The 129,442-nt window shown below is 45.5% G+C and overlaps 18 protein-coding genes across 29 annotated transcripts; 11 read left to right on the forward strand and 7 right to left on the reverse strand.

Moving 5' to 3' along the window:
* The first annotated feature begins 2,743 nt into the window (after positions 1-2,743).
* Positions 2,744-13,445, forward strand: LOC128308183 (liprin-alpha-1). Of its 5 annotated transcripts, none has more exons than XM_053045467.1 (18): positions 2,744-3,703; positions 3,888-3,989; positions 4,171-4,335; positions 5,074-5,148; positions 5,217-5,288; positions 5,362-5,733; positions 5,800-5,925; positions 6,162-6,512; positions 6,586-6,956; positions 7,034-7,217; positions 7,476-7,565; positions 8,078-8,268; positions 10,645-10,855; positions 10,929-11,098; positions 11,176-11,486; positions 11,560-11,879; positions 11,960-12,076; positions 12,332-13,445. In XM_053045467.1, exons 1-18 carry the CDS (start codon positions 3,455-3,457, stop codon positions 12,416-12,418), a joined length of 3,564 nt encoding a protein of 1,187 aa, XP_052901427.1. In that variant the 5' UTR covers positions 2,744-3,454; the 3' UTR covers positions 12,419-13,445. The 5 variants fall into 5 exon arrangements, with proteins under 5 accessions (XP_052901427.1, XP_052901428.1, XP_052901429.1 ...); XM_053045468.1 differs by having other exon boundaries at positions 5,374-5,733; positions 5,800-5,937; XM_053045469.1 differs by lacking the exon at positions 7,476-7,565 and having other exon boundaries at positions 5,800-5,937.
* LOC128308226 (insulin-like growth factor-binding protein complex acid labile subunit) lies at positions 13,431-16,374 on the reverse strand. The gene is made up of 4 exons (XM_053045472.1): positions 16,232-16,374; positions 15,660-15,761; positions 15,412-15,589; positions 13,431-15,321 (listed from the first exon to the last, which is right to left on the reverse strand). The coding sequence occupies exons 1-4, from the start codon at positions 16,292-16,294 to the stop codon at positions 13,586-13,588; spliced, it is 2,079 nt and encodes a 692-aa protein (XP_052901432.1). The 5' UTR covers positions 16,295-16,374; the 3' UTR covers positions 13,431-13,585.
* A 584-nt stretch (positions 16,375-16,958) lies between these two features.
* On the reverse strand, positions 16,959-19,918 carry LOC128308892 (3-phosphoinositide-dependent protein kinase 1). The gene is made up of 4 exons (XM_053045531.1): positions 19,573-19,918; positions 19,017-19,163; positions 17,417-18,933; positions 16,959-17,313 (listed from the first exon to the last, which is right to left on the reverse strand). The coding sequence occupies exons 2-4, from the start codon at positions 19,159-19,161 to the stop codon at positions 17,182-17,184; spliced, it is 1,794 nt and encodes a 597-aa protein (XP_052901491.1). The 5' UTR covers positions 19,162-19,163; positions 19,573-19,918; the 3' UTR covers positions 16,959-17,181.
* A 608-nt stretch (positions 19,919-20,526) lies between these two features.
* On the forward strand, positions 20,527-25,409 carry LOC128298502 (uncharacterized). Of its 2 annotated transcripts, none has more exons than XM_053034251.1 (4): positions 20,527-20,654; positions 21,372-21,536; positions 21,631-21,696; positions 21,773-25,409. In XM_053034251.1, the coding sequence occupies exons 1-4, from the start codon at positions 20,627-20,629 to the stop codon at positions 25,132-25,134; spliced, it is 3,621 nt and encodes a 1,206-aa protein (XP_052890211.1). In that variant the 5' UTR covers positions 20,527-20,626; the 3' UTR covers positions 25,135-25,409. The 2 variants fall into 2 exon arrangements, with proteins under 2 accessions (XP_052890211.1, XP_052890212.1); XM_053034252.1 differs by lacking the exon at positions 20,527-20,654 and adding an exon at positions 21,087-21,218.
* Positions 25,410-25,542: 133 nt separating this feature from the next.
* Positions 25,543-29,965, reverse strand: LOC128298504 (acyl-CoA synthetase short-chain family member 3, mitochondrial). Its single transcript, XM_053034256.1, has 8 exons — positions 29,751-29,965; positions 28,782-28,926; positions 28,447-28,591; positions 28,069-28,371; positions 27,610-27,998; positions 26,214-26,510; positions 25,787-26,132; positions 25,543-25,709 (listed from the first exon to the last, which is right to left on the reverse strand). The coding sequence occupies exons 1-8, from the start codon at positions 29,963-29,965 to the stop codon at positions 25,543-25,545; spliced, it is 2,007 nt and encodes a 668-aa protein (XP_052890216.1).
* A 1,649-nt stretch (positions 29,966-31,614) lies between these two features.
* LOC128298506 (dromyosuppressin) lies at positions 31,615-32,860 on the forward strand. 2 transcript variants are annotated; one of them, XM_053034258.1, is made up of 3 exons: positions 31,615-31,691; positions 31,957-32,174; positions 32,255-32,860. In XM_053034258.1, exons 1-3 carry the CDS (start codon positions 31,684-31,686, stop codon positions 32,350-32,352), a joined length of 324 nt encoding a protein of 107 aa, XP_052890218.1. In that variant the 5' UTR covers positions 31,615-31,683; the 3' UTR covers positions 32,353-32,860. The 2 variants fall into 2 exon arrangements, with proteins under 2 accessions (XP_052890218.1, XP_052890219.1); XM_053034259.1 differs by having other exon boundaries at positions 31,957-32,168.
* A 474-nt stretch (positions 32,861-33,334) lies between these two features.
* LOC128298503 (C2 domain-containing protein 5) lies at positions 33,335-37,799 on the forward strand. 2 transcript variants are annotated; one of them, XM_053034253.1, is made up of 14 exons: positions 33,335-33,511; positions 33,613-33,728; positions 33,820-33,989; positions 34,065-34,225; positions 34,293-34,477; positions 34,551-34,753; positions 34,820-34,984; positions 35,054-35,222; positions 35,296-35,628; positions 35,700-36,314; positions 36,382-36,794; positions 36,865-37,031; positions 37,095-37,367; positions 37,541-37,799. In XM_053034253.1, exons 1-14 carry the CDS (start codon positions 33,335-33,337, stop codon positions 37,604-37,606), a joined length of 3,213 nt encoding a protein of 1,070 aa, XP_052890213.1. In that variant the 3' UTR covers positions 37,607-37,799. The 2 variants fall into 2 exon arrangements, with proteins under 2 accessions (XP_052890213.1, XP_052890214.1); XM_053034254.1 differs by having other exon boundaries at positions 37,107-37,367.
* Positions 37,800-37,938: 139 nt separating this feature from the next.
* LOC128298505 (innexin inx1) lies at positions 37,939-43,938 on the reverse strand. The gene is made up of 5 exons (XM_053034257.1): positions 43,398-43,938; positions 39,617-40,003; positions 39,418-39,525; positions 38,837-39,345; positions 37,939-38,759 (listed from the first exon to the last, which is right to left on the reverse strand). Exons 2-5 carry the CDS (start codon positions 39,863-39,865, stop codon positions 38,513-38,515), a joined length of 1,113 nt encoding a protein of 370 aa, XP_052890217.1. The 5' UTR covers positions 39,866-40,003; positions 43,398-43,938; the 3' UTR covers positions 37,939-38,512.
* Positions 43,939-46,791: 2,853 nt separating this feature from the next.
* LOC128297383 (innexin inx7) lies at positions 46,792-48,589 on the reverse strand. The gene is made up of 4 exons (XM_053033014.1): positions 48,348-48,589; positions 47,990-48,264; positions 47,314-47,851; positions 46,792-47,245 (listed from the first exon to the last, which is right to left on the reverse strand). The coding sequence occupies exons 1-4, from the start codon at positions 48,485-48,487 to the stop codon at positions 46,939-46,941; spliced, it is 1,260 nt and encodes a 419-aa protein (XP_052888974.1). The 5' UTR covers positions 48,488-48,589; the 3' UTR covers positions 46,792-46,938.
* Positions 48,590-50,386: 1,797 nt separating this feature from the next.
* LOC128299228 (glutamate [NMDA] receptor subunit 1) lies at positions 50,387-55,672 on the forward strand. The gene is made up of 12 exons (XM_053035122.1): positions 50,387-50,554; positions 50,878-51,000; positions 51,140-51,361; positions 51,452-51,654; positions 51,752-51,917; positions 51,991-52,096; positions 52,177-52,337; positions 52,597-52,813; positions 52,886-53,455; positions 53,536-53,809; positions 53,888-54,314; positions 54,418-55,672. The coding sequence occupies exons 1-12, from the start codon at positions 50,387-50,389 to the stop codon at positions 54,679-54,681; spliced, it is 2,901 nt and encodes a 966-aa protein (XP_052891082.1). The 3' UTR covers positions 54,682-55,672.
* Positions 55,673-56,596: 924 nt separating this feature from the next.
* LOC128309648 (uncharacterized) lies at positions 56,597-65,156 on the forward strand. Of its 3 annotated transcripts, none has more exons than XM_053046082.1 (9): positions 56,597-56,873; positions 59,392-59,807; positions 59,887-59,995; positions 60,070-61,152; positions 62,214-62,846; positions 63,200-63,908; positions 63,979-64,216; positions 64,288-64,541; positions 64,725-65,156. In XM_053046082.1, the coding sequence occupies exons 1-9, from the start codon at positions 56,847-56,849 to the stop codon at positions 64,910-64,912; spliced, it is 3,657 nt and encodes a 1,218-aa protein (XP_052902042.1). In that variant the 5' UTR covers positions 56,597-56,846; the 3' UTR covers positions 64,913-65,156. The 3 variants fall into 3 exon arrangements, with proteins under 3 accessions (XP_052902042.1, XP_052902043.1, XP_052902045.1); XM_053046083.1 differs by having other exon boundaries at positions 56,597-56,825; XM_053046085.1 differs by lacking the exon at positions 56,597-56,873 and adding an exon at positions 57,782-58,359.
* A 742-nt stretch (positions 65,157-65,898) lies between these two features.
* Positions 65,899-76,061, forward strand: LOC128309757 (biotin--protein ligase). Its single transcript, XM_053046261.1, has 11 exons — positions 65,899-66,025; positions 66,111-66,548; positions 66,625-66,830; positions 66,896-67,747; positions 67,811-67,956; positions 68,027-68,165; positions 68,234-68,434; positions 68,501-68,686; positions 68,754-68,903; positions 68,977-69,120; positions 74,450-76,061. The coding sequence occupies exons 1-11, from the start codon at positions 65,899-65,901 to the stop codon at positions 74,957-74,959; spliced, it is 3,099 nt and encodes a 1,032-aa protein (XP_052902221.1). The 3' UTR covers positions 74,960-76,061.
* On the reverse strand, positions 69,432-74,208 carry LOC128309597 (kinase suppressor of Ras 1). Of its 2 annotated transcripts, XM_053046143.1 has the most exons (3): positions 74,066-74,208; positions 73,219-73,919; positions 69,432-73,120 (listed from the first exon to the last, which is right to left on the reverse strand). In XM_053046143.1, exons 2-3 carry the CDS (start codon positions 73,583-73,585, stop codon positions 69,897-69,899), a joined length of 3,591 nt encoding a protein of 1,196 aa, XP_052902103.1. In that variant the 5' UTR covers positions 73,586-73,919; positions 74,066-74,208; the 3' UTR covers positions 69,432-69,896. The 2 variants fall into 2 exon arrangements, with proteins under 2 accessions (XP_052902103.1, XP_052902028.1); XM_053046068.1 differs by having other exon boundaries at positions 73,219-74,208.
* A 926-nt stretch (positions 76,062-76,987) lies between the features above and the next one.
* Positions 76,988-83,335, forward strand: LOC128309855 (retinal homeobox protein Rx-like). Its single transcript, XM_053046376.1, has 3 exons — positions 76,988-77,609; positions 82,527-82,729; positions 82,795-83,335. The coding sequence occupies exons 1-3, from the start codon at positions 76,988-76,990 to the stop codon at positions 83,164-83,166; spliced, it is 1,197 nt and encodes a 398-aa protein (XP_052902336.1). The 3' UTR covers positions 83,167-83,335.
* A 63-nt stretch (positions 83,336-83,398) lies between these two features.
* LOC128299934 (AP-3 complex subunit mu-1) lies at positions 83,399-85,438 on the reverse strand. Its single transcript, XM_053036095.1, has 8 exons — positions 85,185-85,438; positions 85,032-85,119; positions 84,646-84,971; positions 84,417-84,576; positions 84,047-84,347; positions 83,819-83,970; positions 83,696-83,742; positions 83,399-83,625 (listed from the first exon to the last, which is right to left on the reverse strand). The coding sequence occupies exons 1-8, from the start codon at positions 85,217-85,219 to the stop codon at positions 83,490-83,492; spliced, it is 1,245 nt and encodes a 414-aa protein (XP_052892055.1). The 5' UTR covers positions 85,220-85,438; the 3' UTR covers positions 83,399-83,489.
* A 362-nt stretch (positions 85,439-85,800) lies between these two features.
* LOC128297454 (26S proteasome non-ATPase regulatory subunit 5) lies at positions 85,801-87,525 on the forward strand. Of its 2 annotated transcripts, XM_053033092.1 has the most exons (5): positions 85,801-86,025; positions 86,091-86,244; positions 86,314-86,833; positions 86,909-87,092; positions 87,161-87,525. In XM_053033092.1, the coding sequence occupies exons 1-5, from the start codon at positions 85,859-85,861 to the stop codon at positions 87,522-87,524; spliced, it is 1,389 nt and encodes a 462-aa protein (XP_052889052.1). In that variant the 5' UTR covers positions 85,801-85,858; the 3' UTR covers position 87,525. The 2 variants fall into 2 exon arrangements, with proteins under 2 accessions (XP_052889052.1, XP_052889051.1); XM_053033091.1 differs by having other exon boundaries at positions 86,091-86,833.
* Positions 87,526-94,741: 7,216 nt separating this feature from the next.
* LOC128297308 (nose resistant to fluoxetine protein 6) lies at positions 94,742-106,720 on the forward strand. Its single transcript, XM_053032932.1, has 10 exons — positions 94,742-95,054; positions 103,403-103,665; positions 103,738-103,913; positions 104,006-104,292; positions 104,588-104,722; positions 104,783-105,041; positions 105,112-105,277; positions 105,342-105,647; positions 105,719-106,036; positions 106,117-106,720. The coding sequence occupies exons 1-10, from the start codon at positions 94,742-94,744 to the stop codon at positions 106,240-106,242; spliced, it is 2,349 nt and encodes a 782-aa protein (XP_052888892.1). The 3' UTR covers positions 106,243-106,720.
* Positions 106,721-108,571: 1,851 nt separating this feature from the next.
* LOC128309811 (uncharacterized) lies at positions 108,572-118,358 on the forward strand. The gene is made up of 9 exons (XM_053046288.1): positions 108,572-108,711; positions 113,590-113,742; positions 113,815-114,036; positions 114,115-114,254; positions 114,319-114,524; positions 114,861-115,465; positions 115,711-116,459; positions 116,560-117,211; positions 117,283-118,358. The coding sequence occupies exons 2-9, from the start codon at positions 113,590-113,592 to the stop codon at positions 117,388-117,390; spliced, it is 2,835 nt and encodes a 944-aa protein (XP_052902248.1). The 5' UTR covers positions 108,572-108,711; the 3' UTR covers positions 117,391-118,358.
* Positions 118,359-129,442: the final 11,084 nt, after the last annotated feature.

Consider the following 129,442-nt stretch of genomic DNA (forward strand, 5'->3'; position numbering starts at 1 on the left):
GCAAAGGCGATCTAAACTGAAAGACAATGAAGACAGATAACAAGTTAGTGTAATAGAAAATTAGCAAAGACAAAGTAAGTAAACCGAAAAGGAAAAATAAACAACCTTCTTAAAAATATGTTCACAATTTTGTACAAATTGTATACGTACATTAACTTTTGCTTATCTTTTAGGAATAAAGTTTACAAAAACTCTAAACAATATTTATTTATGACACAACTCCATTTGTTTCTAATTTGTATAATATTTCAAGCATCAAAAATTAATTTAAAAAATCTAATTATAAAAGTATTAAAAGTATCTTCATCCAGTGGATCTTTCATCTTCATTATCCTTATCGAAACGCCTTTTCAAATTCGGTAATGGAATAGTTGTTTACCTCATAACATTAAAGGCAGTTTACCGTTCAATTAAAATGGTTAATGAATAGGAACGAAGAGTATCAATAGAGTGTGACGATTGAAAAGGGGTCATCAGCCTTTTAGATTGATGAAAATTGTGTGATTTCGATTCGTAATGGTTTGTTACAATACCAACAGAGCCTTGATTTATGTTATGATTTAATTACCTCAAAAGTACAACATTACTTAATAAACAGTATAGCTAGCAATATGAAAACGTGTATTCCGATTGCAGAATATCTTTTTAGGAATGAATTCCGCCGTAACGTATAGGCTCTAACAATACAATCACTAAAGTAGTGAGTTGTCAACTGCACATTCCAGTTGCGACACTGTAACACGATTGAAATTCAGGATTCATTCACCTGTTTTCCATTGCAACAAATCAATATTCCCTATATGATTTCGACCTGTTATCAACAGTTACGTTAAGACAAACACCATTAACACGTTACATACAATAAAAGACAACTAACCGTACCATGTTCCAAAGTAATCATTGCGCAACTACTACAGGTGACAGAGAACCGATTCCTGCGATACGTAATTAACCGATACCGTGTGATTGAAAGCGACTATTAAAATGTTAAATGATGGTACACGCAAAATAAGAAGGTTTGATTTGCTAACCAACGTTTATGATAAATAACTCACCGTTTTCTGGTGCTGATAATCCAATAAGCTTCTCCTATTCAGAACTTTACACGGCACACGCATAATGCGACTGGAAGTTGTAGGCAAATTTAACATCACACATTACGATAAACAGAACAATTTCGTTTAATTCATAATAAATCAGCCCATTGTTCACTCACAATAGCACTCAAAACAGGACAAGAGTAGATTTGAGCTTATATTTTTATCTTTTTGTATCGCACGTGGATATTGACCGGTTTGTATCCTTTCTTGTAATGTATTTGGTGGATGAAATTTAGTGCAAATCCGTGTTTTTCCACAATAGAAGACCGCTTTCTACCAATACATGTGGCGGTAGTTGAAGCATGCGCAATAGCCGCTTTTATCTGCTTGCACAAAACCATACAAACTTTACTCAAACCCACTTACAGTTACGCTTTTACATTCTAGTAAAAATTTCCATCTCCTTGTAAAAGCAACATGCTCACACAAACTATGTTACCGGTATACATGCGAATGTCTATCATCTGCATATGTGTTCATACCTGTTGAAGGACTACCAACTAAACTTTCGTTTAGTTTTTTATTCCGAAGAGTTCCTCTTTTTTGAGCATAATGAACCTTTTTACCATTTTACTATTTCAAACATCTAAGTGTTGGATTACAATAGCAATACGAACAAGATACAAGATTGTTTATAGAACTGAACACCACCGTGACGTTTTCACGATCTCTCTCGATCGTGATGCACTTTTCAAAAACGTGTTCATTATTCACGTTCGAGAGGTGTTCGAAAGCCGATAAAGATAACACAATCTTTCTGAAAACGGCAATTGGACAATGCTGGAACCCAGCAACTTGAGTTTTCCCGATGTGATTACCCGAACCTTTTGAACCAGGAACTTCAACCACCATGACTACTCAACGGAATGCCTGTGTGCCTGAATCAATCAAATTGAATTTTAAGTTTATTATACTCAGATCATCAGGAGTTAAACATTCTAAATCACCTTACGGAAAGATGAGTTCAATAATTTCAAAAAATAACAGTTACTAAACTCCTATATATATGGAATCTTTTTACAAACTCTTAACCGTGATTGTAAGTACAGTTTTTACAGCACCCCATTTAAAGTTGACATGACAGGGGTTTCAAAACAGGGGTGACAAAAATAATGAATTAAAGAGCATATGTAAAAATGCAAACAGTGTATTGGCTTTTCAATTCTCAGTGTTGGTTTCAGATTCTGCGACTTATTTTACATTAGAACTTTGACATGCTTTATAATCGGAAATGAGCGAAAGAAACAAATTGAAAAGCGACTCCATTGAAGTACATCAAAGCGTATCTCGGAGGGTACGTACACCACGTGTATGCTTGTACACCACGTGCATGCTTGTACACCACGTGTGTGCTGATTAAGGGTTCTGATCGAACTCCTCGTACTCTCCCATTTTTTAAACAGATTCTCTCCAAAAACGGTTTCCATTCAACAATTTAACATATTTTACTAATTCTTACTGTAGTTGTATAGCAAAAAATAACTGTAATCTTTGGCAATCTTTTCAAAAGGCCTTATTTTCCCAACTTTTCATTCCTCGAACAGCAGTTCATTAACTCTTGAAACCGTGCGTATAGTCTGACTACCTAGGAAATGACAGCTGACAAATGTGGAAAAAAGATTGAGAAAAAAGAAAAGAATTTACAAAACACAAAAAGCAAGAAAGGTGTGTCTCTTCGGTGAACGGTGAAATTTGGTGATTACAGAAATCTTGTTCAATCGTGTGCACGCATTCCAAATCCGAATTACATAATGGCAGTACCGTGCAGTGTGCATTCGTTACGGGCTAAAGTTTAAAGCGCGTGGGTCGTGTGCTGCAAGAGGTGGCTGCTGGGACGTCGGACGGGGGCTGAACCTTTTGCACGACGGGACGGGATACCACCTTTCGGTGTGACGGAAACGAGGAGGGGGAATTGATCCGCCGTCGACGTTGCTCCTGGTCTGCCGCCTCTTTACGGTACGCGGACCATCGGGCCCCCGTCTCCCCGTCTCCCCGTCACGCGCTATCGTTTCCCGTCGTGCCGATATCGTTCTACCTCTGCTGCACACAGCGTCTTCCCACCCCAACCACTCTGTGTGGCGCTAACAAACGTGTGGCTGTCCACCGCCCCCCGGTGGTATTCACCGCTTCCACCCGCTACGCACACGCACGCAAGCACGCAGTCCCGTGTTTTGCTGCCCGGTTCTGAAAAGAGAGCGAAAGTGTTGGGAGTGCGCGTCGCAAGAGAGTGAGTGTGCGAAAGTGAGAGAGAGAGAGAGAGCGTGCAGCAGCAGCAGGCTCCAAAGATCCGGAAGAAGAAATTTTTGTTTTGGGAGCTGGGTTGAGGGGCAAACCTAACAGAAAAAAAGTGCACAATGTGGAACATGATGTGCGATGTGATGCCGACCATCTCGGAGGACACCATCTCCCAGCGGTCCTCCCAGTTCAGCGGCGAGGATGCCAACTTCGAGCAGCTGATGGTTTCGATGCTGGACGAGCGGGACAAGCTGATGGACAGCTTGCGCGAAACCCAGCAGCGGATGGCCGACATGGAGATGAAAATCCAGGAGGTGGAAAAGGAACGGGACAGTCTGCATCGACAGATTGCGGCCAATTTGCCACAGGTGTGCATTTACTGACCGTGGCAGGGAGTGGGCATTATGGCGACACCAGTTCATACTGCCTACGCAGATCTTCCGTCCCACGTAGACCGGCAGCATATCGTGCGTTTTGCACGGTAGGGACACTATACCTTTTCATGGATTATGATACGATTCTCTTTCCCCCCTTACGTTCCCCCCGGCACAGGAATTCTCGACACTAACCAAAGAGCTAACGCAGGCCCGCGAGACGCTGCTCGAACGAGATGAAGAAATCGGAGAGCTGAAGGCGGAACGAAACAATACCAGGGTAAGGGGTCGAGGTCAAACAGCACAGAATCATGCACTGGTTGCCAAGATGTGTGGACGTCCGAATGGCGCCGACCATATCGATGCAAACGCCGTTGACCTGCAACAGAAACATCATCGTCATCATCAATGCACTTATTGAGGGCTTTTTTCTCTCTGTTCCATGTCACATCGACGTGCAGCTCCTGTTGGAACATCTCGAGTGTCTGGTTTCCCGGCACGAGCGTTCGCTACGCATGACGGTGGTGAAAAGGCAGGCGGCGTCCCAGAGCGGTGTATCAAGCGAGGTGGAGGTGTTGAAGGCCCTTAAGAGTTTGTTCGAGCACCACAAGGCATTGGATGAGAAGGTAACGCGCATACATCGGTGGTTCACCGGTGTGGCAAGCCCACGCTCCAGCCCATCCGCCTACCGTTACCCGTCCTACCCGATGCCCGTCCTATTCCTATAAAATCTCCTCGGGTTTATGTGTTTGTGAAGGTGGCGGTCAAAAGTGGAACGAAGAGACGCGCAGAAAGAATGATTAATCGTGAGTGCGTACCCGAGTGCGTGTGGTTGAGTTTTTTTTTTCGTTTCGTGGTGTATTTGATTCGCGGATTGTTATCATCGCGGAGAGTGGAGATAGTTATTAGGCAAGATCGTCCTCCTACACGTTTCCGCACGATGCTTATGATTTGCATTTAGATCGATCGGTCCAGGGAATCGGTCAGCAACTCCCCATTGGCTGAAGGTTCTCTTTTACGATAAAACTTCGTTTACATTACTCAATTTTTTTTCGAAGAATGGCGTGGACGCTTGTGCTAATTGTGACTAACCGGCGAGAAACTAAACCCGAAACATATTTACCATCTTCGATTCATCACAATTTGTGCTTCATCGGTGTGAAAATCAAAATTTACTCAATGATACTGTCAATATTATATGTGTACCAGGGAAAAGAATGTCCCAAAATTGATTGTTTGCTTTTAAGTGTTCTTTAAGAAGAAGAATTTATTTCTAACTCACATCAACAATGTGAACCTAACCTTTGATAGACACGAGGCTATGTTTAAGGCGTTCATTAACGGTTGCACTCTTCGTCCTTTAGGTTCGCGAGCGGCTCCGAATATCGTTAGAAAAAAATAATGAGCTGGAAGAGGAACTCAACCAAACCAAAGAGGAGGTAAGAAAAGTTATTGATACACTAGGAGCGGTTGTTAATAGATAGTTCTAAATATACCTATATTTCAGCTTCAACAATACAAATCCGGTGTATTGTCTAACCAATCTGACCCCTCGTTGGACAGTAGCAGCGAAAAGAAGGTAGACAGAATGAAAATTACAAACAGTCTCTCCTCATACCGACATAACCACTAACTAATCCGCGCATTTGCAGGACGCATTGAAGAATGGTGAGGCAGGAGAAATGATCGATTACAGTGCGAAAACGCACGAGCTGCAAACGATCATCGAGAAGCAAACGGCAGAACTGTCCCAGTGGCAACGGCGCGTCTCCGATCTGAACACCAAGATCAACGAGATGGAGGACAACATGTGCAAGCTGCAGAAAGAGTACACCAAATCGCAGGAAGCATGCGTGAAGCTGCAACGTGATCTGCGCGAAAACGTTGCCCAGAAAGAGGACCAAGAGGAACGAATCGCAACGCTCGAGAAGCGCTATCTTAATGCACAACGCGAATCAACCTCATTGCATGATCTAAACGAAAAGCTTGAACAGGAATTGCGCCACAAGGAGGCTCAACTAAAGGTAACTAACTGGTACACACTTTGATGCATGAAGAAACATATTAACACCCTTTATTGTATCTTCTAGCTGCAAGAGGGCAAAATAGCAGCAATACAAGAAAAGCTTGAACTGTCCGAGCAAAAGTTGGCACAGTTCTCGAAATTGCCTGAAATGGAGGAACAACTTAAGGCTCGTATGGAAGCCCTAACACAGGTAGGCAAGCAGGTAGGCTAACACGAGGGAAAGATCGCGTCAAAATCTTGTTAACTCCTTCAATTTCTGATACAACCGTTTACATACCATCCCTGTAGAGAGAACGTTCTACGTGTTTGGAACAGATTCTCGCTTGTAGTCTGCATGTTACCTCTTAACCAATGTGTGACGTCTTCCGCCCTGCATACATATGCTGACCATATTTGTTCTCTTTCTCTACGTTTAACAAACACAAGGCTCAAGAGCGGCATGGTTCCGCGGAGGATAGAATTACGCGCCTCGAAAACAATGTGGACGAAAAGAATGCGGAAGTCATGCGTTTGAATCAAAGACTGAAGATGAACGAAGAGCACAATCAGCGGCTGTCGTCGACGGTGGACAAACTGCTGGCTGAGTCGAACGATCGATTGCAAGTCCATTTGAAGGAACGCATGACAGCGCTCGAGGAGAAGAATACGCTCACGCAGGAGCTCGACAAGGCACGTAAATACGCCGAGGAGCTGTGCCAGGAGAAATCCGATATGCTCAAGGAAATCGCAAAGAACCGGCTTGAGATGGAAACATTCAAGCGTCAAATTTTGCAACAGGTTTGTAGTGTGCCTAGGTTGATTTATCCTGCCGTACCAGCTCAAACTAATAAATCTTGTATGTTTGGTTTAGGAAATTGCGTACAATATTCAGCAAACCGAAGCACTTACCAGAAGCTTATCACCAAACGCGGTCGGCAATGCGTCAGCCAACAGTGGATTCTCACGCAGCGGTTCGGCCACATTCAGCACACACAGCTTGCGGCGGAACAAGCCGACACTCGAGGAGGAACACTTCAACCGTTCGATGGCGGAACAGGACTGGAACAAGCTGCAGCACATGGCCAATGCACAAGTATTTGACGGAGGCGTTCTCGAGGGCGCAGACGAGGCGGACAATCTGTTCGGCACAGGCGATATTATATCCCCGACCGGACACACCGATGCACAAACTCTGGCCATCATGCTGCAGGAACAACTTGATGCCATCAATAATGAGATCAGGTAAATGTGATGGCCTTTTGAAATGGAGGATCAACAGGATCATTTAAAGAACGTGTTTCTTTTTTGTTCAACTTTAGGTTAATACAAGAGGAAAAACAATCGACAGAAGCACGAGCCGAGGAGCTAGAATCTCGTGTCGGAAGTTTAGAGCATATGAATCTACTGGCCCGCGGTCGCTCGATGGACCGTCAGAGTCCACCGCTCAGTGGCAGCAGCACACCAAACAGTCCAAACCGTGACTATCTTCAAAAGTATCATACGGTAAGTGAAAGTGGTTCGCTTGCGTGTTTTTAATGGTCGTGTTAAAACCTGTTTTAGTTCTCACCAAATTGATCAGTTTTCAACCTTGAGTTCAATTAGTAAACAGAATGTACTCAAATTTACATATCTTTCGGCCGTTGTTAACTATGTGCCACGTAAAAAAACGTATTGAATTGTTCTATTAGCGTGAATATGAATAATAGCGTTTTTGTTATTGCGATCAATATGTTCTTTCTACTCGTATGCTTATCGTTACAGGCGCCAGCGTCGATGTCGCCAGCGCATTTGCATCAATACGTTACCACTTTGAATCAAGTTCCGTTGTCGGAATCGTTACCCTCTAGCCAAGTGAGTGGTTCCGGAGTTGAAAAGACCTATTCTTGCAGGACTTGCCTAATCGCTTATCTGGAAAGGGAATCCAAATTGTTAATTTTTTGTTCGATTCAAGATTGGCAATCTTTTCTGTGCGCAAATTCAATGCTTCGTTTTTGTGATATACTTTTCGATATTTTGTTTGTTTTTATTTGTTTCTACCCGCTTCAATGTTGTGGTTACAATGCTTTAATTGTTTCCCGGATGGGAGGGAATTTTGTAGAAGCTTGTTGATGTCTACCGAAATTTAGTAGATTACCGTTCTGTGTTTTGTTCATTAACATTCGTCCAAAAAGAAAATTAATTGAATGCAAACGACCTTTTTCATTAGTTTTTATGCGTACGACAGTAGCAAGCAAGTGGTGCTTATTTTTTATGATAATGAAATTGACCAATCTATTACTCTGTATGTGCAAAACAGAGAAGAGAGCTTTTATACCGGTTTTCGCATGTTTTAAAACTTGCTAATGAATTTTATTTCTGCATAGGTACAGTTGGCGCATCTTCAGTCAGAAATGCAGCATGACGATATGGGAAATCCAGATCATGATATGTCGGCTGGCGGTATTGGCGGAGGTGATACCAGTTCTGGCGGAACTATATCTCCGGCCACTGCACGCACAATGCGGCTGGAACGGTTTGCCCTAGCATTAGCCCACAGCCAAGAAGAGCTGAAACGGTAAGCGAAATAGCTTAAAGCGAATAGATATTTAAATTTATCTCTACTAAATCAATTAACCAATGCTTATTCCATACATTTTATATGCGATGTTTGCTGTATTCTAAATGATGCACTCTTCTACTTTAAATGCTGCTTGCGCGGGGATAGGAGATCCCAAGGTGTCATGCATGGATCGGAATTTCCAAGCGAGTCCAGGTCATTATCATTTAAGTTATATGGTACCAAACCGTCCGTTCATACAAAACAGAATCGCTACAACAGTACGCTGACCAGTGCCATGCTACATACTCGTATGCAGCGCTTTCAGAACGTGTCTAGGTTGTTAACCAATCCTCCCGTTCATCATCAGCGCTTCCTTCCGACATCTGTTCATCAACACCATCATCGGCCTCATTTTCAATCTTTCGTCCGTCGTGCGCCGTACCGGGGAAGACTAAAATATCGGTTTCCACCGACGACAACAGCATTTGTTGCTGGTCGGGAGCGCCCGTTTGCCTCCCTCCACCACCAGCATTACTATCACAACCATCCATATCTTTCCAATCGATACTATTCACAGCCTGTTGTAGCTCCAGCGGCCACCATATCATGCTCCTATTCACAGCGCAGACAGCCGCAACAACAGCAGCAGCACCGCCACCAGCACCACTACTACCAACAACAACATCAACAACGTTTTCATTTACCACATCCATCTATCTCATTGCTGCGCCGACAGGCGGGAGATAATGTTACATCGCGCCACCAAACGCGTCAATCGTTGCAAGATCAATTGCGGCATGCAAATATCTTTGACATTCATCGGCCACCTGTGCGACACATTTCATTGCCGCGCAGTAGTTACTGTAGGGACGCTGGTGGATTTCGTTCCATACCCTCCTCGTTTGCCACCCGGAGGGTGTTCGAAGTCCCACCACAAACACGTTCGTTTTTGCAGTTAAATCTTAAACGTGAACTAGGTTACACGTTCCCACGTCTGATTTCCAACATGCCACTAATCGGGACGGCCAATGAATCGATGATCATCATCAACAACTCTCCGTTTGCTTTGACCGATCGGAGGTTTGGCATATTGCACCACTGCACCATGTCCGATTCGTATGTGTAGCAGTGGAGTTTTTCGGGAGGCTCGTCCTTAGGAGTAGTCATGTTTACATTGTGGCTGGCTGATGGTGTTTCGTTGAGACTGATTGAAGCATTCTGCTTGTAACGTGTTAAAGGCGTGTTAGCTCTAACTCTATAGCATTACAACTATGATTGAAGGGACTGTCGTACGATCGTCGGGATCGTATTTATAGACTACATTGCTATGCAAGCGATATAATCCTTTCGTTGTATATGCCAAGATGTTGTTTGGATTGAAATACAGGTTGATCTCAAGTTTTAGTATCAAGCTGATGACTTTGAGGGTCTGAATTCCTTTTGTGTGGAGGGTGTTTTTTGCATATTCATAGGAAAGCAGCAATGGATCCTTCCTTTCTCTTATCTGTTGTTGCTTATAACACCTTTGGATTGGAGAATTGTAAGGAATTTTTGTGTTGAAGGCTTGAAGAAAGGATGTAAGTCATCTACATACATACTTTTTCTACGTAACAACGTTTGTTTTCCTGCTGTGTTAGTAAAGCGTCGGACCTAGCACATTGATAACTCGAACGTTACTACTACTGTCACGACTACGTACATCTCACCTATTGCTCATGAATTTTATCCTACTTAAGTGTTACCCAATTTCGTAGGATGAGAATAGGTGCTGCGCCAACAGTCGTAGTATTGGGTCTTTGGCTAAATTCGTGGCGTTGTAGTTACTTCTTTACATTTTTGGTAGTTGTGTCAGAATATTGCCACGAATAAGATTTAAGATCCAAAAGTTAGTGCTAGTCCAACACCAGTTTATGGAGATAGTCCCCTCAAGTGAAGCAATATGTTGTAGTTCAAACGCTAGTGACGGCTTCATGTATGAAGGCTTTTGATCTCCGATTTTCATTGGAGTGTGCACAACGAAGCACGAAGGGAACAAATTAAGTAGTTGACATCAAAATTCTTAAGAAAAACATTGGAACTTGAACGACATGGTCGATTTGCATCCGACTTCGTGTACAGATGAGTGTATGCAAATCTTATCATTACGTTAGTATGTGATTTAATTGAAAATTACTAGAGTCGCTACTTATAACCCTTCTTAAATATTATGCTAAACAGCCATGCTAACCTTCAGAATTTGGTATTCAACTTGATTTTACGCATTAATATTATACTGCGATCGGTCACGTAGTGTTGGTTTTATGCGATTGTTTAGCTAAAATTTGTGACAGTTTTTATAATGTTTTGCCAGCTTTAATCTAATGTGTTCTTATGAATCCGCACTCATTGCAGGAATCATTTTGTCGCCAGCAACACGTACGGAATGTCCCCGCTTAACTCACGCCATGGAAGTCAGGAATCGTTGAAGCACTTAAGTATGGTTAGCTCGTTAAGTTCCCTACAAACGCCAACCGCCAGTCGGGGAGGAGATGCCGTATCGGCGGCTCAAAAGAAGAAGGGTATTAAATCCAGCTTAGGGCGGTTCTTCAGTAAAAAGGACAAGGTAAAACCAATCTTTTGACTCGTGTTATAAAGCAGAAAATAACCAAATTTGTTGTAATTACTGTATCGTTTAGGTAAAGGGCGTAAAGGATTCCTCCATGCCAGACGGCTCTACTAGTATGATGTCGATGAGTGGGTTATCGCTTATTAGCGACATTGATTCCACGTATGATAATATCAGCGTATCTGGTTACAAACCACCGGGCAAGTCGAATCCGATCGATTATACTCGACAAAAGAAAAAGTATGTAGCTGCCATTTGGTTATGGCCATTTCCTATTAGATCGTCATCTATATTGTTGCGTTTCTCTTTTTCTGCAGGGAACACGACTATCGGCATGATCTGTTGGGTGAAGCGATGAAAGCAGGCACACCGTTTGCACTGTGGAACGGGCCAACAATTGTGGCTTGGCTCGAGCTGTGGGTCGGCATGCCGGCCTGGTATGTGGCGGCATGCCGTGCCAACGTAAAATCCGGTGCCATTATGAGCGCTCTGAGCGATACAGAAATACAACGTGAAATCGGTATCAGCAATCCACTGCACCGGCTAAAATTACGTCTTGCCATACAAGAGATGGTGTCCCTGACATCGCCATCCGCACCGCAAACCACGCGGACAACGCTGGCATTTGGTAGGTGTACCTCTACGCAACCTCTACGACTAGATCATAACGAAAACTGTTCTTTGTATATTCCCTCTTACAGGTGACATGAATCACGAGTGGATAGGAAACTATTGGTTGCCTAGTTTGGGTCTACCTCAGTACCGTACTACGTTCATGGAGTGTCTAGTAGACGCTCGCATGTTAGATCACCTCAACAAGAAGGACCTGCGCGGTCAGTTGAAGATGGTAGACAGCTTCCATCGGACTAGCCTGCAGTACGGCATATCCTGCCTGAAACGACTAAATTACGACCGTGCGGCACTGGAGGAGCGACGAAAGGCGTCCGAAAACAGTCTCAGCGATGTGCTGGTGTGGACAAACGATCGCACAATGCGATGGGTGCAGAGCGTTGGCTTGAAGGTGAGTGTTGCTTGTTGCTGAACTGAACTGCAAATTTCAAATCGACACTGATTGTTGCATTCGTCATCTTCCAATTTTAGGAGTATGCCAACAATCTGCTAGAGTCCGGTATACACGGCGCACTGATAGCGTTAGATGAAAGCTTTGATGCTAATTCCATGGCCCTAGCATTGCAAATTCCAACACAAAACACACAGGTAAGTTATTAGCACCGAAACAGTGTCGGATAATTAGTTTCGGACAAAACAAGTACAATTCGTTAGATCTGCGTAAATAATCGAGAATATTGCTCGATATTGTTCATCTTATATTGAACTTGAGAAGGTTACATTTCGCTCTGGCTAATGGTTACTCATATTCAACGACTCATATTCGTTTTGTCCGATACTGTTCGAAGATAATCGAAAGTATATACGATAATAACCACTGTATCTGTTTCATCTCGTTTTTAGGCTAGACAAATTTTAGGCACGGAATTTAACAAACTACTCGAACTGTCGACCGAACGGCGCACGGATCGAGATTCAATCAAATCTTGACATAATCCTAGTCATCCTAGTCTAAATGGATAATAAGTATGCTAATATTAATAATGATAATAATATAAAGTAATAATAATAATAATAATGATAATAACAATAGCATTATTATTATGAGTAATGAAAATATTAATACTAATATTAATAATATAACGATAATACCTACCTACTAACAGGCGGATCACTGCGCAAGGAATGAAGGGCATGCAGGGCAGGGGAAGAGGTATAGTATTTTATCGGGAAATAATAAATGCAAGTAAAGCTAAAAATGGACGTAACAGAGCAAGAAGGCGTGTAAGGTGGTGACAGTCGAATATTCAAAACAAAGATACATACCAGCAGCATTAGCAACAAATGATTTAGTAGGCAAAAGGGGAGGGGAACACACCGTGCAGACAACGCAGGACCGGTGTTACTGGGGCTAGAGATATAATAGAGGGGAAACAATATATATATTATATATACATACATGTCAGGGCGGCTATAATGCACGTAGGCAAGCGTACAAAACCCTCGTATGCTCGGATGATTGGGATGGAATTATTGGATTTATCTAAATGCAACATTGTCTGTACAATTAGGGCAATCGCACGCATCACTGGGAAGCAAACAGGCGATGAAACCATAGGACAAAGGGGTATGCAGTGACGCCAGAAAGGAGGGGTGGGGGAACTATTGCGAAGCTATGTATAATGGTAGGTTTGAAAACAGACTCCCAAGTGAAAAGTATCGTTAAATAGGTAGAGACGGGGGCAGGCCGGGAAGGGTTGGAACAGGCGCGAAACATGCAGATACAGATGCAGCTGTAGATGCTGCCAAACTTTAAAGGAACAAAACGTAAAAACACAACTACGCTATTGTAAAGATATACTTATAATCCCGGCATGAAAACAGAAACAGAGCTATGGAAGTGAACAACAACAGCAGCAAAAGAAACAAAGAAACAAACAAATACAAAATGCAATGCATCTGTGTTCGATAACTTAAAGCAAAGCAAGCGCCGACAAGAGCAAGCATTATTTTTCGTTTTTTATTTTGTGGTTGTATTCTCATTTCAGTTCAGCAAACAGTTGAAACATTAATTCTACAATATTGTGCACTGGTCGTGCATTTGTTCGGTAGTTACTTAAGGGTCTCTACAGTTGTCCACCCTACGTATTCGGTGGCTTAGTATTCAATCTCATTGCTCACAACGCGTTGTGTAGCATTCGTTGCGGCAGCCGTCGCGTAACGTAGACTGTTGTGGAGTTTTTGTTGGAGTCGTTGGCGCTTTTGCTGGTACAGCAGGGACTGACGAGGGCGCTGGTAAGGTAGCATGTTGTTAGTGTTCGGTAGTGGGTTAATAATGTTTGCTGGTTGTCGCACTAAATGCGGAGCGGGAATTCCTCGATCCTGGTGGTATCGTTTTTGTAATAGTGTCTGCTGCTTCCTACGATTCATCTCACTGATGCGAAAAGCTATTTTATGTGCTCGGTTGCTATCCACGTTGCATTGGAGATTTTTACGGATCACATAGTAGACGCTGCGGTTCTGAATACCCTTACTAGGGTCATTGCAACGTGGCGTCAGTTTGTTGCTGTACACGTAGGCAGCCAACGCATTGTTGGACGTCGAGGATACCTTTAGACGATTTGTGGCCGCTTGGCGCCATTGTACCATGGAACAGCTACACTGCCACGGATTCTCTATCAGACGCACGATTTGTACGGCAGGAGCCAGACGGCGGAAGAAATCGGTTGGCAACTGTATCAGCCTGTTGCCATGTAGATACAACTCAAGCAATTGGAGCTGTTCGTCGAACAAACCGACCGGTAACTCGGTAAGCAGATTGTAGGATAAATCAATCACTTGCAGTCGTTTCACTCCAAAGAATGCGTCCATCGAAATGGCCCCAATTAAACAGTGGGACGCGTACAATTCAGTTAGGTTCTTCATCTCGGCAAAACTGTCGTACTCGACGAACGAAATATTACCCTGTAGAAGCCGCAGTGTCCGAAGCGATCGAAGTCCTCGGAAAAGATACTGATTGAGTGCAGGCAATTGCAAATTGCGAATCTCTAGCAGTTCCATCTGGGCTAATCCTTGGAAGGGTTTGGGCGTTCCAACCTGAAGTCCAACCGTGTCACTGCCGATGAACAATGAACGCGTCATGTTCGCGATAGCAAACGAGCTATCGAACACGTACTCAATGGGATTGTGGCGCAAATCGAGCTTAGCCAGCTTCGGGAACGGTGGAAAGGTGAGTTCCGAAATTTTGGAGATGTTGTTCGAAGACAGGTCCAACACGTGTAGTTCGAGCAATCCGGCCAGAGAGTAGTAACTAACCTCCAGCAAACGATTCCGGGCAAGAGATAGCAAACGCATGTTGGGAGCACCGTAAAAAGCGAATGGAGGCAGTATTTTCAGGTTGTTGTGCTGCAGTGAAAGGCGTTGCAGACGGTCAAGACCGTACAGGAAGTCGGGATGCAACGATTCCAGCTGACAGTCATGTATGGAAAGCGCCGTCAGGTTTGTCCATCCATAGAACGACACATTGCTAGTGCTGGCCAGCTCGCGCTTGTATACCTCGTACGGTACGATCTCGAGTTCGAATGTCTCCGTGAGTGCTTCGGGCCCATTGTTTACCACTACTACTTCTTCCTCTACATCATCGTCGACAATCTGATAAGCATTAGCGTCGTTTCCATTAGCACCTGCCAAGTGTTGCAAACCAAGTCCCGCCAGAGAGGGCATTGTACGATCGAGAACAGTAGGAGGGGCGCTTCGGATCAGCTCGAGAGATTCAAGATGAAGTCTCGCAACGGGTAGTTCAGCATCGAGCGAAAAACGCAGCAATTGCGCTTGTAATGACTGCACATGTAGCTCTCGCAGATGTTGAAAGCGGACCAAATTTGATGCATTCACTGGAAATATGAGGTTAAAAAGGTTAAATATGGTATAGAACTCACGAATTGTTTTGCCTGTATCATTAAGTCTAAAGCACAGGGACTTACGCTGATATGGTTCGGTTTGGGAGGTGTATATTATTTTCAGCACCGCCGTATCTAGTGACAAAAGATCTTCGATTTTTTCGAACCCAGCAACTTGTCCGACCATGCACAGGGCATGGAACGATGAGCCGGAACCATCAAGCTCGGAAATAGTGTCGGATGTCACTGGATCTTCAGCGAACTTGAAAGAAATGTAAAATATTTCAAACTCTTAAAACACTCTTGTGCTAAGGGACTTTGTTTTCACTCACATCCAGGGTTTCCGGTGATTTGGAAGTTCTATCGCACATACATTCTGGTGGACAATCCAGCAGGGCAAATGATGTATCGCGGGCTTTTGCAGCGCGGAGCAACTACATGGAACATTTGTATAAAACAAAAGGCTACGTTTTAAAACAACGGATGTGAGATAAAACAGATGACAAGAGGCTAAAAATACTGTGAACTAGTTCCCAGATGCGAGATAAGCCACTGTTCTCCCAACAGGATAGTTTTATGCAGTGGATTTTCCTTTGTCGTATTCTTCCGGAACGGTTCGGTTATAAGAATCAATTGTTTCTGAGCTTAAACCACATATTTACACCAAGCTGCAGAAGGAAACTATATCCGATAACAGACATTTGCACTCAAAAAAAGACTGGCTGCAATCGTTGCACATCTGTTACAGAATTGATCGCCTTCTTGAGCCGATCCGCTTCACGGTCCGTGCGTTGATATTCTGGAACTTCACTTCGTCATAATTAATCCTTTTAAAAACACGCGTTTTAAGCATCCTACGCATTTTGGGAGTATATATGAATGGCCGCACTTTAGATGCACTCACAGAAAGAAGCGCCACTGCAACAAGGATGTACAGCGATGGTCGAAATATGCTTGCCATTGGCATGCTTCGTTTTAACCTATTGGCCGCTCTATTTCAGAATTTTAGAAGCAACGTGTCCTGTCAGCGTACCCAGCACACTGAACTGAACGCGGTACTACAGTAACTGAGCATGAACCACATGTGGTTCAGCGCACTAGATTTTGCTCGGCTCGCTCGGCGGAAATCGCTTATCAAACCACCGCATTCAAACACGAACTGTGACGAACGGGAACATGTGTAGTAGCGTTGTACGATAAATGCGTATGAACCTATCCTTAGAATAGGAAACACTTCGTACATCAACAGTATCCGCACAATATCGGAGCTGGGAAAGGCATGTTGTTTGCTTTTACTACTGTATCCATTCCCTTTCGCCGTATCGTCACAGACCGTAAACAGGGAAGAGGAGAGACTCGTTTTATGCGTCCAGACTCATATCAGCTGATGGTTGCATTTCCATTGTGGCTAGACGCGCGCAGCATTCGGGATGCTAGATTTTAGCGCGCAGATAACCGCTCCTTTCCTTTCATTTTCTTTCTTTTATTCTCTTTTGTCCACGACACCAGCAGAGAACTTTTTGTGTATTTTGATCGCCGTTTTTTTCTCGAAGCTTTCGGAATGATGACGTAGAATAAAGAACAAGACAGAAATCGACAAACCTCGTTTCGAAAAAAGCGTTTTCTTGAATTGATTCTAAACTCTAACTTCCTATTTATTGTTTGCATTTTAACTCGCCCTAACTGTGCAGCTTACCTAACAGTCATCGTCATCGTTCGTTTCATTTCTCTCCTATCCTAACGTATGATTTATATGGTCGCGCAGCGCCTGACGCCTGATACCACAAGATGTTCCTATTTTATACACACGAACATCACACACACGCACACACACGCTCAGCCCCTACATACATCTCATTCGGTTTGAATTACGGCGCTATCATTGCTTTCACTGTTTCCGAAAGTCTTGCGATGAACATCAGTAATGGTATCACACCACTTTAGTGCAAATCCTTCCGGATCCTCTAGGTAGTAGATTCGGTTTGGCTGTAAGCAGGAGAGAAATACGGTAGGAGTTAATAAACAATGGTGACAATACTGTAAAATACGATGGTCTTCAAACTATTTCCGAAAAGATTATGGGCCTTACCGTGTGCACGTAGAAGGTTTTGAAGTTTTTCGCCTCTACCGACAGTGCGGATGTCCAGGGAATCTCGCCCTTTTTCACCATATTCACCGCATCGATGTAGATTAAACGGGGCCGTTTGGTGAGCAGTAGCATGCGCCGCCGGGCAAACAGCCCTTTGCGTTTATAAATGAAGCCGTATTTGAGGATATCTTCGCCGTCAGCGAACGGTTGCCATTGGCTAATCGGTCCGGGATCATTTTTTAACGCATCTTCGACCGATTTAAAAAACTTGAATCCAGATCGTGTGAAACTTAGCACGAGACCCGATCCGGTGCGATTAGTTTCTGTCTCCTCTTTCTCCGCACTACCGCTGCTACCGTCTACTCTCCTTATCGGACCCACAAAGGGACGACCAGCTGGAGCGTCGGACGCTCGTTCTTCAACCGCTTCGCCACCACCATCTGCTCGGACATCGTCAGTTTCGTTCAGCTCGGCAAGTTTAAAATCGAACAGACGCGATATCTGCCGGTCATCTAGGCCGGGCTGCATGCCCTCGGGAAAGAAGACACTGCTCAACGAGTTGGTTTCATTGTTTAATACTGATTCCGTGCACGATGGCAACGGAGCGGGCTGTTGGCGCAGATGCTCAAAATCGATTCCTTCGAAGAAAGCGTGCTGTCGTATCGTGCTGTAGCGTGGATTGTCACACGCTCCCAACCGTTTTCGTTGTTCGATTTGTAACAGCCGTGTCACGAGATCTTTCGCTACCGCGTCAAAACTGTCTGCGTATGACACCTGGCAGCGGAGAATCATTTTAAAGATAAGATACTCGGAGGCAGCCCGAAACGGTGACACACCGCAAACCATCTGGTAGATCGTGCAACCGTACGACCAAAGATCCGAAGCGGGCGAGGAAAGAGTTCCGGTGAGGATTTCGGGCGAAACGTATTGGGCCGTACCGACGAAACTTCGACGTTTGTTGGGCCGTGTGGTAGCAGGTTGAATGTCCTCCGTATCGTCCGTATCGTCGTCCTCGTCCTGGTACTCCGTGCTTAGCACACGCTGAGCAATCTTGCGGGCATTGGACATGGTCGGTGAGGAAGGAGGTCCCTCCTTCAATCCGGCCACACCTTCATCCGGTTGCTCATCATCCCCCTTCTCGTCCTCCTCTTTGTAGTCAAGTTTTGAAGACCCAAAGTCAGCCATCAAGACGTGCATTTTTTCGTCTAGCAGGATGTTTTCCGGCTTTATGTCTCGGTGCAATATGCCCATGTTGTGCATCGTTTCCAGCGCAAGCAAAATCTCCGCCGAGTAAAACCGCGCGCAGTCTACCGTGAACGAGGGCCGTGAAAGCAGTGAAAGCAGCGTGCCGTTGCAGGCGTAGGTCATGACAAAGTATAGCTTGGAGCTGTCCTGAAATGTACAGTACAGACCAAGGAATCCGGGTCTCCCGGTAAGCCGATTAAGCACTTCTCGTTCCCGTTTCACGTACTCCTGTTTTCGTTCGCGTATTATTAACCGCTTTTCGCATACTTTTACTGCAAATAAAAGAAGCGTAGGAAGAAGATGCAATCAACATAAAGCTATTTCGCCATGGTACGGGGATCGATCTTGCACTTACTTGCATATTTCTTGGATGTTCTCACTTCTTTGGCCAAATAAACACAGCTGAAGCTTCCTTCTCCCAACATTTTTCCAAACAAAAAATCATTTGGATTCATCCGATGGCTGCTGCCACCTGTCCTGGTTCCCTTACTATTTTCCATTACTACCTGTGTTCCGTCGTGCGGAGGAAGGAAGAAAAAGTGAGAGTATTAGTAATGGGCGTTATTTTTAAACCTCCTATTTCGATTATGGCAACATTTTTTTTCTTTGCTGCATCTCCGTTTTGAGCAAAACACCAGGCCTATGCGAAATTTCTGTACCGCGAATGACACACATTTGCATTAGATCATTTTGCACCGCGCTGAGTAAGCAGCGAGTACCGTACCTCTGGCTACAACTGCTAGTAGGGGATGCAGGTTTTGTTTACTTTGCTGCAGTGCAAAAACACTAATCGTTAATGTTCCTGGAATATGGTACATGCGTTGGCTCGCGTGTTTCATCACAACTGTGTTGCATGAGTTTAACACCGCAATTGCAGATTGGGTATAAAGCATCTACAAGTAGACGGATACCTACCGATGCAAGTTTGTACAGATTTCTTGCAACTACTGTATCTTAAACTGATGGGCTTGTGATTCACATTCGAACGACCCACTATTATTGACGCGATGGAAAACTATGGTATGACAAATTCCGACGCGAGGATTTCAGAACAATTTCACAGTAAATACACACAATCTTTTTTCATTGGAAAACAATACCCCAAGTTCGGGGAGCGATTAAAGTTCGATTTTTTCACAAACCCAAGCCGTTTCGTTCGTTCGCTATTTTTCGCTACGGTATTTTATTCAAATAGATGAAACTGCATAAAACGATACAGAAACTGAAAACTTCACAGCGCTTCAGTACATCTCGATAACTTCCTGCAAACTAGATTGCTTTTCTATGAAAGTGTTTTGAGAGTGTAAAATGTCAAAAGCGGCACACGACTGTCACTAGCTGCGTAAAGGTAATTTAAAAAATAAACATGATAAGGTAATTTTATGTGTATGTACAGAAAAGTGATACAATTAACAAATTCGCATTTTCGCTATCAAAAAACGTCTTCCACAAGCAAAACTATCATTTCAATTCCTTTTACCGATTCAATTGCTGTTTCCGAAACAAATAGGACATTCTGGGTATTCGTGTAGACGCGACTTATTTCCGAACATCTGTTGACATTTGACAATTAGGAGAAAATGTAGCATGTTTACAAGCCGTTGTTACGTACTGCATTCTCGATCGAATCGGTAGTCTACAGCTAGCGTATGAGTTTTAACGGTACGTTTCTAATGCCAAAATGCAACAAATTGCGATGAAAAAATGTGTGTAACAAGTTCGGTATCAAAGTTTCCATTTTCCATTCAATGGGTACAAACCCATCGTCGAAAAAGGCGCGGAAAACGTAAAATAAAGGACCTTGTCCGTCAGTGACTTATCCACTCAGGCTCGTCAACTTGACAGTTTAACCGTATTCGACATGAAAAAATTTGGTGTTTACTTGTTATCCATTGAATTACGGTATTATTAAAATATAATTTATTTGTTTCCCGTTAAGAAAAACAGCTCGCCAACAGCATCAGAATGGACAAGGATCGCTTATTTCTTCCGGGTAAGTGGTGGTTTTCGTGCAATTGGGCCGAATCGATCCATCTGCGCCAAGGGCGATGGCTCACGGAGATGCAGCCCGTGCTAAGGCAGCTCCCACCGCGCAAAGAAGGGAAGGAAAGAATGAAGGAAAAAAAATCTTAATAGCAAATTATGCGTACACGGTGTAAATACCGTGCAGCGAGTTGTGGAATTCTTTTTGTGAGCGAAAACTTATACCAGTTGTATTAAAGTGTGTTAAATGAAGCATTTAGAAGAAGTATTATCGGTTGCCAGTATAGTTGGCAAGCTCTATCAACGGGACGTACGGGAAAATGGCTTATAAAAAAACATATGACTAATCTCCGTGGCTTGCGCTACCCATCCACGCGAAATACGCGAACGACGGCAGGTTGTAGTGTGGTGTCTGAGGTTCGCCTTAAGGCACACTGGATGCGATAAAGCGGTGCTCGTGTGTTAATATACATTATCGCGTGAAGAAACATAAACAATTGTGCATGAAAGATGATTCTTCCATCGATGGACAGAAATATACCGAAGCTGTGATAAGTACCTACCAGCCAAATGGGTATGCATCTTCTTCTTTGCAAGCCGGGCGAAGGCAAATGCGTAAAAGTGATCACCACATGCCAATCTTGTTGGGTCGAAAAGAATAATGCTATTGAGGAAAACGAGTCACACATTTCTGAGTGAACATTTTCTTTTACTTTTCTGTCTTTAGACGAGGTGGTGGACATGGACCCAAACATGACAAATCGGTTACACCAACATACCGTAGTATTAGACGACGGTGCGCAAGCAAACACATCCTACTCCCGAGTTTCTCCCCCGAAAGCGATCATCGATAGCAGTCCACTGCAGAGCGCCATGGACAAGAATAAAGAATGTAAGTAATACGATCAGATGTACAAATCCGAGCTCCCGTAGCCGTCATTTTGGTCATTTACTCCTATTTATTTCTACTCCTACTTCTCAAACAGCACTAAAAGTGAAGCTGTTGGTACGAAGATCCTTTGATCAGCTCGTTCAGCAAGGAATAATGCCACGTGAGTGTCAACCATCGCCTTCATCCGTTCTAGTTGGTTGTGTAAGATGTTTCCGTTAACTATTGTCCACTTGCAGCATTGAAAACGTCCCCGGCTATTTATGAACAGCGAAGGCAGCTGGAACGGGCCAAAACCGGAGACTTGTTGAAAGCAAAGATCAAAAAGCGGCCCGATCGTGTCGAACTCGAGCAGCGACACATTCTCGAGCAATGCGATAGCAACGTTGACCCGAGCCTGGCGGAAAAGCGACGAATGCTCGAGAAGGCTCTGCTGGTGGATCACCTAAACTCGAAGATATCACACCGACCGGGTCCGCTCGATCTGATCGGGAAGAACATACTTCACGTGGAGGAACCGATCGAACGCATGGTAAAGGAAGGGCTGGTGGATTATGCGTCGACACTAGACGAGTCGAACATTTCCGTGGCGACTCCCTCCATGGAAGGCGAAGATTCGCTTAGCTCCGAGGGTGAATCGTTACACAGCGTGGCCGTAGCATTGGTAAGCCAACCGGGAGCGACACTACTTCAGCATCAGATACAGCTGCAAACACTGCAAGGTCCAACACATGCACCAACCCAACAACCTCAAACAGTTCTAGCAACTGGAAAGCCTGAATTTTATACCATCAAACCAACGATTCCTATCGTTGTGAATGATGGGACGGTGTTGGCGGCGATCGCTACACCGGTGGTGACGACCGCAACGGCAGTTGCCACTATTACCGCTGTAACCGGTGGTAACATTGCAACCGTGACGGAAGTCGCTATGGACCAGGGTAACAGTAGCAGTACCAGCACGCCAACCTCCACGCTTCGACCAATACTGCCAACGCCAAGTGCCAACATTAGCGGCGATCTGTCTTCAGTTCGACCGACACTCACCATGACAACGATGCCCACAGACATCAAGATGCTCAGTAGTAGCAGCAGCGGTAACACTGGCAGCAGTTTCAATTCCGGCAGTGGCAAAGAGAAACTAGTGAAGAAAAAAAGCAAGTCGAAAAGCATCACAAAGGCAAAGCCTATCAAGTTTCACGAATATAAAGGGCCGCCAAATGCCCACAAGGGATCGTCATCTGCGTCATCCGTGGCAGGACACGGTGGCACTAGTGGACCCGGTGGTTCCGACAACAACTATCAATTGATCATGCAGCAGCAGTATTTGCTGGAATATCTCGAAGAGATGTGCAAAAAACCGACCGGTGTATCGTCACCCTCGAGCCGGGAGCAATCACAAATCACAACGGATGGGGAAGAAATAGCAGGCAGTGATCATACGCCTATTGATTCACCCCTCAGTGTGGGCGGTGGAAGTGGTGGTGTAGGGACAGGAGCATCGAGGAACAAAAATTCTACCGCTGTAAGTAATAGCTCCACATTGCCCACTACACCGGCCACTACAGTCGAACTTGCCGTCGAAACATTAAATAAGCTTAAAGTGTCACAACTGAAGAAGTACTGCAAACAGTACAATCTGGCCGTTTCCGGGACGAAATCTAACCTGATCGAACGGTTGAAACCATTAATTAAGTCGATCGATGCAAATGCCGCGGTGGCTGGATCTCCTGTTGGAGTAACAGATCCGGAGCAGGAAGATAGCTTGCTAGCGGAACAGCAGAAGCGTATAGCCGAGCTGCAGCAGCAGCTGAAGAAGAGTCAGGAGGAGCTGGAACAGTTCCGCTCACTGTGCAATAACCCATTCGTTGGCTCAGGAGCAAATACAATCGCAACCGAGGAGCCGATGGTATTAAACGCCCCGGTTTCCATTCCTCCGCCGCCGCCACCACCACCTTCCTTTGGTACGGTGCTGGTAGGGTCGCCATTCTCCATTTCTACTGGTGACTCTTGCGATGCGCCCAGCGTAGGCAGTGATGCTGTCAGCGCTGGTAGCGATCAAACAATTGAGCAAATAAAAACAGAATCAACAGTTCCGGCACTTGAGGGCAGTTTTTTGCTGGAAGGACTAACAGCGGTTAATGCCGATGCTGTTGATTATGGGCACGATATGCGAGAGATTTTACCACCGGAGCTTAGAAGCACGTTGCCTATAGATCGCAGTCCAACACACCGACCAACCCTGGATAAAGTGTTGGGCCAGGTGCAGCCAACCATATCCGGACTAACAATGAATTCGGAAGCAAACGAAGATCGTGTCGGAATGTCATCCGTGTCGATGGAGCTGGGAATGCGATCGTTGTCACGCTCCAACATGGCCACGATGGTTGGTGGTAGCAGTAATGTAAGGGCTACTGGTGGAGACATGCAAGATTTATCACTGAGCATGAAGTCAGTTAATTTCGACACGGTCAATGATGGTGGAGATACGTCGATGCAGCAAGACACAATAATGCTAAATGACTTTGAAGATATCGATCTGGTAGACTTTCATATGCACTCGTTAGATAGTGAGGGACCGTTCCCAATGATAACAAACCACGACCCCGATCCTACCAGCGCGAGTGAACATCGGCAGCACACGGCACCGCACGACACGATCGGTTTGTTTTGCAATCGTGCTGACTCGGACAATGGGGGCAAAATGTTATCAAACGGGTTTGTGGATCAATCGCAGACTCAGCACATGCATGATGATATGTTGCAGGATCATCAGCACACGTACTTGAATAACAATGATCTAGTGAGCAGTACCGATGGAGCCAATGTAATGCTGCATTTGGATTTGATGGATCATAATGATCATCAGGCGAGTTTGGCGGCGCCAACCGAACCAAAATCGCTTACTTTTGGTAGCCTTCACCTTGCCCAGCATCCACTACAGCACAACGAGGATCAGCATCATCATCATCATCATCATCAGCATAACGCGAGCCACCTCCAGCAGCAGCAACAACAACAGCATCATAGTGACAGCAACAATAACACAAGCTACGATGCTAACCGATCCGCAATAGGATTGCTTCGCTTTACCGTGCAAGATCAACCTATAGCAAGCACCAGCACTAGCAGCAGTAGCAGTAGTACCAGCAGCAGTCCCAGCAATTGTTTCCGAGCTTTGGGAACTTCACTCTCGTCGAAACATACCAATAAACAGAACCATCATCTAAACTTGCACCAACAGCAGCAGCAGCAACAGCAACAACATCACCATCAGCAACAGCAACAGCAGCAGCAACAAGAACATCATCAACATCACAATCTGTTGGATCAACTTTCGACACCGCCATCCACCAATAGCGAGAACAGCACGGTAATAGGCGATACGATCGATTCTTTTCAGGACAATGCAATGGATTTCGAGAGTTTGCTCACAAACGATACGGACAGTGTGCTAACCGCCAACAACTGCCACCGCATGATGCTGGACTGTGCTCAGGATAAACCCATGCTAAGCTTTCTGCCGGATCCGAGCATTCTAGATTACTTCTCCGAAGAATGTAACGGTCTCGATTACGAAATAAAGCACCTCGAGTACTAGACAGCACATGTACACCCAGCATATACGACAGCGCGGACAGTTGGTTTCACACGGACAGTATTAAACCCTTTCTCGCTAAGGGTAAGGTGGTTAGGAGCAACACAGAAGGCGCAATTCCGTGTCGAGAAGGCGAGTGGTTCAGAAGTTTTCGGTTGTCTTCGAGTTAGGTCGTCAGAGACATAGTACGGCGCAGGTTTCAGGTTTTCTTCCTTAAGCCTTTTACCATTGTTTGCTAGTTTTATTAGGTGCAAGTAATAACGTTAACAACTACGAAAGTACAGCGAAACGGCGAAACAAGAGGAATGGGAGGGGGTAAAACAGAAAATCGAATCGAACTAGATGGCAATACCCAAAATACGTTGCTGTTTAGTACTGCTGCTGCTACTGCTGCAAAGTTCACCCACAGTTTCATCTTACGGTTGGTCGCAGTTCCGGATCAGGCGCGGCCATAGCGTAGCCCAGTTCCCGTAGCGCACGCTTGACGTCGACAAACACCGTCGGATCCTCGACCGTGGCCGGTATGGCGATGTGTTTGTTCGCTGCCAGATCTGCCATCGATTTGCGCAGCGTTTTACCTATCAAACCGGTGAGTATGGATAAGGAGAACAATTAAACCCTCACTGGAACCAACCGGAAACTCATTACAACCTACCCGATCTGGTGCGTGGTAGGCTTTGTACTTGGGCGGCTAGTTTGAAGGCTGCGATCGGTCCGATCACCTCCCGTATGATGTTGATCAGCTCGACCGACATCTTGGCCGACGGTTTGGACACGTTCGCCTTCGTCACGTACAAGCAGAGCGGTATCTGACCTTTGGTCGGTTCCGGCACACCGAAAACGGCCGCATCGGCCACATCCGGATGACGCAATATGGCATCCTCCAGACTAGAGGTTGAGATACGATGTCCCGCCACATTTATCACATCATCATCGCGTGCCGTCACGTAAATGTATCCATTCTCATCCTTGTAACCCGCATCCATCGTGTCGTAATAGCCCTAAAACATACGGAAAACACCATAAGCCAGTTTGCTGAAGTTTTACGGAAAAGGCACAGATAGAGAAGCAGACGATCGTACCGGAAATCGCTGGAAGTATGTCTTGCGGAACAGCTCATCGCTGCGATAGAGCGTGGCCATGTTGCCTGGTGGTAGCGGCAGCTTGACTACGATACGACCCAGCTCGTTGGGTTTTGCCTCGTGGCCATTCTTGTCCAGAACGTAGATATCGTACCCACAAAAGGGTAGTCCCGTCGTGAATGGTGGCGTTTGGAGGTTCTGTGCAAACCCGACGCAGGTGGCGGTAATGGCCGAACCTGTCTCCGTTTGCCACCACTGATTCAGCACAGGCACTTTGAAGATATTGCGCATCCATTTCTACAATGCAGAAGAAGAACTATATCAGGACCAGTGCGATGATCGGCACTGGCGTAGAACCGATCGTTTCCGAGACGCTCGCTGGTAAAACGAGGAAGATTTGCTTGTGGAGACGAAAACACAACTAGAATGGACCGTAAAAGGTTTGTTTTGCAAGCTACATCTAATGTATCTTAACTTTGATATAAGCCTAACTAATATTGGGGGGAAAACCCGGAAGGTACGTCCGAACACTGTACATCGGAAGCTAGCTTTTAGTTAGTAAGGTGTGTGTGTAGACCAAGCTTACACAAATTTATCCCAGCAAAATGCTCATCACCATCCATACGGTTGCTTCCGGTAAGATGCATGAGGCAGGAAAGTAATAATATTTTCTTTAGATCTCAATTTATAAACCGTTTTGTTAAAGAAACTAATAAACAATTGCTTGTGATAATAAAGTCGCTAATCATACGGACATGTGTTCATTGCGAGCAGCTTTCGGGTGCGATCAGGTTTCTTGTACGGAGAGCAAGTTTCTTAATCTGGAGTCTGGCGTTGATCGAGCGCAGTGATCGCGTCAAGATGTTCGTATCATTGTGCTTCGCAACACGCCGTGCTCTATTTCCGTAGAATTCCACTAACATCCACCATGCTAATCCGTTGTACGTAGGAGTTGTTTATTTAACTCTCATGTTCAGCGTGTCGAACCAGCTGTGTTTTGTTTGTTAAGCTTCCTAGGGACTAGTTTTGATGTTGCGGCTATAAATAACGTTAGTTACGCATACGCCTGCATCACACTACAGTCTAGTGGCGCGTGGGATGCCGATCGGATGCAAATGTTACACAGCTAGCGAGAAAAAACTACAAACCACTAAGCTGCACTAATACTGTCGAGTTCCGTGTGAGTGTGGTGTGGAATGTTTGTCCTAACGGTTCAAAGAGTCGTATAGCCGATACGAGATAATTTGTTTGATATATCATATAACCCTGATAAGGTGCAAGAACCTGATGACTAATGATCTTGACATGGTGCAAGGTTCTAACTTTGTGATTGTTCCAGTGTCATTTCATCTAATGTCAATCTAAACAAGAGAAAAGAGTACGATCGTTAACTTACCATCGTTTCCAGATCGCAATGCTCCCCGGCAATGAAGATGGCGCGTAACGATTTGAGGCTGTACTTCCGCCCAAACGTGACCTCTGGATCGACACGCCGAATCACGCGGAATGCAGTAGGTACGGAAAAGATGGCCGACACCTTGTGCTGATCAATGATGCGAAAGTACTGACCCGGATCCGGCGTTCGATCGGGTTTGCCCTCGTACATAATGCTGGTCGCACCGTACAGCAGCGGCCCGTAACAGATGTACGAATGCCCCACGACCCAACCCAGATCCGAAGCGTTCCACCAGACGTCGTCCTGCTGGATGCCGTAGATCGTGTTCATGGTGTACATCAGCGTAACAAGATGTCCACCAATCGGTCGCTGTATGCCTTTGGGTTTGTCTGATCGGGAAAAATACACGCGGACGTACTGAGGACACTTTCAACGAGCTATTCCATTCCATCTACGCACCTGTTGTACCGGAGGTGTAAAGAATGTAGAGCGGATCGTTTGCATCCACCGGCACACAATCGACCGGCGTGTCCAATGCATTCTCCCAGGCCACATCCCACGTATCGTCGAGATCCGACATCAGTATGTTCGAGCGTCTGTAAATGATATTCTTCAAGGGCTTCCAGCGTGACATCGCAACGGCCTCGTGCAGAATGTCCAGATAGTAGATGATCTTGTGCGGCTCCACACCACAGTTCGCTGCAATGATCACCTTCGGCTCGGCATGCTCTATCCGTGTGCACAACTCACTGGCCGCGAAACCTAGAATCGCGGAAAATGAGGAGAAATCCTCGTCGAATTAGTTGAAATCCTTGCCCAATCCTTTGCTCGTCTAACCTCCGAACACGACGGAATGAACTGCACCAAGCCGTGCCGTTGCCAGCATGGCGATAATAGCTTCCGGGATCAATGGCATGTAGATGACGACACGATCTCCCTTCTGTACACCCAACCTTCGCAGTCCGCCAGCTAATCGGGACACCTTGGAACCGATAGTGTAAGCGTGGGTAGAGTTGTAAATAGAGTTACCATAAATAATAAAGCAATACAAGTAAGCAAATTATCAAACAGTAGTGATAAAGAAAAAGAGTCAAATTGAACCGCAAATAGCTTAAAGCCCCGTGCGTTGAGTTCTCTGCTGGGGACATAGAGGGCGTTCTCTTGTAGCTTACCTTATCGTACAGCTCGTTGTACGTTACGTGGCGTACGGTGTTAGTAGTGGGACTATCGTGGATAAGCGCAACTTTACTGCCCTTGTCGGCCAACACATGCCGGTCAATCGCGTTGTAGCAAGCGTTCAGCTTCCCTCCAACATACCTACATAATGGCGAAAATTACAATAGACAGCGGTTACAGGCTATCCTAATTGCCATACCCTGTTCGCCCCCCACACACACACACACGCGATAAAAGGAGCTGCGCGTGGGATAGGTTCGCAAACCAAGATAAGACGAAACATAAATATTCTCCCTGTATGCGCGCAACTGGACCATTGTCCTCATTTTCATATAGAGTGATAAACCCCCGGTCCTCACCGGCTCCGTGTCGCACTGTCTCGAGGAGTATTGGGCGGGTTTAGACAATGTGCGTACATAAAAACGTCTCCGCACATATGCAAAATGCGAAAGAAAAAATGCAATTCTGAACCATATTGTGTGGCTCCTGTCAACACACGTGGGGCGGTGGGGCATTATGAGTATACGCGCTCTGTACGCCACCTCCGAAACGCTGATGGATATTGATTGCGTCTTGCGGAAAGTTTATTATCGATGCTTCCCAAAGGAGAGAGTTCCCCGTCCTGGGGCGAGACGCTGGACGGCTTGGTGACTAATGCAGTATGATTTATGATTTCTATTAAATCTACATATGAGCGTAGGACGGTTGAGCTTATGAATGGAGTCAATGGATAGGCATAATGGTAAGACGAACCAAATCCGTTACCAAAAATTTTTAAGCTTGTGGACTGTCACGAAAATACGCTAACGTATTCTTGGATGCCTTTTTGATTTGACCAGTTCTAGACGACGAGAGGGTTGCTCCAACAAATTCCACCAATTTCTCCAGCAATGTCTCTTAGTGCAGTCTATCGATTTCAGTAACTCCGAACTTATTGCTCGGTTCACACCACGTATCATATTTACCACTTCGTGAAAGGACTATTGCTATCGTCCAACACTTTCTCCCATGGTTGATCCCAATCGATAAGCTGTTCCGCCAGATCGCCCCAGAACGATTCCGGCTGCTCGAGCGACTGACAGTACGCCTCCATATAGAGTGGACTGAGCATCTCCGACTGGCTGGAACACACGGGCACTTGCTGTTGTACACTACTGTTCGACGGTACGGGTTGATCCATGATCTCCTGTATCTCCGGTATCGAGATGTACACGTGAGCACGTGTCTAATATTCACAAGACCTCTTAACTTCAACGTCTAAAGCGCACTTGATCTACTTTCTCACGTCACTAACCGGGTATATAAGTTTTCGGGGAAGAACAAAACTTTTGGAACCACTTCCTTGAACAACCCGAACCGCAACGCTTCTGTTCGATCGACGGCACACGTAGGACTGATGTGGTACAGTCGATCACAACGTCCGTACTATTCCATGGAGGCCTGCCATGGACGCTGCTTGCCCGATCGTGCACGGCTTTGGTGGTGCTTTCCCAAGGTTCGGCCAGGCCGCGGCGTCCGTTGTCGGTGTGCTGCGGTGTACTGTTCTCGGGGATAATGTATACTATAACCTTTGCCTTCGATACGTTGCCTACCGAAGCCCTGGTAGGCAGAGACGTACTGTGTCCCGCTAGTGTCCCTCCTTCCACTCGAGTTCCACATTTCGCCACTGAGCAAGCGGAACTCTGATCGGTGTTAAAACAGCTAAACAGTTTTAACCTGCATGCAATTGACTGGTGGCGATCCGGGGTGGCGAAAGGTCATTCCGCTGTTCGATATCGCGCTGCCCCGAAACGCTCCCAAGAACGCTTTTTAATCAATCGGTCAGGGCGATCCACAACACTCGAAAAGTTTCGCCCTGTCCCGTCTCAGAGTATGGAACGAGGGATTTGGACATGCTTTCCTATTGTTGGCATTATTTCGTCCAGCTTTGGTCTTTGATCGGTTCGATCGGGTACGCGTCGTTGTGGAAGTGTGCTGGTAAATGTATGAGCGTATTTAAATGTTCAAAACCGAGGGTTCGCTTTCGTCCATTTTTTGTGCGGTTTGTGTCCAATATGCACCCATACCACGTGACTAAATTGTGTGGCAGCTACCATTGAACCTCTTGTTGCACGAAAATGACTAAAGCTCAACAGGGACTCTGATGATTTGATGTTCACATGTTTGCATTACATTAAATGTTTACTTTCAAACTGCTCGGTTTTGCTCTACTAATGAGACCTTTTTGCTTCTATAAACTTGAAGTTTTTAATCGTAACTTGTACCGTAACTTTTACCCGCATTATCTCAAGAAATTAAATTTTCTTTAACGCTTACTCAAAAAGGTCAAGACGTAGTGGCCAGTAAAGTATTATGAGTTAGTTAGTTTGTGTGCGAAATTCCCCCTATCAAATCATCCGTACTTGATGAATTTTGAAAAATTAATCACAATCACCCGTAAACGATTCGCATTCCACTTCAAAATGAAATCAACCGAGCCCTGCAGACCGTGGCGGTGTGTTTTATTTGTTGGTCCTTTTTTTATTTTGCTTTCCTCCGCTATTCGAACACGTTGCTTGCGTCTGGGACCTAGGAAGCTGCACCTTGGGGACAGCCCCAAGTATTGCCAATAGTACAGATCGGACCGAGAAACAGCTGGAGGAAAATGATGACGAACATTTTCTGCGCCGCCGCAACGGACAATAGCTGGCTGTTACGAATCATATAAATTCCTGAACCTTGGACCATTACGGGAAGAGTTCGCAATTTGTCACCACACCGGATCGCTCGCTCGAAGTTCAGTGGATCAGTGACAGCAGTGACCGCTTACAAACTCACATTTGTGGAAAGTAGTGAACGATTCAGTGATAGTTTGTGGTGAAGTGTGTCTGCTGTTGGAAACATTTTGTGGATTTAAACATGGCCAGGTATAGAAAAGCTGGATAAACTTCATTTAATTTAACGGTGATACAACCCACAAACCTTTCCACGCAACAGGCTAAATGCTTTTTCATGTTTCACTAGGCAAATGTCTCTTATCAGTACAACTGTCACCCATTGCCTTTAATTGAATTGTAATTTACTTACTTGTTCGTTCGGTTGCCCATCTGCTGGGCGGTTTTTTTGGTGGTCATTTAATCTATCGTTGTGGTGTTTGCCCAAACACAACGGCACGTCTGTTTACACTTCCAGCCAACAGATTTCCTCACTAAAAGCGGTCACGTGCATCGTGCTGTTGCTTGCGATAGTATGCGGCCTGGTCGCAGGCTCCGCCATGCCGCCATTGTGCGAGAATAGACTGATCGATGAGCTTCCGCCCAAGTTCCGGAAAGTGTGTGCCGCGCTAGAGAACTCGAACCAATTCGCGGAAGCGCTGAACGCATACATACGGAAGGAGGCAGCTGGTAATGGTAGAGAGTGTATTTCTTCATACGTGACCTACGCCGCTGCTGTGCCACGCACGTGATAATGAAATGTACAAATCTTTTAGCCTTTCTTTATCTAGATGACGATATGCTGGTACCGGGACAGAATGGCAAACGGACGGATGTGGATCACGTGTTTCTGAGGTTCGGCAGAAGACGCTAAATCGGAACCGCCCACCGGTGTGTCCTTTCGGCGCCTGCATCCGATTGCATTCAACAACATCCAGTGGACTATGACACACGCGCGCGCACAAGTGAACAGTTTCGGTTGATCGGTAGCATCGTGTAAAGTGTAGCGATCTTAAATACTTGAATAAGGCTATTGAGAATTCATGGAAATCTTATTCTATGCAGCTATGGGCAAGGTGTCAGTCAAACAATTATTTTACGTTTCGTATCCGTAGTTTGCACAATTCGAACTGAACTCTCCATTCCCAGACAGTGGTGCGGTCATTATGTAATATAAACCAGTATTAAACATCTAGTCCTAGATCAGTCTAAAGAGAGTGTGTGTGGTGAAGCTGCACAGAGCAACAGACGTAGTCTTATGCATTCTTACAGTGGCTGTACAACAGGTAGGAAACCACTAAGAATTCCATAACTAAAAACTAAAAAACCCTTATTGTATTGTGTACCATCAACGAAAAATAAAATTGAAATATTTTATGAAACGATGTAAAGAAGAATTTTTGAACTATGTCGCTTATGAAGAATATATATCTGAATGCATTGAAGAACATCTCTTCTAAAGATAAAAATGGCGTACTGCGTAGAAACGCAGTTTTGGGAGCTGGCGAATAAATTGAATGAACATAAACTTGAAGTGCTGTAACATGCCTTCAAATCGTGCTGTAAAACGAGCTCGCTGCATTACTATATCAGTACATGTTCTTTGGTCCAGTTGCACGTGGCGCAACGATTTAAAATTGTTCGCCTTCGCTTATGTCGACAAACCATCCCCCAATTCGCCAGCACGCGCGTATGTCGAATAAACTGTCAAACTGACAAGCTCGTGCAAAAAAAGAACAACAAAAGACAACTGTCACAATAAAGGATCGGAAAAAATAGAAAATAAAGTAGATTGGCCAACTTTACATTGCACAGATGTAGTTAGAGAATTGAGTTGCTGTTAAACGTGGTGCAGAATGCCAGGAAAAGTGAAGGTGAAAGTGCTTGCGGGCAGGAATCTGCCCGTAATGGACCGAAGCAGCGATACGACGGACGCGTTCGTGGAAATCAAGCTCGGTAACGTGACGTACAAAACTGATGTTTGTAGGAAAACGTTGAACCCGCACTGGAACTCGGAATGGTACACGTTTGAGGTAAAGGGAATCGATATCGAATCGAACATGGATTGATTGGAAAATGTTACAAAGAGTTTACGCTTTTCATCTATCCACGGTCGTTCATTTGCTTGGTAAAGGTGGAAGATGCAGAGTTGCAGGATGAACCGCTTCAGGTCCGGCTGATGGATTACGATACCTATACGGCAAATGATGCGATTGGCAAAGTGTACATTAATCTCAGCCCGCTTTCACAGTAAGTTTGCGTAGCGTCGTGTATCGTGCGTTTAGATGTTCAAAGTATGACAAACGATGTCCTTATTTTTCTTTCCTGGCATATACGATAGCTCTACTAGTAAATCCAGGACAGGGAAAGGTTCCCTTATGTCCGGTTGGTTACCGGTGTACGACACAATCCATGGAGTACGCGGGGAAATCCACGTTATTGTAAAGGTAGATCTGTTCACCGACTTTAATAAGTTTCGCCAAAGTTCTTGTGGCGTATTGTTCTTCCATTGTAAGTATGCAGAAACACCATTGGACCATCGATGTCCGTTGAATGTTAATTACCTAAAAATATGTTTTCTTCTAGCATCCAATATACCGTATGGCTACAGCATTGCTATGTACCATGGATTCGTAGAGGAGCTAGTCGTTAATGATGATCCTGAGTATCAGTGGATTGATAAGATTCGTACACCACGTGCATCGAACGAAGCCCGTCAGCTAGCATTTATGAAGCTATCGGCACAAGTAAGTATGCGCAATGTGTTAGCCACGTAGAGATAGCTGTTCGAATGATTGTGGTGTTGCATTAAAGGTACAACGCAAAATTGGAATAAAAGCAATGGAAATGGGTGCCAACGCTGTGATAGGTTACATGCAGTGTTACGATCTGGAAGGCGATGTAGGCGTAGTGGCACGTGGCATTGGCACTGCCGTTTCGTTGACAAAGATAAACGAATCATTTTCACAGCACATTGGCGAAGAAATCCTGGTGGAAGAGTAAGAGTGTACCGAAACAAGGATGACTATTCATCAAAATGATAAATGTTGTATTGTTTGAAACTGCTTGCAGACACAAACTATCAGGAAGTTCCGATTTTGGTGATGCTCCCCGAAGAACGATAGGAATTAGCGCGGAAGGGAACAACCACGCATCTGGCAACAGTCCAACGAAATTAGGTACACCGATCGTAAATGCCCTGCTAACGAAAGATTCTGCCTGCGTACCAATATGTAGACGATCGTCAGATTCAGATCTTAGTATCACGCCCAAAGGTAAGCTTTTGGTTTACAAAAGAGTCCACAGTTCTTTGGCACAACAATGTGATCTTTTCGCTTCAGGCAGTTCATGTCCGCTTGATAAGAGCATAGGCATTATACGGAATTATGGAGCAAACAATGGCAACGCAAAGTCTATCATGATAATGAACTATGACATGTTAGAAATGTTAGAATATCCCTTTTTCACCATGACTAAATATCCAGCCGGAATCATCCGATACATAGGTATGTAGGAGAAACACTAGAAGAGGTTTTCGTTAAGAAATTATATTTGCCATTTGTGTATTAAAACAGGCGCTACAGTGACCGCACGATCCGTAAAACTATTGGAGCGTGTACCGAATCCTAACGAACCCGAAACCCGTGACAGTTGGTGGAATGAGATACGGACGGAAGTGCGATCGCATGCTCGTTCATTAGGATGCAATGTTATTCTCGGTTACGTAGAACAAACGACAATTGAGTGAGTGTCATCTTGAGTGGTAGTATAGTAGAGTGATTGATTGCAACTGCTTACATTTTATCTATACTTATAGTGACGACATCTGTGTACTTTCGGCTACTGGTACTGCGGCAGTTATAAACCTACAGTTTGGCAGTGATATGTGGATGGCTGATGCATCGCTGAATGCTTCGGGAGAAGCGGGTACTGAAACCATTGGCAAGGAGCATATGACATCTTCACTCGATCGGCAGGACTTTGACCGGGAATGCAGCGGATCGAGAGAACAAACCCCGAATACGGTAGAAGGAGACGGCATTTACGATGGAATCACCGGATTAGGCAATAAATGTACAATATGCCACGTGCCGTACTCTCTCGGATCAGTGAACTTTCGCATCAATGCAGTGAAATGTTCCATGTGCAAGTAAGTATTCCTTCAAGCGGTTAATCCTTCTGCTCTTGCGCTGTTCCTGATTGGTAATTTTAAATTTGTAGAAATGGCATTGTCCCGGATGTGTTAATCACTACCATCGAAATCCCAGACGGTGTACCAGTGTCTGGGCGCGGAAGTCTTATACAAGCTCAAACTATTCGCTCTAAACGGGACCTGAAGGGAGAAGCAAACGGAAAGGAAATATCGGACGCGCTTCCGTTTCTGGAGTACGAATTGCACAAGCTGCTTGTAAACAAACTAAAAATTAAGGGAATGAACGCTATTTTTGGATTGCGATCAAACATAACGATTGGAGAGAAAACGATCGCGCTGATCGCGACCGGTACGGGCGTTTTTATAACGGCCCTGCCGAAACCCTTGCTTCCACAAATTGTTGATAGTAGCACGATTCCTGATGAACGCAAAATACAGGTACTGCAAAAGCTGGTACAGGACATCGTGGAGCAGAACATACAGGCGTACCAGCTGCAGTGTGTTTACGATTCCGATTCTGAGCAGTTGCAGACCAACACGATGGGTTCGAGTGTGCGGGAAGAACGGGATGGTAAGGAGCTGGATTTGGTATGCATGCAGAAATCGGCCTGTATATTCGAGATTGATGATATGGTCGATTTGGATTTACTCTCGTTCGAAAAAGAATCGGAGATTGCACCAGAGTGAGTAAGAACATGTTTTTGAAGAGGATAAACTACCTAAAATAACAATTCTTCTTATCGTTTGTAGTGGTTTCTATGTGGCCAACTTACAAACGATGCCAGGCATTGCAACAGACGTGCTAGATAACGTACGACAGTTTCAGCTGTTCACTCAAGTCTGGCGAGCCAAGTTGCCCTACACGATGCAGCTTGTAACGACGAGAAATCTCAACCAGCGCTTCCAAGGATTGCTGAAACTAATCTATTACAAGCTTCGATCCATGCGACCCTGCGTTTTGTGCGATTTGCGTTACAAGCTGGACTTTCCCGAAGCGGACGAAATACAGATCGTCATGTCGGGCATGACGCTCGGGCTCGGTGACGGCACAACCCGGCTGAAGCGAAAATGCAGCACACAAAACCATCACACACCTGGACCTTCACCATCCGTGCACGCCGGCACAGTTAGAGAGCACTCAGTACCAATAAGAAGTAACAATGGTAGGTCTTTTATCATATGTTAAGTGGAGTTTACGGATCAACTCGATCAACCTGTTTTAACTATTTTCAGATGACGAAATGATGTTTTCTTTGGATGAAGATTCGATGGACACATCAGGGCCACCGTCAGTACCGGCCACCACACCGGTACCGTCAATTGTAAAAAGTTTAAAACCTCGGGGCACAAAATCGGTGACATCTTCGTACCATAGCAAAATCAACCGGTCTGCTAAAATGGTACGTAAATATTGTGGATTGTGTTAGTTGTGGTCCAAAAACTAATCACATTTTCATGCTCAGATACCTTTAAAGGACGGTTACGGGGTGGACATTACAACGTTAAGCTACATTCCCGGCGGTAAGATCGAAAAGTATCTCGGGAATCTCAACTTTTTCTTCATCCGTGAGTGTACCTCCATCCGCGAGACTGGTGGAATATGTGGATTTGTGCATAGTTTCATTTCGGAAGTGCTGTCCATCGTACGATCGCATGTTACATCTCTTGGCGGTAATGCAATGATCGCGTTCTATCTGAACGATTTAACGCTACTGGACAACGTGCACAAGAATCAGGTAGGTGATACATTTGCTTGTTCTTTGTAAAGCATGATATATGTATGTTACGGTACGATTTTTTTTGTTACTGTTTTGTTTCCCCGTTTCGTTAATTGGTTCGTTCGATTTGTGCGTGTGACGTTCGTGAATATCATGTCGAGATTTTATTCTCGCCCATTTTTCTCTTCCAGGGGCAATGTCTCATCAGCGTTGGTGGCGACGTGGTTTTCGTATCGTTCCACAAGGATGATAAATGAAATGTTTTGTTAAATAAGACAATGCATCCTCTAACCACACATACTTTCACCATGCGCTCCATGGAGCGCTTAACACGCATCAGTCCTCCACCGTTCTCGAAAGACAGTGATGCAGTAAAATTAAGCAAAACGAGGAACTAACACATACAAAATTAAGTGGATTTTAACGGATTGGAAAGCTAATCGTAAGCTAATTAGGAAAAGGTGTGTCTGCGCCATTTGCGCGTTTATTGTTTCCGGTCCAACGGTTTTTCTTCGCATGCACGAAAATGTCTCCAAAATGTCTTCACATACAATAGTAGCCACGTTTTTGGTGGCACGTAGCATTCGAGTTTGTGCTTATAGCTTGTGCATTTTATTGATTGTCTTTTTTGCCTTACAACACATAATCTAAAATCTTCGCTATGGTCCGAGTGAGAAAATAGGAAGTGAGGGGAAATCACGTTGTTTGGATAGTTGCATGCCTCCGGGTGTGTGCGCGCGGTACTAATTCTATCATCTTCTACCACACTATCCCTCTTAAAAACGCGTTGCGATACGCGAGCAAGTGTTGATACTTATTATTTAGTTTATATCGCTAACTCAAGTATAAATATATAGATTCGATTTGATTAAAAACAATAATAACTGTTACAATCTGTTCTCCTAAAACAAAAGTCGAGCAGTGTCGATCATTTGACGTGCATTAAACAAACTTCTTCGCACGTGTGGCACACAAGGAAACCTGGATTCATTGTCTTGGAACAAATATTCGAAACTACAGCGAGATAGATTCTTTGAAATAGAAGGCCTAATGTTTAATGTCTTTCGTTAGTTCTCTCACGGTGTGGCAGCTTTTCATAGTTTATACTTTTTGTGCAAGTTGATTATTGGAAATGTGTGAATTGTGGTTGTGGAAACAATTCTCTAGTGCATTCGCTTCTTTTCGTTCTGATCATTTTCGTCCGCATCGTTCAACTCGATACGTTTCGCGAGCTCCGTTGCAACGTCCTTAAATATGATTGGATCGAGATTTCGAGCGAGCATATACACGATCCACCAGTCCCCAAGATCCAGGTGCGCAGAAATGGTTTTCGCGACAGCACGAGGCACCATGCGGTTTCGTGCGTTCAGCAGCTTCGATCGCACCGAAGGCACACAAATGATGACAGTTCTGTGTAAGAGCATGGAAAGAAAGACGAAATCATGAGTGTTTGTTTGCGTGGAGGTGTGGTTTCCTGAGCGATTTACCTGTATATGATCAGTCCCGCCAAAAAGGTGGCTAAGATGATAAACCAAAACCAGATAAAGATGTACGTCTTTTCGTTAACGATGTTCAGCGGTAAAATGCACATGGCGTCGTGCTTTTGAATCGATCCGGACGCACCATACTTGTAGAAGTTACATTTGGTGACACGTGGGAACACAAACACCATCGGATCGGCCCGTTGCTCCTGTGGCTGGTCCGAGTATTGCAAAACGTCCCATCCGTACGAAAGGAACTCACCGTTGAAGAATCGATTCATCAACCACAGCTGTACAATTATGTTGACGAAACACAGTGCTTCGCAGACCCAGTAGCGTATTGCGTAGATCTTGTGTCGCTTTAGGTGAGTCAACAGGTAGTCGAGCAGTACCTGCTTCTTGGCACACTTCTCCTGCTCCTTGCATGCACCTCGGTTGAGTCCCATCACAATCATTCGCATCAAACCTCCTTCCACAGCGTCCCAGATGAACTTAGGAGTGTAACAAGCGATAGCCTACGAAGACAACACGCAGAGCAAAGTTAAACGTTCGGTTCTTGTATGGAGTGTCTTTTTTGTGATACTTGCCTGGAAGAACAGCACGAAACAGACCCACTGATAGTAGGTGTAATATTTCTTCGCATCTTCGTCATCAAAATCGTTCGCAATACCGGGATGTGCTACTTCACGTCCAACCTAAGATCGCGCGAATTCACGAGCAACCATAGTACAGAGCGGATAGGTTAGCATTTCATTTCCGTTTTCGCGTTCTCTTGCGCATTCCTACCTGTCTGCGGAACGCATCCGGCATTGTGAAGGTACTAGCGATCCAGCAAAACGTGTTGACGACATGCGGTGGAACACCGCCAACGATGCAGCTGATCGGGTTGCCCACATACTGTGTGGCGGTTATAATCAAACTGCACGCGAGTAGTAGTGCGGTGGTGAAGGTGTTGTGAAGCCGGAACACGATATTATCCGTCTGGATGTCTTGCCATTTGAAGTACTGTTTCAATCCTCCGAGTAGCTTAAACATGGTGATGATTGGTTTCTAAAATGTCGTGCCTGTCGATGTGCTCGTTGGTGCTTTCTAAACTTCGATCACTATTTCATCTTAACCAGGAACACTTTTCACAACTGAACTTGTCCAGCTGCTCGCTGGGATTTAGAGGCACTGCAATGAAAGAAACATGCAATAAATTATAGTGAGTTTTCTACATCCAGCTGATAGCATTCCACTGGGCGTTGATTTATACACCCATCTACTGTTGATAACCTTCGATCTACTAAGGATAACCTTCGAGGGACGCAGGAAAATGGGAATCAACTAGAAAAATGGTTGATAACACAACAATTTGTGCTGTTTACAATACCACAAGAGTTGATGCTTTATCGATGTTTGAATTAATGTTGACACGTGATGGTAATCTTTGTAGGAACGTATGCATCAGTTATTCAACTTGTTGTTGTCAATCTCTTCTTTTGTTCTGGCGACCTTTGTTTTACCGTGAGTTGCTTTCATATGCAACTATAGTGAAAACTATATAGTTAATTCTACTGAAGGTACGACTCATAAAATCGTGCTGGTGGAGGTTTAAATTTTGGCAGGATCCCAAAGACCCTTCAACGATATTTAGTGTGGCATTTGGGTATTAATATACATAGAGTGTTTTTTTTTTGCTCCGGTACAGAACTGGACACCCAGAATAATTGTTCGTCTGATGAAGAATTCATCAAAAGTTACCAATGCTCCACTCCTGGGAGAAACTTCATAGTGAAATATTTACCTTTAGATGACTATCATTAGTATTAGATGATGATTCAGATGTTCGCATGTTTAAATCTTCATTTCATCCATTATCTTCCTCCACGTAAACACTAGCTAAAGCTATAAACTTAGTAGTAGTAATTCCTCGCCGCTTGTTACGATTCTTGATCACGATAACGATCTTTCCACTATTGTCTGTGTTTGTGAACTATTTACTGACTGTAGGCGATATATGTGCGATCGTGCCCTAGAGCCGTGGTATCTTCTATCACCATGTCAGGCCCCCAATGAAGGAGGCTGTACGTGTCCGACACATGCTTGATTTCATTTGCTGCGACACATATCTCCTCATCTGTATGTTGCGGATAGATATAGCACGACACAGCATCTTTGGTAACATGCTTGTAAAAGCACATCGAAACGTCAATTCCAGTGTTACAATCGTTTGAAACACAAACAATTGTTTTGTCATTGCAGCTGGTTCCATTCCAGCTCCATTCCCCAGTCCACGCGGAGGTTGGGCTTTGCTGGAGAGGTTATAACGTTAGAGTAAACAAATTAAATGTAGGGCAATTGTGCTGTGTCTTTGTCGGTGCTGCGAACCGTTCAGCGAAGTTAGCATGAAGTTTCAAAGAAGCGTTCCGGCTTTTGCAGAAACGCACCTTATCTGCTCCGGCTCGAGTGTTCGAATGGAATAGGTCCAAATAAGCATTTGTTGCGTCTACGAATTGCACGACGGACCACCTTCCACTCAACAACACCAGTTGTGTAAACATTGTTCGTCGTATGACAACGTCATAGAAACAGTTAGCGATCGAGTGATCCTCTGGAAGTGAATCGAGAATTTGATACGTCGACATGTGGCAAAACCCGGTGGCTTACAGCGTAACAATTTCAATCCATAGTAGCAAAGAAATGGCGCGACCGTGTGCTTTGCGAATGTCGTCGTTCACCAATTGGTCGTCGATCTCACAACGCAAACGCTTCTAATTAAAATTCAATCAACATCTTTTCGACTGGCCTTAGAACGCGGTGTTGCTATTGCCTGGAAGATGTTCTCGGCGTCTTTCTAATGCGCCACGTATCACGCTTTCCTTTCCACACGCTTCGACCCAACCGCCGGTTGTAAGCCTTTTGCCACGAAACTTCCTCTTTGGTCCGGGACTGCGCTGGCACGAGAAGCGTGCGTGCGTGACCAAGTGTCCCCCTGACCGGAGAAGGTGCAGTAGTATGTGTTAATTGGTTCTGTCCATCGAGGAATGTATAGCTTCAGCGTCGTCCTACACGCCGCGGTCTGATCTGCCCCGGCCCCTGGATAGGGTTAGAGAAGGAGAGTGTGTGCGCACATCTTACGGAACGAAACGGAGCGATCGGTTGAACCCGGGAGCCCCTTTGTACGGGCGGACCACTGGAATAGGTGGACAGGGAAAAGTAGTACAACCCGAAGAAGGCAAAACGGCGTAGGCAAAGAAGAAGTTGCGCCGGTGGGCCTGTTCCGTACGTAGGTGCGAGCGAGACCGTCCGGGATTCCAACCAATTCATTCCAATCAAACATTCCAATTCCATTAGGGCTAAACGGCACGGCACTCCGGTCTCGCGTACGTGCTGGAGATGGATGGATGAAGGGTTGGTGCCGCAGGTCGAGACCATCAGATTTCTTGGTCCGACTTCTGGAACGTTTCTGTGTTTTTGCTTTCCACCAGCCTCAAACACGATGTTGAGGTTGAGGCACTCTGGGCGTCGTTTTGGTGCATTCGTGCACGGGACGCCGGGTGAACGTGATGTTGCAGCCTTGTGCCTAAATTGCTAACGGCGACAGATTAGGATTGGTTGTGGGTTGGGCTGGCTCGATTGCACCGCCGATAACATGGGCAGCGTTTTGTTGCGCGCTCCAAGAAATAACAGTTGGAATTCTCGGCTTACGCAGTACGGTTACTAGTGCGGCAAATGAGCCTAGCAAGCAATTCCCAAAATTCTTCCGAATTTGGATCTGGACCCAAACGAACGCGTTGCGGCAATGGTTAGCGATAATTGCATCATAAGCAATATTTTTCGTATATGTCTTCCCAAAAGAACTTGACGCGCACGTACACATACATGCCAGTGCTACGACGACCTGCTATGCTTCTTGTCCTCTTACCCAAAGAGCATGTCAGCATGGACGTGAGCACTGGCAGTGAGGTTGCAGCGAGAAACGCGGCGATGCGCATTATTTGATCCATTCGTCGGCAATTGTGGAGACCAGCAAGTGGAAACGGCTGGAGAGGCCAGCCTCCACGGCAAAGGTTAATAAAAATGACACTTGTTTGCCGGAGTTGGTTGGGGTGGTCGTCATGTGCTGCGTGACTGATCCCGCCATAAGGTGGAGAACGGCGTTGGAACTGTGCGGACACCACACCTCCCTTGTCACGAGTCCGGTCCCTACGCTGCTCACTCCCAACCCGTCGACAATGACAATGTCCAACGTCATTGTTCGAGCTCATCTCGCTCAACAGTTCTCAGATCCGAGCTTAATGCGGTGGCGGATGTGTCTGGGTCTGCTCCGCTGCTGTCGCTTGATGTTTTCCCGCTAGTACAATTATCTGCCTGCCTGCTTGAACGTTTCGATTTTGTGTTGATTCTGTACCGGACAGCAGCAGTAGGCAACGCATTCTACGCTCTCTTTCCCCGCAAGAAGTGTTGCGCACCACGTTCAATCAGCGTTGGGATTCATTTTGATTGCAAGAAGGGAAAAATACACACAAAATTGGGGCCAATCTCGCGGACGCTGTGGTGTGGTTGTTGCCTCTGCTGAACTTACCTTGCTTTGCTGTTACCAATGTGATTGTTGGTGCTGCTGCTGCTGTTGCTTTCCCTTTGAACGCTATCTGACCCCGAGCTAATGAGCGGTCTGTCTGTTGGCCGTTGCCGTTTTTCTCGGTGAAACTGGATTGTTGCAAACCGTACCCAGTAAATGCAAAAAAAGCTACACTATTTATTACACAAACGTACGAATATCTACCGATTAGCACGATATTACGGTGGGGACACTTGTTGGACGTTTACACGGTCACTAGAAATGGAGTCGACTTACTCCATAACTTCATCACATTCGTACACGTTTGTTTTCACTTTATACGGGTGCATGTAAAACAGAAACTTTACAAAACAAAACGAATCATTCGAACCAATCGATTACTTATCACATCTATCGCCAAAGCCAACCACGTACACGCGGCTCGAGCCACACATTGGAACAAGAAAAGTAAATAAATATTAATCGAAATAAAAAACACACACACAACCTTCACAACATAGCCACACCGCGACTGCTCGCGCACCGTTCACTGTCGAGATCTGATTCGTTCCGACGGAGAGCCGCGATTGCCAGCTGCTGGAAAAAATACATCGCTCAGCGCGCACCGAGCATAATGGACCCTTTGCACCCTTGGCACGCACCCTCCCTTCATTCAGCCTTGGTTCCCTTTTCTTTTCATACGCTGATCCGTGCGCCGCGGTTACCATAGTACCGTTGCCATGCTACAGTGCTGGAAATTATTGTAAGTGCATCAGTGGTTGTGTGTTGAGTTGTGAGCAAAACAAGCCACTTTAATTGCTTATGCTCGGGTTTACGAGCTAGCAGAGGTCAAGACTGTCATATAACAGAGTTCTCGACTTCTTGACTGTAAGTTCCTGCCACATCTATCGTTGAAGTCTATCGTTAGTCATAATAGCAGTATCTTCGCTATTGCAGCAACTTTGTATAGTGATCAAAAACATTTCACTTATGCAATCCATCACCACTGTGAATGCTCAGTCATCCTCTCATCTCTCCAGTACGAGATGGAATGACGACATCGCGGGCTAGTGCTGTTTCATTCCCTCAGATGGTACGCACGCAATAATTTGCGTTTCGTTTGTCGCGCGTCTTTCGCTGCTCTCTTCTGTTTAGCAGCAAGAGAAAAAGCCCTTTGGTCGATGATGGGTTCTCTCTTTCCCAACTGCGAAGCATTCAACTTCACACATACAACACATTGTGTCTGCGTATTTGATGCGTCCTCCACTGAGTCATACAGTGGTTGCCGGGCCAACCGTTTGCTTACGCACCTGCACTGCTGCGCTGTGATTAGAAAGTGCAAGTGTAATTAGAAGGAATTCCATCCAAATATACCACTAGAAGCAAACTTGACTGCAGGTGTAGGAAGTACACTAAAATCTGTTAATATCAAGTAAGTTCTCTTTTTTATATTTTAATAATTCGAATGATCATTAATCCTTTACTAAACTAGACGTTGCCATCGTTCTCGCATGAAGGACATGAATTAAAATAAACTATTTCATTAGGAGAATAAAAATACAATACAACTTTCAATTACACCCAATGCTCTATTATCTCTCAGAAGAGATTAGATTTCCCTAGATTTATGCTGTATCGAATTCTCTCTATTTTATGCAAAAAAAACCTAACATAAACATAGAACTCTTTTTTTAAATTTGCTTTAAAACTTTTTTGTAAGTCCTTATTGTTAACACGATAAAACTTCTTGTAACTAACAGCTAAGTAGTAATGGTTTTGTCCTATAAATAGTCCCTCATGATAAAATCAACAAAATACGTAGAATCATCAGTAAAACGCTAGCCTAATGAGGATCCCGAAAAAGTTGAGCCACATTCTCCAGGGAAATCATATTCGCCCAGTTCCGCGTGACATCGGTAGAACGTGACACGGCGTTAGATCATAAAAAAACTGTCATGGGATTTAATTTCTGGTGATTAACAGTCGCACCGGACGAACATGGCAAAAAGAATCATGTTTAAACAAAACCTGAATACCCGAGACGTTGCGGAAGACCTTGGATGTAGAATTCTTGAAGTTATTCAGCGAGAGTCGTCAGCAGAACAAAACAACGAAGTGCGGTTGTTAATCAGCTGATCAAACGAATTCTTGCTAATAACGAAAGCATATGACGACGATGGTACTAAAAATAAATTGCGTATCTTTCGTTTTTGCCCCGTTTTCACCAAAAGGTGTGTTTGTTGTACACTACAGAAATACGGCAATTTCATTGGCATGGGAATATTTCCCATTGAGTAGAGTTTTCCAACGTTGTAAAATGCGCTGGTAGTAATTATTATTGTCTCGGTTGCCGGCTGTCGGGTGGTCTCGTCATTGTACTGTAGTCAGCAATTTGAACGAGACGCCAAACACGAAAGCAATTTGGCGATGAGGAGAGCAATTTTGGTGCCGGGTTGGGTTCACGGTTATCCCATTAAACAAAGGCTAGTGGGACCCGTGTATCACGGTACCTGGGGTGGATATTTGCGGTTTGTTTGTTTTAGAAATTACGCCCCGAGTACAGTCACATTGTTAAATTATTAATCTTTGTATTCATTTAAATTATTTTGACTCAACATAAAACTTCATTCACATCAGGCAATAACATTAAAGTGTATTTGTCCACTTATCCCAAATCATTTTGTTATGTTTCTGATCATTGATTGAATTTTGATGTGTTTGGGTTTAAATAATATGACGTTATATTAGTTACATCATTTGGCTATGTCGAAGAAGATTGCACACTGGTTCGATCTTTCTTCAGTGTATCGCACCAAGAAGTGTCTTCGCGATACGGCCCCGATCAACAGAATCCAGGAATTAAATATCCGTAGATCTCGCTTCACCATGTGAGTGGCTAAGAAAGTCTTCATGGGTTGGATCGTTAGACGTCCAATGTCTAACGTCTTTATAAATGTCCAACCCATCGAAGCCAGGAAAATCTAATGTATTTGACGAGAGTTAATGTCCTTCCACTAATAAAGAGTTAAACATCCTTCTGGACATTTTCCAAAAAAAAAAAACGTTGGTGACGCCCAACGGTTCGGAAATGTTTTTATTCACACAGGTGTTACCATAACTAACAAACTGTTTACCGGTGTTTTGAACGGCCACGTGCTTCCCTGGATAAAGGCCAACTCCCCTGAACAACATAACGTTTCTCGTATTAGAGAATAGAGCATAATATCAACGATAGCCGGAGCGAAACATGTCCTTGTAAGCTGAAAGAATTGAAGATGTGTTCTAGTAGCTCTTAGAGGCTGTTTTACGAATGGTGAAGATAAAAATCCGGGATTGCTCGCGAAAACTTGGGTATTGTTACTAAATGTGAGTCGTCGAAAAGAGAACTACATTTGGCCATCAGTTTCCGCATTGCCGTGCACGCAGTTCAACCAACGTTGTTGTACTACTATCTAAATCGCACTTGAGTTCCATATCGAATCTTTATTGTAAAAGGTATGCAGTAAACGCTAAGAATATAATACTTTTGTCACAGTGATGGTGGTGCAGTATTTGCACCACAGGTTTAAGCCTTCTTGTGTTCACCTTCGTATCGCAGTTTAACCATCTCTGTATCACAATCGTCCACGTCGTGTCCGCCATCGACCATGTCGATGCCCTGATCGTCCAGTTCGTCCTCGGCCGGCTGTCTCAGCTCATCCGTTATCTGACGCAACACCTTGCGAAACAGATGTGCATCCATGTTTTTGGCCAGATAGTACAGGAACAGCCATTCCGTGAAACGCAACCTTTTGGTAATAATCTCCACATCCTGCGGATTTAACCGTCCTGGACTGGCAAACGATAGGATCAGTGCCGTGAACTTGAACGATCTGTAGCAAACGGGGAAAAGGGACTCTCGTTAGTATCGAACCTCGTGCATATCCTACCCACTTCCTACCTGTTGTGCAGGATTAATGTTAGTATGCGCCACAAAATGGCCAACACGGACACACAGAACAGCACCACGTACCAAAACCACAGGAAGGTGAAAATCTTCTCATTAATCACGTTCAGCGCCATTATGCACAGGGCGTCATGTTTCTGGATCGATCCAGTCGGACCGTACTTGTAGAAGTGGCACTTGGTCACCTTCGGGAAGACCGTATCGAGCACATCCATCGTGCCTTTAAAGTCTTCCTGTATAAAGGCTGGACCAAGGTTCCAGAATTTTCGCCCGAGAAAAATGTTGGTAAAGACGATCTGCAGTATGCAGTTGAGGAGATTCAGTACCTCGCAGAAGATGTGCCGCGAGGCCCAGTGCCGCTGGACCATGAAGTGGTTAGAAAACTCGCGCTTTACCGTTTGCAGTTTCGCATCCACGGTGTCCCGTGACAGGAGCGTATACTTGGGACCGATCGCAATGTTCGCTTTGGCCGTATAGTGTTCGCTGAGGTGTGCCATGTGTAAGCCATCGACGAGATTCTTCAACCGACCACCTACAAATAAAGAGACCGCGATAAGGAAACGGGCCAAATGAGTGTGTGCGCGCCGTGACTCATGGTGTGTGCGGCTCTACTTGAGAAACGGACGGTCGTTTTCCAGTAGGGTGACGAAACTCGACCCATGTCACATACCTTCGTTCATACGCCACAGCAGATGTGGGGCGTAGAACGTCAGTGCCTGCAGGAATAGAATGAACGGAACCCACTGGTAGTAGGCATGGTGCTTCACCGGATCTTCGCTGTACATGGGACCGATGCCCGGATGTGGCAGCACTCCATCCTGCAGCAACGATTCGTTGTAGTGTCGTATGACGGTAAACGTGGTGGTGAAGAAGCAGAACGTGTTGATGACATGCTCCGGTATAGAACCACCCGTAATACACCGGATGTGCTCTCCAATGTACTGTCTGAACGATGGGACAAAGAGAAGAACGTTGGAACATGGATACAGAGGCACTTGCCACGACGCTGGTGGTCGAGTGGACCTCACCTGGATGTCACTAGAAGGGTACACACTAGCAGCATAATAAACGTGGCCCGATAATGGAACTTAAACGCCAAGTTGTCGATCGTAACGAACTTATACTTAAACTTCAGGTGTGGCGAAAGCACGGAAAATGTATTGAGCATCCTGACCCCGGATCAGGTGTTTAACCACCGACAATGTTTTGATGCACACAATGGTTTGGGCGGAACGCACGAAACTGGTCTGGCTTGCGAAGAAATGCCATGTCTCGGCCAGGGCTTGATAAACTAAAGACTCTCGTGAGGGGCGATAACGCGTTATCATCATCGGGTCTGTTTGGTAGGTATGGCCCTGACGTACATGTGTAGGAGGGAGGGGATGCCGTGTCGCCGCGGTCCTACTGTTCGGGACAAACGTATCTAGCTGATAGATAGATACGTTCACAGTCCTTTCGGAGCCAGGTTGGGTTGGTTGGGCATTGGAGGAGGTAAACACAGGTGCCTCATAATCATATGGAGTGCGCGTACATCTGGCACAGAATTCTGCCTTTGCCGTTCAATGGCATGTTGGGGAATTTTAAAATTTAGTATTCGTTTAGAATTATTAGCTACTCGTGATATTTGATAGGGTTTACTTACTTACTAATCCGAAACTACATGACGTTACGGCGATCTTGGCCTGCTGCAGGAGTCCTCATGACCGTTCACGGTCGAGCACCGTCGATGACCAGACTGGATAGTTCGGTGTAGTTCTCATGACGTGAGTCTAATCAGCTGTACGACGGTGGGTTCGTCGTACAACTCGTAGAGCACGTCATTGTAGCAGCTCCTCCAGTGTCATTCCACACATACGAGACCAAAAATCGTTCTGAGCGTGTTCCTCTCGAACGCGGCTTAGAGGGTTTCGTCAGTTTTGGACAAAGTCCATGCCTCAGAGGCGTATGTGAGTACTGGAACTACATAGAAGCGGAGATATATCGCCTAGAGGTCGGGACAGGACATAAAGATGTATAGATGTATACCGATAAGGGAAGGAACTAGAGTAAAGGATGATCGCGAGTAGAAATGTTCGTACTTCTGTAGAATTATGCCCAAGAAGATGGAGTGCTGTCCTAGCGGCACAGCACAGGACAGCCACTCGAGTTTTCGCTCGTACGCTCTCGAGAACGACGTATGTTCAAGTGATCTTCGTTCGTTCGAACCAGAGTGTATTCAACTTTTGAGCTACTAATTAAATAAACAACTGGTTAAAGGACAAAGGCGATTGCTTTCGGACTCAAAGAATCGTACTCTAACAATCGTGTCCCCTTTCGTGTCAGCATCAGTTTAACGGTCAATCTGTGCAGGTTAAATGAAAACTGTCCAAAACGGTAAATCCACCAGTTTCCGGTAATAAAAGCTTTATAGCACCATCGGAATGTAAATAAGTTGTGCCTGTCGTGTCCTCTCGCCACGGGAGCATTTCACGCATTCCGCGTAAGGACTTTCTCTCACTGCCCCTCTCTCTCGCTCGCGCTGGTGGGTTTGCTATTCGCGTCCTTCATCAATCAGCTGTTGTTAGGATGTCCGCCCGTCATGCGCAGTCCGTCCGACAGGGATGGGATCTTTAACGCCCTAACACGCTTGTTACTGTTGGCCCCAAAAGGAGGGCATGTACTGGAATCCCTTACACCGTTTGACAGCTAGCGGAGTGGCCGTTTTTTTCCTCGCTCGCCAGCGCCTAGTGGTACGCTCAGTGGAAAAAATGTGGCAAAATTCAGCATTTTCGCACACTCCGACCCAGCAGCATGGACTGAAGGAATTGCGCAAGAATTAGGCGTGCTACCCCGTAGTGACGGGACGACAGTGTTGTGTGTGTACAGCGAAACGGGGACGACATTTGCTGCCACTAGCAGAACCAGCACGAAAAGGGAAACACCACGAACGACCTCTCGCGAAAAAGGACATCCCTTGACGCGCGCTCGTGTGTGTGTGAGTGCTTGCGTGCGTGCGTGCGTGCAGTGGACGGAAAGTGCTATGCAGTGAAAAGCGAAAAGAGGCCCGCTAAGGTCGTACGCCTGTAAAATGAAGTTAACACGAATGCTGCCCGCGTCCTGTTTGCTGCTGAGCCTGATGATACCGCAGGCTCTGCTCGCCCAGAAACCCACCGGCAGCGAAAGTCCTTCCTACTACAACATCGGGGGTGTGCTGAGCAATAACGAGAGTGAATCACACTTCGGTACCGTGATTGCGGTAAGTGTTATCTAACCAAGTTTCGTTGTCACCTTTTTTCCTTTTCTCTTTTCTGCACACCCCTCCCTGTCAAAGACGGTGACACAGAGGGACGCGCGCAGTGCGCCGAAAGGTGTGTGTGTGTGTGTGTGCGTGTGGGGTGGCGTGCGCGCGTGTGGTCATTGTTGTAACTGTGGGAAATGGGTGGAGCAGGGAAGGGAGGGTGTTGTTTATCACGCGGGGGCACTCCGAGGCCGTGCCCGTGCCCGAATCAATTCATGCGTGTGCCGTTTTTCCGCTGCAATTTTCTCGCTTTCACATCCCCGTGCTCTGTTTCGTTGCAGCATCTGAACTTTGACCAACAGTATGTTCCACGCGGTACCACCTACTACGATAAGACGATTCGGATCGATAAAAATCCCATCAAAACAGCGCTCAATGTTTGTAAACACCTGATATCCCGAAGGGTAGGTGCACCCCATTGGGTGGTTCCCATGCTTTTTTATAACAGTTCACTGTAAAGTAGTGCAATTTAAATTAATATTTGTTTATACTTTTATGCTATGTGTGCGTGTGTGTGTGTGCGTATATGGTGGGGCGGGCCAGGTATATGCGGTAGTGGTATCGCACGAACCGACTGGCGATCTGTCCCCAGCGGCCGTCAGCTACACCAGCGGATTCTACCAAATTCCCGTCATCGGGATCTCGTCGCGTGAGGCAGCCTTCTCTGATAAGAACATTCACGTGTCGTTCCTACGTACGGTGCCTCCATATTACCACCAGGCGGACGTTTGGTTGGAAATTTTGAGTCACTTCGGCTACACGAAGGTACTTGGCAGGTTGCAAAATACTCCCCCTCATGGAATAGTTCCGCTCACTGGACATTTTCATTTTTTCCACCACCAAACCCCAAACTAGGTTATCATCATCCACAGCTCCGATACGGATGGACGGGCCGTACTGGGCCGCTTCCAGACGACATCGCAGACAAACTATGACGACATCGATGTTCGGGCGACGGTTGAATCGATCGTCGAATTTGAACCAAAATTGGATAGCTTTAGCTCCTATCTTATGGACATGAAAACAGCACAATCGCGTGTATATTTGCTTTATGCGAGGTAATGCGCGAGAGGGCGCTCCAGCCGTCTGGCTTTTGTATGTTCGCGCTTTTGCACAAACGCCTCAATCCACTTCGTTTCGTTTCACCAATTGCAGCCAAGAGGATGCGTATGTAATTTTCCGTGACGCTGCCATCCACAACATGACCGAGTACGGGCACATTTGGATCGTCACTGAACAGGCGCTCAGTGCAAACAACACTCCAACCGGTATCATCGGATTGAAGCTCAATAATGCAGAAAACGAAACAGATCACATAAAGGTACGGGTAGTGCAAACAAGGTGGAGAATTACTACGTCTAACTTCTCGTGTGTTTGGCTGCAATAATTTCCAGGATGCTATTTACATACTGGCATCGGCAATCAAGGAAATGACGGTGAACGAAACCATCACCGAAGCACCGAAGGATTGTGACGATTCCGGAGCCATCTGGGAGTCGGGTAAGTGGCTGTGTGCTCCAGGAAACCCTCAAGGATTTTGTGCTAAACAAATCCCTCCTCTTCACACGTTTTTCACACAGGCAAGCGATTGTTTGGATACTTGAAGACGAGAAACATCCGCGGCGAAACGGGGCAGGTAGCGTTCGACGATAACGGTGACCGTATGTACGCGGAGTACGACGTTATCAATGTGCACGAGAACCATTCATTCGTAAAAGTTGGAAGCTTCCACTATGATTCGGTGAGTATGTTCGGTGAGAGGCCACGGAGAGTCTCTGAAGCCGAATCCCTCAACAGCGCGTTCCACGGATGGCAACGTTTGAATTGTCACGTATATGTTGATACGACTTATCGGAACTCTAGACCATAAATTTCAGACATTGTAAAATTAATGTAGTGTAGATAGATTTACAGCCCCATCCGCGCATGTTGCATCATGTGCAAGACCGTGGCTTTAAATGCAACTCTATCCTAATCCCCTCTGTATCGTACGTTTGCAGGAGAAGCGTAAGATGCGTCTCAAGATAAATGACAGCAGCATAACGTGGCCGGGAAATACGGGTAAGAAGCCGGAAGGTATTATGATACCGACACACCTGAAGGTGCTGACGATCGAGGAGAAACCGTTCGTGTACGCACGCAAGCTGCTGGACGACGAAATTGACTGTGCGGATGATGAGGTGGTATGTCCGCATTTCAACATTACCAATGGCAACGGTGAGTTATTCGACGAGACGTAGACGAGAACCAGCTCAAGCAATTAAGGTACACCTTTTCCCCGGGTTTCAGAACAAGAATATTGCTGCAAAGGTTATTGTATCGATCTGCTGAAAGCACTCGCCCAGCGGATCAACTTTACGTACGATTTGGCACTGTCTCCCGATGGTCAGTTTGGTCATTATCAGCTGAAAAACCATACCACCGGCATCGGTACCACCGTGAAGAAGGAATGGAATGGACTGATCGGGGAGCTGGTTGCGGAACGGGCCGATCTGATCGTGGCACCGCTCACGATCAATCCCGAGCGTGCGGAGTTTATCGAGTTTTCCAAACCGTTCAAATACCAGGGCATTACGATCCTGGAGAAGAAACCGTCCCGCTCCAGTACGCTCGTTTCCTTCCTGCAACCGTTCAGCAACACGCTCTGGATACTTGTGATGGTGTCGGTGCATGTGGTCGCGCTCGTCCTGTACCTGTTGGATCGTTTTTCCCCGTTCGGACGGTTCAAGCTGTCTAGCAATGATGGAACGGAGGAGGACGCACTTAACCTCAGCTCCGCGATCTGGTTCGCTTGGGGCGTACTGTTGAACAGTGGCATTGGTGAAGGCACTCCGAGAAGCTTCTCGGCTCGTGTGCTTGGTAAGGGCTTGCCCAATGGCCTTTCGGCGCTTGCCCTGCCGAACGATTGACCAAGTTTCCATTTCTCTTCCCGCTTTCAGGTATGGTGTGGGCCGGTTTTGCCATGATAATTGTCGCCTCGTATACTGCTAACCTGGCCGCTTTCCTCGTGTTGGAGCGACCCAAAACCAAGCTGACCGGTATCAACGATGCGAGGTTGCGCAACACGATGGAGAATCTTACCTGTGCCACGGTGAAGGGTTCCTCGGTGGATATGTACTTCCGGCGGCAGGTAGAGCTGTCCAACATGTACCGTACGATGGAGGCCAATAATTATGATACCGCCGAACAAGCAATTCAGGATGTGAAGGATGGGTGAGTGGCTGCACGATTCATGCATTACGCATGTTCTGGTGACATTTGGTGGGTTGCTTACGTTCGTAACAATTTCAGCAAGCTTATGGCATTTATTTGGGATTCATCGCGGCTCGAGTATGAAGCATCGAAGGACTGCGAACTCGTCACGGCGGGTGAGCTGTTCGGCCGCAGCGGCTACGGCGTGGGATTGCAGAAAGCGTCCCCTTGGACGGATGCGGTAACATTAGCAATATTAGACTTCCACGAGAGTGGTTTCATGGAGTCGCTCGACAAGGAATGGATCTTCCACGGGAACGTGCAGCAGTGTGAACAGTTCGAGAAGACGCCCAACACACTCGGGCTGAAGAATATGGCCGGTGTGTTCATTCTGGTTGGTGCGGGTATCGTCGGCGGCATCGGGCTAATCATCATCGAGGTGGTCTACAAAAAGCACCAAATAAAGAAGCAGAAAAAGATGGAAATTGCACGCCATGCAGCGGACAAGTGGCGCGGCACTATCGAGGTAAGGGCGGTGGGAAATTTGGATCTCGGTGTTAGTGATTTGGAGCGAATTTTCGACTAATCTTCATTCATTTTTCTTTCCTGTGGTTTTGCGGGCTTTACAGAAACGAAAAACATTACGTGCTTCCCTGGCGATGCAACGGCAGTACAACGTGGGTTTGAACTCGGTGTCGAAGTCCGTTTCGTCGAGCCAGAATGCCGAGAAAACGACCCGCTACCCAATACTGCCGCCGCTTCCGCGCACACCGGAACGGGCATGGCCGAAGGACAAGGAGTACATCGTGAACCGGAAGAACAATAGTGCCGGCAAACCTCCGCCGCGCTATATGCCCACTTACGCAACCGATGTGTCTCATTTGATAGTTTAAACAAAACAAAACAAAAAACAAACAAATTATCGGAGGGAACTTTGAATAGGGTCGGAACCGTATCCATCCACCCCACCGGTCTCCAAATTGCGCCTAATGATGAGTGTAGCCAAACACTTTAACTAACCGTTAAGTAATCGTTGAGTCGGGAAGGAAAAAAGGAAGCTAACCGAAGAAAACTCCAATTCCGTGTGCGTGTTGTTCAATACAGGTAATTGTTTACATTCGTTAGATAAGTATACACTTTTAACAACACTCTGCAAACAAAAAAGACAATTCTTCCGCCTGTATTGATGAAGGATTCGCGCCGGATACGCGGCGGGGTAGTGCGTGTGTGTGCGTGTGCATGTGTGAGTACAATCAGTTTTATGGTTTCCATGTTTCGCAACCGCGTTCTAAGCATCGTTTTTGAATTTGGTACACCGTTGTCGTACATCCACTTATAGCCGCCGAACCGAGTGCATTTGTATCAGGTGCTAGTGAGTTAACTAAAAAGGACAAACAAACAAACAAAAAAAAACACACACACACACAAACATATAACTTGTTTCGTCTCCAAGAGACAATTTGTTTAAGCAGCGCTCGAGCATGTGTTAACCTTTAACTGCCACACTTTCGTTTTCGTTGTTGTGTCGAGTTTTGAGATATATTTTTGTGAACCAAAGAAACGAAAGAATTAAGGACGAACCGCTCAAACCGGTGCACCGTATCGTCCTGCATAACAGTAGTTGATAGCCTAACGTCTCCCAACAAAAAAGAGAACAGTACTAGCCAAAAAAGGAAAAAAGAAAGTAATTTTATCACTGTTAGTTGTTAACAAACGGATGGGACGACAAAACCAAAAACCAAAAAACAAAAAAGAAATTAACCATGCTCAGTCATTTGCACAAGACGTAATGCCAAACAAAACAAAAAAAAAAAACAACCAGAACAGAGTAGCTAAACGTACATTAAACTAAAGGAATAGATGATAAAAGTCTATGTTTAAAATCGTAACATTAACATTTTAAAATGCCAAAACCCTTACTAAAAAAATGCAATGATGCTAAACATTTGTTAACATGTATAAGAAGATGTGGAAACTTAGAGTAAAAAGAACAAAAAAGAACCCAGATGGAGGCGGCAAAACGATAACAAATATACAGCCAGTCATTATATTGATTATGTATGAACAAACTGAGTAATAAAAAGGAAAAATATTTGAAATTCGATACGCGCCGATTGGTGGCTTTACGATGCTGGATTATCAATTAGTCCGAATACACTTTCAACACGTAATTTCATAAACTAGACGTATACTCGATAACGAACTTCTCTTCTGCCTCGAGATCGTTGCCGTCAACAGATACTTTGCTACCCGACTCAGAACGAATCCGGTAACCAGGTACTTTGTCGGCGTCGCATTGATCCTCAATCCAGCAATTTATTTGAACTGTTCTCTGCAAGTGGGAAATTCTTTAACGTTGAATTTTTAAAATTCCTTTGGTTTCTATGGCAACCAGCTGCAAAGCGCTACAACTGTTTGCTACTGTTGTACTGCTCATCATTATTCCAAACAGAGAGAAGCATCATCTCTCACCTTTGAATACACGATTGACAACCACTGGGCGACTTTGTGTACCACGGCACGGAACATTCCTGAACATTTCTTTCATTGCGATACAACAGCTCAATTATTGTCGCTGAAATGTATTCTATAAACATACGTAAATTGGGAGTTTATAAGAATGAATTGCGTTCAATTGCCTACAGTGCGATGCACAGCGAAACGTTGTGATGCATTTTCCCCGGTGTGTCATCTACCTTGACCGGTGCGCCACCTGTTGTGTTAAATTAACAGGATATTTGACAGCTACTTTGAACGTAAACAAAAAAATTATACAAAAAGTTTCTGGCTGGAGGCGGAGGTGTTCGTCATTGTGCAGTTGTGAATTAGTGGCGAAAAGATATCGGTTAAAAACATCACGTTCGTTGCTTGGATTGGGTTTTTTCCGTGGATGGGGGTGTTAGGGCAGTTCAGTGTGTACTAGTGGCGACATTGTGTAGGCACCGAAAAAGTTGTGACGTAGGCCCGTAGGCTAGCTGCGTGCGTAGACCCTACACAACCAACACGGAGCTCCCGCAGCAGCAGAAGCGTGTGCACGGTTTGTTTGCTTTTTAGGGTAATGCAACGCAGCGAGACACCTCCCCCAGTGCGTACCAACAACGGTAGCACCCTACAACATCAACAACACAAACGCAACAGCTACTCACTACTAACAAATCATATGGGGAGGCACAATAGTAACATACCCTTGTGGTTAGGAAGGATAGAAGGAACAAGAAGTTAGAAGAAGAAAGGGCGAGGGTTGGTTGTAAAGGAATGGGAGAAGGCTTGTAAGGGCAGTGAAAGCATTTTTTCATATTAATTTTATTCCATTTCGTGGGTTTGCTTTTCGTGACCACAAACCACCTTCGGGTGGAGCTGTGGGGGCTGGGAGGAGAAAGATAACCGCGATGTAAATAAAATGTTTGTTGTCGGTATTATTTTATAGCTCTTTTTCCACCCTGCAATTGCAACTCGGAGGGGGTGATATGCATGCTAGGCGCAGATTGGGTGTTTTGGGTGGCCACCCTTTGGGGTGGCAATGTTTTTCCATCAACACACGCGCGCTCGGCGAGATAATCTACGGTAATCTACAGTAAGCCCGTGACCAAGTAAATATGATTTTTGCAAAGGTGGGCTGAAACAGGTGGATCGACACATAAGCACACAAACGCATGCACACATACACACAACAGTAGATAGTTAGTAGAAGGTGTGTGGCAGACGGAGCGCGTAGATGCAATTGGGGATGGACAAGCGAACGTTAGAGTCGGATTAGTTTCCCTCCGTGTGCCGTCTCGCTTGTTCGCATGTTTTCTTCGCCTTGCATCTAAATAGTTTCCATCTTTCACCCCCTGGTCGAAACTCCTGACGACATAGATAGGGAGGTAAGGGTTGCATGATGAATTAGAGGAACGACGACGACGACGACGACAGGTTGTGGAAGCAGCAGCAACAAACGAGCAAGCAAGTGTTTTGGGGGAAGTGTTAATGGGGTGCGAGGGCGAGGGGTGAGAAACGCAACGGAGATTGGAATGGGATCAAAGTAGGTTTTCTCTCAGGGCCTGCCTTGTTCACTCGCGCGCGCGCGTATACACCAACAATCGCTCCGAGGGAACGTTGGCTGGCGTTGCGCCGCGTTGTTGTCACTCTCGAACGAAAGGAAACCCGAGTCGAACCTGTGGCTCCGATCGATGGACAGATGGACGGACAGTTCGAGAAAAGATAGGGGAGTTCGAGCAGATCGGTCGAACACGGGCGCGCGCGCGCACGCATCCGTAGCCGCGACCGGGAAGCGTGAGTTCTGCGTGCGCGACAATCGAATGCCGTCGTGTCACGCTGGCGGGAGTGAATATAGTGGAACAATTTTCCCCATCGGAATCTCTCGGTGTGGAGTTTCGTGCATCGTGCCGTGAAGCACACTGCATCTGCCACCGGTTCAGTGCAGTGGTGAAGTGCTACCAATCGGGAATGTAGTGTGTTTATGTGAGGATTTGCTTAAATTCACTACGCGGTCCGTTACGTCGTTCTTCAGCGCATAGAGAAAAGTGTTTAGAGATTGCGCTACTGGCCGCTGCCTGCTTAGACTAACGGTACTTTTCACCCTTTCCATTCGTACGAACCACCCTTGTCCAGCGCTCGTCTCAGTTTAGCATCCATCTGTTTGCTGGGACGTGGAAAGCAGCATAAGAAAAGGAAGAACAAGAAACAACAACATAGAGAAGGGGAGAAAAAAAAACTAAACAAACGTTTGATGGAGTTTTTATGTGTGGCGCTTGGATCTGAAGTGACACTCTTCTGTCCGAAGCCTCACCTTCCCATTTCCCAGGGTTTTGGAGAGTATGACCGATTTGGGTTGTAAAACATTCCTTATTGCTCGCTGGGACAATCTTGAACGGAAGATACGGACGGGTTTCTAAAGACAGCAATTGACTAATGAGCGAATGATGTATCCCCATTTGTTCCATTGTTCAATTCTCGCCTCCTCCCCCGAACGAGGGTTGTTGTTTTGGGGCGGAAAATGGCCCTCATTCCTATCGTTTTCATAGGGCGCACACACCATCGGCACTCGATTTTTGATCATTTAATGTCAACTACTCGAGGCTGTGTACCAATCGCAGTCATTGCAGCACACTAGATCGGATACCACAACAGATGATAACAACGAACACACGGGCGGACAGTAATTGTTTTTCACTTGCCCGTAGCGTACTGTGTGTGTGTGTATCGCTGTGCTCGGTAAACTGCAACGTAGGCGAAAGTTACACTACCATTAAAGGGATAGTGAGGCAAAAAAAGGCCTGAAATCTCGTCACCTTACGTAGATACGCATTTAGCAAGTTTTCAACGCACCCAAGTTACGCAACGTCACCTTGTTGTGCGCTTCTAGCTAATGTGGGCTAAAGTCAGTTTTATCCATTCCGAAAAAAAAACATTAAGATAGCGTTAGCAAACATATGGTTTTGTGTAGGACAGCGCAAAAAAAAGTAAAAAAAAACATCACATCAGTCTAGAGAACTTGTATTTTAAAAATACGACCGGAAACAGAAGGGAAAACAAAACCGAATCTAATTTTGGGGGCCCATCCGGATCACGTCCGGGCGCTTGCACAACCCTATTCGCAGATGGCGGCAGCATCATCGAACAACGGCAGCATCACAACCACCACCACCACCGCCACCACAAACAGCAACAACAACCACATTGAAACAGATGAGTTCATCAAAAAGAGCCGGGTGACGCGTGCTGCACCGCCCAAACCGGCCTACGATCCGCTGCAGTTCGTACAGATTAAGCCGGCGAAGCTGTACGATCCGAACAAGGCAAAGCCGTCGACCGAGCGTAAGCTGGAGGTGAAGACGCACCGGGAGGTGGAGGACGCCGAGGAATGGCAGTGCAATTTGGACAATTGGAAGTCATCGCGCAGGAAACGGGTGGAGCACATTATCGACAAGATCACCGAGGCGAAGAAGATCGAACAGGAGGAGGTATGCCGGGGACGTAAAAAATCGAAAACGTTTTCGGAAATGTTGGAAAACAGGTAGGTTACGGGTGAACTGAGACAGGAGGGTGCTGTTCGTGATCATATTGTGTTATCTTTCAATTGAAATGTTACGCAGTGGATCGAAGCGACGCTTTATTCTACCGGAGAACGAGGATGATGACGAGGGTGGAAGCTTTAGTGATGATCTGCATGATCCTAGAGATTCTACAAAACATCAGTACAAGGTGACTTTCCGTCCAATGTGTTTATGTTTTAATTTATCCAATATTTCCTAACATTTCCTAACGATCTAAAATAGGACGAATCGACGGACGATCGTGGAACAGATGACACCAGCAGCTGCTGCTCTTCCAAGGTCACCGACGGAGAATCAAAAACACCGGATCCGGACGATACGCGAGAAGCTCCAGAAATGAATGAGTTTTCGCTCGCGATCGAAAACTACAAGTCCAAATTTCCGCAAATGACCCAGAACAGGGCCCCGATGTTAAGCGGTAGCATTATGACGACCAACACGATGAGTTCGTCCGTAGTTAGCTCAATTGAAAGCAATAGTAATGATAATTATGAAAGCAATAGCGCGTGCGATGATAGTGACGTGCATCAACAGCAGCACCATGTACAGGAGGCACCTTTGGAGTGCATTACTCAGAAGCTTTCCACCCTGGAGGTGAAACGAGACGAAAGGCCCCCCTTGGTGTCGGTGGAACCGTTAGAGAGTAGAATGGCAAAAATGGGCAACAGCGAGCAGCAGGAACAAAGTCAGGAAGCAAGTCCAAAGGTAAACGTGATAGAGCGGCGAAGGTTGTTCGAACAGTTTCAACAAATGGCCCACACGACGGTGGCGGCCGCCGACCAGACGAACGCTCTACCGAAACCCCAACACGTTGCACCTACGCAACAGGAACGTTTTCCGGGCGAAGATACACCGTCCCCTAACGAGGAACCCGGTTCGGCTTCCTCCTCCGAATGGTTCGCTGCTGGCAGCATCCGGGAGCGGCGGGCTATGTTTGAGCGGTATCAATCGAATGAAATGATAGCGGAAGAACACGAGCAGCAACACGTGGGCGGACGCAGTCGCAGCAGCAGCACGGTAGTGAAGAGTCGCTCGGAATCAAACGTTGGCTTTATTAATGGCAGCACGGGACGGTTTGAGCTGGCCCTCAATCAGCTGAAGCGGAATGGCGGGGCCGATTACTGCGAGGACAGCGGCATCCAATCGACGACGGACCTGTCGCGCAGTTCGGTCGTGTCACAGGCGGACGAGAATGATCCGTCGCTACTGCTGCTAACGGATGACGTACCAGGCAAGAGTCCCGTCCGTTCGACGACGCTCGATTCGGCGAGTGAATTTTCGGACACCGATTGCAGCAATGGACAGGTATGTACGTGTGTGCGTCTTTCTGCCCAAGTGCATGTGCACGTTTTCAATGCATGTTTCTTGCGTTTTTTCTCGCTGTTGTGAGTAACGCGAATTAGGTTTTGCGTGCTTTTTATGAAGGAATGCGACTTGGTTTTTGCTTTACAATTTAGTCTGGCAATTTTTGGCAACTTGTCATCGAGTTCCGTTTAGAATGAACGCGGGAGCGTTTTTTTTTTGTTGGCTTCCGTTATGCGAATGTTTTAGTATTTTTTAATTTTCTTTTCCTTTGCATGGTTTGCTCGTATGAGTAATTTATGTTTTTGGCGCATTCCATCCGTGTGCCAAGAAGTTGGTTTTATTTTATTTACTGTCGTTAATATCTCATTACGACGATGTGGTAATATCGTGTGCCTGTGCATCAGGATTGACTCATCGTGACATTTCTTATGTTCGTGGACGAGGCGGTGTAGTGTTCACATTCCATTGCCGGTGCTGGCAACGCATGATGTTTAAAAATATCGTTTTGGCGCCATCCCTCATTCATAGCGTGTTTTAATAACATTATCGTTTCGAGTTGAACTTGGGTTGGCTAACGTTACTCCTGACCGTTCAAGGTTATCAATCGGCTCTGTTTCGCATTTTAAACACTATTTTAAAGGAAGCGGCACGGGCAGCGTCTGTCTAAACTACATATACACTGTCAACCCACTCAACGCTGGTTGCAATGTGCAAAGTGCAACAAGTCGTTGTGTAGTGTAAGCCTACGCCTTCTACTTTCCTGCGCGCAAAACCCAGCATTTTTTCACCCGTTTGAATGCCCCCACCATCAAATCCTCGCATACAGCAAATTTTATGTCCCGAGTGTTACGATCTTGCCTGATCGTTTGGCGAAGGTATGAGGATAGAAATAGGAATGGATTAGAGGGATGTCCGCAGGATACAATGGATAGTTATGATGCAATATAAGAATGAGTAAGAGCGTAATGTTTTAGGCACAATGCCGAAACATGTAACCTCTTTGGCACCGTACAGCTATGAAGATGTCATGTGTTTTTTTTATGATTGTATCTCTCCATCAGCTACTCGATAATGCCCTCGATGTGGCGTTTGAAGAGATGGACAGTGAGCTGAACGAATCGGGCACGGCGGAACCACCAGTTTCTGTCCCGCAGGATGCAGAAATAGTGCCGCTAAGCGTGGTCCCACTAGCGTCCGATTATGTTCCCACGAATGAGGTACTGAACAACGAACAGATCGTACTGATGGCTCTGCCGAAATCAGCACTAACCCCACCAAAAGAAAAGCCTCCACCACCGCCCGTTGATGAGGAGACCGAGGTGGAGATGCAACCGTTAACGGCCGGAGCAGTAATAACGGACTGGATGCGGAAAGATGCAGCACCGTTGACCTTGATGCAAACGAATGGCAACGGCAATACTCATGACGACGTACACTCATCGAATGCCTACGAGCAGAATATTATTGATAATGGCCACCACCGACAGGAACATTTGTCCGACGAGCAGTGGAGAAGTCTGGAGAGCTACGAGGTAGTACAGCAAGTACAACATCAGCAACAGCAAAAGCAACACGAACAAGAGAAGGAGCAGGAAAGGGACAAAGATCAGCAGGAGATGATGGTGTACAGTAATCGGATCGAGACACTACCATCACAACACCATCATCAGCTGTATGATGCTGGCGAACATGAGGTAAGGGCCAAATTTTATGCTATACGGGGTTGTAGGACATAGTGGAACACCAATGTTTTATTCCAAATAACGTGGATAGCATTGCTCGTTTTTGTTATTGAAATTGAATCGTTTAAAATTTTTCGTGGTTTAGAAGTATTTGACAGTGAAATCGGCCAGGTGATCGATGGACAATTTTCGCGATTTTTCAAACGAGCTTTCTGCCAACCGATGGAAAGCCCAGCAATATTTCGGCGATCTGTTATCTGATTTTCAAGATTTTTTAAACGTTGGCTACAACACTATGTAACACCCAGCAAAACCTTTTGTATATGATAACGTTCATGGGCACTGTGTTTTCTATTGCATACTAGGAAATAGTAATTGTAGAAAGAGAGCTTCTGCAGATAGAACAGGAGGAATTGCAGCGGCGAAGAGAGAAGCAACTCTTGTACGAGAAACTGACAAAATCAGATACTTCTCGAATGGTCGAGCCGCCACATCAACCTTCATCGCACTCGAATCAGCTACAGCAGCAATTTCAGCAACGTACACCGCAACAACAACAACAGCAGCAGCAGCAGCAGCAACATCCGTACTATTACTCGCATCATCTGTCCCATCAACCACACCATCACAACCTGCATCATCCGCATCACCGGGCTTCCATGCCGGCGATCGATAGTAGATCGCTGCAGAACGTTAATTCGTACGCATCGTACGATACTCCCTTTCTAGATGATGCAAACACAGGATACGAGATGGGCTCGTTGCACCGCGAATCCATGCCAAATCTTTCGAATGTTGCAGCATCATCTTCCCACCCATCCTCGTTGTCCTCGTACGGGGAGGAATATTCGGCCAATTCGGCTACCAGCTTCGATGGTTCGACCTGTTGGCCACCGGTAGTAGATAACCGACCCGTACAGGGGCCATTTTTCGACAAACGTCCCGCAATAGCGCCACGACCCACGATAAATGGTATGCTGGATCGCGCCTCACTCCCACCGGGCGTTGTCCGGTATCATGCGGCTGGCGGTGGACAACGAATGTCCAACAATATGTTTGAGCAACATCCCAAAGGTGAGATTATGCGGGGTTTGTGACACAAACAATGCGATCATAAATAATGCGTCCCGTTTCGTTTATACAGATAGTAAACAAATTACACAGCAACAGACGATGGTGGTGAACCGTGGTCAGGGAGGCGGTGGGCCAAACAACACACCGTATGGACAGCATTGGCTGGTCCAAGAGGCAGAACAAAGACGCATCGAACAGCATCAGAAGAGCAACACGAACAACGTCAAACGGCCATTGCCAAAGTTTGTCATCGATGCAATTACGCAACGTGTCCAGAAGCTGAACGCGGGAAGTCCGGAAAATTCGGAGTAGGTACCACTAATTAGCAATCGCCCCAACCCAGTTGAATGACCCTACATTTTCTGTTTTGCCCGCTCAGCCGTAGCAACTTATCGGAAGATTCGGATCTGGCAATGATAAACTCGATGAAACACCATCACCATCATCAGTCCCCATCGTTGCCTCCGTCCCACCACCATCACCATCCGCAACATCATCATCAACAACAACAGCAGCTGCAGCAACAACCTCTCCCTCCAATTCCTTCGCAACAGCAAAAATATTCCAACACAAGTGACAAAGTGTTGAGCGTCAGTGGAAAGAAAGAATGCTCCCATTGCCGAATAGAGTTGGGTACGTGCTGATTAACCAATCCCCGAACTTAACCGTACGACATTGTTGCATAGACCGTAATCAGCCTAACTGCACGTGTTCTGTTGTGCTCTATCCGGGTTGGCTTGGTTATGCAATTGCTCCGTTTGCTTTTCTTACGTTTTGCTTCATGTGTGTTTTCTTTCTCTCACCATTTCGCTACAGGCAAGGGTGCAGCGATGGCCATCGAAAGCCTGGGATTGTTCTACCACATCGAATGCTTCAAGTGTTGCGTTTGTCACGTTAAGCTCGGGGACGGCACCAATGGTATAGATGTACGCGTTAGAAAGTATCGACTTCATTGCCAAAACTGTTTCTCTAGTGAAGACGGTGTAAAGTTTAGTTGCGTTTAAGTAAGACAGCAAAGCGAAAGGGTAAACAAAACAAGGAAGAAAGAATAATTTATTAAACTCCCGCCTTCTTTCCCCGCTCCATTCCCAACACTCCTCGGCCCTTCAACTACTAATCCAATTATATTTGTACGAGAAACTTGAATTCTACGATTATTACTTACTATATTGATTACGATGTTTATTATCGATTATGTATGATTCTAGGTATTTGTTCGTTTCAATAAAAAGCAATAACTGTGAATTTAATGACAAGTGTACGGGAGTTGGTATTATTTGTTATTGCGAAACGTGGTTTGTTATTTTTTTGAGAAAACCAGTAAGCAATATGAGTGCGGGCTGGTGGTGTCTGAGTTAGCCACACCGGTAATTACACTACAGGACCTTAACCAAATCCAATCCAAACCGTATTCTGCTACGCAGACCTTTAAAATTAGGTGTAAATTAATTTATACAAGATCAGAACTGGCAGGCCAAGTCCAATCATTATATTCATCTTGAACGGCCAGGCTACAGGCTAGGTCTTTAGTTGGCGTGTAGTCCTTAAAAAAAATCTATGAATAAGTTAGCTCATACAAAATACTCAAAGTTTAAAGATTTTCCATCACTCCGAAATAGACCCTCCAAAACATTCTGACAGTTCGTCCTGAAAGTGGTGCAATGAAAAAGACTATGAGCGCCATATGTTGTGACAGTGAATAAAATTGTAAACAATCTTATCTCGTCATCGGTCTGCTATTGCGTGAACGGATCGAACGGGAAAAAACGCAGTGTGTGATATCTAGAATTTCGCTCCTTTTCATCCCAACGAGTAATTACGACAACTAATCATATAGTCTATTATAGAGCGTTCCTCTCGCATGTCTTGCTGTGGTGCTTAAAAACTAACCGCATCTAATCCGATCTAGTCCGTAACATCATTCATCTTTCCCGTTGGCCCTTAAAAGTTTTCGCTTTGACCTTTTCGTCGGCTCACACTCGTGTGCACTATGCTGTTCACACTTATGTACTTCGCTATCACCATTCGTACCTCGTTAAGATTTAGATCAATAAGAAATAGCATCAAGCAAATACTGACCGATCGCTACGCTGTCAGCTTTTACACTACTTCTAATGGTGTGTGTTGTGTTGGTTTCGATAGTTGGCGAGTGTCCGATCAAGACCATTGATTATGTTTTGTACGATTCTTCCCCACGTGTAGGTGACTCGACGGCGGAACTCAATTCTCCCGATGCATCGTGTGAGGCTACCGTGTCCTCCTGTATTTGGTATTTACCCGATCAGCGAGGTTGTCTAGTTTATCCAGTTCGACGGATAATACTGTCCGATTGGTTTAGCGTTCCGGAAGAACTAAAAACACAGTTTGAATGTCTTGCCGTCAATCGGAGTGATGAATTCGTTCAACTGATCGTGACACTGGAAGGAGCGGTCTGTCCAACGCAACCAGAGCGAGAAGAAGGCTCCGCCGTGATGTTGAGTCAATTTGGGCGGTTTTTAGCATGGAGAAATCGAAGGGGTCGAAGTATGGAAGTTTTGCTTGAAACCGATGCCACAAGATTGTTTCAGCTGATTGTAGCAACGTTTGGAAGTGGACGATTTGATGTCGATTCTGGACGATTGAAACTGGTCCAATTAGAGAGTACGAATGACAGAAACACTGATCGACAGATCGAATGCAATCTGGTACAATCTGATTATTTTGCGTTGTTTTGCAGGTGTTGAAACTTTGGGCGAGCAGATGTCTTTCGAAGAGTGTAATACCTCGAGCGACTTGTTATTGAAGTTTAGCGAAAGAAGCCTTTGGACGGATGCTTGGCTTGCGGATCTTCTTGAGCTTGAGCGGTTTGATACCGAACGTCGTCCCATGAGCTACCCTACGGTTGGAGTACAACCGGATATAATCTCATCTAATGACATTAAGGTGAGTGACAAGGGTATTTACTTACAATATGAGATATTTAGAATCATTATGCGTTTCTCCTTTAGATTTCTCTGGAGACGATAGATGGCACTGTACTTTCCAGCCAAAGTCGCGCCGATTTACTCTCGAGCGGCAGCAATTCCCGCAACCGGTCCCAATTGGACCTTACTGATGGTTTAACTCCTGTAAACGGCCATACTGGCTACACCATGGACGAACCTGAAGGCGCTACTATATCTAGAAGCACAACGGAAGAATTGGCGGAAAGGCACACTGAGAAAGACTCATCTATAGACGGTACTACCGTTACCAAGGTGTTGAACAATGATGAAGGAGACCAAACGGATGTAGCTGATCCACCATTGCTAGATGTATTCGATGCCAAAGACACACCGACACCAACTGTTGAACCACCGAACGCGACTGTAGAAACAAGTTCCAACGGAGCGGCAAAACATCACGATGAACCATTTAAAGCCAAAACGAATCCACCACTGTTACCAAGTCCGGTGACGGCAAAGAACGAAGCGACCGTAGTACCAACATCGAAGTCAATACGCTCGTTGCGTAAAAGTTCATTCCCATCTAGTCGGCTAAGGCTGGGAACCGGTCAAGCAGGCGTTGTATCGAAACCACCGAACATTCTAGTCCATTCTGATAGCAGTTCAACAATGGAATACGTTATCGCAACCTTAAACAACCTGCTTGAACCGAACACGTACACCATTTATCCGATCACAACGGGACAAGCAATGGCAAGCAGCTGGCAACAAAGCACGGTACTGATCATTGTGGCCGGATCACTCGATACGGAAGTGCGAAAGATTTTGCTGGATTATTTTTTGCATGGAGGACTTGTTTTTAGCTTGTGCTCGGATATGCTCGACATTATACTGCCTGATTCAAAAACAGCAGAGGTACGTCCTGGTGGGTTCATTATGTTTGCAGAGGGTGGTAATCCGTTTAGCTTTGCTTTTCAGATCCGTGAACGTGAGCTGGTTAGTTTTTCGTATCGCAAATGGAAACAAATTAAGATGCTGCATCATATTTTCTGCTATCAGCTGTCACCGGCCAAGAAGCAGTTTTCGCTAGAATCGGAAGAAACATCCACCTTGCTGCCAATATCGTGAGTATGGGAATGGGTGGGAAATGCCAAGGATAGGCTAGTTTAATGAGTTGTACAAATTCTGTTCTAGGTATGTGGATGTTACCGATCGTAAAGGAAAACCACATTCTCTTGCAGTGGAGATTTTGGCACAGGAAGAAACGTGGAATACACCCAGCATTCTGGAGGCACACAACAGGAAAACGGGCGGGAGAGCCATATTTTCTCAGGTATGTCGAGGTGGATAGAAGAATAAGCTGCATTGCGATAACTGTTCTGTGAACTGTACTCTCCTTAGATACATCTTGAGCTGGACCCTTCCCAATTCCAATCCAACATCGATGGTGCGGACAATTCACTGCAAAATTCGAACCAACTGCGTTACGAAATATTAAGCGACCTCTTGGGAAGTCGAATTGGGCTAAAGTTGCGTGAAAAAACTGGAGCTTCGGATGAGACGATCGTCTACAAAAATTCCTACTTCCTAGGAAAACATGAGGTAAGAGCAGTTGTTCAGAATAGTGATCAAATGATAAGCGTTTCTATCCTTATCTATCCTTTTAAGGCAAAAGTAGCGATGCTTGAATCGCTGAATAGTACAATGAGCCGTCCAAATGTAATTCAAACAACGGAACTTACGCTGCAGTTTTGTGGAAAAGGAGATAGTACACCTGTCCCAGCATCCGATTCACATCTCCCAGTGATGATATTTCACTGTCCCGAAGATTTTTCCACCGTGGAGTACTTTGAGGTATTCGTAGAACTTATTGTCATCGGTTATTCCTGGTTCTAATCGTGTCTAATCTACTATATGATAGAATTTAACTACGCAGAAGGTCGGCCGTATTGGAATTTATGCCCCAATCATGACCAGTTCCATGCAGATCGTGTCCAACTTGACTTTGGCGCACGGTTTCATGGTGATTGCACGCTATCAAACGAAGGGAAAGGGTCGGAACAATAACCAGGTAAGAGCTTCCCAGCACAAAACATTACGACTTACTGTAACCATTTTTCCTTATGTCCTTTCTTGTCTTGCAGTGGCTAAGTCCTCCTGGTTGTGCCATGTTTTCTCTGCAACTACACATCCCAATGAACAGCATGCTTGGTCAACGGTTGCCGATAGTGCAGCATCTTGTGGCCATTTCGGTAGTGTCAGCTGTTCTATCACTTCCCGGGTATGAGGTGAGTGTTTATTGCTTTAACATTTAGATTATGGAAGAAAGAAAAAGCCAAAGTTCACCCACGGTTGCATTCGAATACTTCTCCTTTGGTCATCTGCGTAGGGCAATTGGTTTCCTTGGGTTGAGATAATTTGAACCAGGCATTGATCCGAGTTGAGGTTTGCTCGTTTGTATTTTCGCCCAATATGTGATGTCCTTGTAATGTTCTGCTGTCATACCCGCTGGCTTCATTATTTTCAATTAAAATTCAATGTGTTTCATTGTTTCGTAGTATTTTTGTCACACTTTATTCAACTTTGAAGCTATTTTAGATTACAACTCTGATCCAATGATGTGATTAATTTGTTCTTATGTTGTCCTTTTCACGTACTTTTTATCTCTTTTTCCTAACATAGTCACACTTTCATCGACTTGTCTTCGGTTGTTTTTTTTTTCATCTTTGCTTCCTTAATTTCCACTATCGATCCTTTGCGAGTTTCCTACCGTAACACTGCCGTCTTGCGTATCCTTAATACACTCTCTCTCGTCCCTATATTTATTTAGTGTTGTCTGTATAATAATCTCGACACATTCAAAGCGTCCGTTTCCGGCGTTGTTCATCGTAACATTTGATACATAATCAAATCAAATGAAGCATCGAACCAGTACCAGTACGGGGCAATGTGTTGTGGGGTTTAGGTGTTGCTTTGTTGAAGATCATTCTGAAATAGTAGCTGTGTGTCCTTGGGTGGACGACATTGAATGAATTCCCAGATAGCACTGGGAACGCCCTCATGTCTAGAACACTGATTCCGCCGAGCGGGACAACTGCACCGGATGCGACGGTGATCGGGCAAGCCTTTTCTTCGGCAGTCGTTCTAGCTGCGTCAGCAATTTGGCAAAGTCGGGCCTATCGTCAGAATGGTAGCTCCAGCATTGGATCAGTATGTCCTTGACGTCGCGCGATGCCTGCAGATTGGCGAGCGTTTGCTTCATGCCGCGACCCACCTGCCAGATGATTGATTCGGCCGGTTGCGATTTGAATGGGAACTCACCGCACAGTAGCTCATACCACACCGTACCGAAGGCGTAGATATCTGAAGCTTTCGAGAACGGCAGATCACCCTCCACTGGTCGGTACGGTGTTAAGTTGCGCATCAGTTCCGGCGCCAGATAGCACAGCCAGCCGCCCGGAATGCCCAGTCCGAGATCGCAGTATAGCAGCTTGGTGGCACTGAACAGACCAAAGTCGGTTATAATCACCTTTCCGTTCTCCAGGAAGATGTTTTTCGTCTTCAGGTCCTTATGGACGATGCCGCGTGCGTGCAGATAGCCCATACCTTGCGAGATCTGTTGCGCCACGAGCGTGGTACGGTTCAGGTTGAACTTATCCTTACGCAGATGAATGTGTGTGAAGAGCGTGTTGCCTTTACAGAGCGACGTTACGATTGCGAGTCGCGGTGGCTTCATGCAGGCGCCCATGAACAACACCACATTTTCGTGGCGTGTCTTTTTGAATGTGGCGACCTCGAGTTTGAACGCTTCCAGCGTCCGTTCGTCGGCCACGTAGTCTTCCTTCAGCAACTTCACGGCCACATCACCATGCCAGAGCGCCCGATGCACCGTCCCGAATCGTCCGTTGCCGATTTTTTCCTTCAGATGCAAGTCATCGTACGGAATGTCCCACTCCTTCAGTGATAGCGAGTTTTGTCGTGGCCAGCTGCTTTCATGGTCACGCTCTTCGGTCGAATCGAGCCGTATCGGGGTGCGATCGGAGGATGAGTCCGTGCTCGTCGCACTGGCGGAACCAGTTTTATCTTCTCCACCTCCGGGCACGTTATGATCGGGAATGTCGGAGAACTGGAGTTTCGGTATTTCGACGCTTGTGTCCATCGTGTAAATTCCGCTACTGCCGAGACTTCCACCAAGCCCACACTGACCGCTACCAGGACCACCGATTGGATGTGTTTCGATCGTAATGCCACCGCCACCGCTCCGATCGCTTCCACCACTCATTGCCATCGTTCCACCGGTGCTCGAAGACGAGTAGTTCATCATCATCATGGAACCGGTGCCTGTGCCGCTCGACACCTCCGGGAAGTTGAATTGCGAATACTTGGATGTGGCGGGTGTCTGCGGTGGTAGTGAGAGCAGAGCCGGACTGGAGGGTGAAGAACTATTGCAGCTTGATCCGGCCGAACTGCTATCCGGACCGCCACCACACGCGTGTATAGCGTGCATCGGCCCACGAACCATTCCCGATTTGCTACCGTCACCTCGAACACCACCATACATGATGCCACCGCCTACCGATCCACCACTGCGGCCAATGTTAGGCGATACGCTCGTCGGCAAGAGCGTGTCCGATTGAAGCGACTTTTTGAATTCGTCCACAAACTCCGGCGGTAGACCGCACGATGGTGGCACATTGGACTTGCAGTCCTTGTGGCACCGGTACTTACACTCAGTACATTTGAAGCCGAAGAACATCTGCTTGTTGCACAGATCGCAGGTGCTCTTGGTGACTTTAAATTTCTTCGTAAACCGATGCTGTATCATGTGGCCCATGCCGCGCGTGATGATTGGCGTGCAGGGCGACTTCGGCGGTACGGCAGATGTGGTGGCTGACGTTATCATCACGCCAACGCCACCGGTCGGGTGTGGCGGTACGCCTGGATCACCGTACTCACCACCAGCGTCCGGAGACATCCCAGTACCAGGTGCTCCTCCTCCGCCTTGCTGTTGCTGCAGGTGATGGTGATAATGATGATGGTACTGGGTTTGCTGATGATGATGTTGCTGATGGTGATGATGGTGATGTTCACCACTCGTAGTGAGCACATTACTGTTTCCACCTCCACCACCACCACTCCCCGTGATGGTTGGTTCTGTGTGTAGTCGACTGCGGGGAAATGTGCCCATGCGGTTCGCACTTCCATTTCCCATCAACCGTTGCTGCTGCTGTGATACAAATGTTCCTCCCGAACCGTTGCTGGTGCCACTGGCCAGCATGCCCGCACTGGTGGTAGTTGTTAGCGAACCCTCGCCAAGCGAGACCACCGTCGATGGAATGTTGTTGTTGATGTGGTTAATGCTATTGTTGTTATTGGCATGGCTGTTGTTGTTGTTGGCTGTTCCACTGGTAACAGCACCCCCGCCACCGCCTCCTACATTGGCCTGCTGGCTTCCAAATTGCGATTCGTGGGATTTCGATTTTGTTAGCGCTGTGCTAGCTTCCGCCGCCGAGCAAGAACCAGAACTTGTCGTAATGGTGGTGTTGTTCGTGCCCGCCATAGTGGATACGGTGGACGATGATACTGCCGACGTTGCCGGGGAGCAGGAGGAAGTGGATGCGTAAGACAGAAGCGTCGTCTGGTGTTTCTTCCTCGGCGGAGGTGTCGTGGGAAAGCCTCGACGGTTCTGCTTGTTGTGCAGCAGTACGTTCGAGGGCGAGTTCGGTGGCGATGGCGAAGGAGTGCAACCGCTGGTGGAAGCTTCATCCGGCGAGATCGCATGCTGTGGATTCAGCAATGTGCCTTCGTGCTGGACCGTCGGCGGCATGCCTTCCTCCGTCTGGGGACTGGTATTGGAGGTCGTCATCGTGCCCGGTGGCGCTTGATGCGAATCAACACCGATCCCACCTGTTGGGCCGTTATTGTGGCGCTGAATATGGTAGCTTCCGGAGGCGACCGCACCGTGCTTGGTGGTCGCTTTACCGCCACCCAAGGACCGGTTGACGCGAGGTGACGTTCGATGGCAGGCCGGCTGACGGTCCCAGGAATCCCAAAAGAGATCATGCGGTTCCGTGCCCTTGCGGCCACCACCGTCAGTTGCGGGAAGTTCGAGATGTTTGCGGCACCGTCGCAGGTTGCCGCAGGCGCGCGTCAGCCGCTTGATTTCCTCCTCTCGGACGTACACGTTATTGCCCATGATTGTCCGCAGCTCCTTCTCGTCCTTCTCGAGCAGTCCTTCTAGCGTGGTGACCTGTTGTATCACAGCATTAACTGATGCACAGCTCAGACCTGTGTGGCGGCAGGAAAAAAGCAATATTTGGCGTATTATGAGTTTTACTTTAGCTATCGATCATGTCGTCCTTCTTTGCGAGGAAAATGCCACTTACCTACAACTCTGAGCCATTGCTTGAGTTCGTTTCCGGTTGCGGGTAGTCCCTGTGCGGGCAACCGCTCCGGAAGCTTCGATTTCGTAATCAGAAGATCGGAAAATAGCTTCACCAACTTCGTTTCGAGCGTTCGGATTTCCTGTTGCGTCAACTCGGCGCTCGTGGCGCACTGCGTCCGCAAGCCCTCGAGCCGATCCGCCGATATATCGATCATGCTCTGTATCACATCCAGCCCGCGGCGGATATTCACCTCACTGTTGTCCCCCCCGGCACTGGCACTGTCACCCCCGTCGTCGCCGGCACCGTCGCTGCCGGTGCCGCCTGGTGCAGCTTTCACTTCCCCGGAATTATTGTTGGCCATCATCATCGCCGTCAGCGGGTTGCTGCGGTCGAAGCGAAACCTTGCCCCGGCCGCCCGGGCGACCAAATTCGTCCAGTGAAATGCAATCGTCGTCCGTGCGGATCCAGCGCCAACACACTGGACATTCGTACCGTTTGTCGTCCCCTGTTTTTACCGACTGCAACAACCCGTGCAGGTCGCTCTTGGCTATTATCGCTACCGGGAAAACACTTCATCTCTTCAGCACACTCATCGTTGCGTTTCGAGCCTCAACTAGAAAGGTCGTCCTAAATGGCAACTTTTCGAACATCGTTCACGACCATTTCTGGCCCAATGGAGGGACACGTATTGGAAACAGTTGCTGAATGAAAGGAATCGATACGAAAATGTGAAAACCTGCAGTGTGCACACACAAACACGACCGAGTATTCACAATCAGCCAGAGTGTGTAGGGCAAGTTGCGCCTTGGCCTCTGTCTACACCGGCCACGGGAACGAAGGAACAAACCTTTGTTCAACGCACAACACGGTGCAAACGGAAGACGAGCGTTCGGGAGATTCTGGCAGCGACCCTTATCCGCTGTTGGCTGTGGAAATGGAACCTTTGCGAGAATTTGTTTGCGTCGCCGTCGTTTGTTCGTTCCTGGGGACACTTTTGGTTTCCGAAAAAATCAATGAATTTTTTCGCTGTCAAACTGGTTCTGTACGTCAAACAGCTGTCACAGGTAATTTGGTGGCGTTGGTCTATAGCAGTGCGAGTCGAAGAGTTCGAATGTGCAGGAGTATAACAGTTATACATTTCGATCGGGAAGGAAATTGAATAAATGGAAAACGTTTCAAAATGTTCGGAAATTGGCAACAATTTTAATATTGATTTCCTTCCTACTTTCAGAAACTAGATTTAGGATTGAAGTGGCCTAACGATATCTACGCGTACGGTGCATCAAAGCTTGGCGGAAGCATCTTCAACACGCAGGTCGACGCAACTGTTGCGATTGTGAATGTTGGCGTTGGGCTTAATTTAAACAACAGCAAACCAACACTCTGCTTAAACGATGTTATTACACAGTACAATAACAAACATTCCACCACGCTTCCATTGCTATCATACGAAAAAACGTTTGCCCTTATCTTTAACAAGCTGGAAGAGATGTACGACCGAGTGCAGTGCGAGGGAATTGAAGTGCTGCAGCAGGAATACTATCGGCATTGGTTGCATCAGGATGCGGAAATTAGCATGATCGGATCGGAAGGTGAGTCGTTGCAGGGCACAATCGTAGGCATCGATGAGTACGGCTTTCTGTTAGTGAAGAAACAACCGTCCGGCGATACCGTGTCCGTGCATCCGGACGGTAACAGCTTCGACATGATGCAGGGATTGATAGTTCCCAAGTTCAATTAGGCACCAATATGTTATTTCCTTCCGGAAAAGTCGATGTAGATGTATTGACCAACCATTGCCATTCCCTGTATGCCGCTGCTAACTTATTTTTCCAATGAAAGACAAATGGAATATGTGCTTAAGAAGCAAAGTTACACTCAATTTAGAATTAACTTGTTGGATATTGACAATGTTTGGGCTTAGTTAGATATTAGACTATTTAATGTGAGGGCAATTGATGAATGGGAAATCGTTTTACTGCTAGAATAACTATCTATGTACTGCCACCAGTAGCTTGATAATGTTAAGGCGTGTTTTCACAACATCTACATGTGTCTTTCGATTTCCTTCTTCGATTTAAATTCCATCACTGAGTGGAAAGTATGTACCTTAACCATATATGAAGTGTTTACCTACCTTACATCGGTTTTTACAACTATCCTTCATCTAAAGAAAGTTCTTATTGTGCTAAACACGAACAACTTATGTACGTCAATATAGCTGTATTTATGGAATGTCTTTCACTCTTCAAAGATTAGATAGTAGATAAAGAAGAAACTATATTTAAATGCAGGTGTGAAGTATAATGATTGTTAACACTAGATGTATTTTACTGCCTGATGGGTTTGTTGGTTAGAGGTGCACGTGGTGACTGTTTGCTTCCGTTTTTTATTAGTTCCTATGATCGCAACTCCACTGTTACAACGAATTGCAATGCAATTTTAGATTACCCCTAACTATGTAATGAAAGTCAATCGTATACAAAATGAGATCAAGCTGAAGCAAGGAAGGACGCGCGTTGGAAATTAACTAATTACTTAAAACTAAAAGAATAACAAAATTAATCATTCATATCATTGAAAGCACCAATTACAATTTTCTCGGCGTATCTAAAACTACAAAAGTTAATCAAACATTAATACAAGAGCATGCATTTTGATCAGCTTGACTGGAAGTGAACCGTAAACTAATATTAAATCCAATTCATGTACCGGTGTGTTACTCCAAATTATGCCTGTTAGGCCGCACGTGGAAAGTAATTTCATTTCATCTTCTGAATCTTGATCGATGTTCAGCAGTTAGCACAAAAGTAAAATAAACAAACTATGTGTCCAGAATAACATGCGCCGAATGTTGCGTTTATATTACTTTTATTTTCATCTCTAAATCGAAAGATCTCACTGCAGAGCACTCTGATTCTGTGTGTCCTACATTCTTCTAGCGATGGATGTAATCGAACACTGCGACAGGCACGGCGAAATAAAGATTCGACTAGAGTTTCGAGAACCACAAAAGAGGAGGAGCGATCATATCAAGCGGAAGACCCTTCATCCAATCGGAGGAAGGCACAAAACGTACTATTTTTCAAGTGGGCCAATCATACGTGAAAGCCGTACAGTTGTTGATATAATTGTATGTAAATATGAACGAAAAATATGTACATTTTTAGCTTTGGACTAAGTAAGAGGAAAATTAAGACAAAAAGAAAACTAAAATATGTGTGGAAAAAGAGTGCTAGCATTTAAACCAGCTCCGGATAACGGTTGAAGTAAGATCACCCTTCCGTTAAGCTGTACTTATATTGATTGAAACCACTGTGCGCACGCAAGTCGCAGTAAAAATAAAATAACCACTGCAGCACATTTGATTTTAATTATCGAAAGAGGACTGTACCAACCAGACACGATATTATGTTGCGATCGAGAGGAGCCTGGGAAGTGCATCAGCAGCAGTGCACTGGAAGTGCATAGCCAAACGACGGTGGGAATGTTTTGTGTGCCGAATCGGTAAAATGTGTGTGCGATCGTGCACTGTTGTGTGTGCGTGATCCGTCAGAAAAGGAGGGGTGATCAAGTGTGTAACAATTAAGAAATTAAATAATTAGCTCATTAATGTTCGGAAGCGAATGCCAAATGCATCATGTGTGCTCTCTTGTGTGCAAAGTAATGGAAAGTGAAAAGTGTGTGATTGTGTAGTTCGGGTTCGGGATAAAAAAAAGGATGCTTTGAGTAAAATTGGCCAGACATACAGAATTCATTCGAGTTCATCATGAATTGCTACGGTGCGACCGTTACGGCGGGAACTTACGGCGAGTCAGGGTCGGGAAGTTCCAATTGCATCCTTGAAGGTGCCACGGCTGGACCACAGGAACAATTCCACAGTAAGCCGCTTCCCGGCAGTGTTTGGTATGATGTGCCGCCGGGATGTCCATCGAATATAGCCGTGCCCAACAATGATCTTCCGCTCGGTGGAAATCAAAGTGACCAGAGTGGTAAAGTGATCGTGCCCAATTGTGAAACTGTATCTCCGTCCATTTCCGATCCAACCGGTCGGTACTACGCTTCAGCCGGAACCGGTGAGCTCTCCCTCGTGACAGGACATCATCCGTTTGGCAGTGGTCGATTGATGGTGACCGATCATCGATCACCGCTGATCTACGAAGGTAGCAACGTTGAGCTTGGGTTCGGCGGGTTAACCATCGACGGTGATGCAACGACAGGTCTAAATGGTTCAATCGCTTCGAGTGTGGACAAAAAATCGCGACATGGTGTGAAGGATCGATTTTTGATGAGCAATCTGCTGCAGTTAAACAGTACATCCAGCACATCAGATGCTGCTGGGGCGATGATGCCGACGGAATCATCCATATCAGTGTCGGCGGAAAAGGATGGTATGATCGAGATCAATTCCTAAGAATACATGCTGAACATGCAGCTATTTTAAATTTTATCTTCTTTATTTTAAAACGCTAAAAACAAAAAAAAATGCTGAAATTTTATGAATCCTTTTTCTTTACTCTCAATCAATAGACTTTGAGATCTTTGACTTTGAGACATATCAAAAGCTCTTAATATATTTTTCTTGAAAACAGGGTAAAGAGAAAAATTTTGAATAAATTGTGTAAAACTTATTTAAATATACAGGATGTTTTATACATCCTGATGTAGGAATACAAATTTACATCGTCAAGTACGCGACATTATTTCCTCCAATATTCTTATTGTGTTCTGTTATTATTGTCAGTTTTAACCACACGAACTCGCTTTCAACTGTGCATGGTGTTGACTTTGTGGCAGTGGTAGTTTTTTCGGCAGGATCAGCACAAAGAGGTTGAGTAGAGCATAGATTTTCCTTTATCTTTTTATCACTTTCCTTTGAAAAATAACGTCATTTTGAACGCAGCGTACTTTAACACTTAGTTGATGGTGCAGATAGTTGTATCCTATCTCCGAAACCTCTACGTAGATGAATAATACCCTTTTCCAGCAGCACAGTACACCAGACCATACGACAATCCGATTCAATCCTGGTCGCTGAAAAAAAAATCGCTGGTCGAGAGAAAAATCCATAACCGATAAAACCTGTAGATCCCCTATCATACATTTTGCCGTTACAATTATTAACGTCGGTACAATAAAAAAATCCTTCCAACATCAAGTAAAACCTTCCCTCACGAAGTCAAAGCATTTTCTTTTGATACTAAACATTCCAATCGGACCCAGGTTGTACGACATCGTTTGCGGTAAAATGAGCTTGCAATCGTAAAGGTGGCTAGGTGATAGTGGTAACGAGCAATAATTTACAACCTCCGTACAGGATCGCGACGCACGGGATGGCGAGATTCATGTAGCCACAAGTTACAGCGGGGTGGAAAAAAACATCTGGCAAACGATGATCATGTTTTTACTGTCATCTAGTAGGAGAACGGACAAGATCGCAACTAATTGTTGATGGCATGTTAATTTAGGGAACGAACCATACGACCGTTACGCGACTGACTTTGCGTCACTCGCTCGATCTCGCTCGAACTCTGGCGTGCCGTTTGCAGATTATGCTTAGTTTTTCGGGACTCGCGTGTTCGAGAGTCCAATTCTTCTGGCTGCACGAATTTCGAAACACAAAATATGGGGGAAATGAACGAGTTTTCCGAAAATCAATCAGTCCGCCACACGCTTCCGGCACAAAGTAAGTCTTATTTAAATCTCATTTATTACCTTTTCCGAGAAGTGATCGGAGCAGTGAGCACAGCAGTGGGTAACACATGAAGAAAGGAAGGCATTGGAGTTCGTTGTCGTGCGATCATGATGATATTTCAAACGACAACTTCTCCAAACGGTGTCGATCATGCTCCGGAAATGTTTTACCTTGCTCACAGCCAGCTGTTCTACAGCACGGAGAGGAAAGCACTAAATGCGTTTAAACTTATGCAATTACACTTTTTTGTCACGACGCGTTTAAAAAAATCGTTTGTTGTTCGAGCGGGGGACATGTTTTACCCCTTTTGCTAACCTCCCAGGGAAAAGTAGTAAAAAGAGCGAGACGGTGGAAAAATTTATCTTTTCCTTTGAAATGGATACCGAAACCGGATTGGTGGAAGGGCGCGGGGGATTGCAACGACTGTGAGGGTGCAAACACACGTGGCGTGTTGGAAACCAGGCAGCAGATGAGGACATTTCAACAGGCTTCCGTCGTAATTGGGATTGATTGTTCCAAAAATAATTCAGCCATAATATCTACACAAACCATCCTCCGTCCGATCTTCCGTCGGTTGTGTCGTTGCGCGTTGCCGCAACGTGAAGCTGTCGGTATTCGTTTCGAGGATATGCGGATGCAGTGACACACAAGACGCACAGGCAAAACTTCTCCTCACGTCATATGGGTGCCACCGTGGTCGTTTTCGAATGAAGATCACAAGAGGAAGAAAACTAAAAAAGAAACGTCCCATAAACACGACCCTTTCGCAGTGCGTGCGTGAGATTTGGGAAAGATATGGAAATTTTATCAAGAATTATATCTGAACTGGATGTCTTTAAAGTATTTGGCATAGGAACGTTATTGAAACCGATAAAGCTTACTGTCGAAGAGTGGCTAATCATTAGGGTGAAGATTAAGTCAGGTCACTTCCGCTACATATCGTCGAAGATATACAGTCGGCCAATTTGTGAATGGTTTTTTCAATGATTCAGGAGTCCAGGAAGTTCTAAATGTCTGTTAGGAAACAATACACCGAGAAAAAACGAAGTTACACCCCAAAAGACTCTCAATATTTCCTGAGTGCATTTATCTTGCACAAAATAACAATTTGCGCTATCCAGGATTTTTCAATATCCGCAATAGAAATCTATTTTTAAGTACACTCATAAGTGCAACAAAGAGTGTATCATACTTTCCATATGTATTGTAATAAGAAGAGTTGATCGGACAATGGAAAAGCGACCTGTCCCATTCAATTACGCGAGAAAAACCATACAACCGTGCGTGCACCCAAAGGGAAAGATGCGCTATTCGGGCGTTAGACGAAATTTGCTAAACAGTTCGCGCTTACTGCAGAAATCGTTTTCCTATGCTCATGTGTATCGTTTTCTCGTGCTCAAGGTTCGTGTCGTTTGTCTGAATAGGAGAAAGAAGAAAGAAAAATGCGCTTGAGCTACATTTCCGCTGAACAGGGAAATGCATGTACCATCGCTTGTTGCGCGTTTTACTTTGTCGTTTTCTCTAGTCTATCCTCGAAAGGATTGAAGGACGAAGCATCTTGGTGACCCGGTGGAATAGTGATCGGTAAATGAAAAGAGCACCGATGATGCCGGGAAGAAGAAAAAAGAAAGTCAGTTAAAGCGGAAGTGATCTGGTTAACAAGCGTGCTGAAACGAATGACATTCCCGGGCTGTACTGTAGGAACACACAGTTGTTCCTAGTAATCATCCCGTTTCATACCTCTATTAACATTCCTTTGCAGGGTTTTAAATAATTTCCAAGATTCCAAGATTTAGCGAGATGATACGGACTGCAATGGAACATCTTAAAGTAGTTTTGAGACCTTTCCATACGATCGTATCTCATGAGAATTCTACGGTTTTGTGTGTGGAAATTGGAAATTGCGTAAATGCGGTTTATCAACATGGTTGGATATAAATTTCGACTTGACCGAATCTCCACAAGACATGAAGATATCAAAGTTCCAAGTCCAAGTTCTCTGAAAGAAAGGATTTAGGTCAAACAAAACAAATTTGAGTGCATCCAGTTTATGACCGAATATCTCTCGACCTGTCTCCAAGATCATTTTTCGTTCCCAGGGAAAACGCAGTCCCGGTTGCGAAAAGAAATTACCCAACGTTTGCAATCCTTCCTTCTCTCCCGGTGGTTTTATTGCTTCCAGTTGTGTTTCACCAACAGCGCTGCTCACATGCATAATTCACCATCCATCATTGATCCCGGCGGCTCATCTGGCGCTTCTCCGCTACCTTAAGCCCTTGAACCCGCGCTTACTGCTGCGCGTGTGGTGAAAATCGTTTGAAGCGAACCGCGCAAATGACACAGCAAGCAGCAGAGCCACTAATGACGGGAACTCGTCACCAAACGGAGTAGTCCCCTATCTGTTTGCGGGAAACGAACAAGAATAGATCTTCCGGGGTACAGGATAAAAAAGATGCCCCCGCTGCCCCCGAAGAGTGGCTGTTGTCACGGTTTAGTGAGTTGTAAAATGATCTGATTTGTTGGGATTAAGTCATGTGTATCGCTTTCAAACTGTCTCCGCTTCAGCCGATTTCCAGCAGTCAGTCAAGACAGTCAGTCAGTTAGGTTTCCCGTTCTCCACAGTCTCGGTGCATAAGGGAACTCGGTTCATGATCTTTAAAGCCTGTTCGCCAGAGTTCCTTACTGGTCCTCATGATCATTTTAACGAGGCTAGTTTCAAGTGCAGTCTCTGTGTTGTTTTGCGCGGGAAAATGTTGGGAAGAACTCGATCGTGGGGGAAGGTAAATTATTTAATTGGGGACTTTTTACTGGTTTACTGGATACCCCGTTGTGTCTCCCGAGGGAGAAGGGTTATTTTGTTGGGAAGATGTTTTATTTTTAGTTGCATCAACCGTGTCAATGTGTGAAATGATTTTTTAAGTAGTGTTGATCGCAGTGAGTCCTATCGCAAGATTTAATTATAAACAACCAAAGATGTTTTTTGCTGTTGCGTGCTTCAGAATTCGTCTTTTAATAACTTGCGTCAGCAATTATAATGATTTAATTTTCATATAAATAGTAGCAATGTGCGTAAGTGCTCATCAATCATCTGTGTGCGTGTATGAGGAATAAAGCAGCTTATGTTTGTTTATCATATTATGCACGTGCTTCTGATCTTCCAAACCATCCCCCAAAGGCAACATCAAAACCTTCTAAGTTTCCCCTTTGTTCCCAGGGATCTTTGCCCGTCAATCATCGCGATTGTGGTTTTGTTGTGACACATAAAGTGTGCCACAGTAAACAGACCTGCGTTCAAGGGGTTTTTGGTGGCCAAAGTTCTAAAAGAGCAGAACGAGAACATAATGAGGCGAGGATTCATCTCATGGTGTGAATTAATGGTCGGTTTTTTCGAGATACAGTAGGTGCGCGATGAGTGTTAATCGTGCGTGTAAAGTAAATTAAATTAGCACAAACATTAATTGCCCATGCCGTTCTGGGCGAGTGTCGTGTTAAGTGACAATCATTTATAAACTTCTGAAACAGTTTTTTGTGCGATCTTAGAGAGCATTAGATATAATTATATTATAAAACCCGTTCCCATGGTGTGTTTTTCCCCTTCTTATCTTTAAAACAGAGCTGGAAGACAGTCTGCACAAACCCGACATGCACATGCAGTCAAAATCATGCTCACTGAAAAAACCTCGACGCAATCGGACCACCTTCACCACCAACCAGCTGACGGCATTGGAGAAAATTTTCGAAAAAACTCACTATCCCGACGCGTTCGTGCGAGAAGAACTAGCGACCAAAGTGGGTCTTAGTGAGGCCAGAGTTCAGGTAGGATGAGGCGTAACTGAGGCGCTGTACATGTAAAAGTGACTATTCGGAACACCCTTCCACAGGTTTGGTTTCAGAACCGACGGGCAAAGTTCCGCCGGAACGAGCGTAGTTCAACATCGGGGAGTGGCAGTAATGCTAAGGCGGAAGACTTCTTTCATCCCGGTACCATTCCTTCGGCAAGCGGGCTTGGGTTTGGTGTAGAAAAGCCGGACACACCATATTCGTTGTCGTTTTCTACGTTAAGTTCCATCTTCTCTCCTGTCGTGTCACAGCTGCAGCATCATCACCATCATGCGCATCATCCCGCCGGCACAGTCAGAACTGGACAGTTCTATGCTCCGTACAAACCTCCCCAGCACGAGGATGCTAGCTTCTGCAGTCAATCGTACCAATTTCCCAGCCTAAAATACTTAAACAATCTGCAACAAACTTAACGAAAGATGATGACCGTGATGATACTTAATACTAGCACCACCACCTTACTTAGTCGCGTAACGTCCGGTCCGTGGTTGCACCTCACAAGGCTACATATTTATGATATTAACATTGCATTACCGCGCAAAGGTTGGAAAGTGGAGAATTAACACAATTTTCTTTCTTATTTCACACCAAACAGAACGCACGCACACAACATTAAGGGTAATAAACATGATCAAATTATTGTACGAACCTGATACTGGTTTAGGTTTCATTGTTCTTCGCTCAGCACAGTTGGAAGTTTATCGCCTAAAGCAAATAACGTAGCGTATTCTTGGGCTTACATACGAATTTGAAATTTGCCTGCTTTCGTCACGTACTTCACACCTTTGAAGGGTTTGTACTTTTCGCCATACATGTCCAATCGATTCACCTTCAGTCCGGAAACAGCCATCTGGGAGATGGTAAAGTGTACTCTGAATAAAAGCAGCACAAGAGAAGAAAGTTAATGGAATGTAAACCTTCACAAGTGAAATGTTAACGTACCTGTCGATTGTGGTTTCAAGAGTGGAATTAGTGGCCGCAACAGAAACCTACGTGGATTGTACAAAACGATTGCAAAGATAGGTAAAATGATTGATAAAGTTATACGACTTTTGTTGGTTTTACCGTTCCGCGAATATTTGGCAACTTTGCCGCATCGATCCTTCCGACGTCCCAGTGAAGAATTTTGTTCACCGTATCGTACGTGTATTTGCCCTGGTTTACCACTAACGAGCAATTTGTCACTGCTTTGGGCATGCAAATATCCAGCTTCACACCTGCAGCGATAGTGAAAGAAAAATTATTCATTTCATATGCTCCAGGTTTGCCGTTGTCATATATCGCCTGCTTGACCTTCAACCGTCCGTCCCATTGTCGTTTTTGGCCCAACGGTGATGTCTAGTCGGGATTGTTCGCCAGATTTCAGCACAAGATTGTGACGAACGTAGATGGGAATGGCTACGATGTTCTGGGAACCAACGTGATATGACATTAGCCGAAAGTTACCGTCCGGCGGAACGAATGACAAAATACGCTCCGATTCCCAACGTTTAAAACGGACGCACGGATGGAATGACACGTCGTCAAACAGACGCGGATTCATGAACGAAAGAGATAAATCTGGCATTCCGCTGAGTTTTATACAACAGTCAATCTGTGAAAATGGGAAATTAAATGCTATGAATACGGCTTTCGTTTCTCACGGATCAGCTGCAGAACGTACATAGCCCTGAATTTCAGCAAAGATAGTTTGCCCGTTCTTATCGATTATAGCATCGACCTCTTCCACGACATCAAAGTAGGCCTCGTTGTTCGTGTACTTGACACCGGTACGTCGCCATGGTATGGTCGATAATTGACCGGATGGAAGCGTCCCGCTGATACTGAAATAAAATCAAACCAAGAACAAATGAGAATTTCATCGCGAGTAAACTGCGTCATGTAAACCGTACTTAGATTTCCCCGTGACGGAGTTGGCAATCGTGCGCAAAATATTCGGTGGTTTGATAAGCTCTTTCAGTATGTTGCACTCCGTAGCGAGCGGGAACCCATTATCTAGCATCTCGTCCAACAGCTCGTACACGATCACGTAGTTTTCCTTGATGACATTCTCATTACACTCGGAAAAGTAATCCTCGAACGTGTCCACAACACGGTGCAGGAATTCAATCACGAACAGTGGTGGAAACTCTTGCTTGCAGGCCGCTACCAGAGAGATTCCATTGCGTTGAATTGAAACCAGATAATGGTGAGGAGTGGAAAGCACCGGTGGTACGTTCTATGCAGCAAAAATTCAATTAGTGTGCTAAAAGAAAACGAAGCGTATATTCATACTTACATTGGCGGATTCACGGTGAACATCGAGAAAGTAGGACACACAGGTGCGTGAAACTACACTGCGCCAATGTTTTTCCAAAAACACATCACTGTGAATGAGAAAACCGCACTTAGTATTGCTCGAAGGATTGAAACGTCGTATTGCTTATATTACCCGCTACTGTTAACAATAAACAAACTGTGTATCATTTTATTCCAGCCGGCCAACAGCGGATCGAGTTGTGTAGCAGCTGTTCTGGTTAATATGCGTAATTGAGGTACGGAGAGAAAACCAAACAATCTGCTTTCTTTCTTCTACAGTCACTGCAAGTCAAACTGCACAAACTAACTTAACAGAAGATTCTGTTTCAGTTGCGTTACTTAAAAATTACCAACAAAAGAACTTTACTTGAAACGATGACGAGTACGTGCCTTTCCGGACTTTTTTCTTCGATAGTTAGTTGTTTACGTTTGATATTGCTGTCAAATGAAATGATTGCTTTGCACTATGGAATAATGCTGAGACAAAATTTGGACATCGCTGCTAAAATACGACACAGTGTATCACAGGCCATCTCGCTATTCACGCAATATCGCAGTGATTTTATTTGCTACACAGTTTTTCTGCAGTTGCAAGTGCAGGGCTGTTAGTTGTAGTTATTGTAAAAATAATACAATTGTGCATACAGTCAAAATTATTTATTTTTTTATTTTCTTCCGCCTTTATGAACTTACATCCAGCCTGTATGTAGCTTGAGCCTTTTGGTAAATGTCTACTGCCATGACAAGTGTTTTGGTCGGTGGATTTTGTTTATTCCTGCGTTTTGGTGAATATTCTTGTGAATAATCATGGATGTGAACCAGCTGGAGCATTTGATGCGTAATTTAGCCATCAAGGAGACCCGTACCAACAGTTTGGACGTGCTGGAAAGCAAGTTGGCCGATGTAGATCAGGAAATTTACGAAGTGATGCTGTGTTCCGAGAGTCTCTTCAAGTTCCTGGCCGATGCAAACAGGTAAGTGCTGGCATTGCTGGAGAGAAAATCAATGAACGGAATGATGAAAATTTAACATTTTCTAGCGATCAACACACAACCGCTTCGCGAATCATCTACGACAAAGCGCTGGAGTTTTACCCCAACGGGTCGGTGGTAATTGATCAGTTCGTCGAACGATGCCTGACCCATCCAAAGAACACGGTGAAGCAGTTCGGTTTGCGTGGAGCTGCCGCCATGGTATACCATTCGGCAACCATATCGCCGAACAACATCCAGCTAATTATTCTGCAATGTCTCCCAATGAAGGAGGTATACGTGAACACTCTGATGAACGTGTTGATAAAATCCTTGCCCCCAATCTTCACCGAAGCTGCGGTGCAGAAGAATTTACTCTCGGTGCTGACTTCGGACGAAACGATTCGATGCCGGGTGTATGAAATCGTTTGCACAATAGTTGAGCAGCACCCGGCTTATCTGCAGACTGCGGATCCTATCATTAAACGCGCATTGATCGATCTCGAGAAGGATGACGTACTGCTGCAGACGAGCGTACTACAGATTCTGACCCAGCTGCTAACCACCAAGGAGGGATATGACTACGTCGAGGCGCACGATCTGTTCCATAAGGTGTGCACAAACTTTGTCCCGGACAAGGTAACACCGTATGTGCGCTTCGTGTTGCCAAATGCGTTGAAGTTTTTGGCCAGTGCAGCACTGATTCAGCCGGGTCTGTTTCTTGCCCGACACCCCGAATGGGTAACATTTATGTTTGACTTGACATCTCCAGAGGACCCGATGCTGATGACCATCGCGTACGATTGTCTAGGTATGTATTTCTAGTTTTGTGTTTATGGTTCTATTTTTTGTTAGTATGTATTGTGTTATTTGATGCAATTTCCAGGCATGGTTGGCTCTACACATGAAGGAAAAGTATTTCTAAACTATCAGAAGGCAAAAATGGAAATATTTTTAAAGGAGTTTCCGGGCGTGCTTCATTCAACGCTGGAAGCTTACAAGGTTCGGTTGATCGAATGCCTCACAAATCTACTAACGGGAGGCACCGAACCGATTGATAACATGATCTCGTAAGTTTATGAAGCGCATGATCTGAGTGATACAGTGGTTGCTAATCTAGAAGCATTTGATCCCACAGGAGCATTACGCAAGAATGGTACGAAACCATGACAGACAGCAAAGATCTTGAACTGGTGCACGAACTGTTTAAGGTTCCATTCCCCAACATAAAGATGGCGGCATTGAAACTACTGTCCGCCATAGTCGATCATCGCTGGGGACAGCTGTTCTACCAGAATACTGCCGGTTTCAATGAGCTACTACTAAACCGTAGGATGGACAACGACGTTAACGTGGCGCAGTTTAAATTCGATGTGATAAAGAAGCTTTCACTATGCACCACACTCGAAAGTTTTGTGGCTAATGCGTTGAAGCAGTACGTGTCAGAAGGTGCATTCTATCGGAAGGCAGTTGTAGAGGTGGCAATTGAAGGCGATCAGTAAAAGGAATACACATACAATTCTAATATTTTTTCAATTACCACTCGTTTTATACGTGTCATAAAGGAATAAACTTATGAATCAGATAATATTATAAGAATATTTATTATTGAGAAATCTCTCGCAATGTTTGACGCGCGAATAGGTACGGTCATGCAACTTTTACTTCGCGAATACGGATTTGAGCTGCGTTTTCGCTGGAACGGAACGAACGTGAAGTATTCACGTTCATCGAATGGATATGGAGAAATATGTGTGTCATGTCGTGAGAATCTAATTTGAAGGTCTGGGTAACACTTTCACTGTCCATCGGAATTCGCATAGTTCAACAGGAACTGTGAGTGAGTGTCACTTTGGATTCGCAATATAGGAGCAATTCAGATCGTGCTTCCCTAATTGTTAATTATTTATGAAACAATCATTTGGAATTGGAAGTAAACCTTGAAAATGATCATTTATTTGCAGGTAACGTAAGAGAAATATATCCGATCAACGTTTATAGAGGACAACCGTTAATTTGCTTAGCGGTTTTTGGGCTATTTGATTCTAATGTCAACACTTCAGGACTTTATCAATCGGTTATGATGCTGGAATGATAAGTACGTTCGGAACCGGACCTATGCCGGACATTACAGGCTCGGGGCAGCTAGTGGACAAACCAGATTTGAAGTGGTTAGGATGGCGAAAAGCAGAGAACGACGAGATCTTACACGATGTTTACACGAGGGGTCACGGTCATGCAACGAGGAACTAGTCTTGAAATGATCTCAACCGCATATTGGACGTGTGTACATTATTGAAGGAAGGCGTGTTCCCGATGCCGGCTTGTGTCGTCTGTGTTGTTGATTTAACGAGCCGATGCCGATGTTTGGTCGCGCGGCAGGTGTAACGTCATTGGATGATCCAAGGGATTTGCAGACCCGTGACGGCTAGAATCGGAATTTTTAGCATTCTTCAGACGACCTCTGATGTTCTTCCAGGAAGGGAGATCAAGAGGAAGCATTGCGGGTGTCACTGCAAAGACCCAAGAGTCCTCTTGATATGGTCGTCTTCCGCTTGGTGAATATCTGCTTACCTGTCGTCTGCGCGATTTTTTCAACCGAGTGTTGATCGGATCCCCTGGTCTGGTAGCGGGGGGAAAACAGAACCAAATAAAGATGAAGCGATGATGAAGTGAATCTTTGTCAACAATGTTGTCATTAAGCATGGCTAAACGACCTGTTTGAAGACGTGTTGAGTAGGAAAAGTCACGACACCGTAAAGTTTTGATTATGTATTCTGGCAAGCAATAAGACGACACCTTTTTTTGGTTAGTTCTATTCGTGATTTGGTAACGACTTTGCGTATGCTCGTATTCGAAGAAGTATCGAGTGGTAGAGATCCTCAATAGATTGTACTTTCGTAGCGTGTACGTGAAGAACGCTATTAGGAGGATATCAGTTTCGTATCGTAGGCCGCAATGCAAGGTGGCAAAGAAGGGAATGGAACGACGAGGTATTTATTTTTACGTAATTACGTACTGAAGGGTTAAGCGAATAAAAGCTGCCAGTCCCGGTGTGATGATTGATTCCAATCCTAAGGGTGTAACTATAGATCATTTCCATGCAACGCGTGCGATGCTGTGTATTCGCCTTCACCTTCTACACATTTTCATCCGTGTCGCTATCGAATGGTAAGGCATGGTGTATCGCTTTGGGTCAAGCAGCGATCAACCTACCAAGAGCGAGCTTAATTATGGCTCATGCAAAACAGGAACTCGCCACGGTGGTGCACCGAATGAAGGGCCTCCGGGCGGGATGTCATGTGTTGTTTGGTTGGAATAATAGTGAAACGATCAGACACAGGCGGGGCAGACGGCGACGAGATCGGTTGGCAAAAAGAAGGCAGCCAGATACCGGATTAGTGCAAACATGTGTGTACACCTGCACACACGCGACTTTGGAGTTGGTGGCGTGACGTCAGCTGGCCACTAGCTACCGAACCATAATCATACAACAGCGCTGGTGGTGGTGTAGCAAGCACCATCTTCATGCAATATATCACTTGCCGTGCAAGGGCCACAAAGGAATTTTGGAGCTGCAATGTGAACGAACCATGCGGAAGGAATGTTTTGCAACGAATGACAAATGCAAGTTTTGTGGGGCGTCTTCATAGGTAATGCATGGTTACGGATGGATATCAAGGCTTACCAGAACCGCGTTGCATAATCTCGTCTATAACCTTAGCACGCAAGGTACCACGTGAAGGTAGTTTCTTATCTTGCTCACCTGTGTCCACTGATAAGTTCCGGTTGTGCTCACTTGAACTATTTATGATATGATCGATTAAGCGCCATAACAATCCTTGGTGATATCCTGCGCGTTTGGGTGTTTAAAACGCGAGATCTCACATTATAGGAAAATTGGATTCATGTTCGATGTGACTCAAGCAGTTTCATGGAGGTCGTAATGATCTGGACATCCGTGGTGCAAAACGGGGACTTCTGGCTTTTCTAATGATACGAAAGGTCACCGCAGCTCCAAATGTGTCACTAGCGTGGCGCAAGAAACGATGCGTAGCCAATCTGAAATTCGTAACGAATTACCCAGTCAAACGGCCAAACACAAGGAAATGTAAAAGGTCAGCAGTTGGAGAAGGGGGTCATACTAATAGTAAATCCTAACCTCAATTCGATGTAAAAGGAAGAAATCTCCACAGCAATCAACTGATAGTGAACAGATCTGCTAGCTTAGGGCACATGGTCACCGTTTTAACGACGAATCGGTGCGTCAATTTGTGTAAGGGAAAGCCCTCAAGGACACTCGGATTCGGATACAGGGGTTTGGATTTTTAACACCCTGCAGATGAGGCACTTCACGGCGGCTGTCATTGTGCCTCTTTTGACAGATTTGGTGATGACGAAGCGTTGCAAGACAGTGGCAATTGGAATTGATGGTTTACTATTGCTTGGGTCTCGATTGTTCTAGTGACTCCTTGAGGAAGACCTCAAACAATACAACAAAATGACACTCAACGCATCGGCTGCAAATTGTTAGTCAACAACCCACATGTACCAAATGTAACAATTTGAAACCAGTGCTTTTGGTTAACCGAGGTGTAGCTCTGTTATGTGCAGAAGAGGCAGTGTTCCAACAGAGATGTGTAACAGTTAACCACACCAAACAGACGCAGGTGTGTGACACAGCATATTCGGTCATAGGCGGACCGTGGAGGCTGGGTATCGAATTGAAACAAACGGGTTTTTAGAAAGTAAAACAATGAAATGCAATGCTCGAATGCCACCCTAAGCAGCTCGAAAACGGCCGGTGACTTAGGACGTACCGCGTTATGTTACCGGTGGACCTGTATCGATATCACTTATTTAGTGTTTCATTTATACGATTACGTACGGTTCCAGGGCAGTTGCGGCAAAGGTATAGAGGGGGGGATTATGTGATGTACCCAAGCGGATGGAGATATGGATTATGGTGAGGGGATTGATTTAGTATCTTCTTCCTCACGTCTAATCCGAACTCCGAAACGAAACATAAACGATGATTTAGGTAGCAGTTTTTTCCGATCTCGCTTCAAACATTTTCGAGTGTGCACCCGATCGGAACACGGTGTGTGTGTGTGTGTGTGTGTGTGTATGCAAACGGATCACCCAGCCGGATAGGAACCTCCTCTGCCCTCTCCCCTTCTACCCAAATCCAACGACACCCGGAAGAAGGGACCCGGACCTGGCGCGAGAAAAGCCCCGGAGTGGTACGGTACGAAGCGCTCGATCTTCACGCAGGTACCCAGTACGGTTACGGTGGAGCCCTCGGTGTTATGTGATGTTCATTGGTGGTTTATTATTATGATGCTTTTTTCTTTGTGAAATATATTTTGGATCACTTTTTTTCTCCTTTTCCCAACCCTCGAATCGTTCGGGTGCCACGAAAGGTTCGGTCGAGAGCCGTCTTTCACTCGTTTTCTTTCCGGTTCAATCAACAGCTGTTGCGGAATGCTGCTGCGTCGAAATGGCGGGTCCACGAAGCTGTAGAGAAGAAGAAAACGGCGGCAAGAGAAATAAAAACATACTCCAAAACGCACAAGACCTGGGCTTTCGAAATGCGCCGATTGATAGTATCGCTAGCGTAACCGTTTGGTGTAGTTGCCGAAAACTGTTACCCTCTCGGACAGCCATGCAATCCTCGACATTGCGATCTTGTTATCATAATAAAATGGTCTATGGGAAAATTAAAGCAGATACTACTACCACGAACAATCGCGGCCAATTTTCTCCTTCACTGTTGGCGTGAAAGGAACGGGGGATTAAGTTGATTAGTGATTGTATTCCGATTGCTGATCCGAGCTAGTGGCGATATCCGAGACGGAAGTTTCACTTTTGCGACTATTCGCCAGACAAAATTGCCTTGGGAAATGTTGGCGACAAGATAGTTTATGTTTATTTATATTTTGATTGTGTTCCAAAATGTGCTAAAAAGAAATAGATACTTGAAAGCATAGTACACCGGAAGATACACCGGAATTAACTCCGGCATCCGAGCTGATCCGGATCACTAGTAGGAATGTTGACCGGTTTCTTAGTAACCCTACTTGCAGAATCGCACAATTCGGTCAGTGCGTGCGTAATGGATTCGTGGTTTCAAGGGTTTAACCTTGCGCCACTAAAATGGCCGTTTCGGTTTCCAAATGATGCACACGAGCGTACGAAATTCGTGTGCAGCACGCGTGCGGTGTACGCAAAAAAAAAACAACTTACCTGCAGCATATGAGTGTGTGCGCGTGAGAGAGGGAGACCAACGATGCACTGTTTAATGCGTTTAGTAAGACGCGTTTTCCATACACCATGACATACTGCGTCGAGGGTGGCCCCTAAGTAGGCCTATCTGTCGTTGTCTATCGTACCTCCTGTTTTATTGAACAGGCACTTCTAAACGAAGTAACGCTAGGAAAAAAAAACAAACGAATAACCTGCAGCATATGCTGCAGGTAGAACGTTTATATGTGTGTCATGGTGGCCACGTGCGCGCTAACGGTTATTTTGAACCGAATTCAAAATGTACAAGGCACGTGCTAGATTCATGCATGTATCCTTGTCTTTACGTTACTTGAGAGGAAAGAATTTCAAGCTGGATTTCCGTTCGCCCCATTTGGTTCGTCATTCGCCCTCATACTCAACACCCTGTTGAAGGTTAAGTGACGTAACATAAAACATTAAATAATAATTCGCCATTTCAGCGGTGTTGACAGGGCCACCCGTTGGCGGGTGAAATGGTTCTAAACCTTCGTCGACCCGAGCTGGCTGGATGCGCTTTCCCACTGCATCAGCTCAGACGGTGGAGGTTTGTTATTTCTGACGATGGGACAAACTGAGCTGGGCTTTAGTTTTTTGTTGCTTTCGTCGAATCTTCGCCGTGGTCGTCGGAGAAGTGATGTGTCATCTTTCTTTCGCGCGTGTTATGCTTACAGCGTGATTGTTTGCCCTCCGGTCGACGGTGAATGTGTCGCCTGTCGTCGTTACTCTGCACAGGCAGGCACAACAGCACAGCACTTGACCTCGGACAAATACGTCCCGGTGTGGTGACACAGCAGTGCAAGATGTAAATGGGGTACTGTAACGTACTAAAGATGTTGTAATTGTTCATCATGTTATTTTACTAAGACTATGAATACGTGATGTGTGTTCATAAATGTAAGAAAAAATAATTTCTAGAAAATATCGCTAATATGTCCGATATGGTGCTTACTTAAAAGTAGTTATTCGCCCTGAGTCATATAAGCGGCAAAACGATCCTTGAAATGGATTATCTTGGTCTTCAAGGTCGAGTTGTAACAGTTTACTCCTCAAGCGGACCTTTTCAGCACAGATGAACTAGAAAGAAGATAAATTAATTTCAAATTTCTTCATTTTAATATTCAACATTGTTGTATATTGTGTTGTATTTAAATTGTAGTTGTAATTAAGGAAGATGTACCATTCTCAAGTGATAAAGTTCATTATCTTTGAAAAAAACAAAAATTGGATAAGCTCCCATCGCTTATCGGCTTGTTACTTTTGGGATGAAGTGTCTCATAAAATTTGGGTAACGTTTACGATAAACTTAAAATGGACTTAAACGAAATTTTAAAACAAAAAACCACGTTGTGTACTATTCCACATAAACGTAACGACTTGGATCCGAGCTATAAATCCCCGAAAACCATCAGGAAGACGACAAACACATCAAGAGATACGTCTTTCCTTGCGATCTCCAATAAATAATCCCTTTCCTACGCAAGCGCTCCACTCGATCAGACAATAAGCACACGCTCTCGTCCTTACTAGCTCGTTACTGCCACCATCGACGGAGAAAGGGAAAACCGAACGTTTCGTAGCTGTGGCTGCACACGCCGCACATACGTTACGTGCGTTACGTTACAGCCGATCGTCGACCGACGTAGCAAACGCGCGGTTCAGTTCGAAGCAGCGTGGTCATTTCGATTGCAGTCTTCGGGCGTGCAGGTTGTGCATCCGGTTCGGTTCGGTCCCGTCTGCCCGTCGTCGTTTGGTTCAGGCTCCAGCCTCACCCCAGTGCAGTGGGGGATGAAGGATTCCATTGTGTTTCCCCGAGTACGGATTATTTCTGTTGACAAAAGAAAGTGCAGGAAATAGCGTGTAACGACGAAATCTTAGTTGAGTGGAGGGAGCTTTTTTAGTGGGTTAAGACAAAGTAAAAGTTGAATTGTAAATAAAAGTGTGACCGGATGGATAAAGCGTGTAAAAGTGTATCAGTTGCGTTGGAGATGTTTTAAGAGCTTTTGTTGTTTGGTGGGCGAAATTGATTACAACACTCGGTCGGTGCGCCTCGGTTAAGCGGAGCTCATCTGCTCTGGTAGTGGGTTGTGATAGTATTTGAGCATTTCTTATGCAGTTTCGGCTGATTTGGCCCGTGTGTACTCCTGGAGCGAGGCACGTTGTTGTGTAATACTCAAACAATCTCTTTCCATTCACGCTCCGGTTCCAGCAACAGTCAGTGCTGAGCTGCTGAAAGAAGGTGGATCACCGTAACGTAACGTCAACGGAAATCGTAGTGATCACCATATTTCTTGTCCCAGAGGAAGAGTTTCTTCTCGGAGTACCGTTTGTGCTTGTGAATATCTGTGGATCTTTGTGAGTGCAAAAATAAATAGTCCCTTTGCAGCATCAGAAGATAGGATCGAACAAAGCACGCGTAGCAGAATTAGAAACAACCATGAAACGTGACAGGATTTGGTGGGGATGGAAAGCCCCACTGCTGCTGTTGACACTTTTCGGCGCTCAGCTGCCGCAACCGGCATTCGGCCAGGATGCGAACGTGTCTGCGGTCGGCACGGAAGAAACGGATCAGAACGTCAACTTCTCGTTCGATCGGTTGATACTGCTCGAGGAAAAGCTGACCGTGTTCGACATCAAACGCATCGCCAACGGATGGAGTACGCTACGGCCTCGTCTTAGTGGACAGTGTGGCGACCAGATGACGCAGTATCTGCAGGGTCTGCAGACGGAGAAGCTGTGGGCGTTAAAGAGTGAGTGTACTATTTTCTGTCTGTTGTCTCATCATAATGAAAGGGGGGTCGAAAGGTGGTGTGACCTCGGTCAATTCCGTACCGAATGACACCTAGTACATCGGTGCATGTGTTGGAAGTATACCTGTAAAACGGATGTAACATTACGTCCGCGTTAAAAGGGGGTAACCTCCCCAACAAAACAACAGAAGTAACATTTAAATTCAAAAATGTTCCCTTATTTTTTTACTCTTCTTACTGGACGTTCCAACTCATTTGGCATAATTTTTTCCACTCTTCTGGGTCAGGAAGAAACGAATTTCCTTATCCGCCGTGGCGGTCCGCCAGTGTACCGGGCACGTCCTTTCCCGTGCCCACTAGCGTCTTCATTTGTAACGCGTGTAATGACGCGCATCGAAACTACTGTTCCGCTGCCTTTAATGTGTGTTACCATTTTTTTTCATTTCGAATTGTTTGTTATGCGGTGGTGGTGTGATTTTCTTCGCATGCCCTTTACTATCCACTCCTGCCTCATACCTGATCCACACACACACACACACACACGCAGAAACACACAAATCCCCCCGAAAGGTGGTGTTAATGCTGCACTTTTAGTTAGTCGGCGATCACCAGCCCAAGGGGGGGTTGTAGCGTTTTGTGGCATAATGCCATAATGACGGCATTGGCAGCGTATGGTGTAGCAACAAATCGTCCAACAGCAAACCGCCCTCTACCCCCCTTACACTCCGCCATCTCCCTATTCCCACCCCGCCCCAGATGGCGAAGGAAAATGCTATTCAGGCCATGGTGAGGATCAACGCTGACTGTCTTTCTTTCTTTCTACGGTTCGTTCGCTCTTTCCGTGTTGTGTTTGTTTGTATGCGCTCGAAGAAAAACGAAATGAAAATGTCTTGATATTCACATACACACACACACACAATCATATATGCAACCCCACCGGAGGGGGTGGTGCAATAGAGTGTAGCCCCCCGGGAAGGGGAGCGTAAACAGATGGGGTGGCGAAGCGATGATGGCGAAAGCTTACATAATTTCGTGAACAAACTATATTTTCAATCGGAATTGGCTACAACCATTGAGAATGTGAGGGGCTTTTTTTTCGTTTTTCTTCTTCTCGTGGGTTCGCACGGATTCTGTGTGTGTTTGGATTGTTGATGCTATTTTTTGTGCCGTTGCGAGGTATATGGCCCTTGGCTACGAGCAACGATTACCTTTGGTCGATTAGGGTCGATTGGATTGATTTCTTGACTGCGGCTAGCTCTGCGATCCCAGCAGTATCTCATCTTAGCAACCGCTGATGGGTGATTGTGGATTAGGATCAATCATGGTTTTTTGTACTGTCGTTTCGGCGAGTTGTCAATTCCAATCTAGTCAATCAATCATAGTCCAACCTATCGCGTTGTGGAAGATTACCTTATTATGGGCATTCCCAGCACGAGGGTTGATATCATTGTTGTTGTTTTGGAGTACTTAGTGGGAAGCTGACGATTACAGTACAAACAAACATAATGCACGTTCTGCGCTGTACGTCTACCGTGCTGCTCTGGCCGTCCATTAGAAGGCAATGGACACTGGTGGCGTTGTTTGCATTTCGTTTGTTTGGATCGCCCATTAGTATGTGGCACTGGTCAATACTGAACTATTCGTACACTGATAAAGTGGTAATGACATTAACGGGGAAGAAAAACACACCCCGCAGGATGTAGAAACCGATCATGTAGATATTCCGCATCGGCAACCGAACAAACACTTGCCTTTCGCTAGTGGATATTTGTTCCGCAAGCTGGATCCGCGTCTTCGAGTGAGAGATTCCGTAGGGATTTTATTACCTTTGTGGTTCCCTTTTGCGGGAAACATCACGTGAGAAGGGTGTATTCTCCTTGCAATCGAGAGGCAACACCTACAATCGAACTCGTGTGGGTCATAAAGTTCGAGTGATTATTGTAATGATTAGATTCTACTGTCAAGGTTGTCGTTTATGCACCCCTGGGAGGGTTTCGTTTGTTATTGCTAAAGTGCACGAAACTTCACGTACGAAAGATTCCCACCGGTTGGAATTGAAACGCCTCATTATGAATTAAAAGCTAATAATAAACGATTATTTTCTTGATTGATTTGAAAGCATAATGTTTGACAAACAGTTTTTCGATCGTTGAAGGTCATGTGGAACAACAAATATGATCTTCCTGGTGGTCTAAAATGCCCAAAAGGTCATCCCGTGGAGCATCTTCACGAAAAACGATGATATAAGGACGGTTAAAATGTTTCCAACAAATTTGCCGTGGACCATATCTCGTAATAATGTCCGTTAGTCAATATTGGTGGCGTAATATAGTATGCTGTCCTCATTCGCCGCTGAGTGCGCTTGTTACGGCTGTGTGCCGGTGAATCATTGCCGTGTTAATTGAGGGATTATTTTTTCGGTAAATTTCATCACGCTGGAAAAATTGCACATTTCCCAACAAAGGCATTGAAGATTCCTGCGCGTGTGAGCAGTTCCCATCGCAACAGCATTCTGCTCGATTCGGTTGCAATGGTATAATACCACTTGGTGGAATATCCGGATTCTGGTGGATTTGATCTAACGGGTTGAATGCGTCGAAGATTTAAAATTTGCATAGCAAATTTTGAGTCACTTTTCTTTTCTAGGAGCAAAACTGGTTTCTTCCGAGGACACTATTGAAATGTGGTGAGAACATTTCCGGAATATTCTTCCCGGCACCATAATTGTCGTTTCGTATCTTCTTTCCTCCCAGTATCTTCAAGTGGAGGCGAATTCCAACCCAAGAAACAGCGTGCATTTTTTGCTAATTTTGTTCAACTCTGAGTGTCGCTGGGAGTCGGGCTCGGCAAAATGTGGTCAAACAACATCTTGCCTTCCGCTAGTCATGAACTCTGTCGCCGGACAGTTTTGCCCCCCGTTGGTGCAATTTGAAGTTCAAACCTGATCGATCATAAAAAGTGAAACTAGTGTTGCCGCTTCCCACCCTATCACCTATGGTAGTTGAAGTACCGCTGAATGTCAGGGCACTTGATCCGCCATTGTGTACGGTCACTTCCTTCTTTGTTGAGGGGTCCACGCTCTTCATCGGGTTGTGAACCCGCTCCCGAGACGATGATAATCAATTCCGGCCATTAGGGTGATGGCGCAATAGGGTCTTTTGGAAGCTCATGCTCCAGAAATGGGGCTTTTTGGCAGCGTTTGACATTTGCGTGTTTGCGGAGCATCCTCTGCTCCGTAACCCTTCTCCAGTTCTTGCCAGCTGTGAAACGTTTCGCCATTCCGTATTTTCCCTCTAACAAACGAATTCATAATTTCTCTCGCCGCTGACTCAATCGGAGCTCGAGCGCCGCGATCGCGCGTAATAGCAAATGCGTAACAACAGATACAGCTCCTTCCACTGGCCCCGATCGATTTCTTCACCGGCATCGCTTGCATACGGGGTAAATACGCTTGACTTGGCACAACACTGCTCCCCCAAAAGCTCCCCACCCTGCTCCTTCCTCCTTGCCAACTTCATCATTCTGTTCCTTCCCTTCACACGCTGTTTCACTCACCTGCCGAGACTGCAGCTGGGATGTGGTGGCCACAAAGCAAACCGCGTGCGCATATTACGTCACAACCAAATACGAAAAGTGAAAACGAAAGTACGAAAGGAGAGTGCTTTCGGTGCATATACAGCGGTAACCCTTGAGTGACGGGCGTCCAATAATGGCTTATCGCTGTGCCGTGGGGACACATGCTGTAGCGTCGTCTTTACGACGGTGAAATACAAACAAATGATCATCCTGTTGCGGAAAGATGAGTCAAGGTACAGCAGTGTATTCGTGTGTCCATTGACCATCGGAGGGTTTTCGGATGCGTTTCGTACAGGAAAACCTGTTTCTGCGCATTTTCTTTCGCATACACACTCAACGGTTCATTTTTTTGCCTCTCCCGATCGTTGGTTTTTTGTTGTCGTTTCGCGTCGCTTTACCAAACCTAGGAAAGTGATGCAACGATGACGGTGGGCTTTAACGGACATCATTCCGTTTACGTCGTTGTCATTGTCGATACGATGGTAACAAGTAACACCCCCGTGTCAAAAGCACGACGCATTGTTATCGTACTGGCCATCATGCCCGGTGTGACGTTTCTAGGGTTTTTTTTGGCGCGATAAAAGAAGGTCACGTGGTCGCCTAAGGCTGTAGGCTAGGCAAAATATGGCATGTGCAAGGAGCGACTGTATTAGGATGAGGTATTTTCTTCAGTATTAAAGTGCTTTCGCTAATAAAGCTTCTAGCGTTGCATTTACTGTGACGTGGAATGCAATAATGTCATTTTGGACAACCCCAAAATTTTAATAATTTAATTGTTTGATGTTTTGAGGTTCGTCGCTTGCTAATTTTGGTCTCTCATTGAAGTTCTTCGTATTTGCACGATGCTGGACTCATTTTAAAGATGATTTAATTTAATTTTTCTTACGTACCGTCTTATTCCCCAATCAATCACCTGTAACGCAAGCGAGTTTGGTCGATTCGAGCGAAATTGTTGAATTTGAAGGCATCTTTCAGAGGTGGCAGCAAGGGGACAAGGGACCGGCGCGTGCTTTACACGTGAATGGGCTGCACAGGTGAAGAGGCGAACAGTGTAGCCGAAATTTAGGTCATTGTTTTAAGGTGGTGTTGTGTTGGGAGCACGGGTCACAGCACCGCCAGATGAACGATCCGACGATTTGAGTGCCAGTGAGCTGGTTTGTGGGCTGGTGATGATGATGAGGTGTTGCGTGTATGATACGTTGGCTCCACCATCACCATCATCATCATCAGCGCCATCTTGAATAGGGCAGAAATCTCATGCGACCTTTGCTCTTTCATAGCACCAACGCTCTTGACAAACTGAAGGGCTAACAATGTGACCCTTAAAATAATGTAAATGCTCCTCAACGAATTCAAGAAAGCTCATAAAATTATGCTAATGTATGGAATTTGGAGTGTGCTGTGTTGGCGTTTTTTTGTATCCAAAAATAATGTACTACATCTTGCTCGTCTGTGCATCCCTATGGCACCGTAACCGTCTAACAGCTAGAGCTCGTAGCCTCGAGAGAAATTTCGGCAGACTGGTGAAGCTCATTGCGAAAGCAATGGTCACTAACAATCTGTCTCGTACGATCTGTGTCACTACGCCCGAGCGCACGAGCGCAATTATATCGCTTATACCTCCAGCACTGCTGTGCGGTGGGGTTGCTTTCTTTCGTTGGGCGATTACATTTAACCCAATGGCCATGAATTTTTCGACATCCATGCAATTTAGTGTCTGGTCCGCGTACTTTCCGCCCTTCCCTTCGATGGTATGTGTGGCGCAGGAGCCAATGGTGCCAGCTTTTGATTGGCGTTGGCTCACGTTCCGTTAATCGGCAGTTTGCCATCGAATGTTTGTCATCATTCAAGGTCCTCGGGGAAGACACCCTTTTGGAAAGCGGGCGACATAACGATCCTGACCGAATGAACGCTCCGCTAACAATGGGACGCGGTGCGTACGTGGACTGTATGACTTTGACACGCTTGATCATCATTGTGCATTCCACGAACATCCACGCAGCACTGCCACCCGAAATTCGTGGCTTTGTTTATGTTTGATCCCATTTCATTTTTCCTTTCTTGGCAGTTTTCAATGTCAACCGAAAATGTTGTTGCCCTTCCCGATCGGTTATGTCGGAGGAGTCATTGCATTATGCAGCGTATGTAAGATGTCCTCTTTTTGTACGAGACGATATTCTGTGCGTAAAATTAACCTCACGCTCTTCTGTTGAGGGGATAGCCGCATTTGCGAACACAAACGAATGCAACTTGCATTCTTCATGTAGGAACTCTGGTCAGGGATGTTTGTTATTTTTTTTTGAGCGCCCGAAAATTTCGTCCCCCGTACCGTGACTTACAAAACCACTCTTGGTGCTCGTCCTTGAGTATGGTCGTCTCCAGTATGGACGGTTGCAACAGGAAAGCAAGAAGATAAAACACCACACCACTAAGGGCATGTGGGCTTTCGAAAGTTTTCTGTTGCTCTGTACGACAGCAAGCAGTTGTTGGACGGTTGGCGTTGCATTTGTGCACTTTTTTTGTATTCCCAATTGCAATGTGTTGTCACTGATTGTATGTGTTTTTCGTTATGTGTGGATGGATTATGTAAAGGAAAGGCAAAGGCCTGAGAGCCTCATTATCGTTGCACCGCAGCAGGATTGGTGGACAGGGTCGAACGATTCGAAGGCTGCCGCGGCAAGGAAGGAGCGTTGATACTGGCAGTCGATTATTATTGAAACTGTCGTACACGATCGCATTAGACCGCGGACGGACCAACCGCTAATCGTAGAAACAAACTCCAAATTACCATGCTCTTACCCAAGCTAATCCCCACACACTGGGATGCCGTACGGAGAGACCTAATAAGTCACCTCTTCTGGCTTCTCACCGGTTGGTAAATGGGTCAGTAGTAGTCGCGTAATAGCCAACAGCGAGGCCACAACGCCACAGCTGTTTTGCATTTTGGCGCAAGACACGGTGTTTGAACTTTTTCCTTTCCCGCATTCGTGCCGCCATGCTGCGGTTAAGGAGAGCACGGTGGTGAAATGATAAAAAAGTGAAAATAGACACGCAATCAAAACCGGGAGAAACCCCCCCGACGTTGGAGATGAAGTCGATTATGCCAACCGTATGTCCGTCTGAATGGACGCGGTGCAAAACAGGATCGGGGACCCGATTGGCTAACGAAAGTGTTTGAAATGTTCCCCTGACCGATTTATGCACCGCGCGGCTTTGCCGGGACGGGGAACATTACATCAGAACTCCATCCATCCGTGGCTGTATCGGGCTTCTCATCGGGAACGGGTTTGTGCTGTTAGATTTCATGCCATTTCGTCGTGTAGGATTTCTCTCGACGACTGTTGGATGCGTAAGGATCGACAATACGGTAAGGAATGGATCATTCAAGGTCCTCCCAGGAGACGAAGGTCCCCCGGAGAATGATCTCTGCCGGAGGTACTTTGGCGAACGAAAGTGAATGGGTTTTAAAGTAAGTAAGGTCGCAAGGTAGTGATTCAGTGAACGGTGGTAAAGCTTCGGGAGAGTTCTTTCAGGATGGCTTCCGAGGCCTACGGGGTACCATTGTTTCAAGGAGATCAGCAGCTATTGGTTCGTTTTACGATGTTCCCGATGTTTCGATGAGAGGAGAATGAACTTTAGCGGATAATTCCTGCATCGGTGGAAACAATCATGAGACAATGATAAGAATTCCTACAGCAAGTGGCAAGAGTCGGTTCTGGTAAACTTGTTGACCTCTTACTGGGAAAGGTTGTAAACTCGAGCGATAAAAAATATGTTTTGGGTTGTAAATGAGGACTAAACTATTGAAACCTAATCCAGGATATATGGTCTAACGGTTGCTCTTTTCCTGAAATATTGCTGATGTTATCATAATCGATGCTTGGGAGGCTCTAATGGAAATCTATAACATTCTTCTTGGGTTTTGGAAACATTTCCTGGCATCCTAAATATTAAATCAGGCGAAATTCTTTGTCTGCAAATGTGTCTTCAAGGCCATCGGAGCCATCAGATAACGTTGGTTCTTTTGTGCATATTATGCACTCGCCAAACTATAGACTTAAAAACAAACACACACAAACGAAAAAGATGATAATGTTTGTCTCCATGCTGAAGCGCAAAGGATTTTATTTGCTAAATTAATCTAAATTATTCAATGCTAATCAGTGTCTAGCTTATCCGGTGTCCTACGACTAAATGACTCAATATGTTATCAGTTTTGTGCGCACTGACAATTAGTCGAAACCTTGAGGTGGTTTCCTAGTGCGTTGTGCGATAACACCTCTCTCACTTCCTCTCTTTTTTTCTGTCTGATCATATGGAAGCCTTGTGGACAAGGATTGTCCGGTGGCGATAAAGAGTCACCGTTTATTGTCACCCACGGTAAAGTCCCCTTCGATAAACGCCTTCACCTTGTGCAGGGAGTCACGGAGAGCCAGAGGGCAAAGTTTAAGCTTCACAGAGAGGGTACGGTGTAGGTGAGTGCTTTGAGTATTCCTGCCACCCGGGAGATGATTGATTTACGCAGTAAAACGATGAACAATTTAGATGTCTCAAGGTTCCCGTTGAGGTGTGGTGTGGATGAACCATCTATCACCCGTTTATTGTGGCGTTTTAGTAGAAAATACTTTTACGAATAAAGTATGATGAGCTTGTTGATGCATCTCGCATCAAACCATTCATTTGCGTTGAGAATGCCGTTAAAACTGCCATTAAAGTAATGATGTGTCGTTATTCTAGTTCGGTGTACTAAAGCTATTTGCCTTCTTTTGCAGTGGATGACTCGTCGGGCAAATATACGAAAGGATTCTTCTGGGGCAACAACTACTGGACGGGCTCGATGGATCAGTGCTCGTACATCTATCAGAACGACAGTGGGTCCGATCCTGCACCAAAAAAGAAGGGCCGTAACACGGACATCACCTACATCAATGGGAACTTCCTTGGGTCGTCCGAATTGGAGCATCAAAATCCTCCCTTCGTGCCTGGGTTCTACATGGCTAAAATCCTAATCAACGGTACCGAATCATTCAATGCGGTAAGTGTGAGCATTGGGGGAAAGTTCATCAAGCGATATAAATTTATGAGCTCCTTCTCATTTTGCCTACAGATTCGAACGGTCGTTGTGGGGCTTTGCCTTCCGAGTGCTTGCAGCATTGCCGATGTAGAGACACTACTGAAGCTGGACATCAGTCGACGACATGTTGAACAGGAGCTGGTTGGTGTGCGATCTCCTACGTTGAACAACTTCTCACTCTGGGATGACTTCACCTTCCGGATCCTATTGTATGTTGTAGCACTCGGATGTCTGAGAAATCGTCATCATTAGCAGTCTCAGATCAACTTAATGCCTAATCCTCTAAATTTCCCGTTGACAGCATCTTTTCGGTAATCGTGGTTATCCTGCTGATCAGCGGCACCGGCTACGATCTTGTGCTACGGCGTCGTTACAAAGCCAAGATGCGCATCAAGAGCTACTGCAAGGAGCTGACCGGGGACATGACGAACGGGTTGGGCTGCACAACGTACGATTTGACGCGTCGCGAGCCGGAAGAGAACGGCAAAGGTAACTGCACCGTAATCCGGGTACCGACGAGCGTTAACAATAACAACTCCGATGAGAACCTTGCCGTGGAGTTGACCGCAACGGAGGAAACCAAGTTGAGTAAGTTCCGCCCGGTCGGATCCTTGTCTTGGATCGTCTCCGTCCTGTGTATCAGTGTGCGCAAGCATTCCGGGATCTCCGAACGCTGGTTAGGCATTCCTGGACGGCTTCACTAACAAATGTAACAAGAGCTGTGTGTACATTCGTGTGTTAATAAGAGTTTGGCTAATTGTTGGTGGTATAGAACCCAAATCCCGAAGAAATTCCCCATAATCTCTCCGTCCCTTCCTAACCAGCATGACGAGATGCGGTTGTCCTGAGTTACTGAGTTGTCTGGTTGCACTTCTTGTTTTAGGTTTGTGGGCTGAATTGCTGCTGTCCTTCTCGGTGGTGACCAACTTCAAAGCGATCTGTGACAAGAATGTCGGTAACGATACCATCCCTTCGATCCATGGACTTCGTGCCATTTCTATGGCGTGGGTTATCTTGGGTGAGTATAAGATTTGGATGATGTTGTCATGGCGATGGTTTAATCATTCCTTTGCTGCAGGCCACACAATGATCGTCGTGTTTAAATACTCCGACAACATGGAACTGCGGAAGGTGGTGGAGAAGGAGTTCCTGTTCCAAATCGTGCTAAACGGCGCTTACAGTGTGGACACGTTCTTCTTCATCAGTGGATTCCTGGTATCATTCATCTATTTCCGCACAAATGCCAAGGGTAAGCTGGAGAAGTTGACCAAGGGTGTGAGTGAGTTTACGGCCGGTACGTTCCACTTCTTCGGTCTCGTTGGCTATCGATTCGTGAGGTAACTATTGGTTTTGGGAGGAGTTCAGTGGAAGATTTGAAGATCATCGAATGGGTAAATGTCATTTTAGATTAACTGCCCCATACCTGTACGTACTCGGAGTAGTGGAAGTAGTGATGCGTTATCTGGAACAGAACTCAGTTTTTGAGCCACCGACTCAGGATCACGTAAACTGTCCAAAGTATTGGTGGCGTAACATACTCTACATCAACACACTTTTCCCAGTGGAGCAGATGGTAAGTTCTTTCTTTCTGGCTACAGCGAATCTCTTCCACTAATACCAATCTTCAATGCTTTCAGTGTATGCTTTGGAGTTGGTACTTGGCAGATGACACACAGTTCTACATCATCGGTGCGCTGATACTGATTATTGGGGTACGGCACTTCAAGTTTGCCGCTACCATGATGTCCGTGTTTATGATATCGGCTTGGGCAACTACGGCCTATATTGCCTTCTCCAACAATCACATGCCCGATGCGGACGATCCATTCGCACTGTTTGATAAGATCTACGACAAACCCTGGACGCGGCTGGGACCGTATCTGGTGGGCATGAGCGTTGGGTGGATTCTGTTTAAGACTAACTGCAAAATCAAGATGTCCTTGGTATGTGGTGGTGAAATAGTTACAGGCCCAGTTCCTCCAAGTAATGAGATCTTTCCGACCGTATCTTACAGCTGACTGTAATCTCGGGATGGGTGACCTCCACCATGATGATGTTGTATCTTCTGTTCGGTCTGTACAATACGACGCTCACACAAACGGCTGCGGCAGCCTACAGTTCGCTCAGTCATACCGGCTGGGCCATTGGATGTGGATGGGTTATCGTAGCGTGTTCGTCTGGGTATGGAGGATGGGTTAACAAGCTGTTGTCCACCCCGATTCTGTATCCGTTCTCGCGTGTGACGTACTGTGCCTATCTGGTACATCCCATCATCAACCGAATATACGCCTTAGAGTCAGACTCTCCGATCCACATGACTCCCAATGCGCTGGTAAGTTCAATGACGCCGTGTCGCGCTATCTCGGTCTGAAACTGTTACAATTGATCGTATTTCGATTTTATTCCCCACAGACCACCGTCTACCTGGGCCAAGTGGTGTCGTCCTACGTGCTTGCATTTATCATCTCGCTTTCATTCGAAGCGCCCGTCGTAACGATGCTTAAAATACTCTCGCCGAACCGAAAGAAACGTATCTAAACACACGTGACGGTGTTCAAAAACCAAAACCCCGGAAAACCCTCATCGTTGGCCGCGTCCTAGAACTAATGCTTTGGTTTACCCAGGTTTGGGCAGCGTAGCAAAACGAAACGCTTATCAGTGTATTTTCCGCTTGTTTGTGTGAGCATTTGTGTGTTTAGTGTGAGCACGGACTGAGGCTGAGCTTCCGAATTTCCACCAATTCCGCCGACGCGAGGGTTTCTCGATTGTGGTGATGCTGCGTGCTCGACTCGTATGGTTAGAGAGACAGTACGTTTACTACATACATTACTAGCAAGGGTGATTTCTGTTGGGCGTGCCTGAACCCGGCATGCTTCATAGTAGGATTAGAAGGATAAGTTTAATATAGATACCGTATGAAAACTGTGCTCAGTAAGTGTTTTGTTACAGTAACTTAGACTGATCGTGATCGATAGCGATGTGTATAATGTAAATATAATTTGGGTGTGAAAACATATTTAACAAAACAAAACGACTTTGCGATGGGCTTCTGATTGTGATAATTGATGACAGTATTTGAGAGTTATGAAGGATTTATGAAGGACGATGACTGGGGCATGTAATGAGGATTCCGGACTCATGCCCCACCAAGAAGGTGTTCGATAGCGACCATCAGGGGGGCACAGTGAGCTTGTTGGCTGGATCAGGTGAAGCAAAGCCTGTCGGAAATTGGGAATCTCCATGGATGAGAAACTATAGCCAGGGACCGAGCATCCTGGAAAATAATTGTTGATCGGACCATGTCACGACGACGTGCTAAAGAATTATTTATTATATCAGCTCATCAACTGGCACGAACTGATCGAATTTTTCCAGTTATTTTCCATGCGATTTTTGGAGTTTTTGCTTGTTGCCCTAAGAGACGTTTGCCGTACAAAAATTGCTCGCTCTAACCGCTTTTTCGCTCCTGCTTGCACTCTCACCGAATGGAAACTACCCTTAAAAGCTCTCTCGCGCTCAACAAAAAGTCACAGTACAACTGGACTGATGCATTTTATGAAGCATTCAATTGCATACCCTTAGGCGCATACGGAAAATGCTTCGAAAATTGTACACAAGGTTTTTACTGACAGGATTTTTATAAAGAAGCTAGCTATTTAATGAATTAATGCGTATTTTAAACCGTTAAAACATTATCATTTGTTTCATTTCCATAATGAGTGGAAAACCGACTAAATAAACAAGAAGATAAATCGTAACCACATCATTAAGGTTCCTCGCTTGATCGCCCGTACAAGTCTTATGTAACAGAAACGTCAAAAATTAGCCCCCGCAAGAGCCAACACATCTGGGATGGGAATCTGCCTTCGCGCATTTTGTTGTCATCGTTTTGTACGTAGTGTCTTGCACAAAAACCATTCCGTGCTCCACTGAAGCCAAACCTCCAACACAATCGAAGACTCTCGCACAAAAATACGGTCACTGATCTTTCTTCCCTTCACGGGGGTATTGCGTGCATTTAGAGAAGTATTCGGAGAGTGAATGTGCGTGCAGAAGCGAGTAGGTGAGTTCAAAATGGAGAGAGGACTTTTGTAAGTTTGGAGCGAGGCAAAACTTGTTTTCCACTGCATAGCTCCCGTCAGTGAGAAGTTGGAGCTGGCAAGATCAACAACTCCATCTTAGACGAGGTGCTTTCGGGCGCGCGTTGCGCCGTGCTGGTTGTATTTTTTGTGGGTTTCCTCTGTGCTTCTATTCGCGATTCTATTCACAGTTTAGTAAACGGAACGGTATAACAGCTGCTTGACAGTTGATCGAAAAGGTAATGTAATTTGAGGAAAAATTAAACCCGCACGCAGGGAAATGCAGTGAACAATGTGCGTTTGTGGTGTGTCGGAAACAGTGAGAGCGAATGCGAAAGTGTGGTGAAAGAGAAGATACAAAAAGCTCGCTATCGCCCCGAGGGGGTTGAAGTGATTTAAAACTGCCGCCGTCCCATTCGCTATTTCCTTCGCGCAGCTTCATCTCATCTCAAACAGCTTTTCTCGCTTCGCTGGTGCATCGTGGTGGTGATTTTATTGTTTTCCATCTGCTTTCCGCACACTTTTTGTTGCCTTTGGCACCCTGCTGACTTCGGGGGGGCCAGCTTAACGCGCGTGTGCTTACACTGTGGAGTTCATATCGCTTACCACCACTATCAACAACGACGACGACGATGAGTGTGTGCGCATTCGCGAAGCAAAAAAGTGAATGTAAAAGTGAAATAATAACTTTGTAACAGTCAACATTATTTTGCAGCTCTAGGTAAAGGCGGAAAATTCCCCCCAGTGAGTTTGTGTGCGTTTTGAGTGCTCGAATCTCGGGAATCTTGCGCATTACGCGTTTGTCTTTATTGGTCTCTGGATGGAATTTCGAGCGGAGGCCGTGATTGACACTGGAATAAGGGAGCACTAGTGAATTCGAAACTGCCAGCATTTATAAACAGCGCCACAGCACGGCCCCGGAAGAAAGGTAAGTGGAGGGAAAATTCGAGCAGTTTGTTACAACTGCATTTTCCAGCGCGATCTTCTTCACCGTTCGGTGTTCCGTTTTGTTGACGATCACTTATATAAAGCCTCTACTGCCGTACGAATGCACGAAACGATGAGACCATCGTTTGCTTTCGGATTGGCGTTGTATGGGTGCATTGAGGCGTTCATTGTTTCCTTTCTCTGTCGTATGTGTTTGTTGCACGCGATTTGTTGCTGCTCCTCCACGGCAGTCGCCGTGTGCATTGGAAATGATCGTCCTGCGGAATATATTCAATGTGGCATGGATTAAGCCATATGCACTCAGGATGCAACCTACCTGTCGTTCGGGTCATAAAATCGCAAAACATTCTTCCGCGTTTTATCTCGCACTGTCCGAGGTCGTCGTATATTTGTAATAAAATATTATAAAACTTTCTTACCGCGGTCGTAAACGATCGGCCGCCAATGTGCAATGCTGGCGGGTTCGGGGTGTACGATTCGCCAATGACCAACCCACACCACACGAACACAAGCACCCACCCAGTGACGACCACAACGACAACAACCTTGAATCTGGATGGGGCGAATTCCGCTGCCATTTGTCGCGGACGATTGTTTGGGGCTGAGGGGATGAGGTAGTGTCTTTCTTCTTCTTCTTGTTCACTCCATCACCCGTAGTATTTGTGCGCGAACGAGTTTCCTCATCGGGTTGTTGCCGTTCGTGGGAGATGACAGTGTTATGTGGGTGTACAAGTTGTCTGCGGGCACTGAATCCACCTTGAGTATCGGAGGGCCAACATTCAAGCCAGGCATCTTTGGCATGTTGTATTGCTGTGGAGTTCTTCCTATGCGTCCAACGAAGCAAGAGCGTCGGCCGATTATTCATCTCAAACCGAGTTGGACAATTGGGGCCGGGTTTTTCGTTCACTGGCAGGCCAAAAAGCAGCTGACCGTGTTCGGACCATGTTTGTCGAGCTAGTTCTCGCGAGCTGACCTATGACGTCGATCGACTAGCAGCGGGGAGGTTTTTGGGGTCTTTTGATACCTACTCAATAGTGGTAGTTGACGTTCACCGAACAAAGCTCTACTCAGCGTCAGGGGCTTAGACAGCAAAGGTACAGGTAGTCGGACCGAGGCTTGCTGATATTTGATTCTTTCAATTATGATTGACTGCTCGCTTGCCGAAGAAAATCGCCGAAAGCCACAATGATTGATGTGTTGGACCCGTAATACCCGCCCGTTTCATCTGGTCACGAATAGCGTCGTTGGCATCCGATGCTACCCACCCGAACGGCAAGCTGCGAGATGAAGGAACCGATTATTCCAGCGCCTTTATAATTATGTAATTTTCACCACCAGAGTTCCCTTGCAGAAACGCGCTATAATCCCATCGCGTCGCGTTCCAGTCGCGCAACGGATAAGAAAAAATGGCGACTCGAAAGGAACGGATCGGTTGGTCGTAATGCGCGTAGGTTGACCCTGGAAGCTGATTTTGCATGCACTCCTACTCCCACAGAACGGAACCCGTCCGCACCAACAACGCGCGCAAGTTGAGTTCTCGGTCTTTGTGCGCGGGAACGTTGAAGCGGTTCGTTCGCTTAATCGGGCCGGAGTCTGTAGCACAACCTTAAAGCACCCTGGACCCTGGTTCCAGCTTCTCCCACCGGTTTGAGGTCGCAAAATGGTCAAAACCGGTTTTGGCGAACACAGGGTGTATTGTGTAGCTGATTGCATTGCATCCCGAGATTAGCCCACGGGAAAGAAATGCCCGTTCCTGTAATGCGCTCGCCATTATTCTGTTTGATTGATGACCGAGGGGTTTTTGTGATTGGCCGTGCAAAAGTGCTTTTAAAACAATCTTGTCCAACTTTTTTATTTATAACACCTAGCAGTACCATTTAAAAGCAATTTTCTTTCCAGCGAGTACTTGTTGCTATAAAGAAGAAGGAAATGTTTTATGCAAATTACACGCCAAATGAAGTTTGCTTGATTGATCATTTCTGAGGATCGTTGCTGAGGATTGTTAACAACTCCTCCAACAAGTCGGCGGTAGCAGTTCAGTAAACAACGTAAAGCGTTGTTTTACTCTCATTTCGGCTTTTCTTTCCACAAATTTACTCATGCACAACAGCGGAAATGTGTGTCTAGTTCCAAAGAGAATCACGGACGAACGGACAACTGTGAGCAAAAGCGCCAAGGGAAAAAGAGCGCTCCCACACGCGTGAAAATCTGCCTCCCCCTTTGCCTTTCTGACGCCGATACTCGAGTACTCGAGGGTACATTTGGCCGTGCCTAAAGTGCCTAAATGAAGGCCACCGCGGGAAGTGTTACGGGCAGGCACACAAAAGCGTGTTCTATTTCGTTGGCGTGTATCTAACGGAGGTTCGTCGTCGTCGCCGTCGCCATCGTCGCTGGAGTTACCAAAAGCTTCATTCGTTCCACTTTTCTCCCGGAAGGTGGGTTTTCTCGTGGAGTAAAGTTGTCTTGTACAATTTTGGGCACATCGGGCCCACATGGAGTGAAACGCGAACTGCTCGTGCGTTGACTTCGCCAAGAGCTGACGTCATCTTGGTGAGACAATCGTGGCGAAATTGTCAAAAAGTTGTCGGATCAGGAGATATTCTGGCTGTATATAGCGATGAGAATTATGTGCCGCTTTTCCTACTGCTGGGACAGGTCTGTCGGTTACCAAACGGGAAGGTAATCATTCATCGACGAACAGAAAAAAAATCAGTAATCTCCATCACATCACGTACTACACACACCAACGCATGCGAGGTTCTGACTGATTCATGGCCCATTAAGCCCTCAACAATGCAAAGCCATGTGTTCCACCGATCGGCTCACTCGAACCTGAGTTCTGAGTAACGGCGTGACGCATCCAACTCCATCCGGACGCTCGGCATCAGCACTGGAATAAATAATACCCTCCATCAGGTGACAATTTCATTGGAATTCTGTCCCGAGTTGATTGCTTAGTGACTGACATTTTTTTCAAATGAAGTTCTCGCAGTTCTCTAGCCAAGTAGCAGCTTTTACGGCTGTGCCTTCAGCTAACGAAACGCCTTAACGCACTTGCAAACTATTTCCAATTGCAAATACTGCCACGATTTCATCAGGGCTGAGTGGCTGGGAGATTGAACATTGAATAGGGTTTGATCTGGGTGTGTTAGAAACAAACTTCAGCTTCAAAATGTTTCATAGCCAGCACACGATGCGCACTGACCCTGTTCCATTTGGGAGCGTACAAAGCATTAGATATTGGCCGCGTCCTACACGCATCTGCGTGAGCGGGTCGTTGGAACGAGGCATCAGACGGTACCGTCATCACGGGTTGATAAGTTACTTGGGGAAGATTGTGAAAGCTCGGCTTTAAAAATGGTTTCAACTACAGAGAGAAGCGGGATTTTAATGAAGGTACAAAGTAGTGCAATGAACACAGCAAAACAGCTCGGTTATTAAACGTATCTTCGTTCTATCGGAGCTTTTCCACCAAGGTAATTGTTTTAATTGTTGGTACAATGTATGTGAGCTTCATTCTGTGCGAGGTTTGCAACCCTTGTATGCACATTTCTTGGGCCCTTGCTATTGCAACAGCAAACATACGGAGCGTAGGGGTCGATGTTGATAAACCAGATAATGTTCCGTCTGGTGTGCCAAATGGTGAGAAGCTCAGCTCAGGTGGGTTTTGCATGCAATTTCTCAACCTCGGCAGCTGCGAACAGCGTATCGCTCTACAGCTTTGGTGCTCGTAAATTTATTTAGCTGCGTTCGATTGGTCGCTCCACGCTCGGTTCGTGGAGCCAAGTATTGGTCGCCGATAGCAAATGGTCGCTCGATGCAAGACAAACTGACCGGAGCAGTACCTGCCCGCAGCAGCAACTCCATTGAACCGGGGCCGTGCTGAAGCATGACGTGTGCAACCGGTTTCGATTGCGCAAAAATGTCATGTCCATTTTCGTCGGGGATTTTGTATGTTTTTCCTTCCTCTTGTACCTCTTGTTGCAGACTTTTATTTTCTGCACACGCACTCATACAAAAACGCCTGAAGGCAAGGTATCGGGGTTTGAAGCCTGCAATGTGCCTGTGGACATAAGACGGCAGGAGTATAAAAAAACAAACACACACTCACACAGGGAACGAAATAAAGTCACGGACGCATGATCGATTCGGAAGAATGGGTAAATATCAGTAAAAGGACTGGTAAATATCATCCACACCAGCGGAACCCAGGCAGCAGCTTGGGTGCTTACGAAAAATGAAAGTATCGCACCACCAGGGAAGTGAACTGCAAAATCATTAGAGAAATAATAGACAATGTTTCAGTTGGTTACCTATTCCATTAATTATTTTGCCGCTCGATGGGTTTTTGATCGAAATCTCAACCATGGGAACGGAGGAATGCACCCGAAAAGGTGACTTTCGATCGTTATCGAAGGTGTTTTTGGAACGAAATGTGTAAATAGCATTTTGAAGTTGTGGAACCTTACATTGATGGGTGTTGTTTTAAGGTTCCCGCAAGACTTCTTCCTGTTTCTTGATGATATCTAGAACTCTATGTTTGATTGTCCAGAACTCTAGGTCGCCCAACAATATTTTGCTTAGATACAAATTCTCATACCACACGTACCTGAGGTGAAACCCCATTTAATTCCATTGTCGTAATATCTCACAACTTTTTCTGGGAGGCATATGACCTTCGTCATGTCAATGGAATGTAATAAGTAGCAAATTTTAATGCGGATGACATAAACTCTTCAAAAGAAATCTGTAGAAGTAGTACAATGCATTCTTTTAGGCGTAACCTCTGCGCCTGTCTGAAATAATGATCTTTCAAAAAAAACTTGCAAATTGTAATCTTTTACCTCTTCCCTTACAGATGAGTTCGATGCGAAGCTTAATATTGTTCGCCTGCGCTGTCGTAGTGGTGTGGCCGGGAAGGACACACGCTCAATCGAACTATGCCTCGCAGGCCAACAGCATTGAGTACCAGGGCGAAGGTCTGCCGGAAGAAGCCACCCTGGATGGAAAGGTAAAACCTGACCGTTGAGCTCATGCAAACCACAGCGATGGTCACTAATTTGCCATCCTTCTATAACCGCAGGTTACGAAACTGGACGATCTAAGCCCGATCATCTTCCTTAATCGAACGAAAGCGATCCTCAACTGTGCCGCCGGCTTTATGCAGGTAGATCTGAAGTTCAACGAACCGTTCTTCGGTAAGGCGTACGCCGATTACGATCGCAACAGTGCTTGTCAGACGTCTGGTAAGGGTGATGTCAGCTACCGCATCGATCTTCCACTGAAAGGATGTGGAACGAAGCAGGTAAGTGAGACGGGGGCAGAGAAGAGTGGGCAGAAGTTGATACCCGTCTGATGTAATTGATTCATGTTCTACCGGTAGGGACCTCAACGAGTTTTCACGAACAACATTGTGGTACGGTTCCATCCGGGTCTCGAGATGGATGGGGACGAAATCATCACGATCGTGTGTCGATACCCACCACCAGTTGCTCCAATTCCTGCAGGTCTTCCAGCTCCGATGTAAGGGATTTTTAAGTTATTGCGAGGGCACTTTCATACAAGATCTCTTCTCAACGCTTTCCAGTATCAACGAGCCTGCCGTTATTGAACCACCACTGAAGGGTATTCAGATTCTGTTCATCATCTGCGCCATCATGTTCCTTACGTTGCTCCTGCTCGGTTTGGGAGTATCCTACTACTGTCTACGCCGTCGTCCGATTCCGATCGTTCGTCGTGTGGTGCACGTCGGTAGCGGTTCCGAGATTACTGCCCTTGAAAGCGGAAGTATAGGTAATGAATGGGGAAGACTCTGCTGCTGGCAGCTAACGTACATTGGGGTGAAATACGCAAACCTAGCTCTAACGCATCGTTTGCACCCAATCAGACTAATGTTAATCTGACTTTCTGAAGCACGGTCGTTCTCTGAGGAAGTCCGACCAAGTCCTATAACCACTCTCTAACGATTCGTTTCATCTCTTTCTAAATTCATGCACCTGTCCGTGCCAAACTCTAAACCAAATCGCACCTCGAACTGCTCACTGATCTTACCACATCACCACTGGCACTACCTGTACTACCAACTACAACAACCATCGTCGCGTCTTCGGCACTCCACCATCCTGGCAGGAAGCGTCTCAGGATTCAAGGTAGCACGATCGGTTGTTGCCGTGCCGCCTCCGATTCAGAGCTCTTCCGGTAGCGAAGGCGCTCTGATCCCGTCGGACTATCCGAGCGAGTCACAGTCAGAGAACGAGGAGGTGGAGACGGGATCGCTGCCGGTGAGTTCGCGTGGTAGCAGCAGTGCCTACGAGAATGGCGCATATGTCCACGATGGAATGAGTCTTGCTTCGGGCGACCATCACATGCAGGCGTACGGACAGACGCATGAGCTTCATCTGGCCAGTGCGGCGTTGCCACCATCGCCCAAGTTCGACATCCAGGTTCGGGTGAAACGGTCCCCACCACCACCGTCCTCGCTGCCCTCGATGAGTGGCTCCTCCATGTCGGACACCGAGAGCAACAGCAGCACGCTCGTGAGCCACGGTGGAGATCGCAACAACCTGTCGACGATTCTCGAGACACAGGAAGACCGTGACAGTGTGATGACCACGGAGTCGATGGCTGCGGATGGAGCTCAATCGCACTTTACCTACGTTCCGGAGCTGCATACGGTTCCGGCACATCTCGACTACCCGCCAAGTCCACCGCCGATGCCGCGCTATAACACAACGGTTAATATACAAAACAGCACCCTGATCTCACTCCTGTCCTACACTCTCTTTCCCTACTCCCAGTCCTTCCTTTCTCCCGCCTTCCTCCGTTTGATATCAACACACAGCATCCTCACGTTTCCTCCTCAAACATCCATGTGTGTCTTTCTGTCGCATTATCGCACCGCCATACTAACTTAACTGTTTTACCGCGGACGGCCACTACGGCCTCCGGTCAAACTGCCTCCTCACACTCACCCTTGCAGGTAACGACCACGAGCACCAACCGACGCTGGCTGGAGGTACCAGACGGGCCGCGCGCCCACGACACACACTCGCTGACCGAGCTCGTGGACGCGTCGCACCTCTATCAGCTAACTGGCACGCACGTCACTAGCCATACTAACCGCGCCGAGGACGCGGTGCAGCAGCTGCCCGAGCCACCGATCGCAGTGTACAAAAAGCCTGAACTCAAGTCTCACGTTGTAGATGACCTGTTCCTCACGACCGTCACCGAGCGTACGACCATCGAGGACGTCGAGCGCCACAAGCGGCTGGTGACGGAATACAAGGCCCGACCGGTGCCAGTACCCGCCCCGCCGCCACCACCCATCGATCCCACGTGGGACGTCACGATTCGCAACTATGAGGCGCAACGCCAGCGCCAGTGGGAAGACTTCTCGGATGTGTCCAGCGCTTCCGGCGCACCATCGATTGCATCGGCCCACATGCCGGTGCCTTCCTCGACCTACCTGCCGAGCGCGTATGCGGCTGATGAGCTGCGTAGCCCCGAACTGGTCGGGAACATGAAGCCGGTGGACCTGCCGCCGGAGGACCGTTCCGTCTCGAACTGGGACGTGCTGATCCGGGTATTGCAGGAGGTCGACATGCCGGACACATCCATCTCAACGGCCGCCCTGCACACCGATCTGCATCGCTACCCATTGCAGCGCCAGCTGAGCTACGACGACAAGCTGAAGTGGAAGGAGATCATCACGACTGAATCGACTCTGCGGTAAGTGTGTGTGTGTGTGTGTGTGTGTGTGTGTGGATGTCAACGTGTTTCATTGGATGGCGGAAAATATATGTGCGTGTCTCACTTACATCACTTTCAGTACGATGCTGTCGGAGGCAACGGTTCGAGAGGACTTCGAGCGGATCCGTTCGGATGCGCGTTACGAGAACCTGTTCGAGCCACGCTCCTGGGACGTCATCATTCGCATTCTGGCGCCACCGGAGGACGTGGAGTTGCGCCAGTCGAAGCGTAGCAAGAAGCGCGAAACCTGGGACACACGATCTCGTCGTAGCTCGCTGCCGACGCTGTACGAGTACGATAGTGACGGTGACTCTTCCGTGCGCACCATCACGCAGGAGCCACAATTGGTGGCAGCAACAAACCTCGGTTACGCCGCCCATGCCGGATCACTCGCGAGTGGATCTCGTTCGCGTCGAACCTCTCGTTCTTCGTACAACTCGAACAATATCGACATGCGCTCGATGTCCGAGGTGATTGTGGACTTTGGACGGATGAGCGGTGGTCCGGCCCGTTCCGGAAGTGGTGGTGAACCGTCAGAAGAGGGCAGTTCGTACATCGTGTCCCACAGCAAGGCTTACTTCGATGACGATGACGATGAGGAGGCACGGTATGACCAGCGTTCACTGCAACGATCACTGAGCCACCCGAGCTTGGCTCGCTCGGCTAGTGAGTTCACCGAGCGTTGGATCATCCCCGAGGACCATCTTGATCTGCGAGCCGATTCGGAAGCGGTAAGAATCGCCTGTGCAAGCGACACTAGTGAGCTTAGACATTAACCATCTGGTTTTGTGGGATGTTTTAGAACAACTCTTCCGTTTATGGTTCGGGTACGATGGACATGGACACGAGGACGACGTACATCAAGCAGAGCCGCACGACGGTGAGCCGCGAACGACGCGACAACTGGTAGAATTGGACGGAGTGCCAGGCGATGCTTCTCTTATCTCACGTGCCAAGCCTCCGATCGGTCGCTCGCTACCAAACTGCTCGTAATGGTTCCTCTCCACCGACTACTGCCCACTAACACTAACACTGCGATACCGGAAGAAACCGTTCCTACATATTACCACTGCTGCTAAGCGAGCGGCCGATCGAGCAAATACAAAAAATGAATCCCTGCCCTTGAACAAGGCAATAGCGACGCGAGCTCATGAAGACACACGGACAGCATCGAAACTGCGCGGATATCCAGTGTCTTTAAGAGCTTGCGATAGTTGACTTAAGCGTAGATAAGATCGAAATTGTTTTTTTTAATGAGGTGCCGAAGGTTCTAAGGGTTCGAAACCGCCCACATTTACACGATGGATGGCAGGCGTTGGAACCCGAACCGTGCAGCAACTACATATAAGAGAATGTTTTACTCGAATTACTAGCTAATAACACGACACGCGACGGATGGCGTGTAGCGATAAACGACTAATACCTTTAATTTTAACCACACATTCGAATCACAACACGCAACGCACGGACGCACAGGAGCAAAACGGACGGACCGTACTGGGACCGAAGGGACGATACCTGTGATAAACGAATGAAATTCTCAACGTCATGCAACGTAGATACTACTCGCACTACCCGGCAATCGTAGCAGGATATTAGTCACAGCTAGTAAGAAACCGTTTTTAGCGCATATTTGTATTGCATCGGCCGTCGACCGTTGACTCCACGGTTGTGTTAGAATGTGTAGCAATTAAGTGGATGGAACGCGGCGCAATCTTCGGTACAACGTAAGGGTGGAGGTTAAATGGGAATTGATTTTATGCTTTTATACGAACTACCGCCTTAGTAATGTAGTTTAGCGCATGGATGGAGTTTACACTTACACATCGAGCTCACATCCCCGTACAGACTCGCTGAATAAACTAACACTCATATCTCACACGAAACAAGGATGAATTTGAATGAGGTTGTTTTATTGTGCAAGAAAGAATTCTTCCTCTGTGAATGTTTTTTGGTTTCAAAAGAAATTAATAGAATGGGTCGTTTTGAAAGGATTTAACTTCAACCGACGGAGACTTGAATGCATGAGAAGTGATGACAATGTATAAAAGATAATTGAAAAATAAATATAGTTTGATTTAAATATTCAGAAACAAACAACGCGATCTGTAATCCCTTTTGTTTACTTGTTTTAAATTTATAATAACCAAAATGAGGTCAAGAATTGTATCTAAAATAAGTGAAACAAGCGACCAGTGTGCGAACAACTGATTATTCGACACACATGTCCATCAGCCGTCCCGCTGTGCAAGCGCGCAAATTAAATACAAAATTTTCTTTCTACTGCTCGTGCTCCCCACAATAAAAACACGCTGTTGTACAGATTTTTTTATTTTGTAAATTATATTATAAATGTTTTGTATCTTTGTTAAAATTTACATAATGTTATATTTCAATAATATGATTTCAAAATTAAAAACGTCTTTTTGATATCTTGACATCATTGCACTGTGTTTTTTTTCGTAACAAGGATTGAATTAAAATGTTCTTTATTGAAGTTTTTTTTTCGTTTTTTTAGTGGATATATGAATTGTTCTTTTAGAATTATTTCAATATTATGATCTTTTTTTGTCATATAATAACCTCGCTTGTTGTTTGTTTTCCTTGTTTTGCTACTTTTTTCTTTACTTTTGTTTAAATCGTAAAACTCCTTTTTCTTTATATTGGTGTCGTGAGTATGTTCCTAATGTAAATCAATCGCGATAGCGTTTTTTCTCTATACTTTTGTTTGTTTGTTGTTTTTTTTTATATTTTCCCATAAGTTTGTTTAGTTTTTCGCTTGGTTTTGTTCTGGTTGTTGTTTATCTTTTTTTTCTTGTTTTTTCTTCTTTTGTTTCTGCGCTTACCCACCGTTTCGTTCTATTTATACGATAGAAATATCAGACAATAGCCCAGAAGTGTTGGAGTGGTGTGTGAACACATGCTTCAAATATTCCGTCCGTTCAGTGATTTTGGCAGTGATTTATTAAAAATACGATGGCCATACGTATCGGTTACAATCGGTTTCTGCGTGTAATGTAGTAGTTGTTTGGTAGTTGTGTTGTTAATCCGCAAACGAAACGTATGCATAACGGATGTGTGTTGTGTGAGTGGGGGGAATGCATTGTTCGCACCAAACACGAGTGTATGAGCGTTTTTAGCTACCCCCGGTGAATGTTTGTGTGTACACTAAATTCCTTGCTGCCCGGAAGAAGTAGTGTTAAGATGGGGTAGGAGAGAAAAACTATATAAAACTTATGTTGCGCTTATGTAATGTATGGTATGTTATGTTAAAGTATGCGGTCGCTTGTGTGTTCCTAGCCCTGATTAGGGTATGATCGCATCGCATCGATTCATCTATTGCCTCACCTTTCGACATGGCCTACTTGTGTGTATGTGTGTATGTATGCTTTCCTCCCTATGGCAACTACAAGACTGCTCGGTTGCTCGGACTAACTGTCAATCCGTGTAGGCTTCTCCCGTACAGCCTTCCGTGACTGCCCTATGATCTGCTGCGTAAGAGCACAAAAAGGAAAGCATCTTTCAAGAACCGAATGTAATCGTCGTTCGATAGTTTTCTCTACGCTTGAAGCACAAACTCAACACTCTTCTACGCGTGGACCTGGTCCCAACAAGCTACCTGTTTCGGCTTCGTGTGTATCGCCTTTGAAAATAGTGACGGTTTTGCACTGCACTGCACGTTCCTAGCGGCTATCTGACCCCCGGGTTGCCGCATCAACTACAAGTATCGTATTTACTAATTACAGTGGCGTAGCGTGAGTGGTGTGCTGCACCAGCATCTCTGTACAGATTCGTGCACGAAAATGCACTAACGCACGCACTTCTCCGTTGCGCCATTTTTCGGAAAAGCGACGTATATGTAAGTAACCGTACCTAGTAATGCGCTTTGCACACAAACACACAAATCAGAAAGAAACCAAACCAAACGTGACGATATACGCACACGCGTCCGATCTCGGGTGTGCTTTCTCGTTTCCGCGCGAGAATCAAGTTTAGCATTTAGTGTTTAGTCGCATCGTACCTGTTCTAGAACATTTCGATTTTAACATTTCTGCCTAATGATGCTAACAGCTTACGGGTTTTAAAAGTATTATTATTGCGGCTCAAACAGAAACTAGAGACAGCATTCAAACAGCGTGCTTTTTTGGTGTTTTCTTTTGGCTTTAGAAGTAAAGTTCATCCCTTGAAGGGATAAAAGAGTGTGGAAGATAGGGGTTGAGGGAGGGGGTGGGGGAATGGGGTGGAGGAAGAGGGGAAAGAATTCGATTCTCTAGCATAATCATAACCGCAATCGATGGACCCTATTGTGTCGGCGAACCCTGTCTGGTCACCGATACCTGTATCAACTTGACGCGGCAATTAGACGTTTACATTAGAGTGTTTAAAATACGTTTTTGTTTTGTTTTAGATCGTGTGGTTTTTAGTAGCGTTCGTTCGAAATGGTTGATATTTGGTTTGTTTTTAAAGTACGATCAACGTTTTTTTTAATGCGTTTTGTTTTGCTTTTGCTCTACTTAATTGAATGAATATTTAGCTATAACAATTTTGCGCTAATTAATTGCATGCAGACCATTTGTGTATTTGATTTCCGCTTTTGCTGCTCTCTTTTTGCTAGTTTAAGATGGCTTTTTAAGTCGTTTAGGTGTAAACCTGCCTTACATTGCTATCCCATTGCTCTAGGCTTTTCTCTCTCTCTCTCTCTTTTTTCTCTCTTTCTCGCGTTTTTCCTTGTATTTTCTCTCTCTGTTTTGCTTTGTGTGGCCTTTGTGGCGGTTTTGCAAAAATTGGAAGAAGGTTAATTAAAAAAAGGAATGTGAAGCATCACCCAGTTTGTTTTTGTCTACCATTCTAATCCCAATCCCCCATGAACGAGATGGGCGGGCCAAGACCAAGACAGGTTAGCAAGAACGGAACCAGTTATTGCAAACGTTCGAAATGTTGTTAGGTAAAGTTTTGCTGGAAGCACTTTGGGTAATAAAGTTTCCCTATTTCTCCGGTTTTTTTTTGTCGGGAGTTTTCTGACTCCAGAGGACTCACGTCTTTGGATTCGCTCGGAACAAGGTTTCAAGTCAATGCGTTACATAATTTGGTGTTTGTTTGATTTCCTTACTACTTCTTCCCCCATTGTTCCCGTGTTCGTTTTCATGTCCCATGGTTAGCTCTTATCCTGTGCTGGTTCTGTTTTTGTGTTCTCTCCTGTTTTGAAGCGATTTTGCTCACGACGGATCAAAGAGAAGAGTGATTATTACCTTTATCTGCAATAGTTTGCGACCGCCAGCACACATACACACGCACACATCTACCACACCCACCCCTCGACTGAGGGGGACTGGTGGGGTGGTGGAGTTAATCAAGGGGACAGCGCAGGGCTAAAAAAAGGGCAGACACGGACCAAACACAGCAGTAAATTCACCTGTCTAGAAGTAATCCCATGCTCTACACGATGTCTGCTGGCTACTCTGGATTCTTCGGAACAGGATTTGTGTGTATGTGTGTGTATGATGAAAGTATGTGTGTGTGTATGTATGTATGTATTAATTGTAATGCCGAACGGACGATACGGATAACGAATTCCTTACTGGCAAAATGGGCCGTTTTTGTCCACCGGTACTGACCACCGTGCGCTGCTGCTGCTGCTTGGGGCGTTTTGTTTTTTCTTTTCTCTTCTCTTGTTGGTTCGCTTTTTGTTCGCTCTTCCCAGACTTTGTTTGATTTCATTTGCGTTGCTGTTTTGTCTGCGTGAGATTGCTTACGTTAGAGGGTGTGTGTGTGTTTTTTTAACTCTGTTTGTCACCTGTTAGTTGTCAGTTTCGTTTTTAACTATGGCTCACCGACATTTGACGCTGTTTTATATCCACTATCTAGGGTTTTGGTTTGTTTCGAGTGTGTGTTTTTGTTTTGTTTTTTCCTTCTTTTTTGCATGTTTTGTTCTATCCTTTTCACCATTCTGACTTAGGTTAATATTTTTCTTATGATACTTGTTTTGCTTTTTTTTGCTGTTTGCTTGATTACTTACACGAATGAGTTGATGTGTGTTTCACGACTGCATTTAGTTGGTTTTGTGCTTCCATGTGTGTATAAGTGTGGGGTTTCTCATTCCTTCTTTTGCTTTCTCTTTAGCTGATAATGGCATTTTGTTGGACTGGAGTGTTTGTGTTTACGATTCGGTTTTTTCTGTTTTCTGTACAAGCATAAGTATTATTTTTTCTATTTTTTCTTCCTTTTATGTATGTGTGTGCGCGTTATTTTCATTTTGTTTTATTTTCTGCTGCTGTTGCATTTGTGTTTTTTTGTTGTGGTTTGCTTTATTTTAATTAATGTATCATAGGCGAGGAGAGTTAAGGAAAGTATCGAAACGCAAAAACGGGTATGTACGAGATCAAAATTCGATGAGCGAACGGAAAAACGAGCCTTAGAGCCTTAGAATGTGTAGATGGGGGGAGAAATCGTTGTAGCTCTACATGTTTTCAAAACCAGTTTGTTTCGGTTGTCGTCTTCCCTACTTGCACTGGTAGTTTTGCTTACTTACTTACTTAAACCCTCCCACTTGGGACATGGGATGGGAGGCCGCTACACGCTACCAGGGACGCACCCTCCTCTTGGGTCGGCCGGTGAACCCTAAATTCGGCTCCATTTTCGATTATGGTTTACTTTGTAGTTTCCTTTCTAGAATCAATTCTTAAGCTAGAATCTCCGCTTGCATCTCCTGTTTTGCTCTGTGTGTGCTTTAATGGCTGCAATGGCTGCTAGTGGCGTGGAACCTTGCTTTTTCTCACCGTTTCGCATTAATAATGGCCATATAGCACAGTCGCGGGGGCAGTTTTTTTCCATTAGATTAGTTTTGTTGTTTGCTTTATCTTCCTTTTGTTTAATTGGTTTGTAACATGTCGTCGTTCGTATGAAAAACGGAAAACAAAACCGTCCTTACTCATACCCTAGAGAGATTGGTGTTTCATGTTTAGGTAGTATTGAATTAGAACTTATATCTAGAAGAGTTTTAGAGCATTCCTAAGACCACTTTTACCGATGTGAACGCGTAACCTTTTGCTGAAGAATGTGTGTTTTGGTGTACGTTTGTGTGTGGTGAATAGTTTGAGCGTGCGTTTGGTTTGTTTAGTCTTCCAATGTTAGTCATTAATGTTTCGATTTCACGAGCAAGGGTCCTTTTATACTTGTTCACGTTTGTTTTTGGTTGAAACTTCAATTCGGTTGATAGTAAAGTAAAACGTACCGTGGTTTTGTTTGTTCGTTTATTGAAATGATGTGACAAAATTGCATTAGTTTTTTTTTGCAGCGTGTATAAAGTTTTGCAAAGTCCAAGCCTGACTTATATATTGTTACTCGCGTGTGTGTAGTTTTTTTATGTTTTAAGTAGTTGTGCTTTGGTGGACCGAATGTGTGTGTGGCTGTTTGCGTATGTTTCGAGTTTGCAAATGGCTTTACAGCTTGGAGTTATTGTATACAAGGAAGTATTTACAAATGTTTTGCCACCTCGCATTGTGTAATCATCAGTTTCATACAATTACTTTGGTCACTTGTCGTGTGTGTATTTATGCGTGTTCTGTGGTGTGTGTATGAGTTGTCCGGTAGTACGTGGTCACCTCTTTCTGTTCTTAACCGTGTTCTGTTTAGTTTCTTCGTTTCTGTCATTCCACTACATCGCTTTTCCCATTTATAGCTCATGCTTATTCCGATTTAGTTTTATTCATATGTATATGTATATATATATATATATGTATATTTATATCTATATACATACACAGTTATGTGTACATATATATGTATAGTTATGTAAGGCAGTAACTATTTTTTCACTGAACTTATAAGTAAAATAGTACCCAAAACTTTGTTAATGAACAAAACTAATGTATGTACAGTTAATGGTTTACCAATTTAGATATTTTGTTTTGCTTTGCTTTGTATCCTCGCTTTACCTTGGCTTTATGTTCACTTTTGTGTACGTGTGTGTATCTGAGCGCCATACAGCGCTATCTGTGTGTAATGCTTGTAATGGCTGTCTCTTTTGTTTTTCGCGCCCATCCTAATCTTCTACTGCGCTTTTAATAGAGTTTCGCTTGTTTGACCATCGGTTTTCTTTTGTTTTATTATATAAATTTATTATAATGTTGTGTTTGGTGTGAAGTGTGTATGTATGAGTGTGTGGCTTTGTTTTGTTTTATTTCGTAGTTCTTCTTTTATACTTTATCCGTCCGTTGCTTTCTTTACTTGTTTCAATAACATATGATAATATTCGATTTCTATTACTAATAGCACTTGTTGGTGTTTTAGTAGTCAATTAATGGTTTATGTTATGCATTGTTTTTTTTTCTTCTCCCATTCTCCTACGCGTTTCTTATAATGTTAATGCTTACCATCTCTTTTCGTCCCTCGATTAGCGTTCACGTTATATAACTTATATATTATACCTATGTATATTCACTGCCACTGTCGCTGTGTCTTGATCGATCGACAACGTTGTTTTGTTTTTTGGATTTACTTAGTTTCCTTTCTTTTACTGGATCTTGTTTTTTCTTCTTCGCTCGTTTGATTTTCCCTCTATAATTTTGCTTAGCAATCAATAAAATATTAATATATATATGTATATGTATATATATATATATATTCATGTATATATATTTAGTATAACTAAGTTTGGTCGTTATTAAAATTGTTTATTTGTATTTCTATAAAATCACTGGATTCGGCTTCCTTCGTTCATCTGGGTCCTTTCTTCTGACCCTCCCCTGTGCCTGTCCGGCGTCTCTTGCTGCGCGTTTGCTATTCTACCTCCTGTTTATGTGTGTGTATGTGCTGTTTTCCCGCACCCCTTTTATGCTCACCGGATTCGGGCGAGTTGCGAATATTACTTATCTCAAGTTCAATTCTTCCCTTCACGCGGGGTACACCGGGCGGGGAACGCTACGAACCCTCCCCCACGATACGCTAAGATGCATTTTATTGCTAAATGTACTGTATATCCACGCGTTTACATGTTCAGTTTTGATTGTTGTATGTACACATATAATTTTGAAGGAGCTTTTGGACGAGTGTTTGTGTGGACTGTGCGCGCGTGATACGGGGTTTGCTCTCGAGTGGACCACACGTAACGATGAGTGGCGACCCCCGTCATTTAGTGGGGTAGGGAGCTGAGGGAAGGGGGATGGGTGTTTTCGAATTACCTTATATCCACCATTCCACCATTTCAGTTCCAATTTAGTTTGCCTTTTGCGATATTGCTGCGGCTGCTGTGACGGATGTCGCTTCTGCTAAGGTGCTGCAACAAGCACAAACACACCCACAATGCGCCCCTTCGAATGCAGCTAGTCATGTTTTGGAAAGGCTACTAGTAGTACTAAGCATAAAAAGAGCCGTGAACTCCCGAGAACGATCGTGGAAGATCGTGCCATTTATTGCTTATCCTGTCTTGTGCATCATGCTTTTGTATACATTGTGATGTGGCGAGTTGGGATATAAAATTATTCCCCTCCCCCCTCAATACGCCCGAAAGGAAGCAACCCGAAGCTCTTCTTTTGTTCTTGTGTGTGTGTGTGTGTGTGTGTGTGTGTGAAAGTTAACAGCCCAAAATTTGTGTTTCGATCGATCGGATAGGATCGATCGGGTTCCCTTCTTGTTCTGTGCGCCTCGACAAGTCTCTCTGTATCTTCCTCTTTTTCTAACCAACGCTTTCTCTGTCTCACTCTTGTTACCAGAAGTATTATCCGTTTTGATCGTGCGATCATGCACAGGCGCACTGTGTGTGTGTTTGTGTGTAGTGAAGAATCATTCGTTTTGGCATAATTCTGTTCATTCATTGTTCACGTAGACGAATTCTCGAACTTCAGACAATGGGTTCGAGGATACCCAAGAAAACAGGACACAGCTATGTACAGAAAGCGTTCCAGAGGTTCCACAGTGTTTCGCCCACACATTTGCATTACGCAATAGCATTTGTTTATTGTTGTTGTTTAATTTGCTTCATCGTTCACGTACCCGCGCATAAACGGCCGCACATTTGTAACAACCCCCTTTGTTACGATCACCCTTTGCTTCACCCTGCCTGTAGTTGTATTTATTTGCACACGGTCTCACTGGTTTTGGGGGTACCTGGTTTTAGGCGGGGTGCTTTATTGCTTTATGTATGATGCCATGATATTTGCAATGTATTTCTCGATATTTCGCCTCACTAAGTGTAGAGCAGCGCTTAGGTATTGTTTTTAAAAATATAGTTTAAATTCATAATCGCGCATCTTCGGCGCTAAAGTACACGGCGTGTGTCTGTGTGTGAGAGTGTGTACGGGGAGTTGTGGATAATGTCTGACTGGCCCTGGCTAACTGCATCACCAGCATCTGGATGCCATAGATTGATTCCTGCGCTGCTGCTGCTACCAACTAGGAGGGAAGTTGACTTGCGCCGCGCTTTAGTGTGTCTCGTTTAATTTACAATTTGATCTCTTCCGAACCCATTTCCTATTTACAATCGCAGTCGCATTCGTGTTGTGTGTGAAAGAGAGAGCTATTTGATTTAAAATTCATTAACCGGTACATGCCGCAATGGTATCGCGTGGGCCCACTAGGACTTTAATTTACAAACTCTGTCTGATCAGCGCGCAAATAGAATATGCAAAAGAACACAATACTAACAATAACCGAGTACGTTGATAAGTTTCTGCGTTTCCCCGCTTACAAATCGAAATACCAACAATGGGATGCCTATGCGCACGTTACTTATCCGATACGCGCGCGCGCGCGTGTTTGTGTATTTATGAGTAATCAATTGAACTAATTAATTTCGCAAGATTCTCTATAATTGATGATTTAGCGTGCGCTTGATGCGGCGCGCCCGCTGAGTAATGTCATTGTACTACTACGCTAATTAAATTTGGGTATGAGTAAACATTCGTGTAATTCGTGTGTTTCGTGTAATTAGCTCAGTTTGTTCGTTCTAATATCTTTTTTTTTGTTTGTTTGTTTAATCTTGGCTGAGGCGTATGGGAGTAATATTAATAAATTTTTTTCGATATTTTCTTTCTCGTTTTTCTCTACCACTAATTTAAGGATGACACTGCCAGATGCCAGAAATGTGTACGATTAAAATGTTTACGGATCACACCCCGTGCAGCGATCGTTGCGAGATCGTGCGTGAAATGCTAATGAGCTGGGTCTAGTGGGTAACAGGGAGAATGAACTGAACCAATATGTTTGTCGTCTCATCGTTTCTTTTTTTTTGTTCTGATTGGAAATGATTGTAGGTCAACCAGAGTACCAAATAGAAGGGAAAAGGAAAGTTCTAACCAGTACGTCATGAGATTAATAAGAATGGGGGAAAACACAGAACATAGTACGGAATGGATGAGAGCCCCTGTTTCGCCTGCTTCTAACCATCTGCTAAACGATCACGCACGCATGATCGTTGATCCTAGATCGTCCATTCGGGATTTTTTGTTGTTGCTACGAAAGTGTTCGGGCCTTTTTGTTATCTTTGCTATATGGGTTTGAACCTTGGGCACTTGATACTGCCTTCTTGCGCCTTCTCGTATTTCTGGCGATCTCGAAACCTAGCGAATGGACCACAGGGTGTAGAGACGTAATTGGAAAGTATTGGCATAGTGATAGTGGTAGCGGTAAGTTAGTACGTTTTGTTTTAGTGAATAGAATTCATAGTTTGGTAGTAATCGTGTTAGTTAGTTAGAGTTAGCGCACTATTATAGTAGCTGCGTGTCGTTTCGTTAAAAAGGGACCAAAAAACAATAGGATGCACTTTGCTCGATGATGCTCGATTAGTTGGAGACTGGATGGATGGATTCGTAATGGCGAAAATGGAGCGTGGGTAGGAAGGAGAGCCAGAGAGGGAGAGAGTGAGCGTTCGTTTGCGTAGTGGATGAGGACGAAAAAGCTCATGAGAATGAACAAAAGAAGGACTAGAGTTGGTGGTGAGAGAAAGAGAGACTGAGCACGAGAGGGAGGGAGAAGTTTGAGAGACATTGGGAAGGGGTGATCTTGTATGACCACCGGTACGTGCCCAAGTGGATGGTTTGTATGCGTGCAAGCAACACGTTGGACACGCGGACACAGATCCTTCATTCTGTGGCCATTGCCGGTTTGACTCCTCCCTCTCTCTCTCCCTCGCTCCCTCTCATGTACCACCACCCATTCCTCCCATTCCTTCTCTCCTCATTCTGCATCGCATCTTCGCCGCCACTAGCATCGCCGCCGTCGCTGCCGCCACCGCTTCTCCCCTCTTCCTCCACCCGCACTTTCCGCACAGAATCGATGCTAGGCGCGTCGGAGAATGTCGAATGTGGGTCTGGTTGGTTACAATGATCCGGGAAAGCTTTCTACTAACTTATTCCGCAATTTCTGTGAGTATCGCATTAAATCCTCCTGCCACATGTTCAATTCAAATCAAAACAAATTAACTCCGAAGCCGTACTCAATTTTGTCGACATCTGGAAAATCGAGAAAAAGCATTTAGCATTGACACACTGTAACAGCACACACACGCACGCACACACGAATGTGTTGCGGTGTGTTGATTAGAATGGAAGAAAGAAACGATTACGATTAAGAAGGAGTAGGAGAAGAAAAAGTACAAAAATTACAGGAGAGATAGATAGTGAGAGCGAGTGTGGAATGCGTGAGTGAAAGTGAGTGAGAGTGAGAAGTGGTGCAAAATGAGGTGAGTGAAACGTGGTGAACAAAGATATGTTAGGGGGGGATAGAGAACGATTAGGAAGTGCAGAAAAAAGTGAGCTACTTTGGGGGCTAATGGAAACAAGAATGTAAGAAGATACGGTCGTACGACAAAACCGATTGGAATAATACTTTGGGTGAGGGGTTGAACGGGATTAATAGATACAGAACGGTGGCGAAAAGGGAGCAGGGGGCTACCGATCACAGTGAGTTGCGAAAAAACACAAACACATAATAGAAATAAAAAGTAATGAAGATGCGTAGATAGGAAC

This window comes from Anopheles moucheti, chromosome 2 (genome assembly GCF_943734755.1).
Source record: "Anopheles moucheti chromosome 2, idAnoMoucSN_F20_07, whole genome shotgun sequence".
Taxonomy (NCBI): Eukaryota; Metazoa; Arthropoda; class Insecta; order Diptera; family Culicidae; genus Anopheles; species Anopheles moucheti.

Excerpts from the sequence above, each read along its gene's own strand:
- LOC128308183 (XM_053045467.1), top strand. The coding sequence starts at position 3,455 with ATGTGGAACATGATGTGCGATGTGATGCCGACCATCTCGGAGGACACC. Across the intron at positions 5,926-6,161 it reads GTATGGAAGCCCTAACACAG|GCTCAAGAGCGGCATGGTTC; the intron begins GTAGGCAAGCAG and ends AACAAACACAAG. Across the intron at positions 7,218-7,475 it reads ATCTTCAAAAGTATCATACG|GCGCCAGCGTCGATGTCGCC; the intron begins GTAAGTGAAAGT and ends TTATCGTTACAG.
- LOC128308226 (XM_053045472.1), bottom strand. The coding sequence starts at position 16,294 with ATGCCAATGGCAAGCATATTTCGACCATCGCTGTACATCCTTGTTGCA. Across the intron at positions 15,590-15,659 it reads AATCACCGGAAACCCTGGAT|TTCGCTGAAGATCCAGTGAC; the intron begins GTGAGTGAAAAC and ends ATTTCTTTCAAG. Across the intron at positions 15,322-15,411 it reads CCAAACCGAACCATATCAGC|TGAATGCATCAAATTTGGTC; the intron begins GTAAGTCCCTGT and ends TCATATTTCCAG.
- LOC128308892 (XM_053045531.1), bottom strand. The coding sequence starts at position 19,161 with ATGGAAAATAGTAAGGGAACCAGGACAGGTGGCAGCAGCCATCGGATG. Across the intron at positions 18,934-19,016 it reads AACATCCAAGAAATATGCAA|TAAAAGTATGCGAAAAGCGG; the intron begins GTAAGTGCAAGA and ends TTTTATTTGCAG. Across the intron at positions 17,314-17,416 it reads AAACCTTCTACGTGCACACG|CCAAACCGAATCTACTACCT; the intron begins GTAAGGCCCATA and ends TCCTGCTTACAG.
- LOC128298502 (XM_053034251.1), top strand. The coding sequence starts at position 20,627 with ATGGACAAGGATCGCTTATTTCTTCCGG. Across the intron at positions 20,655-21,371 it reads GGATCGCTTATTTCTTCCGG|ACGAGGTGGTGGACATGGAC; the intron begins GTAAGTGGTGGT and ends TTCTGTCTTTAG. Across the intron at positions 21,537-21,630 it reads CATGGACAAGAATAAAGAAT|CACTAAAAGTGAAGCTGTTG; the intron begins GTAAGTAATACG and ends CTTCTCAAACAG.
- LOC128298504 (XM_053034256.1), bottom strand. The coding sequence starts at position 29,965 with ATGGATCAACCCGTACCGTCGAACAGTAGTGTACAACAGCAAGTGCCC. Across the intron at positions 28,592-28,781 it reads ACAACGAGCTGTACGATAAG|GTGTCCCGATTAGCTGGCGG; the intron begins GTAAGCTACAAG and ends ATCGGTTCCAAG. Across the intron at positions 27,999-28,068 it reads TTACACCTCCGGTACAACAG|ACAAACCCAAAGGCATACAG; the intron begins GTGCGTAGATGG and ends TTTCCCGATCAG.
- LOC128298506 (XM_053034258.1), top strand. Across the intron at positions 32,175-32,254 it reads GAAGGAGGCAGCTGGTAATG|CCTTTCTTTATCTAGATGAC; the intron begins GTAGAGAGTGTA and ends CAAATCTTTTAG.
- LOC128298503 (XM_053034253.1), top strand. The coding sequence starts at position 33,335 with ATGCCAGGAAAAGTGAAGGTGAAAGTGCTTGCGGGCAGGAATCTGCCC. Across the intron at positions 33,512-33,612 it reads CGGAATGGTACACGTTTGAG|GTGGAAGATGCAGAGTTGCA; the intron begins GTAAAGGGAATC and ends TGCTTGGTAAAG. Across the intron at positions 34,478-34,550 it reads GAAGAAATCCTGGTGGAAGA|ACACAAACTATCAGGAAGTT; the intron begins GTAAGAGTGTAC and ends AACTGCTTGCAG.
- LOC128298505 (XM_053034257.1), bottom strand. The coding sequence starts at position 39,865 with ATGTTTAAGCTACTCGGAGGATTGAAACAGTACTTCAAATGGCAAGAC. Across the intron at positions 39,346-39,417 it reads GTTTCGTGCTGTTCTTCCAG|GCTATCGCTTGTTACACTCC; the intron begins GCAAGTATCACA and ends TTGTCTTCGTAG. Across the intron at positions 38,760-38,836 it reads GCGGGACTGATCATATACAG|AACTGTCATCATTTGTGTGC; the intron begins GTAAATCGCTCA and ends GCTCTTACACAG.
- LOC128297383 (XM_053033014.1), bottom strand. The coding sequence starts at position 48,487 with ATGCTCAATACATTTTCCGTGCTTTCGCCACACCTGAAGTTTAAGTAT. Across the intron at positions 47,852-47,989 it reads GCTGTGGCGTATGAACGAAG|GTGGTCGGTTGAAGAATCTC; the intron begins GTATGTGACATG and ends CTTTATTTGTAG. Across the intron at positions 47,246-47,313 it reads ACATTAATCCTGCACAACAG|ATCGTTCAAGTTCACGGCAC; the intron begins GTAGGAAGTGGG and ends CGTTTGCTACAG.
- LOC128299228 (XM_053035122.1), top strand. The coding sequence starts at position 50,387 with ATGAAGTTAACACGAATGCTGCCCGCGTCCTGTTTGCTGCTGAGCCTG. Across the intron at positions 50,555-50,877 it reads ACTTCGGTACCGTGATTGCG|CATCTGAACTTTGACCAACA; the intron begins GTAAGTGTTATC and ends GTTTCGTTGCAG. Across the intron at positions 52,338-52,596 it reads GAAGCTTCCACTATGATTCG|GAGAAGCGTAAGATGCGTCT; the intron begins GTGAGTATGTTC and ends GTACGTTTGCAG.
- LOC128309648 (XM_053046082.1), top strand. The coding sequence starts at position 56,847 with ATGCAACGCAGCGAGACACCTCCCCCA. Across the intron at positions 59,996-60,069 it reads CTACAAAACATCAGTACAAG|GACGAATCGACGGACGATCG; the intron begins GTGACTTTCCGT and ends GATCTAAAATAG. Across the intron at positions 64,542-64,724 it reads CCATTGCCGAATAGAGTTGG|GCAAGGGTGCAGCGATGGCC; the intron begins GTACGTGCTGAT and ends ATTTCGCTACAG.
- LOC128309757 (XM_053046261.1), top strand. The coding sequence starts at position 65,899 with ATGCTGTTCACACTTATGTACTTCGCTATCACCATTCGTACCTCGTTA. Across the intron at positions 66,549-66,624 it reads GAAACTGGTCCAATTAGAGA|GTGTTGAAACTTTGGGCGAG; the intron begins GTACGAATGACA and ends GTTGTTTTGCAG. Across the intron at positions 68,435-68,500 it reads ACTTCCTAGGAAAACATGAG|GCAAAAGTAGCGATGCTTGA; the intron begins GTAAGAGCAGTT and ends TATCCTTTTAAG.
- LOC128309597 (XM_053046143.1), bottom strand. The coding sequence starts at position 73,585 with ATGATGATGGCCAACAATAATTCCGGGGAAGTGAAAGCTGCACCAGGC. Across the intron at positions 73,121-73,218 it reads GCAATGGCTCAGAGTTGTAG|GTCTGAGCTGTGCATCAGTT; the intron begins GTAAGTGGCATT and ends GCCGCCACACAG.
- LOC128309855 (XM_053046376.1), top strand. The coding sequence starts at position 76,988 with ATGAATTGCTACGGTGCGACCGTTACGGCGGGAACTTACGGCGAGTCA. Across the intron at positions 77,610-82,526 it reads AGTGTCGGCGGAAAAGGATG|AGCTGGAAGACAGTCTGCAC; the intron begins GTATGATCGAGA and ends TCTTTAAAACAG. Across the intron at positions 82,730-82,794 it reads TTAGTGAGGCCAGAGTTCAG|GTTTGGTTTCAGAACCGACG; the intron begins GTAGGATGAGGC and ends ACCCTTCCACAG.
- LOC128299934 (XM_053036095.1), bottom strand. The coding sequence starts at position 85,219 with ATGATACACAGTTTGTTTATTGTTAACAGTAGCGG. Across the intron at positions 85,120-85,184 it reads TTTATTGTTAACAGTAGCGG|TGATGTGTTTTTGGAAAAAC; the intron begins GTAATATAAGCA and ends TCTCATTCACAG. Across the intron at positions 83,743-83,818 it reads TGCCAAATATTCGCGGAACG|GTTTCTGTTGCGGCCACTAA; the intron begins GTAAAACCAACA and ends CAATCCACGTAG.
- LOC128297454 (XM_053033091.1), top strand. The coding sequence starts at position 85,859 with ATGGATGTGAACCAGCTGGAGCATTTGATGCGTAATTTAGCCATCAAG. Across the intron at positions 86,834-86,908 it reads CATCGCGTACGATTGTCTAG|GCATGGTTGGCTCTACACAT; the intron begins GTATGTATTTCT and ends TGCAATTTCCAG. Across the intron at positions 87,093-87,160 it reads CCGATTGATAACATGATCTC|GAGCATTACGCAAGAATGGT; the intron begins GTAAGTTTATGA and ends TTGATCCCACAG.
- LOC128297308 (XM_053032932.1), top strand. The coding sequence starts at position 94,742 with ATGAAACGTGACAGGATTTGGTGGGGATGGAAAGCCCCACTGCTGCTG. Across the intron at positions 95,055-103,402 it reads GAAGCTGTGGGCGTTAAAGA|TGGATGACTCGTCGGGCAAA; the intron begins GTGAGTGTACTA and ends CTTCTTTTGCAG. Across the intron at positions 105,278-105,341 it reads TTTTCCCAGTGGAGCAGATG|TGTATGCTTTGGAGTTGGTA; the intron begins GTAAGTTCTTTC and ends CAATGCTTTCAG.
- LOC128309811 (XM_053046288.1), top strand. The coding sequence starts at position 113,590 with ATGAGTTCGATGCGAAGCTTAATATTGTTCGCCTGCGCTGTCGTAGTG. Across the intron at positions 114,525-114,860 it reads CCTTGAAAGCGGAAGTATAG|GAAGCGTCTCAGGATTCAAG; the intron begins GTAATGAATGGG and ends CCATCCTGGCAG. Across the intron at positions 116,460-116,559 it reads ACGACTGAATCGACTCTGCG|TACGATGCTGTCGGAGGCAA; the intron begins GTAAGTGTGTGT and ends CATCACTTTCAG.